The 118,535-nt window shown below is 42.2% G+C and overlaps 3 protein-coding genes and 1 long non-coding RNA gene across 29 annotated transcripts; 3 read left to right on the forward strand and 1 right to left on the reverse strand.

The window, feature by feature from the left end:
* The first annotated feature begins 9,027 nt into the window (after positions 1 to 9,027).
* LOC145424823 (uncharacterized) lies at positions 9,028 to 17,910 on the forward strand. Its single transcript, XR_013905725.1, has 2 exons — positions 9,028 to 12,637; positions 12,786 to 17,910. It is a non-coding gene; the product is annotated as an uncharacterized LOC145424823 (long non-coding RNA).
* A 13,449-nt stretch (positions 17,911 to 31,359) lies between these two features.
* On the reverse strand, positions 31,360 to 63,004 carry LOC145424321 (uncharacterized). 3 transcript variants are annotated; one of them, XM_080297504.1, is made up of 4 exons: positions 62,788 to 63,004; positions 44,130 to 44,235; positions 32,821 to 33,669; positions 31,360 to 32,495 (listed from the first exon to the last, which is right to left on the reverse strand). In XM_080297504.1, exons 2-4 carry the CDS (start codon positions 44,145 to 44,147, stop codon positions 31,803 to 31,805), a joined length of 1,560 nt encoding a protein of 519 aa, XP_080153630.1. In that variant the 5' UTR covers positions 44,148 to 44,235; positions 62,788 to 63,004; the 3' UTR covers positions 31,360 to 31,802. The 3 variants fall into 3 exon arrangements, with proteins under 3 accessions (XP_080153630.1, XP_080153634.1, XP_080153636.1); XM_080297508.1 differs by lacking the exon at positions 62,788 to 63,004 and having other exon boundaries at positions 31,360 to 32,492; positions 44,130 to 44,262; XM_080297510.1 differs by lacking the exons at positions 44,130 to 44,235; positions 62,788 to 63,004 and having other exon boundaries at positions 32,821 to 42,947.
* Positions 56,798 to 60,289, forward strand: LOC145424418 (uncharacterized). The gene is made up of 2 exons (XM_080297731.1): positions 56,798 to 59,552; positions 59,847 to 60,289. Exon 1 carries the CDS (start codon positions 58,349 to 58,351, stop codon positions 59,261 to 59,263), a length of 915 nt encoding a protein of 304 aa, XP_080153857.1. The 5' UTR covers positions 56,798 to 58,348; the 3' UTR covers positions 59,264 to 59,552; positions 59,847 to 60,289.
* A 7,048-nt stretch (positions 63,005 to 70,052) lies between the features above and the next one.
* LOC113010159 (phospholipase D1-like) lies at positions 70,053 to 104,828 on the forward strand. 24 transcript variants are annotated; one of them, XR_013905477.1, is made up of 8 exons: positions 70,053 to 70,534; positions 92,549 to 95,316; positions 97,668 to 98,264; positions 98,590 to 98,860; positions 102,448 to 102,564; positions 102,855 to 103,437; positions 103,527 to 103,620; positions 103,959 to 104,828. XR_013905477.1 is itself a non-coding variant. In XM_080297697.1 (6 exons), the coding sequence occupies exons 2-5, from the start codon at positions 92,637 to 92,639 to the stop codon at positions 103,578 to 103,580; spliced, it is 438 nt and encodes a 145-aa protein (XP_080153823.1). In that variant the 5' UTR covers positions 70,061 to 70,534; positions 92,549 to 92,636; the 3' UTR covers positions 103,581 to 103,620; positions 103,959 to 104,828. The 24 variants fall into 24 exon arrangements, 13 of the variants coding, with proteins under 13 accessions (XP_080153797.1, XP_080153794.1, XP_080153779.1 ...); XR_013905483.1 differs by having other exon boundaries at positions 103,963 to 104,828; XR_013905478.1 differs by having other exon boundaries at positions 102,855 to 103,103.
* The last annotated feature ends 13,707 nt before the right edge of the window (positions 104,829 to 118,535 follow it).

Genomic DNA, 118,535 nt, shown 5'->3' on the forward strand with positions numbered 1-118,535 from the left:
AATTCACTGAACCAGCAGTAAATGAACGTCCAAAACTAAGCTTCATGTTTAAAAAACAGATGATCAGGGGGATTTGTGTTTACATCTTTTTTGTGTGATCTGTTCACCTGCTGTTTCAGCTGTTTGGTGGTTGTTGAGATGGTTTTGTGAACTTTTAGCTGAGATTCTGACGTTTCTGTAGATACCACACATGTCTAATTACTTTGTACAGCATGAATGGCCATAACGAGGTTTTTAACAGTAAGAAAAGTTGTAAAACGTAAGAAAATATAGTTAAAAGTCCAAAACCTTCTACGTCTGGTGGCTTGTGGTAAGGAGCAGATCAAACGAGTAAAGAATTACGTTATAATTATAAATGGCTTCAACAGCACATTCAGGTCTGTGAGACTCATTCAGACACTGAGCCGTGGCTCTGTGCTACATGCACATATTTCTGCATCTCTGCCATTCAGACACACTTTATATATAGTTTATTTTATGTAGGATTCAATACTGAACTGTACATTTAGTCTTTTTAAAGGCAGCAAGTTTTATTCAGTGTTTTCATAAAAGCCTTATTTTTATCCATTTACTGCTATTAGGAAGAACACGTGAGGTTTAAGACCTGGACCAGTTTGAAACCTTTTGTCCTCCACAGTGGAAAATGGGTGGAAATAAAAATGGGTCTCACTTTAGCCAGCTCCTAATTTTATCAGTTCTACTCTCAGCGTCTCCTGTATATCTCCTGTATAAATGTTGCACTCAGCTTTGTGGTCTCCAATATCACTGAAATGCAGCCAGATGCTGCTCATTTTGCCTTTTCACTCTTTCCTGACACGCTTGCATTTCAGTACAGCTCCCATTTCTCTGTGTACTGGTCTCTACCACTACCCTTGCTGTCTATGGGACATGTCCTCTTTCACATAATGGTATGATCCCAGTCTGTCTCTGAAAGTGTTTGGCCACATGGTTTGCTCATCAGAATAAAACCTCAGCCGTGCTCACATTGATTATCAGCAAGCCTGAAAATTCATCAATATTTGACATATGAAATTATCTCATGGGCTGGATTTGGCCCACGGGCCATATGTTTGACACCCCTGGTTTACACAGTTTGGTATTCAATGTACAAGTGAGTTAGCTCTCAGCTAACTAGCAGACAAGCTAACTGCTGGGACTGCGTCTTTCTAACAAGAGCGTCAGACACTCAGACTGGTTTCCTTTGTGGATGATGATGTGTTCTCACACTGATCCTTCATGCTGATGCTGCCATCCACCCACTGCTCCTGGATTCCTCATCATCATCTCCATCAGCCCTCACAATACTCCACCTTCTTCAGCTTCATGTTCAGCAGCCTGGATGGACAGTAATTCTTTCCATGGGTTATGGTGGGACATTGAGAGCTGAAGTCAAACAGCAGTGAGAATGAAAGACTGATTCATTTCTATTTAGTCTTGTGATGTGCAGCTTTGTTCAGAGCATTAAGGCCCAGCAAAGATTACTGAGGTCATAGAGTCCTGATGAAACCTGTGTGCTTATAGAAACTGAGACCAGATGAACCAGAATAGAAGGACATTAAAATGAAGTGTCAGCTACACAAAGGCAAAGCTATTCAGTTGTTGCTGTGAGTTATTTAAATGGAGGATGGAGTCAGACTTTAAGCTGCTGGACTCAGTCACTATATCCTGTTGTCCTCATAGAACCTGGACACACAGACTCACCTGTGACACAGTGACACACAGTGTGGGCTACACACACATTAGAAAGTGGATCAGTCACACTTGTGCAATCATTTGTTGTGCTGGGAAACCATGAACACTTTGAATCACATTAATGGCTTTGTTACAGCAACATTCAATCATGAGTTCAAAAGTAGTGCATTGTGTACTTATTTTAATAGTACTGCAGTATGAGAAGTGCAACATTCAGTGTGCAGAAACAGATCAGGTGCTTTCTAACAGCAGTGTTCCCTTTAACACAGCAGCAGTTCAAATATTTCTGTCAGTCTGAGCTGAAACATGAATCTAATCAAATATCAAATCAAAGTTCTTTGCCTCTGCCAGGACGTTAACATTTGATCTAGTTTTTTACAAAGTTCCCTCAGCGTCCAGAGCCACCAACATACCTTTGATCAACAGCAAGTGAACATTTATAAATGTGTGTTTGCAGAACAGGAAGCAGCAGAACTATTGTTCTGTTATCAGGCAGCAGCACAAACGCTCATCAGCTCATTTACTGTGCAGGACTTTGAGTGTGTGAAGTGTGTGTTTGTGCTGGATTTCCTTTGGAGAATCTCAGTCAGAAACCAGACAAAGAAAAACTCTTTCAACAGTCCAGGTTGAGTTGACAACATGAACTGCATTTATCTTCCTCTGACTGACATGTTCTTCCTCCTCTGCACCGAGCCAGCTGCTAAGACTCACAAGCTCATTGACATTTTCTGATGATAAAGAAACTCTCTTCTTCTGCACAATATGAGCAGCAACAGAGAAGAAGCTTTCACAGGTACAGATGTTGCAGCTGTGGCCAAGTACATGTGCTGCATGTTGGAGCAGCACTCTAATGGACAGGCCTCTGTACTGATGGTGGGCTCTGCTCTGTATCCACCACACTGTTCTCAGCTGAGTCTTCCTCCTGTTCACACTCTGATGAAGCACCAACAGGGCCAACTTCTTCTCTGGTGGCTCGGATGTTGTTGCTTCCACAGGTTTCCCTCCAACAACCCTCTGTTCCTGCAGTAAGTTCAGTAAGATCTGGGTAAACACTTGAGCTCCTTGAATCTGGCTCCAGCAGCAGTTTTCACATATACAATGTTGGCATTTTGCTTGCGTGTCTCCAGGTCTGTTCTGAATGTAGACTTGAATTTGACCACGTAGGCGGGGTCATCATCTGAGCTGTCCATCACCTGAGAGAGATGACAAAACACAGAATCACAGAGCATGAAACCAACGTTTCTCCTCCCAGAAGTTCAGTCACAGACCTGCAACAGAAACAAGAAGATTCAAATGACGCAGAGCTTTCATTTACTTATATCCACAAACATGTCCTCTACATATTCATGCTGTATTTACACACACATACAGAGGCTGTTTGTCTCTCACACACAGACAGGACACTGAGAAATACATCATGTTTAATAGCAGCTCATGTGTTACATCTGTAACAGCTGGTTCATGTTGTAACGCCGTGGCTTTCGTAGTCTCTCCTTTTTCTACAGCTCATGTGTTCTTCTTGTGATGCTGCGTCTTGAGGCTCATACATGCCGTCATTTGTTGATCCTAAGAACGTTCCTCAGACCGACTTCTTCAACAACAGATAACTTTAGTTGTATCAACACTGCCTCCTGGAACAGTTTAAAATGTCCATGTCAAAGATCTGCACCTGTCTCCATGTTTCTGTCCCTGCCCCTTTCTTTCTGTCCTGGGTCATGTGAGCGCTGCAGTAGTATTAGGCCCACCCTCAATGCTCTCATTGGCTGAGACGCATAATGACGCCCATTTCAAGCCAGCACTGATCAACATCCCTCCTGTGACCCATGGCTTTTATATTCAGAGCCAGTGAGCACTTTCACAATAATCATGATTTTAAAAACTGTGATTAAAATAATTGCTGACGTTAATCAGTTAATGAGTTAACGAGATTATAACAGGTTAAGTTGCCCTAATAATTAGACTTTGGTGACAAACTGATGTGATCTCCATGTTTCCTTTGTTGGACTGTGGGCGAGTGTCAGAACTGAATGTACTGAGTAACATGTAGAGTTTAAACATGTGTCAGTTCCAGTTTTAGAGCTCTAAAGTGCAGCTATCATGTTAGGAATATGTTAGGAATAGACAGGAACACTGAGCACACTGAGGTCAAATCTTTATTTTACCACTCGCTGCATTCTTGATGTTCATGAATTCAGCAGCTTCATGATTGTCTGCAGCATTAATCTCATATTTCCATTAAAAGTGTTGAATTTGACTGTTTGATGTTCTTTATGATCTCTGGCACCAGTTCATCTGTAGGCTGAGCTCAGTCCATCCAGTTAGTGAAATGATGTTTAAAGGTCTCCTTGTTCTGTGAGCGTACACAGATCCTGAAGCAGAAAGCCTGGGTTACAGAGAAATGATCATCACTGTGATGATGCTCATCATCTCTGACTGGGATTTGAGGTTTTGTCAAAGCAGCAAAGAAAGCCTGGCTATGTTGGACTGGGTGTGGAAGCAGCTCCCAGTTTGAGTTCAGGAGACAGACACCCTCTCTACTTTGAAGATCAGCTTCAAACTTTCCTTTTTGATAAAGCTTATAGTTAGAGCTGGATCAGGTGACCCTGAACCATCCCTTAGTTATGCTGCTATAGGCTCAGGCTGTTGGTGGACTTCCCATGATGCTCTGCTTTCTTCTCCCCTCTTTTCACTCCTGATGCTTTTATATGTCACTACTGCATGTCCTTAACTTTTGTCTCTCTGTTTTGTTCTTGTCTCTCTGAGCTCATCTCTTCTCTTTCCCCTCACCCTGCAACCAGTCATGGTAGATGCTCCTCCTGGAGCCTGTTTTCACTGGGAGGATCTTTGTGTCAAAGGGAGTTCTTCTTCCCACCATCAGCAAGTGCTGCTCACACTGGTGGCGGTTACCTTACACTGTTAAACAGCTTCAGATGACTGTTGTTGTCTGTTGGGTATTGTCACTTATAAATAAAGTTACAATGGATGGATAGATGTTATTGTGACAAAGAGAAAACAACTGTTGACAGATAGATTGTTGTTTTGTGTGTCTGCAGTCTGTCAGGCTGTCTGATCACAGAGGAAGGCTGTACTTCTCTGGCCTCCGCTCTGACCTCCAACCCCTCCCATCTGAGAGAGCTGGACCTGAGCTACAATCATCCAGGTCCCTCAGGAATGAAGCTGCTGTCGGCTGGACTGAAGGATCCAGGCTGGAGACTGGACACTCTCAGGTATGGAGAGAAAATCTGATAGAGGAGGAAGAGCTGGAAACATTTCCCGTGTCTTTCACTCACTTCCTGTTTGTTTCCTGCAGATGACACATGAACAATCACACATGCAGGAATATTTTCAGGGACAGACACACTAGTCTAGCTGGATAGTTCATGGATATTTATGTAGGGGGTCTCCAAGGAGTCTGTTTGCAGGAACATTTAGGTCACAGGTGTACCTGATATAGATACCAGTGTACCTAATAAAGTGTCAGCTAACATTTGGAAATGGAAGCTTAAATAATGACAAACTGTACATTCACAGCTGAATTCACAATAAATTTGTTCTGAAGTGCACATTTTTCTGTTATTGTTCTCAAACAACAGAATGAGAATGAAATATTGATTCTAACAGGGCCCATAAACAGCATTAGCTTAGCAGCATTAGCTTATCAGAGTTTCTATCATGGTCACAGAAATCTTTAGCAGAGAAAAGTGGCCTACTTAGCAATAACTGCTCAAGTTGTATAAAGAAAGGGAAAACAGTATTAGCATTAGCTGCTAATGGCAGCTTACTTAGCATAAACTCTTCACATCTTTATAATGCAAGGGAAAGGAGTCACTCATGGAAGCCTATTTAGCATTAACGTCTCACATCATTATAAAACAAGAGAAAAGGGTATTAGCATAAGCTACTAATGCTTATTCACCTCAAATTAGCTTTAGCTGCTAATGGTAGCCTACTTAGCATTAACTCCTCACTAATATAATGCTAATTCATATCAAATTAGCATTAGCTGCTCATATTGTTATAAGGAAAGAGAAAACAATATTAGCATTAGCTACTAATAGTTATTCAGCCCTAATTAGAATAAGCCTCTAAAAGCAGCCTACTTAGCATTAACTCCTCACATCGTTGTTACCCAACGGGAAAGAGTATTAGTATTAGCTACTATCATTTTTAATAAGTAAGAGAAAACAGTGTTAGCATTATTGAATAATGCTAATTCACACTAAATTAGAATTACCTATTTACAAGAGCGTACTTAGAATTAGCTGCTCACATTGTTAAAAAGTAAGGGAAAACAGTATTAGTATTAGCACATAATGCTAATTCACGTCAAAGTAGCATTAGTTAATAATGGCAGCCTACTTAGCATTAACTGCTCACTAATATAATGCTAATTCACATCAAATTAGCATTAGCTGCTCACATTGTTAAAAGGGAAAACAATAATAGCATTAGCTGCTAATAATTATTCACCTAATTAGAGTTAGCCCCTAATGGCAGCCTAGTTAGCATTAACTCCTGACATCGTTATAATGCAGGGGAAAAGGGTTACCATTATCGGATAATGCTAATTTACATCAAATTAACAATAGTTAATAATGGTAGACTTCGTATCACTAGCTGCTGTCATTCTTACAAAGCAAAGGAAAACAATATGAGCATTAGCTGCTAATGCTTTTTCATCTAAAATTAGCATTAGCCACTAATGGCAGCCTACTTAGCATTAACTCCTCACTAATATAATGCTAATTCACGTCAAATTAGCATTAGCTGCTAGCATCAGCCTACCTAGCACTAGTTGTTCACATTGTTAAAAGGGAAGAGAAAACGATATTAGCATTAGCTACTAATAATTATTCACCCCTAATTAGAATTAGCCGCTAATGGCAGTATACTTAGCATTAACTCCTCACATTGTTATAATGTAAGGGAAAAGAATTAGCATTATCTAATAATGTTGACCTTGGCCCACTGGAAAAGTTCAGAACTAAAGATTTAGGAGTGTTTCTCGATAGCTCTTTCTCATTTGAGAAACAAATAAATTCTGTTATTAAAACCAGCTGTAAGGTTTATATTGTTGATTGTCATTTATGCTTAGAAATATTTACTCATATATGCTTAGAGTTGTATAATTGATTGCATAATGATAGAGGATTGAGCCTTAGTAGTGTGTAAAGACTCTGTGTGCCTTCCAGAGTGCTCTGGCATGCACACACCACTTGGGGCCATGAGAGAGGTCGTACCCTCTCTTACTGATTTATGGTGTAGGACAGGGGTCTCAAACTCAATTTAGCTGGGGGCCGCTGCAGGCAGAGTCTGGGTGAGGCTGGGCCGCATTAGGTTTTCCACAAGAAAGGCATGGTTAAAAAATTCCAATCTTCTCAAATCTCTTTATTTTTATTTTTTAACACAAAATATGAAAAATAAATAAACAAATTAAGAATTAATAAGAAAATAAATCAATCTGTAATACATAAATAAAATAATAATAAGATGTTTTTAGTCAGTGAACTTGTGTGTATCTTTCAGGCTTCTATATCTGCTGTATTTAGATTGAAATGTCTGTATTAACAGTTCTATAACCTTCTTCTGAACATGAATGGAACACTGTAGAAAATGAACTGTTCTTCTGAACATGGCTTCTCTTGCCTACTCCTTGCTGCTAGAGACTAGAGATGGCACGATACCACTTTTTTATGTCCGATACCAATATCATAAATTTGGATATCTGCCGATACCGATATGAATCCGATATAGTGTTTTTTAATCAACAAAACTGTTTTTTAAATATCTTGCTGCATTTTGCAAGTCTGCAAGTTCATACTCAAGTTTAAAACAACAACTACACTAAAGCTATTCTGTTATACCTGTATACAAAAAAAAATTTCATAGTTCAGCAATACTGATCAATCTAATAAACTTAGACCTACACCATCCTCCCTATTCTGGTATTTTAAAGAGTACTTAGCGTAAATATTAAGCAACCTAACTAATAGGGTTCCAACTCCCAGCAACAACAAAAATAAATAAATAAAAAATAGGGAACCACCCCTCACGCTCCACCTCATGATGCTTAATCGACGTAATCAACCTTAATTTGATGCAGTGTGAAAAAAAAATGCACAGAAATCAATTACTTTTCAAGAAATATTAAATAGATTCAAGATCTTTCTTCAACAAAATTGCAGACTGCACAGATGGTACCTTCCCAAAGGAAAAAGTACTATAGCTTACTAGGGTATATATATTAGACTTAATAGTCACTATATACAGTAATTGACTTCTATTCATTTTACATCAAATTAAAACTTTGGGTGTCAGATAATTATTTATTAAAAGCTAGACATTTTAAATGAGAATAAGAAAGAAAAGTATGTCTTTGTGCCCCCTTTTCCCTGTTAATGCCCTATCGGCCCCCCTGGCTAAGCTTTGCTAGATCCGCCCCTGCACAGTTACCAGCCGTCAGCTACGTAGAAAAAGATCCTGGTGTAGAAAGTAATATTAAATAAATTGTAACAACAGCTTATCAAGTTTAAACGTGCTGCTGTTGTTCAGCCGCTGGTTTCCTCTTTCTGGTGCAAAGTGGACCAAAAACAAACAAGAGACACGGACTCGCGACAGAAAAGCCGATCAGCTGATCATTAAGCAGTTTCATGATTGAAGTAGCAGCAAGAAGAGGCAGTCGCTTGGTAAGCTTAACGTGGGAATGCTTTACAAACATTCAGAGATGGACTTACACACTTGCTTTACTTCTCTCGGGATAACTTTGTCGAAGATGAAATGCCGGGTTGCTAGCGAAGCTCCACATGCTATCCAGACCACCGACAGGTCCCGCATGCCACAGCCGCTCTATCACGTGATGCATACTGCTCCGACGTGCTAACGTTCTGAGGTGAGTTACGGCGTGTTGCAAGTTTTGTGAGGTGCTTTCGTGATATTTAATGGATCGGATTACATTTTTTATTTTTCTCCGATATCCGATCCAGTAATTTAGGTCAGTATCGGACCGATACCGATACGTAATATCGGATCGGTCCATCTCTACTAGAGACCTGGCAGCGTTTCCTCTCGCATAGCCGAGCCAGATTTGGCCGGAGGGAGGAAGCAGTTGCGACCCTCAGTATGTCTTGAAGATGATCATCCGTAAGTCTGGACCTGTACTTGGACTTATTGAAGTTCAAAGTGGAGAAGAGCTTTTGGCACAAGTATGTGCTACCAAAAGGGCACATGGTCCGCTTGAACATTCGGGAAAGCCGAGGGAAACTAGGGCTCAAGTCTCTCAAAAATTGTCCAAGCTTGTCTGCTTTTCCACTCACCTCCCTGAACTTTGCTTTGAGTTCAGAGTTGCACTGCAGCTCAATGAGCTCCATTTGAAGCACAGAAGGGGCATCTTGCACATCAAAGGAGAAGGGGTCCGCAAAAATGTGAAAGGTGGCTCTGTGTGTCTTGAAGTCAGCAAATCTGTGATCAAATTCCTCCTGTAGCCTCAAAATGACATCAACATACTCGTCAGCACTGAATGGTGTGCCTGCATCCACGAGAGCCTTGCATGCTGGGAAATGGCAAAGGTTTGTCTGAGAGAGCTGAGCTTTCCAGAGCGCCAGTTTTGTGGAGAATGCTCTCACGTTGTCATAGGCAGCACTGACAAGTTGCCCCTGGCCTTGTAACGTCTTGTTCAGTACATTAAGCTCATGTGTCATATCAACAAGAAAAGCTGAGTCCATGAGCCATTTGGGATCAGTTAGCACAGGAACACTAACTCCATCCTTCTCCATGAAGGCTTCACTTCTGCTCTCAACTCAAAAAGTCTCTTTAATACATTTCCCCTGCTGAGCCAACGTACCTCAGTGAAGTCGAGCACATCCCCATATTCTGACTCCATTTCCTCTAAAAAAGCACAGAACCTTCGGTGCTTTAAGCCCCTGGATCTGATTTGGTTGATGCATTTCACAACAATAGACATCACATTGTCAAACTTCAGGCATTTGCTGCAAAGGACCTGCTGATGGATGATGCAGTGCAGAGCAATGGCCTCCTCCACGCCTTCCTCTTCCAGTTTGTTTTGTGCCACCAGTCCATGTTTCCTCCCTGTCATTGATGGCGCTCCATCTGTTGTTATTCCAACAAACCTCTTCCATGGCAAACCAACATTCTCAATGGCATCACACAGCTTGTAAATATCTGCTGAGCGGTGGTCTGGCCATGCATTGGAATTACTGTGAGCAGCTCCTCCATCACTTCAAAACTGTCATCAACACCACGGACATACATTGGGAGCTGGGCAGTGTCGGTGATGTCTGTGGTCTCATCAAGAGCGACTGAGTATACACTGAAACATTTGGCTTTCTCACACAGTTGGTCATAAATGTCACTTGACAGGTCAGAAATGCGATCTGCTGCGGTGTTGGCAGAAAGGCTGATGTTGCTAAACTGACCTTTCTTTCCCGGACAGACTATATTTGCAGCCTGCAATATGCACTTTTAGACAAATGCACCTTCTGTGAATGGCTTCCCTGCTTTAGCAATCATCTCACTAACCACGTGGCTCCGACTGCTGCATTATTCTCTTTGGTTGCTTTCTTGGAGAAATCTTGCTGCCTCAGTAGATCTGTTTTAAGACTGGCAACCCGGTTCGCTCTCTCGTCTCCCTGGTATTTTGCATCCAGCTCAGCATGTCTAGTTGTGTAATGACGTTTCAAATTGTATTCCTTGTGCAGCGCAACTTTCTCTGTGCAAATAAGACAGGTCGGGGTGCCCCTGTGCTCAACAAAGAAATATTGCATTTCCCACTTTTCCTGAAATTGTCGGTGCTCATCACCAACCTTTCTCTTCACCGCAGGCTTTGAAAAAGACATGTTTGGGGCTATGTGACATTTATAATTCTACTTGGTGTCACTGTCGCATTGAAGTTTCAATCAAGCGTTTAGCCGACGGACGGGGAACGTCTCAACGCGTAGAGAACGTCATTTCTGCTTCTTTTTCTTGCAACCGTAGCACGGCGATCGGCAGATAAAAAGCCGGTAGCAGTCTCCTTTGTTTTTACGCTCGATGTTCATGTCTTTCATGACGACACGAACACCGTGGCGTTTGCAGATGGTAGAAAGTGCAGGGATAGCGAGCGCAAAAAAGGCGACTGCTCACGGCGCCGGGCTGTTGTTACAGGAGAAAGAAGCGGAAATGACACCGTGACATATAACAAATAACATCAGCTGTTTCTGATGTTAGTTGTTTTGACTGCTTTTACATTATATTGAAATATATGTAATGTTCATGTTTGCTGCAATGCAAACGCAGTGATGCAAATAAAAACATGGAGCCACAAATTACGGTGCGACCCTATAATTAGTCCGGGTTACCGGGGACTGTTGTTGCCGATGAACAGGTGTCGCTATGTGACTGCAGACTAAATTGGGCTGCATTGAGTTCATGACTTTTCTTTTATCCCGCCGCCTACGCATCACTGTGAGAGTTAATATGAGATCTCTCTCTGTGGAAAAATAACTTTAAATCCCACTGACGTGTGTATAAATCTATATACGTATAATGTCCCGCTGGGCAGCAACTTAAAAAAACAACTTTTTTTGAAGTGTTGTGAACGCAGCGCGCTGGGGCGAATGTCGGCGTTTGCCCAATAGAAAGGAGGAAGCCAGCCAGGCACAGGAAAGAAAGAAACACTCCAGGGCAACGCTGCTGGAACTTTGACTCATTGAGAAATGTTTCCCTGCTTGCATCAAGCCCGGCTGGTGTCCCCTGAGATCCATATCCCACCCTGATTGGTGGGTTAATTCAGCTCCGCCCACAACACTGTAAAGTGTCATACATTATCAAACTAACATTACATTTTCATATTAAGGTGGGGCCAAAAACTATCGTCCTGCGGGCCGCAATTGGCCCGCGGGCCGCGAGTTTGAGACCCCTGGTGTAGGAGGACACCTACTCTGTGTCTGGTTAAGTATAAGAGCCCTTTGTTAGGGGGACCACTGGACTCTTAGCACCAGCTTTGGGGTCACAGGGTCACATCTGGAACACACACAGACACACACACAGACACACACACAGACACACACACACACACACACAGACACACACACACACACAGACACACACACACACACACAGACACAGACACACACACACACACACACACACACACACACACACACACACACTATGCACAGACTGGTACTCTTTGTTCATACCTGTGTAAGACGTCATAATGAACTTGTGCATATTCATGTAAGCTCAATAAAGAGCAGTGTTACGAGGGAGCAGACGAGAGCGACTGAGGTCAAGTGAAGGAACGGCGCTGTCACAGTTCTCTCCCTCATCAATTGTCTGGTTCCAGCGGTGGGTCTGTGCTAGACGACCCATCACCAGCTTTTTCCACTGGTTACCAGTACGTGGTAGAATCCACTTCCAGATCTGGTTGTCTTTAAATCTGTGAATGGATTGGCTCCATCTTATCTCTCTTTAACAAAAGAATCCAAGTGGAGCCCTCAGGTCTGCAGATAAGCAGCTTCTGACCAGAACTAGACGTAAAAACAGAGGTGAGCTTTATCGATGGCTGCAGCCAAACTCTGGAACAGTCGCCCTTCACATCAGGTCGTCACCAACACTGGACATTTTTAAAAGCCGGTTGGAAACACATTTGTACTCTGTAGCTTTCAATCCTGACCAGTCTTTATAGTCATTACTGTGTATGTTTCCTATTTTCTCTCTACTCTGTGCAGCACTTTGGCTCAAGCTGTTTTTAAATGTGCTGATAAATAAATGTAGATTTCTTTGAATAAAACAGTGGAGCCGAGCTTTGAGCTCAGTGTGTAACAGTGTGTGTGTGAGAGCCATGTAATGTCCATGTGTGCATGCTGACTGTGCTGCTCTGACCCCCCTCCTCCTTTCAGGGTGGAGCCTGCTGGAGTCCGATGGTTGAGACCAGGTCTGAGGAAGTGTAAGTGTGTTTTTAATGGGATTCATGAAAACAAAGCAGCACACATTCAACCATCTTCATCATGTCAGGAGTCATCATCAAAGTGTCAATCAATGAACAGATGATGGATCAATAACTGCAGCTGGATTGTGTTTGTTCTCTCCATCAGATTCCTGTCAACTCACAATCGACACAAACACAGTGAACACAAAGCTCCAACTGTCTGACAACAACAGGAAGGTGACACATGTGAAGGAGGTTCAGTCATATCCTGATCATCCAGACAGATTTGATGTTCATCAGCTGCTGTGTAGAAATGGTCTGACTGGTCGCTGTTACTGGGAGGTCGAGTGGAGAGGAAACGTTTATATATCAGTGAGTTACAGAAGCATCAGAAGGAAAGGAGGCAGTAATGACTGTGTGTTTGGATACAATGATCAGTCCTGGAGGCTGAGCTGCTCTGATGATGGTCCTCGTTATGTCTGGCACAATAACAGACAAACATCCATCTCCTCCTCCTCCTCCTCCTCCTCCTCTGTCTCTAACAGAGCAGCAGTGTATGTGGACTGTCCTGCTGGCACTCTGTCCTTCTACAGAGTCTCCTCTGACACTCTGATCCACCTCCACACCTTCAACACCACATTCACTCAAACTCTTTATCCTGGGTTTACAGTCTGGTATCCTGGTGCCTCAGTGTCCCTGTGCTGAGTGGAGTGTAAAGAGTGTCTCCTGTTACAGAAACACTCTGACTGTTGAACAGATAGTTCAGTCTGTACATGTCTGTCTCTTTCACTCACAAACACGTTTTCAGATTCATGGATTCAATCAGTTGATGTTTGAAACTCTTCTAAATGATTCCTTGTAAACTTCTTCAGTCACAAACAAACAGGAAGTGATGTCACATGTGTTCCTGTCCACACAGCAGAATGAGTCTATTGCTGACTGTTGTCGTGTCCAAATTCATGGGCTGCATTCTCCTGAGGCCGCATTTGTAGACCGATTACGTCACAGCGACGCGCCGAAGGCTGTCCAAATTCGTAGACCCCTCCGAATGCAGCCGACAAATGCGTGCTCCTTTTTCCGAATTTGAAGGATGGGTCGGGTGTGTCCTTCGTGGCCCACCATATCCCAGAATTCATAGCGCGGCCCAGCCAAGCTCCAGTTTCCGGCTAATGGCGGCCGCTACTAAGTTTTAAAATTACTCTTATTAATCTTTCTGGGTCACAAAATAAACTTTTAACATATTTTCAGGCGAGAAAGTAGCTGTGTAAACATCAAATATCTGCTCGGTTTATCAAGATATCGCATCTTTGCTAAAGTGCTGCGACGTTTTCGGAGACGTCTGCTACCCACCAGCTCGATAGCTAGCCGGGAGCTCGAGGGTTACTGATGCGGCCGAGAATGGCACAACTCCCGGCACATCATTTTCAGATCACCGCGGACTTTCGCTGCTCGGGTTAAACGTTGTCAGCCGGTGATCAGCTGTGATCAGCTGATCACGGGGCCGGGGTTAAAAGAGACATCATTCTCTTCGTGTCAGGAGCTCCGAAACTCTGCCGACGTCAGTCTCCGCCTGATTCAGCAACCGTGAGTGATTATCCCTTCAATCCTTTTTCTCTTCCCGGCTCCGCTCGCTCTCTGTCGGTAACGACCGTTCCGAAGCCACGCTTCGTGCACTGATCATTACTAGAATAACTGTGTGCCTGCTCCAAACCCACCGCTAACCTTCGCCGCGCTTGGGTCTAGCCAACACGCCACACGGGCACGCCGAATTACTGTGTGTAACCCGCCCGGCCGTGACAAACGTAATATATAAGTCACTTAGACAACCTAAAAATGTTATTGTTGGGCTTTTTTTCAGTGTTTTGTTTGTTCGTGAGTAAATCGGTTTGGCTGAGATTAAAGTTATTAGATTAGATAAAATAAAACTTTATTAATCCCCCGGGTGGGTTCCTCCTTGGTTTTTACACAGCTGACTAAACGTCAAACAGAAAACTGATTAAACAGAAGTGTGAGATGGCCGAGAGTTTACTCCAGTGTCCTGTTATATTTTAGACAGCACGGAGCAGACGGCTGAGTTTATTAAACTCCACCGAGACAGCGGTGACGCTAATCAGAAGGCTAGACCGTCCAATTTCACGGCCGTTTACTTCCGGCCTACCCGATCTTCTGAGGACCCGGCCCACGTAGACCGCGAAGGCCGGGTCCTCGGGAGAATGTAGCCCATGAATTTGGACACGACCAGTGATGTACAAACAGAGTGAGCATTTCTGAGGCCCAAAATAAACTGAGTAGTTCACTGAATGAACAATGGACTGTGAGCTCAGTTCCTTCATCATTAGTATGGATTATATATGTATATGTATTATATTAGTATCATATATATCAGGTGCTGCTGCTTTCAGTCATTGTGCAAATGTGCTGTTTGTAAGCTTGTAAAGCTGCAGTCAGCTGAGACTGAAGAAGTCACCTGATCAGTGAGCAAACGTTTCTGAAAACGTCCAGATGAACAGAATCAACCTTTTGGGATCAGCCAGCAATGCAGCATCATTGTTGTTCAGCTTCAGAGGTTTGCAGGAATGAACTGATGACCAGAAACAGCTGCAAAGTCCAAGAAAATACCAGCTGGAGTTCAGCTGCATTTGAAGAAGTCAAAGAAAAGTAAGGATGGCAAAGGGCGACGTTTTCTTCCAAAGAGCTGCAAACATGGTCGACGCCTCATTAGAAGAATCATCTGGACATTTGTGAGGAACTCTAACCAAGAAAGCAACGTCACACAGATCCAACAGACAGTTTCCATGACTGCAAGTGTTGAGTGGAAAAATGCTACATTGCATTATTGCATCCTCTCACCACAGGAGGCGCTGTTGGCACCACTGATTGCTGATCAGCTGTTCTCTGATGATCTGATTGATACTGTGAATAACGGGACTCACTGAACTCTGTGACACAGTGAAGATTACAGAGTTTAACTTCACCCTTTAAGACTGACCACAGAACCAAGTCCGCCAGAGCTTTTGTTATATTTTTACATGCTGTGGAGCCATTTGTGGGAGCATTTCAAGTTGCTATACATCAATACAACTGTTATAGCCCTAATTTTAATAATATGTATGCATTAAGTCCATAGTAACTACATAAACTGCAAAAAGAAGCCTCTGCTCATCCATCTCTGTGTGTATCAGGATACATTTGGTTCATAATACACAGAAAAATCAGAGTTATTACCTGTAATAAATGTGAAAGATTCCTGCAGTGATAACCAGGCAGGACTGAAACACATCCAAGCTGTCACCACGGTAACAGCACCGCCTATCCACAGGTGAGGGGAGGAGCAAAAAGAGGGACTTTGACCATTTTATACTAAAAACACTCAACTAATGTTTCTAATATGAAACAAATAAGCCCACATTAATGTGAGCGTTTATTAAATAATAATAATGATGATTTCCTCCTGATCTCATTTCCACAGCAGAGAAAACTGTGGTGTATATTGAGGTGGAGGGTGTGGTCTGTGGCTCAGGTGTAGAGTGAGGGTGGGGTGCACCACAGCAGCATGCTGGGACTGCTGAGGGTGGAGGAGGGAGTGATGATGACATCAGAGCTGCAGCACAGAGACCAGTGAACACACAGTCTGTTCATCTTTGCATAGATACAATATACAGCACAATATTGAATGACAGACACGCTGTGGGAGCTTCCACAGATACACTGACGTCAGCATCCAGAGTCCTCCTGCTGCTCCCCCCTCAGAGCCCCGTGATCAGCACCAACACATTCAGTTAGATGACAGAGTCCAGCTGCAGCTAGAATCAGCTCCCCTCTGTGAACAACAGCACAGCGTCAGTGTTTCACACTCAGTGAAAGGAGGAAACAGCAGAAGAACACCATGTGTGCTACGTTTCCCAGGACACACTACAAACTGCACAAATACAGAGCAGCACGTGGAAGGACCTGGAGCTGCATTTACAGAGCTGCAGACAGCGTGATGTCCTGTATGGACAGGTGGAAGGAAGCAAGTCCTCAGCTGGAACACTCGTGTTTGTCCACAGACAGGAAACACAGCAGGAAACTTCCTCACAGAAGTGCAGCTCATGGATAACACACTTCCTGTCAGTCAGAATGAGGCTGCAGCCAAACACAGAAAGGTGTTTTTGTCCAGATGAGCCCAGAGAAGAAACACGAGTGTTCACAGACATCAGAAGCTCAGAGAGGTGAAACATGAGGTTGGAGTCCTCGTCAGCATCCAGAAGAGCTGCTGTGAAACCCTGAGTACTCATGACAGACTCTGATGGCACAAACACATCATGATTCAAACAGAAAGACAAACATGGAGCTCCTGATCCTCCTGCATGAGAACAAGCTGACATGAGCGCTGTGTCTGAGAGTGTCTCCCTGTCACAGTGACAATAACACAGCTGCTGCTCACAGTCATTAAACTGACCTGAGGTCAGCTGTGCTCCTTACATATGAACCATGTGACCTCACATCAGTGCTGTGGATGACTGTAGTCATAGAAGAGTAGAGCTGTAGCAGGTGGTGTGAGGAGGAGGTGGTGTATTCTAGTTAACGCAGTACTGAAACACTCCAGCAGAGGGCGCTGTTAAGTCCTTATTGTAACACAGTTACTGTGTGCAGTTAGACTTCATACATAATCTGCACTTATTTCCATCAGACATGCTGTCAGGAAATGATTGGTTTCTATTGATTCTACTTCCTGTTGACTCGTTTGATGACAGTGAAACAATCACAGCTGATTGTGTGATGATGTAAACTGTCACTGTTACATTCAGTGTGTGTGACATAATGTTAGTGCAGGCTGATAACAGCCTGGTTCTGTTAGAAACACATGAACGTGTCCATAGATCAGTGTGTGTTTAACATGAGAGCTTCAGCCCTGCTGATGTGTTAAATAAAGACATGCAGGAAAACTGATGAGACTCTGAAATAACTCTTTATATTTATAATGTAACTCTGCATCAAAAGAACAACAAAGGATCCCAGACAGGTTTCTGTGAACAAAGACCATTCTGATGTTTCTGTGTTTCTAACACTTTGACATTATTAGTAAACAGACTGCAGTGAGCAGCATTTATAAAGAGCTTCTATATAAAGATATGACAGCTGTTTGACAAGTTTATCACTCTGTGTTTGGACCTGATCAGTCCAGCTGTTTACTTGAAACATGTTCATTTACCTGTTCTGTTATATTCATGTTCTTGTCTCTGTTGAAAACACATTTTAATGTCCCTCAGATTTTTCTCCCAGATGAATAAATATAAAAATGACACAAACTGACTGCAGCTACTTTTTGTCCTTTCTGTCAAAAACCTTCATGTGACTCATGAGAGACACGTTTCAGCTGTTTGTGACAGATCAGAGGCCAACAAGTCATTTATAACACTTTCCATCATTGTTTAAAGTTCTCAGTGTTTCTGTGTTGCTGCGTATAGGATCTCCCAGCATCATCACTGTGCTGTCCAATCATTGTGTGCGAGGTTACCCTTATAGTGCGATGTGTGTTTGCACAAAGAGAAGCATGTGTGTCAAATATAAATAAGCACAGAACAGAAACAGCTGCTCGTTTCTTCTGTTTAGAGTCAAGTTAGTGTTTTGTGTCTTTGTTTGAGGCCTGATGTCGAGCAGAGGTGTGTGTAACTGCACTGCTCTGTTATATGTGTGAAGTGTGTGCTTCTCTTCAGCATCATCTTTGTCACTGCTGATTCCTTTGTGTCATCATGTGTTGAGAAGAGAGAACAGTTATAACGGAGGAGCAAAAGGAAGCCCTGAAATCTGCATCAACAAGGAAGTGTTGGCTCACCAGTGATCCCAGCAGAGCCACTGGTTTGGCTCCAGTTGTTCTAGATTCAATGATGTTGTTGCTACAGATACATGTCAGCATCTTTATTGAATTTAATATGAAGCAGAAATGGTGTCATTAGGAGAAGAAGAGGAGAACAAGTCCGGCGAGGAGGCAGCAGCTCTTAAAGATGAAACAGCAGCTCAGCCCTGAGCTCAGAGAGCTGCACATGAAAAAGCTCCTCAAGCAGATCCTGTCAGAGGTTTGTCATCAACAGGAGGAACTGTTCACATCATAGGATGAAGATGCTGTCAGCTGGATGAAGAAGGTTATTTAATGCAAACGTTCACACTGAAGTCAAACTGTTGTCGTGTTGAACAGATTCATGTACTGATCATCTCCAGAATGTTAGAAGAGCTTCAATGAATCATTAGAAACAACTTACAGCTGCACAGCTGTGTCAAACACATCTGTGTGTCATTGTGGGATTGTTGTGTTTCTACATGTGACACACGTCTAAAACATGCACACAATCTGAACACAAACAGGGACTCATGTGTTCCCACAGCCAGATGCTGAGAGCCATTTCCTTGTAGTCCTGTGTCTACATACATGAACCATTAGATGTTATTGGAATGATTGTCAGCTCTGATAGTTTCATGTGTGTTTAGCTGGACGCTGTTTGATCCTCGACATGTTTAAAGGTGTCCAGTCCTGAGACACTGGGGCTGGAAACAGCTGTGATGTCATTGGACTGTCACACAGACAGAAGTGCATGAAGTGAGCAGCCGAGGAGCCGCTGATGTTTTGGATTCAACAGCATTTGAAAGGTCGACACAGACACATTTGCACACAGAAAGCTGAATCTGTCATATGCCACAGTGAACTCACTGTTCAGTGTTTTTCAGGAAGCTTCTTAACTGCCTCTGCTGCCAAACAAGCAGCTGATGTCCTTGAGAAGAAGCTGAAGAAGTCTTCAACAACAAATACAGGAAGTGGACTTTCAAATACTAGATTCACTTTAGACTCACAGAGAAATGACTCAACCAGCTGTGTTTGACCCTATGAAAGGTCAGTGTGTGTCTGCACACAGACTGTTGTGTTGGACTGTTATTCAGTTGTCTGCTGAATGTTTTCAAATGTCTGCATCTCAGCTGTGATGAGGCTGGGGGTCATGGGAGGCCACCGTAGCAGCCTCTTCAACATCATGACATCATCATAAATGCTGCTGGACTGTCTGATGGGCTGACGGTGAAAAAGCCGTCGGGAAGGAAACAGAAGACATTTCAGAGGCTGCAGCAGATTTCTTTGATTCGGGGCCTTTTTCAGCTTTATTGGACAGAGCAGTGAAGATAAGTGACAGCAAAGCAGAGAGAAAGGGGGCGTGGCCCGGGTCAAAGCCAGGCCAGCTGCTCTCCACCTCGTGGTCACCTGCTCATCCTAGTGAGCTCCACCAGCAGCCCTTTCACACACTTTACACTGTCAAACACTGTGTGTGGACCTCAGCTAACAACAGGCTACATTTAAGTCTGGACTACATGCTTTTATATTGTTGTTATTCCATCAGCAGCTCAACATCATGAGCAGCTTTGACATAAAGACATCAAACTCAAGCTGACTTTAAGCTACCTTTAATACAGGGGCTCAAAAACAACAACATCTTTATTATATATCAGGACAGAAAGTCATTTCATCTCAAAGGGAAACAGCTTTATTTGGAATAACCAGCACTATCAACTGGTTTGGGATCTCCACCAGTTTCATGTCTTTGCAGCTTCTCCAACAAAGTTCCTGTAAAATCAGCATGTTTGTCTTTATTGGTTTGATAGTGATTGATTATTCAGTCCCAATCTGCTGTCATCTAAAGAACAAAATGATGTTTCTATGAGTCACAAAGCTCCAGATGTTGTCGGCTTCACAAAGAAAACAAAGAACTTAAACACAAAGTGTTTGGAGCCAAAATGTTCCCAAGCTGCTCTTTTTGAAATGGCAGAGGTACAGTGGTGTCTAACAGCACACTGTGGAAGGCAAACATGTTATTGTTGGATGAAACTTCATGAATCCTTTGTAGATTTGAGCTGTTGGAGCCTTTCTTTTCTCTTCAGGTGTACAGATGCTGAGGAGGCAGGTGAAGCAGGTGGAGCTGTTGTGATGCTGCAGAGGGTGTGTCTTAGTAACTCTGTGAGGCAGAACTGGATCCAACATTGTGGATGTGTTGATGTTGGAGCCATTAAGAGTCTCTGGCCACACTGTAGGATTTCCCTTTGATCCACTGTGGGGGCATTTTGGAGTCTGTCAGTGAAACTCTTCATGTTTGTGTTTGACTCCAGTTTATAGAAACACAGAAATGTGTCATGCTTTTGTTCGGCCTCCACAAATACACACATTTGTTCATTGGTTGGACTTTTTGGAAGGAGACACATTGAAAACCATGTTAATAAGATCTTGTTGTTTCCTGTGGATCCGACACAGAGAGTGGACTTCAGACAGAAAGCGTGGAAGAGATTTTAGAGGCCGTGTGTGGCAACAGGAAGTTTCTGTGTGTTTGCTGATCTTACATGTGGAAAACAACACGTGATGTTTGTGAAGTTCTACAATGATCATTGTTCTCACAGCATTTTGAGTGGGAACAGTTCAAACTGGGAGTAGTGGGAGTTATTTACTGATTGAAACAAGCTGAATGTTTCTGTGACGATGAAGATCAGCAGCTCAGCTGATCAATGAACTGACATCTATCAGTCGTTTCATGAGATGAAGTCATCAGCAGACATTTGTTCTGACTGTGTGATGAATGTCAGAACGTCAGGGCTCTGCTTTAGTCACTGCTTGATGATCATTGGCTCATTGTTGAATCCAGGGGCCCAGTCTGACCTCTGACCTTTGCTGCAGGTCTTCTGTGTTATCTCCACTTTCATGTCTGATCTTCTGCTGTATCGTCCAAAATAAACATCTGGATCATTTCCAACACTTCAGCAGATCTTTAGTTTGGGCAGTGCAGCACAGAATAACACATATTGTACTATACTGCCCACTTCCTGATCTTATTGGATCTGTGTGTGAGGTTGGTGAAGGAAACACATGTTTACTGAGTGAGTCGCTGCCATTAGGAACTAGTTTTTATATCACAGCCTGGAAATCACACAGGACCATTTCTGCAAGTGAAAAGTCGTCATTGGAGGAAAATGATTGTGTAGTTTGTGCGACTGAAGAATTGTCCCAACTACATGTGCTGCTGACCTTTGACCTTTCCTTTAGGTGCACAGAGGAGTCTGTGGAAACATCCAGAACTGAGGCAGTGCTACAGATGCTTCAAATAAAGTGGTGTATTATCCATGTTTTCTATGGATCACATCCAGTATCCTGATCTAACGAGCCCCCTTTGTGTGGATTTTAGAGCCTCTGACTTTTGCTGCGTCTCATTTCAAGCACAAGAGCAAGAAGTGGATGAAGAAATGGGGCGAGTGAGGTCAGTGTGGTGCACGTCAGCTGTGCTCACACATGCTTTCACAAAGAACATGTGTGTTCATCGGCAGCATTAAGGTGCACTTTAGTCTTCATAATAATAAAGTATTCTGACTTTATTCTTCTGAATCCTCACAGTCATGTTGCAGCTCTGCTTTGCTTTAAGAAAATGTTCTACCAGGATGTTACTTTCCTAAACGTGTTCTCCAAATGTTCCAAAGACTTTGTTCTAAGTAGTTCTACATGATGAAACATCCACACTAAGTTTAAGAAGGACACACAAACACCATCTGTCCTTTCATCATGTGTACAAACGTGTTCAGATGTCAAATGTACCGTGAATGGATGCAAATGTGGATCGTTCCAATAAAATGAGACAGTTTTGTAAGTGGATCACAGTCTGAAGTTCATTAAAACCTATAAGAACATGTTATTCAAACCAATTTTATCCAACAGGAAGAAGCATCAGGGGAACAGGAAACATTCAAACATGTTTACTGTAAGAACTGCACAAAGGAAGGAAACACAATCCTACACACGAGCACTTTAAAATGGACATTTAGCTTTTCAAACATCAGGGAGCTGCAATAACAACACTGTGCCCATTCTGATCAGACTGAAAGATTTATAGAGATTTATCCATGTGCTGGAAAAGGATTTGATATCAACATAGATGCAGATTAGCAGGAGCATTTTCTTCATATTGATTTAGAGTTCAGTACCAGGAATATGTAGAATTAACATCTGTGTGCATGACGAGTGATGAAAATTCAAAGTCAGGCTTTCAAAGGATGTCAGAATTGGTGTCTCTATCTGTGACTGTCCCAGAGGAACCTACCTGAGGGATTATTACAGATCTGTCTATATAGAAAGACTTGCATTGATTCACAGTGTACAATTCTTTCTAATCTATTAACATCTTCCTCCAAATCCTGTTTCTGCTGTTTAATGACATATGTCTGAATACACACAGTGGAAAAATGTCAGTTTTAGTTTTACTGGATCTCAGTGCAGCATTTGATACAGTTGACCACAACATATTACTCAAACGACTGGAGAACTGGACAGGTCTTTCAGGAACTGTACTAAACTGGTTCAAAACATACTTAGAAAACAGGAAATACTTTGTATCAATAGGTAACTTCACATCTGAGCAGACAAGTATCACATGTGGAGTTCCCCAAGGTTCCATCTTGGGACCCTTTCTGTTTAACATTTACATGCTCCCACTGGCACAGATTATAAACAACAACAAAATAAACTATCACAGCTATGCAGATGACACACAAATATATATCACAATGTCACCAGGAGACCAAGGCCCTGTACAATTTTCTCCAGCTAAACAAAAACAAAACTGAGGTAATAGTCTTTGGCGCCAAAGAAAAACGATTACAGGTCACCAGAGAACTTCAATCTATACATCTAAAAACCACAAACCAGGCGAGAAATGTGGGTGTAGTGATGGATGCAGACCTAAACTTAGAAAAACACATTAAGACAATAACAAAGTCAGCTTACTATCACCTCAAGAATATATCAAGGATAAAAGATCTGATGTCTCAACAGGACCTGGAAAAACTAGTCCATGCATTCATCTTTAGTAGGCTTGACTACTGTAACAGCATCTTTACAGGTCTACCTAAAACATCAGTCAGACAACTACAGCTCATTCAGAACTCTGCTGCTCGAGTCCTCACTAAGACCAAAAAAGTGGACCACATCCGTCCAGCTCTGAGGTCTTTACACTGGCTGCCTGTCCGTCAGAGGATAGACTTTAAAGTTCTGATGCTGGTCTATAAAGCTCTGAATGGTTTAGGACCAAAATACATCAGTGACCTCCTGACCCAGTATGAACCTTCCAGATCCCTCAGGTCATCTGGATCAGGTCTTTTATCAGTTCCCAGAGTCAGAACCAGACACGGAGAAGCTGCATTCAGCTTTTATGCTCCTTATATCTGGAACAAACTCCCAGAAAGCCTCAGATCAGCTGAAACACTCAGTTTATTTAAATCCAGGTTGAAGACTCACCTGTTCTCAGCTGCATTTGAATAAAGCACCAAATCCACACTTTTAAGCTTAAATTTCAAAACTTACATTTAACTACTGATTTTATCTACTGTTCTGATCTGTTTTGATTTTATATACTGTTTTGTTTGTTTGTTTGTTAATTAGTTAGTTTGTTTGCTTGTTTTAATCAATTTTAAATCATGCTTTTTATTTGTTTTTGTTTCTAATGTCTCTGTAAAGCACTTTGAATCACCTTGTTGTTGAATTGTGCTATACAAATAAACTTGCCTTGCCTTGCCATCAGAAGGGCTCAAACCTCCTGCTGTTTCTACTGGACCATAAATTCTACTTTATGATCATCTTCAAAAATAAAAACGTGAGTTTATTTGTGAACTCTGTGAAATGTGTCTGATGTTTAGTTTGAACCAATCCTGTGTCAGCCGCAGCCACATCATTGCCACACATACAAATGGGTGCGTTCCTGTTTAGACCTGCTGGCTGTCAATGGGCTTCATTCCATTTCAGACTGCCGGTGGTCGGCTGTGATCTAAACTCAACATGGCTCCTGTGTTAGAAGAGCCTCTGATTTTAAACTTTGCACATTTAATAGTTTCTTTCCAACACTGTGGAGCTACCAGCCCAGTATATGTAGCCACAGTAGATGGAGTTATCAAGCTGACTGACAAATATCAGGACTCATGTGATCCCTACATGTGGACCTTTCACAGATGGATCCAAGTGCAGATTCAACTCTGCATCACATTTGACTTCAGCTGTTACACACTTTCTAGCTGTGTCACTTCCTGCTTTTTGGATCAGATAGTTTATCCATGACCACAAATGTTTGGCTGCATGTTTTTATCATCTATATTTCCAGTCTTCATACAGCCGATATTTCATGTGAACTCCAACCTGCCAGCTGCCATCATGTTTTCAGGGTTCATTCAGTGTTGAAATGTAGGACAAACAGCAGCACATGTTCTCTAAATGTTTGCAGTCATTTTAAATGAAGCTGATACTACATGAGACATTTTCCATATTTACTGTCTTTGAACAGAGAATAATAAAGCCATCAAACATATACAGGCTGTGCAAATACAAACTTCTGTGGTGCATTTGATGACCTGCAGAGGAGAACAAGTCGGGCTTTTCAGCCCTAACACAACCTCTTTGTTCTCAATACTACAAAACCTTCAAAGGCTGATATGCAAGTTTGCATGAATCACCAACACAGTTGTATTTGTTTCTAGTATAATTATAAATAAGCTGATCAAATATCTGCTGACTGATTAGATCCAGTATCTATTACAGATGAACTGGATATCACAGCATGTTGTTAATCCGTCATATCAAACTAAACCGTGTTGCTGGTGTAAATATCCTCCAATAAAGTCAGATGAGGGCTGCTGTTGCCAGGTAACGATGATGTCACACTGGATCTTCTGATCTTTAGCATCGTAGCGCTCGGAGTCTGATGTTGGCTCATGTGTTGTTAAACACCAACATGACGCTCTACTAGTCAAGGCCTCACCTTCACCCACTGATGCTGATCACACAGACCCACTAATAGAACTGTTTTATCAGGTTTAAGCAGCGTCAGCATTAATGTCACATTTAATCAGACCACATTTACATTACAAGCCCACTACAACCATATGGAACTCCAAAGTGTTCAAAATTAAATAAATAGATAAGTCATGATGAAATAAATAACTATGTGAATAAATAAGACACAGATATGTAATGTGAGAATGATATTGTGAAATAATTGAACACATTTTGAAAAGAAGCTCATTATTGTGAAATATATTGCATTCTGCTATATAAATTTACTTATTATTGTGAAATATTATTTCATGATCATTATTTTTCACAATAACAGAGATTATTCCTGAGGCATTTTATTTATTCCCAGCCGTTTTTAATCCAAATGTCCTTTTTTTCAAAGTCAGTCTTTATTTCAAAATCAAGTTTTTCCCAATGGCCTATTTATTTCATTATTATTACACATTATTTGACCACGAGCAATCTTTTCTGGTTTGACGCCGTCTTTGTAGCCAGAAACCAGCTCTCTCCTCGGCTTCCTCCACTACACGCTTCCCCCACGCCAGTCTCCTCCGTCACTATAAAGGGGAGAGTCATGAGCTCCATCACCCTCACCTGTGCCGTCCAACGTCCCGCCACCAGCCTCCACTGCAGCAGGCCAGAGACCACACCCCTGCCACAATAAGTAAAAGTATATCCTTGCTGTACCCTTAATGCTAAATATGCTAAATTAACCGCTGCCTTTGCCCCTTTGGGATTATTCTTATGTCACTGGGATGTTGACCTTTGACCTTCACATTAGAGAGATGGGCAGACATAATTAGTGTATGAATTTTAAAGTAACAGGTAATAAAGAGAGTGCAGCAAATGTAGTCAGGTTTATTACTCTGTATCACACATGAGTGCCCGAGGGAGGCGGGGCTGACTGGGGAGACACAGGAAACAGAGAGACAGGGCTGACTCGACATGAAACGATGAAACGTGGGACACGGGAACAGAAACTAAACACAGGCTGAAATGAACACTGAGGGAGGGAGAACTAAGATTACTGAGAGCCTGATAAATAAGAAGAACAAAAACCAAGAAAAACAAGAGTCAAAGAAAACCAAAAACACAAAGCATTGGGCCAGGACCCACTGCTGTGACATTTATATGTGATAAAAACATTAAAAACTGCTCAGATGTTGAAATCTTTCTACGTATACTTTAGGTTCAGCTCTCCAGCCTGGCATTTGGTTAAGCATGATTCAAACATTTGATTTTGTTTAACTGGTTTTAATTATAGTTACTTTTTGTGAACATTTGTTGCAGCATTTAAAAATACATCATTTATTTTCAAACTTTTATTTGATTTAGAGCATCATATTTGACCAACGTAAATGTTTTAATTTCATATAAAATAACTGAAGCAGTGAACTAAATATCTGAAATCTTTCCTTCCTTAAAAGTTATAATCCTACTTAAGTTATAGTGCAAACGCTTAAGCAACAAATATACTTGATGCTAATTAATTAATATTTCCCTTTGATGTTGCAACTATGCGGTCACTTCTGTCTTTAAACAAAATAATATTTTCCAGTTACAGAAATCATAAAGTCCAAACTAAAGTGCTACTGTTGCTATATGCATTTTATATAAATCATGGATGATGGTCCTGACATGAAGGAAGAGAAAGTTACAGGTTGCATCCTTTGACTTTGTCTCCGTGCCTTTGGGCGATTTTCAGAAGGACAGATGTTTCTGTTCAATTCTTAAATCAATTTTTTCAAACACAAACACTATTTTAAAGCTTCTAGAGAGTAAAATATTAATGATAATTATAATAACAATAATAAAAACAAAAGCTCTCAGATCCATCAAACCAAGCAGCAGAAAGAACAATAACTGAAGAGAAAACTTTAACCTTGTAGACTTCATTATGTTCCAGCTGCTCTACAGACGCTGTGACCTCGAACTTAAGCAGGTCGTAAAGTATGTGCAGCTCAATAACTTCATAATCAGACCCTGTGGTATTTAGGCAGCAGAACAACTAAGAATAACAACTACAAATAATGTTTTTAGGTTTCTGTTGTACTGCAAGGTTCTGTACAGGAGAACCAAACCAAGAGCAAATATTACGTCTCATTTACACCTGAGCACGAAGAGCCATCAACATTTAGCAAATTGAATCATCTTTGTTTAGATGCAAGAAGAATCATATAGAAATGAAAAAGTAGAAATAGAAATCCAGAGCAAAGATATCCTCTAATTCAGCGTAGCACATGTGCAGCTGCTGCGATTCACGTAAGCTAGAGGTCTGCGCGGGAATGTTTTTTTAGTCCCGCTCCCGCCCGCTCCCGCAAGGTTTTGTACCGCACCCGACCGCTCCCGCTGTATATTCAGTCTTTGTTCACCCGCTGCCCGCTTAGAATAATTTTCTACCCGACCCGACCGTTCCCGCTAAATTTAGATCTGGTTTCCAAAATCTCACATTTAAATGGGGTACCACCAAAAAATAGAGATAACAGATAAAACTGCAGGTTGTGCAATGATTGTATTTATTTTTCTTAAACAAGATGCATTTATCTGTCAACATGCAACATTTATCTTTTAACATGGAAAACGTGTTGCAAAAATAAAATAAATAAAAACGAATACAGCATTGTGGCCTACTTGTTATTTTTATGTAAAATACAAACGTAACATTTTTCTGTCAACACAGTAGGGAAAGTGTCACGAAAAAAAAAAAAAAAGTCACTTAAAATTGTAAACAAAAGAACAAAATAGTTGGCCACTGCGAAATTAAATGGTTGTTTAAACTATCAGTTTAACGAAAAAATGTCCCAATGTCGAATTCAAGGTCTCTCCTACAAAAGAAAATATGCATATATAAATACAACAATAAACGACATCTCAAAATTATAAACTATTAATCAAATGAACGAAACTTACTTAAAAAATCCAAATTATTTTAAATTTCCATGCAGGAAAAGAATGTCACTGACTGATGAGGGTTTCAGTACTGAACGTCTCTCCTCCAAAATCCGACCACAAAGGCTGAACGCTCTCTCGGAAGGTGCACTCGTTGCCGGGATGCAGAGGACAAATCTTGCAAGGTTGCTCAGGGCAGGGAACTGGGAACTGTTGGAATTCCACCACTGCAAAATGTTTTGTTGACTTGATAATTCAAGTTTCATGGTCCTGTACTCCTGAATCTGAACATCTAGTGATTTTGATCCACATGATTCTTCCTCTTCCTCCCAATCTGAAAATTTATGAAGAACAGTAGGCCTTTTGGCAGGTGTTGGTTCAACATCCTCATCATGTGCATGATCAAACTTTAAATCATCGATCATCTCCTTGACTCCCTGTATCACATTCTGTCGCCCTCTTTCATCTAACATTCTCAGACCTCGCAGATTTGGTGTCAGAAAGGTTGCTATTTTATAAAGCATGTGAACAGAATGGGATGAAGTGCTGTCTGCTGACAGTAATTCTTTCAGCCGTGTTACACAGACGGTTGCAATTTCAGAGAGCAGAGGGTCTTTTGTGGCTGATGTACAGTGCTCAATTAATCGCACAGACCACAGAAGAACAAGTGAGGCACTGGGAGCTGTGTTATCAGTTTCCAAGTCGTCAGTTGCCTCTTTGAAGGGTTTTAGGAATGATACTAGTAACTTAAGAGTACTGATGCTAATGCGTCCGATCTTGTCATAATTATTGCTCTCAGTCAGCACAGATGCAATGTCTTCGTACTGTTCCAAGACAGAATTTAACATGTCAAAGTTAGAGTTCCATCGTGTCTCTATGGATTGTTTCAGTGACTTTTTAAGCTTGCCCTGCTGTCCTGAGTGTTTGAAATATGTAACCAACTTTTTAACATCAGTCAGAAGGCTAGCGATCTCTGGAGACTTTTCGATTATGGCAGTACCAAACGCACTGGAGAGAGTCACGTTTAGTATGTGCGCTGTGCAGTTTAGCCTCGTGTATTCTCGTAAGGCACTGATCATGTTGGCTCCACGATCTGTGACAAAAATAATCTTTTTGCCCATGTCTGTCGCATCAATGCCAAACACTCTGAGATTCTGCAGCAGGTGCCTTCGAATGTTTTCACCTGTCTTTGAGGTGCTTGGGTCAAAAGGGGCAGCAAAAAGCACTCTTGAATGTAGCTCAGATTGCTCATTAACGTAATGGATGGTTGCAGACAAAAAGGACGTTTTTCGATATGTTTCTGTCCATATGTCTGCTGTAACAGCGCATCCAAACTTCGATATTGTTGCAGTGATTTCCTCCACAACATGTTTACGTAGACTCTGAGCCCTCATTTCAACATTTCTTGACACCGTTGTGGGGTGTGGTAGTATCTCACAGACATCGAATTTTCCTATTCTTGCTGCTGTGTCGACCAAATGTTGGGCCAGCTGTGTGAAGCCTTTTCCAGAGATGGTATCATACCGTCGAATGTCTTGGCAAACAAACTGAACACATTTGTCTCTGGTTTCTTTTTTAAACTTCTCTGGCACCAGCAAAGATTTAGTAAATGCCAGTTTTGTTTGCCCCTTTGTGATGGGACATGAGTGCCACCTTAAACCTGAGGTTCCAGTCTTGTGACTGCAAAAGGGTAAAACTTTGAGGCATTTATCGCATTGTACAAAGGGTAATTTTTTTCCATTTGCGTCTATGACGCATGAAAAAGACTCCCATACATCAGACTTGCCTGATGTGGGTTTCCTTAAAGTAAACTGACCGTTGTCTAATCCCAGCTGAACGTCCTTCAAGGAAATTGCATCTTCAGTTTGCTCTGCCATGTTGGTAAAGCGCGCTCTGATGCAGGTGATGCGCGCACAGAGTCACAGACTGTGCAAGTAAAATGCACGTGCAAAAAGCACTGATCCATGCGCTCAGTGCGTGTAACAGGCGTGAGCACTGGCTGTACCAGTGCTCAATTAGAATGAGGAAATCACAGATATGCTGTTCCGAAAAAATGTCGGGCACGCTATATTTTCAGACCGCCCGCTCCCGTTCAAATTACACCAGAGTTACCGACCGCTACCGCATTTTATTTGGAAATTTATTCCCGCGCCGCAAGAAATCTGGTCGGGTCCCGTGGCTCCCGCGGGACAGCCGCGGGAATGCAGACCTCTAACGTAAGCATTCGGCTCGTCGCTGTTGCAGATTTTTCTCTCGCTGTTCTGGCTCACAGCGCTGCAAACACAAAAATAAATATCCCCAAAGGTGTGAAAGGGAGCTAATTAGTAAGAGTATTGTTACTCTCCGCAGGAGTAGTCCAGCAGTAGAAATCAGTCCAATAACAAGGTGTGTAACATCTAGCAGGGTGACAGAAAAACCCAGGGTAACTTCTAAGGACCTCAACGTCTCTCTCACATTGTGTTTTTTAAACATGCTTCCATTTGTCACTTCAGTCTTTACTCTGAAATACAGGAAGAGAAATCATGGCTGAAACAATTTCTCATGAAACCAGGGGTGTGGTCCAACAGTCAGTTTGGTGAGGAAGGTTCCTAACTGAGAGAAGTGACCCAGAAGTATCTGTGTAGCAGCCACAATGAATCCAGATCATGAGCTTTATTAACTGATCAAAGTCTCTTCTTTCATCTTCTGTATCATTTAGTTTGCATTGGTAATGCCCATTATTGTAATGCTTTTTTAAGACCAGCAAAACTTTATTTCACTTTGGGTTAGCTGGGATAAGTGATGGATGGAGGGAATTTTACTTCAGCCACAGAAATCCTAAACAGGAAGGAGGAGCAGAGTTACAGTGGATCACTATCCAGCAGGGAAACAAGGTTTATTTCAATTTCTTGGCCATGAGTGAGATTTACTGAGTGGGCAAATTAGGGAGACGACACCATCAGATCCCGAGCCCTCCATGTGTTAATCAAGAGACGGCTGCTGTGCTACATCCATAAATAATGAATAAATTAGGAGCTAAAGCTGAAAGGACAGTTTATTTGTACCATCTTCACGTGAACACATTCAAGAACATCACAGATGAAGAAACATTAAAAACTTCCACACTACATAAAGCAAGAAAAATAGTTTTTCTTTCAGGTGGTTTCAGAAAAACAGAAACATCAAACATCTCCAAGACTCTCTTTGAAAGAACTAAAAACCTTTGTTCTCATGGTCCAATCATGAGTGAACTCCCCGATGAAGCCTTGTGTGCTAAAACATGTCAGAGTTTTAAAGGTTAAACATGAGTTTCCAAAAACGTTTTGCTGGAGAACAATGAACTATTTGACTGAGTTTCAATCATTTACAGACGAGCAAAACCAGGACAGAGAAAAAAGGACAAAACTGACTCAGTAAAACAACAGAAAAGAAGATCCCATGTAGATCTGTATTATGTAGAAGTTCAGCCCAGCAACCAGTTCAGTTCAACACAAGTTTAAATGATTCTATCTGAACTCTGTGGAGCCTGATCTCAAGCTTTTTGAGTCTGACACAGAAACCAGAGGATCTTTCTGTGTCTTCAGATTCACTGTGATCCAGTGATGGGAGTGATTTCAGCCCTGAGTGATCGCGCTGATGTTTGCACAGAGCAGACAATGAGGTGAATGTTTGGGCACATTGGTAACAGTGAAACAGTTTATTAGTAACGTGGGATCGTTTGTGTGCAGAGTATGATCTGAGATTCCTGAAGCTCTTGTCACACTGGTCACAGCTGTAGTTTCCTTCCATGTGTCCACGTTCATGAATGTTACGATTACTTGACCGTGAGAACCTTCTCTCACAGTGTCTGCACTTGTGTGGTTTCTCTCCTGTGTGGACTCGTTTGTGTGTTTTAAGCTTCCATGCAGTGGTGAAGGATGACCCACACTGATCACAGAGGTGCTTTTTAACCCCACTGTGAATCAGTTCATGTTGTTTTAAATCACTTGGTGTGGTGAAGCTTCTCCCACATTCTTTGCAGTATTTCAGTTTGTCTCCAGTGTGTCTACGTTGATGTCTTTTTAGGGTCTTTTGCCGACTGAAAGTTTTTCCACAGAGGTCACAAAGAAAGTCTTTCCCACCACCACAGTGATGACAGGGTTGAGAACTGGATCCATCTGTGTCGCTCTGCTTCTAAACAAAGACACAAAGACAGTGTAAGTCAGTCCTTCAACATTTGTATCCTGAACGTCGCCTGAAATAAAGAGCATCTCTGCAGACGTCCAACTACATTTGACTGTTTCAGTTAACACACTCAGTTTACTGGGCTGCAATAACTACAATACTACCACCATAATACTACAGTAATACTAAAATCATAACTGAAAGGAAAATCTGAATAATCACTCAGAGCTGCTTTTCCATGCAGTAGAATTGCTAACATGCTAACACAGTTTAATGAGCAGAGTTGTTCCAAACAGTCAGGCTAAAATGACAAGATAACAATATAAATACATACCTCACAGTAGCTGCACTTGTAGAGTCTCTTTCTGGTGTGGATCTGTTGGTGTTGTCTCAGGTAATGTGGAGATTTAAAAGTCTTCTCACACAGGTCACATTGATAAGGTCTCTCCTCAGTGTGGGTAAACATGTGTTGTTGTAAGTGTGCGTCTGTTGTAAACTGTTTGCCACACTGTTCACAGCAGTACACATCATGTCTGGTGTGAATGCGTAGGTGTGTATTTCGGCTCCCTCTCCGGCTGAAAGTTTTTCCACAGATGTCACAGCTGTATGCCTTAATTCCAGAGTGGGTAACTAGATGACTCTGTAAGCTGCTACTTTGAGTAAAAGCTCTGCCACACTGATCACAGCTGTACGCTTTAACTCCACTGTGGATGAGTTGGTGTTGTTTTAGGGAACGCTTCAAGGAAAAAGAATTTCCACACTCGTCACAGCTGAACGGTCTCTCTCCAGTGTGGATGACCTGATGCTGTTTTAGTGAAGCCTTCAGAGTAAACTCCATCCCACACTCGTCACAGCTGTATGCCTTAATTCCAGAGTGGGTAACTAGATGCCTCTGTAAGCTGCTACTGCAAGTAAAAGCTCTTCCACACTGATCACAGCTGTACGCTTTAACTCCACTGTGGATGAGTTGGTGTTTTTTTAGGGAATCCTTCAAGGAAAAAGACTTTCCACACAAGTCACAGCTGAACGGTCTCTCTCCAGTGTGGATGACCTGATGCCGTTTTAGTTTAGCCCTCAGAGTAAAACCCTTCCCACACTCGTCACAGGTGTGTTTTTTCTCTCCCTTTCTTCTTTGAGGTTTGTCGGCCTCCTGAGAGCGCTGACTTCTGGCTCCATGTTGGTCCTGCAGTGACAGAGATACAAACAGAGGCAGTGAGTGAAATGCAGTCGTGGAACAAACTCAACCTTCAAACTCCATTAACACTAGTTTTAAACCTGAAGGTGGAGCGTGGCACCAAACACCTTAAAGGTCTCTTATCCCCACCTGCTGGTAGTTCTAACACATTACATCCAACCTGCTGTTAAAGATAATTCATGACTGTTCAAACACTAAAATCATGCACACACACACACACACACACACACACACACACACACACATTATTTTATAATTTAGATTATTTTGTTGTTTCCTATTACATATTTCTATAATTTGTATAGATTTATACAGAATTATTCAGTGATAATAAATCCTATGTTTGTTTATTCTAAAGGAACCCCGTTAGCTTCCACAACAGATGTTGCTCGTCTTCCGTCAAATACTCACATAAAATATTACACAATAAAGTGGATTCAAGATATCCACATAATTTCACTCTTACATCCACAGTGAGGTTTCACAATTGTTCAAATATAAGCAATCAATAATAATAATAATAATAATAATAATATCAATAACATTGAGGCACATTACACAAATTTCAAAAACAAATCATGTCTTACAATATTTACAACAACTAAAAGCTCTGTAAATCGGCTTTTAAGTCTTCATTGAAGTTTTGAATAATTCTCTAATTTTTTAAGGCAACTTATTCCACTTAAAAGTTGCTCTAAATGTAACAGTTTTACAAAACGTTACTTTTAACTCGAGCATTTACTAAGTTGCAGCTTGTTGAAAACTGTGTAATATGATGATGTATTTCATCTGGATACTGCAGCTGAGCAGAATAAATGTGGTGTGTTTAACAGAATTGCTTTCTTTAGAACTACAAGTAAGCCATAGAATATTTTAGCCTGTACAGGAAGCCAAGAAAGGTTATTATGCATTTTATCAATATTAGTATAGTATGAACATCTTCACACTAATCTGGACGCCTTATTCTGGACTAACTGAAGTCTGTTAAGATCTGTCTTATTAGCTGCTGACCAAATGATTGAACAATACTCCAGATGAGACATTACTAGTGCATTAATGACATCTTTCATAATGAAGAAGTGATACACAAAGAGCATTTCATAGCCATAGCTATGCCTTGTCGGCAGAGTTATGTGACATTAGTGATGTTTGTACTTTCAGCGTTAACTTGGTTTTAAAGCCTTTAAAATATACGCCGTTCAATAGTCGACCTTCATCTGACAGAGAATGTGATGATTTTGTGGATAATTAAAGTCAGTCATATATCCACAAACACAACAAGCTGAAAGTCAGTGATGCTGCTCGGTTTGCAGTCCTGAACATCACGGCACAAGCAGGATCCACTGCCCTGTTAATGTGAGCTGTGTTATATTGCTGCCTCTGTTCGGTGGTGTCGAGCCAAACGCACTTTAACGTGTGTTTGAACGAGCTGACGGTTCACTCGTTAAGCTGAAAGAAAGATGCTTTAATCACAGCAGTCACACATGTGTCCACTGCACCATCTGGAACTCTTCTTGTTTACACTCGTAATAACACAAACACTAAATCCTGCTTCTCTGGTGCTGTTGTGTAGCAGTGTGTACACCTGAGACTGTCACCTGTCTGTCTGTCCTGCACTCTCTCTCTGTTTCTTTCTCTCTGATTGTGGAATAAAAGTATTCATTCATTTCATTTCATTCATTTATTTGTTCATTTTCAGGCACAACAAATACCTATATTGAACATAAAATACACAAAACAAAAAACAAAAATTGCCTGAAAAAGGAGTGGGACGAAGAAAACTTATTAAATCCCACCCCTATACTCACTCATCAACAAAAAAAACAATAAACTTCCCGCAGCTACGCCCATCATTGCATACAGACCCATCAACAGCCCCGGGCACATACAAGCATCTAAGCGGCAGCTCGCAACCAACAATTAGAGCCTTCATAACTGAATACAGAATATATAAATTATAAATTGCATTACCACAGGTAACAGGCAGTAATAACTACAAGTAACAAACACACATACATATACATACATATATATCTACACACACAAGTACATATATGTACATACATACGCACACTTTTTTATTTTTTTTTATTTTGGAATCCATACCAGCAATGGTAAGAGAACAGACATTACAGAGCACACTAAAACCATCATTGAGTATACTGTGACCAGACCAACTGTTTGTAGAGAAATTTAAATCTATGAATATTTTTGCATTGTTTCAATTGTAAACTCAGACTGTTCCAGATTTTCACACCACATACAGACACACAAAAGCCTTTACGGGTTGTTCGAGTTCTGGGTAATTTGAATTCTCCAAAGCCTCTCACATTATAAACCTTTTCTCGAATTTCAAATCTAGTTTGTAAATTTGCCGGTAAAAGTTTAGTAAAAGCTTTATACAAAATTATGGATGTATTGTAATTAACCAGATCCTGGAATTTAAGTAACTTTGCCTGAAGAAAGAATTTGTGAGTATGATCTAGATAACCAGCCTTGTGAATAATACGCAGTGCTCGTTTCTGTACTGTGACTAATGGATTAGTTGTATTTTTATATGTATTTCCCCACACTTCCACACAATATGTAAGATATGGAAGAACCAGAGTACAGTACAGAGTACGAAGTGCATTTTTATCAAGGAATTGTTTCACTTTGTTCAAAACTGCGAGGCTTCTAGAAATTTTGGTTTTTATGTGTCTGACGTGGGGTTTCCATGAAATTTTATTATCAATTACGACTCCCAAAAATTTGTTTTCACTCACATTATCAATTGGTACACCTTCAATGATAATTGGTAATTCTATATTATATTTTAAATTACCAAAAAACATTGCTTTAGTTTTATTTATATTTAATGATAATTTATTTATGTCCATCCATTTTTTTATTAATTGTAGCTCCCTGTTTACGGTCATTACAAGATCAGTATAATCATCGCTACTGAAAAATATGTTGGTGTCATCTGCGAACAGTATGAGTTTAAGTACTTGAGAAACATCAAAAATATCATTTATGTATACATTGAAAAGTTTTGGTCCCAACACTGACCCTTGGGGAACACCACATGTAATACCAAGTTTCTCTGAATGGTAATGCCCTATGCTAACATATTGTTCCCGACCTGTTAGGTAACTTTTTAACCAGTTACCAGCTTTCCCTCGAATACCATATCTTTCCAATTTATCCAGTAAAATTGAGTGATTGATTGTGTCGAAGGCCTTTTTGAGATCAACAAAAATACCAACTGCATATTTATTTTTATCCAGTGTATCAGTAATTTCTTCTACTGCCTCAATTATCGCCATTGAAGTGGTTCTTTGCGTTCTGAAACCATACTGACCAACATTTATTATTTGATGTTTTTCAAGGAATTTTTCTAATCTTGAATTAAAAAGTTTTTCTAGAATTTTTGAGAATTGAGGCAGTAGAGAAATAGGCCTATAATTGGTAAAACTGTGTTTGTCATTACTTTTATATAGTGGTATTACTTTCGCAATTTTCATTTTTTTTGGAAAACAACCGGACTGAAATGATAAATTACAGATATATGTTAAGGGACTAGCAATATTCAGAATAACCTGTTTAACTACAGACATATTTATGTCATGATAATCCATTGAAGACTTACTTTTACATTTTAATGTGATATTTATTACTTCTTGCTCATTTGTAGCTGAGAGGAACAGTGAAAAGGGATTTGATTTTATATTACTGATATTTTCATTTTTATGACACGGGATGTCCGCTGCTAGTTCCGGGCCAACATTTATGAAGAATTTATTGAACCCATCGACAATATTACTCATGTTGTGATTTTCACCATTTGCATCAGTAAAATATTCAGGATATGATGTTCCAGAAGATCCTTGTTTAATTAAGTTGTTTAACACATCCCAAGTTCCTTTTATATTGTTTTTATTTTTATATAATCTTCTTCTATAATAAAGTTGTTTGCTCGTTCTTATAATATCAGTCAATTTATTTCTATATGCTTTATATCTTTGTTCCACTTCTTTTGTTTTTACTTTGATAAACTGTTTATACAGATTGTTTTTCTTTTTGCAAGCATTAATAATTCCTTTTGTGAGCCAAGGACTTTTTATCTTTTTTTTCTTTGTCATGTGTTCGTTTACAGGACAATGTTTATTGTACCACATAGTAAAAATATCTAGAAAATTATCATAAGCCTTGTCCACATCTGACTCTTCATACACCGAACTCCAATCTTGTTGTGCTAAATCAAAATTGAAGGCATGAATTGCTTCTTCATTTATTGTTCGCTTTGCTATCATGATCTTGGTATCTATTTTTTTTAAATCACAGTCACACAAAGTAAAAACTGGTAAGTGGTCAGTTATATCACAGACAAGCAGGCCACTATTAGTTTGGAAATCCATGACATTAGTAAAAATGTTGTCAATAATAGTGGCGCTATGTGATGTTATTCTGCTTGGCTTTGTTATTGTTGGATATAGTGATAAGCTGTACATCGTGTCAGTAAAGTCATCAATGGCTTTTAACCTTGTTGGATTTAGCAAATCAATGTTAAAATCACCACAGATAAATAGTAATTTTTGGTTCACCGAAGCAAACGTTTTTTCTATCCATTCATTAAAAGTGTCAATACTTGAACTGGGTGTCCGATATATACAACTTATTATAACATTTCTCTTTTTTTCATTCATAATCTCAATAGTCAAACATTCCAAAATTCCATCAATAGCCATAGACATAGTTGTTACAACATTATATTTTATAGAGTTATGAACATATATAGCAACCCCGCCGCCCGCCTTATTTAATCTATTCATGTATTTTAAATCATATCCATTCAAACAAAAATCTATTCCTTTATCGACATTGAACCAAGTTTCAGTGATGGCTATAACACTAAAGGGGCGAGAAAATTGTTGCAAATAGTCCTTAATGAAATCAAAATTAGAGTACATACTTCTGCTGTTAAAGTGAATTAATGAGAGCTTCCCGTCTAGGTTAATTTCTTTTTCATATTGTTCCTGAGTGAAATAATTACAATTTTTAACAAAAGAAGAGAGAAAGTTACTTTCAGAATCTATTTCTGGATCTATTATATTATGCTCCTTATATTCACAATCTAGATCAATTACTTTCTGTTGAAGAATTAATTTCAACGTGTCCATGTCATTTCCTGGTGTAATTGATACATTGGTGTCAGTTATACTTGTCCAGATCCTCCATGTTCCTCACTATCAGTACTTTTGCCTCTTCTGGTGTCCCGTTTAGCTTAATGAAAATCTTACAGTTTGTTACCCATGTATGTTGTATTTTACCGTTCTTCTTCAGTTGCCTTGCCTTCCTCGCGATGTCTGCGTTTTTTCGTGTCAGATGCTCATTAATGAAAACGTCCGTGCCTTTCAGTTTGCGTCCTTGTTTCAGCAGTGCGACCTTGTTCTTCCGATTGACAAATCTCATAATGATGGCCGGCAGTCTGTCACTCCTCCTGGGCAGTGAGTGACATGCTTCTATGTGCTCCAGGTCCATCTCTATCCCCTTGCTTTGGAGGAAGGACGCCACCTGTTGCTCCACCGAGTGGGTCTCCTCGTCGCTGGGCTCCCCGACGTTCCCGGCCACCGCGCGCGCGTACGAGCGCGGCTTGATTTTAATACCGCTGATGACCACGTCGTTCGTACGGGTGTACTGCTCCAGCTCATCCACCCGCCGCTCGAGATCCATGATCCGTCTGTCCTTCTCGGCATTTTGGAGGCGTAGCTGTTTTACCTCCTCCAGAAGCCCCAGAGGCAGCTCCTGCTGTGCCCTGACTGCGGCCACGTCTCCGCACAGCGCTCCGAGGGAGGTTTTAATGTCCTCAACCTCCTCTGGTGTTGGGCCTTTCTTGGGTGGCATACTGAAGCGAGAGCACGAGGTGGCCACCACGAGGGACTCGGAAGCGGAATTTCTGATGATGGCGCCTGGCTAGGCCTGCTGGCTGATGGTGGAGCCTGGCTGTGGCCTGCTGGCTGGGCCTGCTGGCTGATGGTGGAGCCTGGCTGTGGCCTGCTGGCTGATGGTGGAGTCTGGCTGTGGCCTACTGGCTGATGGTGGAGCCTGGCTGTGGCCTGCTGGCTGATGGTGGAGTCTGGCTGTGGCCTACTGGCTGATGGTGGAGCCTGGCTGTGGCCTGCAGGCTGATGGTGGAGCCTGGCTGGGCCTGCTGGCTGATGGAGGAGCGTGGCTGTGGCCTGCTGGCTGATGGTGGAGCCTGGCTGTGGCCTGCTGGCTGGGCCTGCTGGCTGATGGTGGAGCCTGGCTGGGCCTGCTGGCTGGGCCTGCTGGCTGATGGTGGAGCCTGGCTGGGCCTGCTGGCTGATGGTGGAGCCTGGCTGTGGCCTGCTGGCGTATGGCCTTGATTCTTTTTAAGTTCAGGGCCTGGCTGCAGGGCTGGGGTCCACACTCTGCTTCATCATCACTCTGGGTTCTCTGCTAGGATGTGTTTATAAGTTACACTTGTGTTTGAATCCTGCAGCTTATCACACATTTGATTTCCATGTGTGACGACTGCAAGTGTCCAGAGTGAGGACAGACTGAGGGAGCCACTGCTGCACATCATCTGTGAGGCTTTGCAGCCCTGATGATCCACCAGGACAAACTCAGCAGTGTGTGAGGAAGAGGAGGAGGAAGAGCCAGCAGCAGCTGACAGATGGAGAGAATAGACAGACTGTTCCCTGTTTGTGAAGGACTGCTAGGAAAGTTTAACATAACTGTCTGTGCTGAATCAGTCTTATTAGGTAATGTTCAAATAATGTGATCATCCCAGTGTTTTCAGTGTGGGAGAAAGTACTCAGGGCCTTCAAGTTACACACTATGAAAGGCAGCAACAAGTTTAATGTTCAGAAACCTAAAGTCTGTATCAGCAGCAGGATGGAGCTAAAAATAAATGTTGGTTTCAGTTCTATGAAGCTTTGAGTATTTTGGATCAGTAGCTGCTGTCTTTGTTGCATCATATTGCTGTAACTGTTTATATGCTTTATATATTCTGAGCTAAGCTGATCTATAGTGTTACATCATATTCTATAAGGATGTTATGTGTTTGTAGACTTTCTGCCCAGTTTGACCCATTTAGCAGAAGTCAGCCTGTTTAAGGCTCTGATATCTATTCTGTGTGACTTACAGCAGTTATGACATGGTCTGATTTTCTCACCCAATAAAGGAATATTTCCTATATCAGTCTACTCTTCATTCTATCAGACACAGTTATCACAGCTCGTACATTTGCTTTTTACACATATATGTAAGCATTGAGCCACATTTAGGCACATTACACAAATTTCAAAAACAAATCATGTCTTACAATATTTACAACAACTAAAAGCTCTGTAAATCGGCTTTTTAGTGTTCATTGAAGTTTTGAATAATTCTCTAATTTTTTAAGGCAACTTATTCCACTTAAAAGTTGCTCTAAATGTAACAGTTTTACAAAACGTTACTTTTAACTCGAGCATTTACTAAATTGCAGCTTGTTGAAAACTGTGTAATATGATGATGTATTTCATCTGGATACTGCAGCTGAGCAGAATAAATGTGGTGTGTTTAACAGAATTGCTTTCTTTAGAACTACAAGTAAGCCATAGAATATTTTAGCCTGTACAGGAAGCCAAGAAAGGTTATTATGCATTTGATCAATATTAGTATAGTATGAACATCTTCACACTAATCTGGACGCCTTATTCTGGACTAACTGAAGTCTGTTAAGATCTGTCTTATTAGCTGCTGACCAAATGATTGAACAATACTCCAGATGAGACATTACTAGTGCATTAATGACATCTTTCATAATGAAGAAGTGATACACAAAGAGCATTTCATAGCCATAGCTATGCCTTGTCGGCAGAGTTATGTGACATTAGTGATGTTTGTACTTTCAGCGTTAACTTGGTTTTAAAGCCTTTAAAATATACGCCGTTCAATAGTCGACCTTCATCTGACAGAGAATGTGATGATTTTATGGATAATTAAAGTCAGTCATATATCCACAAACACAACAAGCTGAAAGTCAGTGATGCTGCTCGGTTTGCAGCCCTGAACATCACGGCACAAGCAGGATTCACTGCACTGTTAATGTTAGCTGTGTTATATTGCTGCCTCTGTTCGGTGGTGTCGAGCCAAACGCACTTTAACGTGTGTTTGAACGAGCTGACGGTTCACTCGTTAAGCTGAAAGAAAGATGCTTTAATCACAGCAGTCACACATGTGTCCACTGCACCATCTGGAACTCTTCTTGTTTACACTCGTAATAACACAAACACTAAATCCTGCTTCTCTGGTGCTGTTGTGTAGCAGTGTGTACACCTGAGACTGTCACCTGTCTGTCTGTCCTGCACTCTCTCTCTGTTTCTTTCTCTCTGATTGTGGAATAAAAGTATGAACATGTGTTTATAAGTTACACTTGTGTTTGAATCCTGCAGCTTATCACACATTTGATTTCCATGTGTGACGACTGCAAGTGTCCAGAGTGAGGACAGACTGAGGGAGCCACTGCTGCACATCATCTGTGAGGCTTTGCAGCCCTGATGATCCACCAGGACAAACTCAGCAGTGTGTGAGGAAGAGGAGGAGGAAGAGCCAGCAGCAGCTGACAGATGGAGAGAATAGACAGACTGTTCCCTGTTTGTGAAGGACTGCTAGGAAAGTTTAACATAACTGTCTGTGCTGAATCAGTCTTATTAGGTAATGTTCAAATAATGTGATCATCCCAGTGTTTTCAGTGTGGGAGAAAGTACTCAGGGCCTTCAAGTTACACACTATGAAAGGCAGCAACAAGTTTAATGTTCAGAAACCTAAAGTCTGTATCAGCAGCAGAATGGAGCTAAAATAAATGTTGGTTTCAGTTCTATGAAGCTTTGAGTATTTTGGATCAGTAGCTGCTGTCTTTGTTGCATCATATTGCTGTAACTGTTTATATGCTTTATATATTCTGAGCTAAGCTGATCTATAGTGTTACATCATATTCTATAAGGATGTTATGTGTTTGTAGACTTTCTGCCCAGTTTGACCCATTTAGCAGAAGTCAGCCTGTTTAAGGCTCTGATATCTATTCTGTGTGACTTAAAGCAGTTATGACATGGTCTGATTTTCTCACCCAATAAAGGAATATTTCCTATATCAGTCTACTCTTCATTCTATCAGACACAGTTATCACAGCTCCTACATTTGCTTTTTACACATATATGTAAGCATTGAGCCACATTTAGTACCAACATATTAAAAGAACAATATTTGTCTCTTATATATGATACATCTATATACACACTGTCACAGATACTTGTCTGTGAGTGAAGTGATTAATATAATAACTATAATCCATCCATCCATCCATCCATCTTCATCCGCTTTATCCGAGGCCGGGTCGCGGGGGCAGCAGCCTAAGCAAAGGGAGGTCTGGGTCTAATAACTATAATATTGGCCATATTATATTTACATTGCCACAGTGAGATGACTTTAGTCTCATGAACAACATCAGCTAATTGTTATTTACAGCTAATCTTAAACGACTGTTCAGCACAGAAATGAAGCCCAACAATCATGTTTCACAGTCCTGTGGTCTCAGCCTCAGATACTCATCAAATCACACAGAGCTCATGTAGAAACAAATTAACTAAATATGTTCTCCTTCATTTCTGTCAAACAAAGCTGTATGAAACGTTTCCAGCTGTTAGTATCATGGTTGCTAGGCAACCTGGGCAGTGCGACGGAGGCTAGACGTCCCATTTCACGAGCCTACGAGCCTCGCACTTCGGCCTTAGCGGTCTTTGAGTACGCGGCCCTTGAGGACTTTAAAGCTGCAGAACCTGAATCGGGATACAGCCATGATGATCTCCAGCCTCGTGCTCGCCAACATTCTCACCTGAGTTAAGAAGACGATCACTGAAATGGTCTCAGCAGGTCCTTTGATGACAGCAATGAAATGCAGTGGTAAGGCTTTTTGGGGATTAAGTTCGTTTTCATGGCAAAGAAGGACGATGCAGTTCATCTGATCACTCCTCATAACATTCTGGAGTGCAGGCAAAATGCTATTATAAAAACTCAAGCAGCAACTTCTCCAGGTTCCAATATTTATGCAATTCTCAAACCTTTTGGCCACGACTGTATAACCTCTTCTGAAGTTTAGTGGATATTATACATGGTTATGCTCAGGATGTGTCGGCCAGTTTCCACTGGAAACGCCTTTTGGTTAAACTGTCAGCGAGGAATTTGCATTTGCACTGTTACATTTTTATATAACTTTAATGCACATAAACAACAGCTGCTTGTTTCAGTGAAAATACATTGATGGGTTTTTAATAAAGTTGTGCAGCTGTAAAGTATTTTGTCTGGTGTCAATTCTATCGTCAGCTACATCGTTATGGGAAATGTTCAAATGTATATGGTGATAAATATCTTTGGTCATATGGTCCTGCTCTGTCTGTCACCTTCTGTGTTGAGCTCATTGTTTCCTCTGTAGTGGCTGAGCTGAGTCCAAGTAGCTGAAAATGTTCCTCTGCTGCTCCGTCAGACTCTCCTCCTCCTGCTGATCAGCTGGGACACAAAACAGATCTTTGTTAGGCTCCACACTGCACTGAAGAGTCAAAGTGTCTCATATGTTCATCTGACAAGTAAAAGAACACATTTTTGTTTCCCGAGGTGGGCAACTTGTTGGAAACAAACACAAAAGGTTTGAGCACTGATACCTGCCATTGCTGGCATTGAAAGATGCAACGCCAGCAATGTACAACCAAGATGGCGCCGCGTATGGATGCCCTGGTGCTTCAGTGCGTTACTTTTGTTTTGTTTTTGTGCATTTCTTCTGTGTCTGGGCACTCCTCTGGATACTCTTACACCAGAGAAGAGCTCCTTAACTACAGGACTACAACGCCTGTGGATTTATTTCCAATATTTGTCGCATCTGCGGCAGATTTACTGCAGACTCTGACCAGGAAAGCGAGACGCCGAAAGACAGGGAAGCGAGCCGGCGCACTCGTGCGTTTGAGGAGACGCGGACTGCGAACTGCTCTTCCTGGGATCTTCCTTTCCAATGTACGATCACTCAGGAATAAGACAGACGAACTGGCCCTGATGAGAAGCATGAACAGAGACTTTGCCTCCTCCTGTGTCTTATGTTTTACGGAGTCGTGGCTCAGTGAGAACATCCCAGACTGCGCGCTTAAGCTGGAGGGCTTCCATCTGCTGCGCGCGGACCGGCAGGCCGCTCTCTCCGGTAAGTCCAAAGGTGGAGGTGTCTGCTTCTACATTAATAGTGGCTGGTGCACAGATGTGACAGTGATTGCTCAGCACTGCTCTTCCTCTCTGGAATATCTTCTTATTCACTGCAAACCGTTTTATTCTCCGCGGGAGTTTGCTTCATTCATCCTGGCCGCTGTTTACATCCCGCCAGACGCGGATGCGCAGGCAGCTCAGTGCGCACTCGCGGAGCAGATTCTCCACACGGAGCGGACATACCCGGACTCTCTCATCATTGCTCTTGGGGACTTTAACAAAGCCAATCTGAGCCATGAGCTTCCGAAATATAAGCAGTATATTAAATGCCCGACCAGAGAGGAGAGGACATTAGACCACTGCTACAGCACGATCAGCGGGGCCTATCGCGCGGTGCCCCGCGCTTCACTCGGACTTTCTGACCACGTCATGATCCACCTAATCCCCGCGTACAGACAGAGGCTGAAGCTCTCCAAACCTGTCGTGAGGACTAAAAAACTGTGGAGCAACGAGGCTGTGGAGGAGCTTCGCACGTGTTTGGAGTCTACAGACTGGGACACAATGAAGGCTGCTTCTAACAGCTTGGACGAGTTTACGGACACTGTCACCTCCTATATCCACTTCTGTGAGGACAGCATTGTGCCATCACGCACCAGGGTGAGTTATAACAATGACAAACCCTGGTTTACTCCTAAACTCAAAAAGCTGTGGCTGGAAAAGAGAAAGGCGTTCAGAAGCGGAGACAGGGACTGCTACAGAGAGGCCAAGTACAGGTTCACTAAAGAAGTGGACATTGCTAAACATCAGCACTCTGAGAAGATGCAGCAGCAGATCTCAGAGAATGACTCGGCCTCTGTGTGGAAAGGTTTTAGGAATATCACCAACTACAAGCCTAAAACCCCCCACTCCACTGATGACTTGCTCTTAGCCAACACCCTTAACGACTTCTACTGCCGTTTTGACGAGCCATCAGGCAGCCTTCACACCTCCAACGGCCCCAACAATAGAGGCACTTTGGACACTCATTCCCCCACCTCTCCCCCCTCCATAGAGCCATCACCACCTTCAAACTGTTCACCTACAACACCCCCCTCCTCACCCCACACAAAAGAGGATTTCACACCACCTCCTCCCACCACAACTCTTCATATTCATGAAGCAGATGTGAGGAAGCAGTTTAGGAGTCTGAATGCTCGGAAAGCTCCCGGCCCAGACGGCGTGTCTCCTGCCACCCTCAGACACTGTGCAAACGAGCTGGCCCCAGTGTTTTCTGGCATTTTCAACTCCTCACTGCAGGCATGTCATGTGCCTGCCTGCTTCAAGTCCTCTACCATAATCCCTGTCCCCAAGAAACCTAGGATCACTGGACTAAATGACTACAGACCCGTGGCTCTGACATCTGTGGTCATGAAGTCATTTGAGCGCCTAGTTCTGTCCCATCTCAAGACCCTCACGGCCCCCCTCCTGGACCCCCTGCAGTTTGCATATAGAGCCAACAGGTCTGTAGACGACGCCATCAACATGGCCCTACACTTCATCCTGCAGCATCTGGACTCCCCAGGAACCTACGCCAGGATCCTGTTTGTGGACTTCAGCTCTGCCTTCAACACCATCCTTCCAGACCATCTCCGAGGCAAGCTTTCCCAGATGAATGTGCCTGATCCCATCTGCCGGTGGATCACTGACTTCCTGACGGACAGGAAGCAGCATGTGAGGCTGGGAAAGAATGTCTCGGACTCCCGGACCATCAGCACCGGCTCCCCTCAGGGCTGTGTTCTTTCTCCTCTGCTCTTCTCCCTGTACACCAACTGCTGCACCTCCACCCACCAGTCTGTCAAGCTAATCAAGTTTGCAGATGACACCACCGTTATTGGGCTCATCTCGGACGGGGATGAGTCTGCCTACAGGAGGGAGGTTGAACGTCTGGTGTCCTGGTGCAGCCACAACAACCTGGTGCTGAATGCCCAGAAGACAGTGGAGATTATTGTGGACTTCAGGAAGCACACAGCCCCACTCCCCCCCCATCATCCTGACTGACACCCCCATCACCTCTGTGGACTCATTCCGCTTCCTGGGTACCACCATCACCCAGGACCTGAAGTGGGAGCCCACCATCACCTCCGTCATCAAGAAAGCCCAGCAGAGGATGTACTTCCTGAGGCAGCTGAAGAAATTCAACCTGCCAACACGGACGATGATGCAGTTCTACACTGCAATCATCGAGTCCATCCTCACCTCCTCCATCACCGTGTGGTACGCTGGAGCCACTATCAGGGACAAACAGAGACTGCAGCGTGTTGTGCGCTCTGCTGAGAAGGTGATTGGCTGCAGACTCCCATCTCTGCAGGACCTGTACACCTCCAGGACATTGCGGCGTGCAGCTCGGATCTCAGCTGACCCTTCTCACCCTGGACACAGTCTGTTTGACCTGCTCCCCTCAGGCAGGAGGCTCCGGTCCATTCGCACCAGAACCTCTCGCCATAAGAACAGTTTCTTCCCCTCTGCTGTTGGACACATGAACAATAACCATATGACTGTCCCCGCCACTAACACATGACCCTACGCTGTGTCACTGCATCATTCCATGTTTGGCACTGATCACCACCTGCACTCATGTATATATCTTTCTACGTAGCACTCTTAATTCTTATTCTCATGTATATATCTCATGTATATCTCATGCCCATATCTTTCTACGTAGCACTTTTAATTCTTATTCTTACTTTTATTTTTTCATGTCTATTTAAGTGCTATTTATGACACTATGTTTGCACTGAAGCACCGCAGCAATTTCCTAATGTTGTAAACCTGCTCAACATTTGGCAATAAACCCCTTTCTGATTCTGATTCTGATTCTGATGTGGATTGTCAAGACTCAAACCAATCATCAAGCAAAGACAACAGGGATCAAATGTACCGCATTTTGATCCGGGACGTACTCTGCATGAAAACAAGCGCTCACTCTTCCTGCTCAACAAATGACAAGGGCGGAGCCTTATACCACGTGATACAGAAGCTGTGCCGTGTGATGCTAAAATTAGCAGGGAAAAAACAACGGAGAGCACGTCAGGGATGACGAGAAAGTGACAGGAGAAAATCCGTCCCGGTCAACCACCCAAACATCAATAACGGGAACCTTATACAGCGCTTCCCTATACACGTCGAACTCCCGCAGGCACAAAGACATTACGGAGGCTATCACTTATCACCTGACCAAAGATATGGCTCCATCAACACTGTGCAAAACGAGGGATTTAGGAAAACGATCAACACCCTAGACAAACGCTACACAGTGCCGTCCCGCAACTATTTTCCTATTGTCGCACTACCTGCTCTGTACACGCAGCGTCGAGCAACGGTGGAGACGGAATTTCAAGCAGGACAACATTTTGCTGCAACAACAAAACGTGAGACATTTGTTGTTTTATGTTTATTTATTGTTATGAGAGAATCATGATCTCAATTCTAAGCCAAAAAATCGTGATTCTCATTTTATACAAAATCGTGCAGCCCTAACATTAACACAAAACTATTGTTTCACCAGAGAAACACACATGAAGAGAGAGAGAGAGACAATAACAGCTACCAAACAGTCGTCATAATTCGTCACACAACGAGAAAAGGACAAATCAACAAGTAACAATGACTAATTAATATTAAAATCTGTAACATAATGTATTGTTTGGAGTTTAGTCTGATTGGTTCAGGATGAGCTGCCATTATCCAATCACACGTCTGCTTACCTGCATCTTTTCTCTTTTTTCTAACCTGAGCACCTGATGGCTTTGAACTTTTGTTGTCCATCTTCAATTGGTTTGAATTTTGCGCTCCAGTACAAACACAAATCCCCCAACCCGAGGATCAGCACAATTAACCTAACAGCAGGCACGTGCAGAGGGGGGGGCTAGAGGGGCTTGAGCACCCGCCCCTTTCCTGATGGGTGCCCAAGGTGCCCTTTTGTTGAGGCAACTTTTTAAAAAAAATTATTTTTGTTTTTAATGTGTGTGTGCGTGCGGAGTCCTGTCTGTGCCCCTCAACAATAATATTTAACTAGTAATCACAGTTTTGCTAAATAAAAGGATCTGGCTTGCATCAGTCACATGATCACATTTAACCAATGATCGCCCTTGACGGCAGAACGCGCTGGTTACGAGCCGGGAACGAGCTCACAAAGAGCACGCGCATTTTTAGCGGTCCGGAGCTGTAGGAGAAACACAAGTTAACTCAGAGACACAGACTGATGCGACAAACCCAGTAAGTAGGTGTACAGCGCACACTGTAGTGTGTAGCACCCAGGAGTATTAGCTTATTACGTACACGTTGGTAAGCTGTCTTGTTGCAACTGACGAAATGAAACAAACGAGCGTGCTGTGTGTGCAACAGCGCGACAAACATTACCTGTCCTTTTATTAACTGCACAAGTAGTGCTGGTCACAGCTGCTGGCTACCTGTGTAAGGCTGTCATGGGTCTGTAGCTCTGTCACCGTTTTAGGGAACATATTTAGTTTTAAAGTATTTAGAAACATATTTAGTTTTAAAGTAAGTTTCCGGGCTTTTCCTGCCTTTCTGGAGGGATTATATTTCACTAAAAAACGATCTAATATGCATGACCACATAATAATTATTATCATTATAATATATTAAAAACACACGCTGTATTTTAAAGAACATACATTAAGAAGCAGATTATATTAGATTTATATTTTAAATAAGACAAAATTTGGATTTTACAGCAGTAAAATGATTGTATCTCTACAGTTTAAACATGTAATGTAATGAGTTTCTCCTCCCCTTTTGTGAGTGTGGACGCTTCATCTCTTTGCTCTTTAAATGCTTTGCTTCTTTTATTGATTTTTATTGATTTTTATGCTGATTTTTTCCCTTTTTTCCTTATGAGCTTACCTGCGATAGCTTCTGGACACTTATAGATCATTAGGACTAAAGTGTTCTTAACAGAAACAGCAACATTTTTATAGTTACCTTATCCTCAGCGCTCCGTGTGTCTGTGGCCTAGACACAGCTGAAGCCTGATTACAGCGTCTGGGCACCGAACAGCCTCAATAGCCTGGAAAGGGGCTAACCGCTAGGCTAACTAGCAACAAGATGCCTTCCCTCTCCACAGATGACTACCACAGCCTCCTGCAGAAGATTGCAGTACTGGAGACAAAAATTCATCGCTTAGAAGTAAACGTGGAGGTAAATGGACTGTGTGGAAATGAAACAACCTTGCCTTTGATTCAAAACAATGGCGATGAGCAAGCTAGTACACAGCTAAGGAGCACAGATAACATGACCAAGAAAGTAGACTCTGTGCATTATTATAAATCCTCAAGTGATAATCCCCCCTTGGACTGTCTTGGTGCAAAACCAAGACATAAATCATGTCTCCTGGAAGGCGGAGGACGTATCACGGGCAGAGCACAGCAAGCTGAAATCTCTGAAACCGACTGGCCTTCACTTCCTACGAGACAGAGAAGCTCTTCTACCCCTGTATACGGGAGGAAACAGGACTGGACAACCGCGAATAGGAAGGATAACAACAAACCTCCAAAACAACTGAATGTGAAACTGCAGAACAGATTTGCTCCACTATCAAAGGACCCTGGATCTATATCGGACAACCATCCATCTAAAAGCAGCGAAGTAAGGTCTGAAAATCTGTTGAAAAGTAAAAGACCACAGGGAAAGCTAAAGGCTAGGCCTGAAACTCTGATTGTGGGTGACTCTGCCGTAAAGGATGTACAAAGGATGTGCGGTAAGAACACTAAAGTCCTCTGCTTTCCTAAGGATATGGTCAACAACCTGAAGGAGAGAATCCTTCAAATTGCAGATGAATATCCAACTGTGACAAACATTGTTCTGCATACAGGGTCAAACGATGTGTCCAAACAACAGTCGGAGGTTCTGAAACGGGACTTTACTGGATTATTAAACACTGTAAACTCTCTGAATGCAGCTGTATTCATCAGTGGACCTGTACCGCCGGTCAGAGGAGGAGACGAGAGATTCAGCAGGTTGTTTACACTGAATAAATGGCTTATATCAGCATGTACTGACCACTCGGTGCATTTTATCAACAACTTTAATATTTTTTAGGAACGCAGGCATCTGTTTAAAGCAAATGGATTTAATTTTAACAAGTCAGGGGTGAAACTGTTCACCTCCAACTTGTTTTATTCCATACGTCATCCATCTGTGCTTGGTGCCAAGGCTGAGATAAACGAGGAGTTATCTCATAAAGAGGAACAAACAGTACTCCAAGAACAGACAAAGCCCAGCAGAAACCTTGAGGAGGAGCTCCATCTGCCCCCACCCGGGAAGAGCCTCAGAAAGGAGAGACATCTGAGGCAAGAAGAGGGGTCCCTATTTGCCTCCAACTCTCTCAACAACACCAACGACCAGGACAAGGGACCACGACCTTCCCCAGTCCCCCAAACAGGCCATCACCCTCCTCCCCCTCCCTTTCTCCCTCCTCCCCACACCTGAAATTCACTGAGGAGATGATGGAGCGGGTCAATGCTGGGCTCAGATCTACCCCCCGTCCCAATCCCTTTTTGTCCCCCATAAACCCCCCACCAGAGCGGCCAAAGGTTCGCCATCGAGCCCCATCCTCAACAGAGCAATCGAAGTCACATTGCCCAGCCTCGCCCCCCTTAGTTCCTCTTCATGCTTTGTCTCCGCAGTCTGATGTGTGATGTGTGAAGGGTCCGGGCTGTGAGGATTATGGCAGTGGTGACTTTTCCCAGGAGAAGCTGGGACCCTGTTTACTAGAAGGTTTTAAAATTTCTGTACTTTTAGGTGACAGGAGACATGTGGCCTGGTCAAAACACAGAGAGATGCACTCTAAAAGATCTTTAAACATAGTAAACATACCTTGTGTGCCACAGACTGCTCCCAAACACGAGGGGACAAGTAATACCTCTAAAACACTTAAGTTGGCTTTATTAAACGTTAGATCTTTAGCTGGGAAAACATTTTTAATTAATGATTTAATCACTGAGCACAGCCTTGATTTTATGTTTTTAACTGAAACTTGGTTGGACCAAAGTAACAGTGGAGCTGTTCTCATCGAGACGACCCCTCCTAACTACAGTTTTATCAGTGAGGCCAGGGTGAGCAGGAGAGGAGGGGTTGCTGTCTTATTTAATGAATCATTTCAATGTAAGCAGCTATCTCCTGGAAGTTTTCAGTCTTTTGAATATGTGGCTTTACAGCTGAAGGCCCCATCCAAAGTTGTGTTTCTTAATGTTTACAGGCCTCCCAAATACTGCACAGACTTTTTTAATGACCTCAGTGAACTGCTGTCTGTGATCTGTGTTGATTTTGACTGTGTAATTATTGTTGGGGATTTTAACATTCATGTGGACAACCCTCAGGACAAAGGGACTAAAGACCTGAGTAACACTCTGGGTAACTTTGGGCTGACTCAGCATGTAACAGAGGCCACACATAATAGAGGACACACTCTTGACCTACTGATCTCCAAAGGCCTGAGCATTTCAAAGGTTACTGTGTCTGATGTGGGCGTGTCTGATCATTACTGTGTTTTCTTTGAAAGTAAAATCTCAGCCCACACAAATATATCAACAACAGTGATCACAAAACGGTGTATAACTGAACACAGTAGTGCAATTTTTAACCAGGTCTTCCCATTAACACCTGACCTGTCCAGAGGGTCAGTCAATGAGCTCGTAAAAAGCTTCAATGCTAACATGTTAAATGTAATGGACACTATTGCTCCCATTAAGGTGAAGGTTATCTCTGGAAGGAAAAAGTCTCCATGGAGAAACTCCACACTGGTGAAAAATGAAAAAAGAGAGTGTAGGAAAGCTGAGCGCAGATGGAGAAAAACAAACCTCCAGGTTCATTATGACATTTATAAAGAGAAACTTCACAATTATAATTTACAACTGAGGAATGCAAGGAGGTCCTACTTCTCTGACATCATCACTAAAAACAGCCATAATGCTCGGGTCTTATTTTCTACAGTTGACAGGCTAACAAACCCTCCTGTGTCAGTGGCAGCTGAACTTCATTCGACCATGGCCTGCAATGACTTTGCCAAATTCTTCACAGAAAAAATCCAAAAAATTAGACAAGCAATTGGTACATCAACAGCAGATCCAGGATATATACTGTGTCCACCAAAAAACTGTTTAAACACCATGAAACAGTTTCAACCTATTAACAGCAAAGACCTGGAGGACATCCTAGGTCAACTGAACTCCTCCTCCTGCTGTTTAGATGTCCTGCCAACAAGTTTTTTCAAAAAGGTCTCAAAGACTTTAGAGTCAGACCTGTTACAGATCGTCAACTTTTCTTTATTATCTGGTGTGTTTCCAGAACCACTAAAAACTGCTGTAATCAAACCTATACTGAAAAAGGACAATCTTGACAAGACACAAATGAACAACTACAGGCCGATCTCAAATCTCCCATTTTTAAGTAAGATCACTGAAAAAGCAGTTTCTCAACAGCTCAATTACTTCTTAAAACAGAATAATTGCTACGATGCCTTCCAGTCAGGTTTTAGACAGAACCACAGCACTGAAACCGCTCTGACCAAAGTGTTTAATGACATATGTCTGAATACAGACAGTGGAAAAATGTCAGTCTTAGTTTTACTGGATCTCAGTGCAGCATTTGATACAGTTGACCACAACATATTACTCAAACGACTGGAGAACTGGACAGGTCTTTCAGGAGCTGTACTAAACTGGTTCAAAACATACTTAGAAAACAGGAAATACTTTGTATCAATAGGTAACTTCACATCTGAGCAGACAAGTATCACATGTGGAGTTCCCCAAGGTTCCATTTTGGGACCCCTTCTGTTTAACATCTACATGCTCCCACTGGCACAGATTATAAACAACAACAAAATAAACTATCACAGCTATGCAGATGACACACAAATATATATCACAATGTCACCAGGAGACCAAGGCCCTGTGCAGGCTCTTGGTAAATGCATTGAGGAAATCAATGACTGGTTGTGCCACAATTTTCTCCAGCTAAACAAAAAAAAAACTGAGGTAATAGTCTTTGGCGCCAAAGAAAAACGATTACAGGTCACCAGAGAACTTCAATCTATACATCTAAAAACCACAAACCAAGCGAGAAATTTGGGTGTAGTGATGGATGCAGACCTAAACTTAGAAAAACACATTAAGACAATAACAAAGTCAGCTTACTATCACCTCAAGAATATTTCAAGGATAAAAGATCTGATGTCTCAACAGGACCTGGAAAAACTAGTCCATGCATTCATCTTTAGTAGGCTTGATTACTGTAACAGCATCTTTACAGGTCTACCTAAAAAATCAGTCAGACAACTACAGCTCATTCAGAACTCTGCTGCTCGAGTCCTCACTAAGACCAAAAAAGTGGACCACATCAGTCCAGCTCTGAGGTCTTTACACTGGCTGCCTGTCCGTCAGAGGATAGACTTTAAAGTTCTGATGCTGGTCTATAAAGCTCTGAATGGTTTAGGACCAAAATACATCAATGACCTCCTGACCCAGTATGAACCTTCCAGATCCCTCAGGTCATCTGGATCCGGTCTTTTATCAGTTCCCAGAGTCAGAACCAGACACGGAGAAGCTGCATTCAGCTTTTATGCTCCTTATATCTGGAACAAACTCCCAGAAAGCCTCAGATCAGCTGAAACACTCAGTTTATTTAAATCCAGGTTGAAGACTCACCTGTTCTCAGCTGCATTTGAATAAAGCACCAAATCCACACTTTTAAGCTTAAATTTCAAAACTTACATTTAACTACTGATTTTATCTACTGTTCTGATTTTATCTGTTTTGATTTTATATACTGTTTTGTTTGTTTGTTTGTTTGTTAATTAGTTAGTTAGTTTATTTGCTTGTTTTAATCAATTTTAAATCATGCTTTTTATTTGTTTTTGTTTCTAATGTCTCTGTAAAGCACTTTGAATCACCTTGCTGTTGAATTGTGCTATACAAATAAACTTGCCTTGCCTTGCCTTGCCTAATAAGCTTTGCCCTGCACAGAGTGGATAGTGAAACACATGGAATCATCATAAATACATTATTTCATATTTATTACTTCCCCCTCCTCTTTGCTTTATTATTGTAGCTCTAGTAATGAATAATAATGTAAGGATTCTGGATCAGCACCATGATGCCCATAGTATATACAGTATTCTGAAGAAGGTCTGAAATGTCACTGTGTGTGTGTGCATGTGTGTGTTTTATTTAGATGGATTTTTAAAAAAAAAATATTACTCATGATATAACATTGTCCAGACATGGCTGGTAAGGACATGAGGAGGAAACAGTAGGAGCTGTGTGAGGCTACTAAAGGCAGTGCTATAACATTTTTCTGTCATCATTTTATTATAGATTAAGTGCAAGAGTTGTTAGGTGTGGATAATTAGATTATAGTTTATTGCAATAGCAAGTTGTGCCTTGTTCTCACATAGACAGCAAGTGCAGAGTGATATATGAAATGATGGGATGGAAGGAAGAAGAGAAGCAAAGAGTGATTCACAGGCAGAGCCTAAATTATTTCTCACAGTTTTTTGTTGCCTTATGGTTCCAAGCGCTGTCACCAATCTTTGCATTTTGTTATTATCTCATGACACTTGTTTAATCAGCTACCATCTCTCCTGTGGACTTTTTAATGTCTACAGTCTCAGACCAACACAGCCCTGCCCTCATAGCTGGACTGGCCATCAGGCATACACTTGCCCGGTGGGCCGCTGGCGATTTTTTTTTTTTTTTTATGGGCCGACCGATTGGGAAGGGTATAAACAATGAAAGGCGTTGGATTGGCCAATTGGTCATGATCGACTCTGGGCTGGACCAATTACAGCCGAGGAGGTCGGATGCACCCTCCCCCTTGTTTAGCAATCTTATAGACGAACTAAAGAAAATGGAGAACAAAAAAAGGAAAGGTGGTGCCGAAAAAATTAGGGCCAAAAAGAAACAAGCCCTTCAGGCAGACGCTGCCAAATGTGTGAAAATTACTGAATTGTTTGGTGGTAGCTATGGCACAGCTTCCATAGATTTAGCAAGATCAGCAAGTGGTGGAGGCCAGCAGGTGGATGAAGGAAAGGGGAGGCAGGAGGAGGAGAGACGCGAGGTGGCCGCCGGTCATAGTGGCAGAGGAACTGAACTTCAGGCAAGAAGTTATGACCTGCTGTCTGTGTCAGATAGAAACTAATTTTAGTTGTAGTTTGTTTTCGTTGTGGTGACTTTATACAGTCGCTTAGAATAACTCGTACAGCGTAACTAGCATGACGGAGTTTATATACTGCTGGGCGGGTGCTATGAAGTTACTGATAGTAAATTTTATTTTATGCTTAAGGTTAGTTTCTCAAACTTCTCAAAATCTTAACAAATTGTGCCAATCCATGTTGCACCAGCTGATTTATCATCAAAAGTGGAGAAGTCTGTGACAGAGGAGACAGGAGAGCAAGAGAGAGAGATGGAAGAGCAAGAGAGAGAGATGGAAGAGCAAGAGAGAGAGATGGAAGAGCAAGAGAGAGAGATGGAAGAGCAGGAGAGAGAGATGGAAGAGCAAGAGAGAGAGAGATGGAAGGGCAAGAGAGAGAGATGGAAGAGCAGGAGAGAGAGATGGAAGAGCAAGAGAGAGAGATGGAAGAGCAAGAGAGAGAGAGATGGAAGGGCAAGAGAGAGAGATGGAAGAGCAAGAGAGAGAGATGGAAGAGCAAGAGAGAGAGAGATGGAAGAGCAAGAGAGAGAGATGGAAGAGCAAGAGAGAGAGAGATGGAAGGGCAAGAGAGAGAGATGGAAGAGCAAGAGAGAGAGATGGAAGGGCAAGAGAGAGAGATGGAAGAGCAAGAGAGAGAGATGGAAGAGCAAGAGAGAGAGAGATGGAAGAGCAAGAGAGAGAGATGGAAGAGCAAGAGAGAGAGAAGAGCAGGAGAGAGAGAAGAGCAAGAGAGAGAGATGGAAGAGCAGGAGAGTGAGAGCCAGGGCATCGATTACTTTGCTCGCCCTGAACCTGCCATATTACAGGCCTTCTTAGATTACCACCCACAGCAGAACAGTAGCAGTGCAGTTGTGATGAGGGTGTTCAGCTGTAAAGATGGCACCAACAGGAAGTGGCTTACTTATTGCAAAGAACGCCATTTATTGTTCTGCTTTGTGTGTCTGGCATTTGCAAGGCTGACTGACACCAGCACATTTATAACAGGCATGAGTGACTGGCGACATATACATCTGCGCACAGAGGAGCATGAAAAGAGCAATACACACCAGACCTGTGCTGAAGCTTTTTTCTTAAGGTGCTCAAAAGGCAACATCAGGAGCTTGTTTGCTGGCAGTCAGTTGTCAGCTCACAGAGCACAAGTGAAAAAGAGACGGCAAGTTTTAGAGCGTATAGTGGATGTGATCAAAGTACTTGGGAAGAGGGGACTCAGCTATAGGCATGTGGAGAATGAGGCTGCATACACTTTAGGTGATAACACCATCGATCATGGTAACTTTCTGGAACTGATTGTGTTATTAGGCAAGTATGATATGTGCCTTGGAGAACATTTGAATGACTACATTGAAAAAAGCAAGAAGTTGCATCAGACCAGTGGATCAAGAGGTAGAGGATCTCTCATCACCCTACTCTCCAAAACAACTGTCAACTCAGTGATTGATGCACTTGGCCATCTCCTTCAAGAGAGCATCGCCAGTGATGTCCAGAAAGCTGGGATGTTTTCTGTTCAGCTAGACACAACCCAAGACATCACAGGTTATGATCAGTGTTCAGTAATCATCAGGTATGTTACTGAGTCTGTGCAGGAGAGGCTTGTCTCCATAGTGAGGTGCGAAGCATCCACGGGGCAGTACTTTGTAAACTTGCTTTCCGGAGTTTTAGAGCATCTGAATCTAGACAAGGCCATGTGCACTGGGAATGCAACAGATGGTGCTTCAAATATGCAGGGCCAGTACAAAGGCTTTTCAGCACTTATGACTGCCCAGTCTCCAACTCATGTGCATGTGTGGTGCTATGCACACATACTTAATCTTGTGATTGCTGACACAACACAAAGTGTCATTGAAAGTGGATCACTCTTTAATTTACTTAATGACATAGCTGTGTTCATCAAGGAGTCCTATCACAGGGTTAATCTGTGGGAGAAACAAACCGAAAACACAAGACACAGACGCCTCAGTCCAATAGGTGAGACACGGTGGTGGGCCAAGCATGATGCCCTCCAGAAAATCTTTGGACATTTTGGAAAACCAGATGATGGCCTCTTCGTTGATGTAGTGCTGACGATGGAAGCCATTGAAAAGAGGGAAAAAGAAAAGCCAGCTGTTTGTGCCAAAGCACGAGGCTTTAAAGAGTGTCTCTTGAAGCATGAAACTGTGTTAACAGCACAGATATTTCTTAGAGTGTTTGAGCAACAACTCCTCTGTCAAAGTACCTCCAGTCAAAGGGGATGGACATTCTCTCTGCCCATCATATGGTGACTGCCACACAAGATGGCCTCAAAAGTATTGCCAGGGACTTTCCAACTGTGAAGACAGCTGCAGACACATTTGTGAAACAGACAAATCAAAAACTAGAGGAGAGGGAGAACAACACAGACATGGAAGTGGAGGCTGAACTACCTAAAAAGAGAGCCAAAAGGAGAAAAGGCATGGCCGGAGAGATGCCTGAAGATGAGTTGCAAATCAATGCTGAGAAATCATATGAGGTGAAAGTGCACAACATCATCCTGGACACAGTTATTGAAGCAATCCACAGACGATTTGTCATACATGGCCCTCTTCTTGCCGATTTGGCATGGTTGGACCCCAGGAAGTTTAGCCAGGTCAGAACAGTTTCTCTTCCAAGTAATGCATTTCAGAACCTCAGCGCCTGTCTACTTAAATTTGACAGCAGGGCTACAGTTAATAACCTTCAGTCAGAACTGAAACGTTTTGCTGAACAGTGGGAAAGGCTTAAGACATCACATGTAGATGAGTACACGACCAGAACAGCAAAGGACAGATCTGAAGAATGGGACGAAGAAAGTGAAATTGTGACCGAAAGCTGTGGTTCTTGCAAAAATTGCCCACTGTGCTGCTATCAAATACTCAGGCGGTTCAACATGCTGTCTGATGCCTATCGTCTCCTTGGGCTGGCATACAAGTACCTGCTGACCCTCTCCCTCACTCAGGTTGCCTGTGAAAGAACGTTCTCTACACTCAAGTTCATTAAAAGCAGACTCCGAAGCAGCCTGTCTGCAAACAAGCTGGAGATGTTTATGCTGATGGCCACTGAAAAGGACATTCTCATGTCATTGGACTCTGACATGGTCATTGACAGGGTAGCTGAGAAGAGTGACCTGCTGAGAAAGCTCCTTTTGTAACCTGGTGAGGTGAAATAAAAATGAGCAAAACATTCCTAATTATCTATTGTTAATATTAAATTCAGCTTTATTGTTATTGCCTAAATGAATACGTTTAGTATCTACCTTCACTTCAAACAAGTCAAGTGATTGGTAAATGCTTAGAATTTGTCCATCTTAATAGATAGAATAAATATGAGATTGGCGTATTAGGCATTTATAAACATATATTCTTACAGTCTTAATCTGTCATTGTTTCATTTCAGATGCTGTCAGTCATTTTAGGAGGACTGAAGTGTGTTCATTTTAAGTAAGTACTATATGGAATATGATTCAACCATTTTTCTAGAGTAAGCATACCAGTACTGTCATCGTCTGAAAAAATCTATTAAGTACAATTCTTTCTCAACCTTCACTGTCTGTCCTTTCACTTCATAAAGGTATCCATGTCTTAAGATATGTTCAGTGTTGCTGCTGTGGAAGTGTTGTAGGTGACCTTTTATTGATGAGTGAATAGTCTTTGGTGATACAATTCAATCATAATCTGTCCTTTATAGATTTTAATATTCATCTAATCTTTATTCCTTTCTGTCCTGTTTGTCAGGGTCTGATCATACATTGTTTGTTTAAGAGGTTCGAGACCATTCAACTTTTTAAGTTCATCAACGTAAGTACTAGTGTATATGATTTCTCTAATTCCTTTCTGGAATAAAGATGCCAGTACTGTGATCATCTGAGCAAGTCCATCAATTGCCATTCACAGTTCTTTGTCCTTTCACTTGTGTCCTGTTTTTCAGGGTCCCATATAATTTCTTCAGAAGTAAGTACTGTATATGATGCCAGTATTTTCCCATATTTTCTAGATACTGTATTAGTACTGTGTGTAAAATGCCATCAAAAACTCAATTAAGTGTTATTCTTATTCTTCTTTCTCACCTTTCTTTCTCTGTCTCCTTTCATATTTAAAGGTTGCTGTGTTAACAAAATATATTGTGCTACCATGCTGTTTTCTATTGTTTTGGTAAATAAATACTTTATGAAAATATCCCTAAATCTGTCATTTATTAATTTTAATATTAATTAATGATCATGTCTCACCTCTAGTGTTCTTGGTCTTAATTTCAGGTTTCTACCATGTGCTGTAGATAGTTCAGGAGGTTAACTCTACCAAGCAGTCTTTTTGTTTCCGCTATGTACTGTTTAAAATCCCGAATAGGGAGAATGGTGTAGGTTTAACTTTATTAGATTGATACATATATACCAACAAGGCAGTGTACATCAAAGCAGTTGTTTTCATGCAAAGGCTTTATGGTTTTTCCTATAGCGATTGACAGACCACGTGACTTTGCGCATTGCATGCCGGGAACTCCTGGCAAAACAATCCAAGTACCGCATCAAATACAAGCATTTGCAATTGCAGCACCGCAAAACGTTCATTCTCCGGTTCCAATACCTTCTTGTTTTATCTTTGCCGCACAAAAAAGGAATGTACAAAACGACGGAGAACAATGCCGGTCCGTACAAAGACAGACTCGATGAAAAGACAAAGAAAAGATACGAGGAAAAATCAAAGGAGTGAAAGGGTCAGACCCTTACGAGCACACAGAGGGACAAAAGACGTTAGCGTGCTGCCCAACTTTCACCACGCTCAGATTTATAATTATACGGTTCTTGGAGTGAGTGCATACACTCATGAAGTTTAGTAACTTCAGCTCACTGCAACAAGCCCAGGTACAGTTTACCGACGGATGGGTGCAGGACCTTGAAATGCACCGAAAGACCATCGTACGAACAAAGGTACGTTTACCTTTGTTCGTCTCACAAATCATCGTCATAAATACACATTCGTTAACCGTGTATTAATATAACCTTTGAGCTCAACGGTAATTAATTAGTAGTTGAAAAATAATTGTAATATTTGAGCCATTTCTGCTGTCCAACTACTTCTTACAAAATACATTTTTAATGTTAATTAGATTTTTTTTTTTACGGCATAAATAAAGGTTATATAAAAGTCACTGCCAAAGACTGATTGCGGCTTCTACCTTGTTACACTAATGTTGTTTGTAGCTCAGTATGATTTAATGTTATCCATGAGGGATGCATTTGACATATGTTTCATATATTATAGCCCAGCAAGTTACTTATAGCAATTTAAATACGAGCAATCAGTTTCTTTGCAAATACCGGAAATCAGTTTTTGGCAGAAAATCACTTTTTGGCACAACACCGGCTATTGCAGTTAATAATACAGCAGCTTCTTGCCATTTTTTGTGTTTCTTTTTATCGCTGTGTAACTGAGTTCAATTGACAGCCTGCATGCGCTAGTACCGCTTGCCAAAAGTTCCCAGAATCCTTTGCGGTTTTATCCATGAATGACGTCACATTTTTGGTGGGCCGGTCTCCAGTCAAAATGCCCGGGCCGATTTTTTGTCCCAGTCCAGCCCTGCCTGCCCTCCAGCACTATCCACAGCAACCCCTCAACAGCAACATTGTACCCATCAGGTAAAGCATCGGCTACGTTTGCTTTGCCTTGTTGCCCATATTAGATTCTTGATGAAACTGTGTTGTTGTTATTCAACCTGGTTCAATGTGCCCCTTTTTAACTTTGAGCACCCGCCCCTTTAAACCTCTCTGCACGGCCCTGCCTAACAGACCTACACCTTAGTTCACAGATTCACTTTGTCTAAGGTTGATTTCTGGGATTTCACACAACCCAGGATTCAGATCGTGAATCCATGATGGGCTTGGATTTACATCATTATAAATGAAATGTGCTCTACGTGGAAGCAGCCGGCCCCGCCCCTTTTGACGGGTTGTGTGAGACTTTAAATCATCAAACTGTAAATTATAAATTTAAATTGTTATTGATCCTTTACCCCGAGTCCTAAAGTGTAGATTTATTTTCTTACTCTTCTTATATTTATTGTTTGTTTACTTGCACCGCTGTAACTGCAGCCTCGTCGTCTCGTCTCTCTATATGCTGGACTGTCTGTAGCGGAGATGACAATAAAGTTTACTTTGACTTCAGCAGCGCGCAGGCGCACCGAGGGCTCTCGCGCTCACTTTATAGAATTTAGAAAAAACATGGGTGCAGATTATAAGTCTGTATCATAATATCTGTTTGTTGTTTTTATTTTGTTTTGCGAGTTGGTTATTAGATGCCGCTCCAGCCAGCCAGAGACTCCCCGCCGCCCCGCCCTCTCCTCCCTGTGCCGCCAGCAGCAGGCGCACCTCGCAAACGGAGGGCGCCCTTACTCCCAGCAAATGGCTGATAGAAAACCGATCGGTGCCTACGAATTTCCCAATATGCGCTGGCATGACGTCGGGGAAGCATGGGTACGACCGATTATTTTATTTTTTTCTTGCCCGTGATGCCCCCCCCACCACGATGCATTCTATTGGTTTGCACACTTACACACACCCAGCTGTGGTTTCCTGTTTTGCTGGACTCTGGAGAGCCCCGCCTTTAACGCTCTTCTCTCACAGAGAGCAACAGAAAACTTGGAAAAACTCCAGATTGACTGAACTCAGTTCAAAGTTACCTTGACACCTTTAGATGTGAGACGTAGTGATGGTCCGCTTGAAGCTGACGCTCCGGTGCGTGTGTCAGAAAGATCAACGCGCTGCTTCAGAAGCACCGTGTCGAGGCTTGATTCGTTTGGCCAGAGTCACGTGATCAGTGACGTCTGAAGCTTCGTTTAGAACGTACCTTTTTTAAATCGAACTTTATTGAAACACAATGAGTATACAACATACAAACAGATGAAGTTTACAAAAGAACAGAACATGAACATACAGAACCAGGAGTAAAAAAATTATGATATGAGTAGGCGAAAAAAATCAACATATAAATATTGTTCTGAGAGGCTTTTTGTTGGTTGAGTCTGAAATTGATTGTATGTACAATTCATATCCTTATAAAAAGGCAGAAATATGGTGTTTTATTAATAAACTTACATTCATGGATATAAAATAGCTAAAAGTATTAACAAATTTTTTATAAAAAACATTTATCATTCTTCCTGGGGAACTTAAAGAAACAGAATAAAACATTTTCCATCGTAAAGAAAACTCCCTTAAAATATGGACAATAACAAAACTGCTAAATTCTTCCAGAATCTCTGTGTAGAGGAACCAAAAGAGATGTGCCACAGTTTCTGGATGATCCCCACAGAAAGTTCAATTAGTATTTATGTCTCTTTTAAATGTTACCATATAGTGACTGGCTGGGTCACATTTATGAAGAATTTTATATGAGATTTCCTTCACCTTGTTCACAATTAGATATTTATGGGATCATCCAGACTGTCTTCCAGGTGATATCTGGAACATGTCGGTTCCAGTAAGATATTCTATATATGGGAGAGACATGATATCTTCTTGGAATAAACTACGTATTCTCTTATTGCTGTTACCAAGTTCCTGTGAAAAGCAGATTTTTCCCACTGCTGACTCAGCTGGATCAGGGAGAGTGACTGAGGCAGATATTGAGCTGTCAGTGTTTTTATATAACATTAAAGTCCCTGAGGGTATGGCACCAAGCACCACTGAGAATTCCCCAACACTGACAGGAAAATTATATAGTGTAAGGAATTCATTGTAAGTAAGTAGTACTCCCTCGTTAAATTTTAAAACTTAGTAGCGGCCGCCATTGTTGGCAGCTGAAATTTGGCTGGGCCGCGCTATGAATTCTGGGATATGGTGGGCCACGAAGGACACACCCGACCCATCCTTCAAACTCGGGGGAATGAAGGACGCATTTGAAGGAGTCGAGGAATCGGGACAGCCTTCGTCGCCTGGCTGTGACGTCATCGGCCTTCAAATGCGGCCTCCGGAGGATGCAGCCGACGTTTTGGGACACAGCTTGTGTGTCTTTGTTGGTCATGTGACCTCCCAGGGACTACACATGGAAACGAGCAGTTTAGCTCAAATCTGGCAGGTTTCCATCATCTGTTTTTGTCCTGATGTCCATGAACATGAACACTGTCCCTGTCAAACACGTCCAGATAATCTGATCCAGTGTTGTTCTTCTTCTGTGGTGTTTGTGATGGAGCAGCAGCTGCTGATCCTGATGTCCTCCACCAAGGGGGCAGCAAATTCAGCTGACTGTCATCATTTATTAAAAAGATGTAACAATGTGACATAATGCAATATAATAGTGTCAGTTACACATTGTGGGTTGCACTGTGGCCAGAATGGACATTACCTCCTGCCTAATGGAAGCTGTCAGCCATCCTGCAACCATGAATTAGATAAGCAGAAGTGAAGGGATTGTTAACAACAATTTAATAATAAAATGTAATGTGATAGTTGCACTTTATTAGCTCCCCACAATCGTATGAATAATAACCATGAATGCACTGCATGCTCATAGCAAGTTCTTTAGGTTTAAAGTGAGATCCTGCTTTAAAGGGCGCTTCATCTGCTGGGAATGACATGTTTCTTCTAGTATGTAAGGCTCAGCCCATCTTACTGGGACTTACTTTTGTAGATCCACATGCTCTAAACCTGGTGCTCCATGATTGGTGCAGAAGCTTTAAGCTACTATTAACAAATAATGACCATGGACTTAGTTGTTACTACAATAACTTATCATTGAGCAACTTTTAATTTTACTTGTAAAACTATGCAAGTAGAATTGAATGGGGCACAGTGAGCTGAGCACAGGCCCACTCTGTGACACTCAGAGGTTTGTGGATATCATACTGAGAGTATTGGACACAGTGCAGCCAGCTTGCAGCCACTTTCCCACCACTTTAGCACAATGTTTACATGAGACTCAGCCACACTAATGTTCCTGGGCAGACATGTGGTGCAGCATGGCTGATGGCACTGTACCTGCAGCTGTCATGGACAAGAACCACTCAATACCTCACCCAAGCCAAGCCTGTGCTGATGTTGTGATCTGAGACCGAGACACTAACCCAGGATCATGATATGATGTTGTGAGAGTTTCACTAAGAATTAGCTCTGATTACAAGATTTCAATCTATCGTAACTCTAATTTGTATTTACTTCAGTTTGTTCATCTTGGAGCTGTGTGCAGCTGAGGACAGTCTTATTATTACCAGGTGAGGATATGTAACAGCCACAGTCTGTAGAGATGATGTCACCATGGAGTGGTGATGTCACTGGAGCTGCCAATATGTGCTCCAGCCAAAGCTACACCAGAGGGTTGTGCTGTGTAACAGGTTGGTGCAGGTGGTGTTATCTACATTTGAACATTAGGCAACAGTCTCATGAAGACACTTTCTATTGTTCACTAAAGACCAACAATAACAGAGACAAAGGGAGAGCAGCAGAACTAGTGCTAACAATTAGCACTGCTAGCCTGCCCACCAACACCAGCTAATGTTCTAAAAACGATGATCAATGATTTTGCTGTAACGGCTCCAGCTGTCTGTGTCAGGGACACGTTGGAGATGAAGTGAGTGATCCAGTGACAAAGGTTTGGAAAGCTGCAGTCAGCTGAGACTAAAGGAGTCACCTGACCGAGAGACCAAATGTTTCACTGAGAACGTCCAGATGAACAGAATCAACCTTTGGGATAATCTGTTCCACACATCCATGTTTCACTTACTGCATTATATTTCCTCATTGCTGTGCACACAGGCCTGTGGCTTATAACCAACTCCAAGTTCAGACTCAGAGGCTGCTGAAGCTGTTTTCTGGAACAGAGACGTGTTGGATATAAAAGCAACTCTTCTTTATGTGTCAGCACTGAGGAAAGGAGCAGCTTCGTTTCTAAGTGTATGAAGGACTGTAGCAGTGTGTGTGTGAGCTTTATTTCACAGACAGAACCATGTCAAAAACACAACTTCAGGTAAAAACAATACAAAATCAAAGAGTCTGATCAGAAGGATTAAACAGAGGAGTGTGGGACTGTTTTTAACAGACAGCAGGTTAAGCCAGGCTGGAGGAGTAAACTGAGCCTCGGTGTGAGCAGCAGTGTGTTTGACAGGAAGCTGAGATAAACAGTCTGGAGCCCATTTAGTGCTTCATATGAAAGTGTGAGGATTTGAAAGCAAATCTAAAATCAAGCAGGAGTCAGTGTGAGAATGATTTGTGCTTTTCCTCAGTCAGATGCTGGGAGTTTCAGTTCATCCATGTTCAGCGTGCTGTGCTTTGTGTAACAGGAGAATATGACAGTATAAATCAAGTCTTCATGTCACTGAAAGCCTCCACAGTCTGCTATGGAGGTGCATCAGTTTGGATTTACAAGAAGAACATTTCTTAAACCTGCCACAAGATGGCGCTCCAACAGAAGGGATGTCCACAGTGTAACACAGACACACACATACTGTGTGAATGTGTGAGTGAATGGGCTTTCAACACAAGGCTTCTGCTGCTACCTTTAATGACATAATTAGCTAACAAGAACAAACTGTTAATTACCACCAAAGAACGGCTCCAGATTTTAGCTGCTGACCATTTTGTGAAACGTTGATTTCATCAGCTTATTGTTGATTTTTCAACCTTAATATCAGCTGCTTTAAAGGAGCCTGGTTCTCTGGCAGTAACACTTTTCTTCACTAGATGCAGTGCAGGCACAGTCTGTGTTTCTAAACTACACACTAATGTTCATTGTTGTGCAGCTAAATCCTCCCTCTGGATGGGAAGAATCCCTGTCAGGCTTCAAACACCTGGCTTGGTGTTCTGGAGCTAATGTGTCACCTGTGAGGACTCTGAGATGAACACACAGCAGACACTTCAGTTCTCCGTCTGTGTGTCCTCAGTTTCCCAGCATGCCTTGGCTGTGGTGGTGGAGGTGAATGAGGGGGAACATGCTGCTCTGTCAGCACTCAGGTTTCATACCTGGTGATCTCAGAGGACAAAGCGGCGTTACAGCAGCGCACGTTGATGAGACCTGATGCTCTGAACAGTTCAGACTTCAGCCTCACTCTGAGAAAACAAACGACTGACTGTCAGCAGCAACTACACCTGCTCCATCAGTGACGGAGAGAAGAACTGAGACTGAGAGACATACAGCTGTAGGTCAAAGGTCAGAAACGCCCGCTCTTTGTACGGGTCAGGAGTTAGTACTGCAGAGGTCAGAGGTCAGCTTGCTGACAAACCATTTGAAACAGTTTGGAGCTAAAAGCACAACAGCAGAGGAAAGAAGAGACACTGCAGAGATGATGCAAAATATTGTGTTTTGTTCTCAGCTGTCAAAAAGTGTAACACACGTGTTCCAGCACAGCCTTTGTGTACTTTCACTTCTCCATACTGTCCATTGGAAATCCTGTTTGTTACTTTTTGATTTCAGTCCATGTGTCCAAAGCAAACTTCTGTCCCACACTTTCTCTGCTGACTCTTCACCGATGCTCAGATGATCTCAGATGATTTCACCAGAACTCATCAAAATTCGGGCTCCACAGAAACCCAGACGTCACTAAACAAGCGTAACAAGCAAAGTGAAAACTGGTCGTTCAGCTTTATTGACCAAAGATAAGCTCACATGTCACCTCATGACACAGACACTTATTTCCACAGCATGCACGAGGACTGACAATAAGTGTCTATAAAGCCACTTCTATCTGCCACACCTGTGCTTCTGTCATGGTTGCTCTCCTCTCACTCTGTCATTTATCCACAGTCTGCCTCCCTCTGCTCCGTCAGCTGACGTCCTCTCTACACCACCTGCTGTGTTTTATCCTGCAAAAACACATTTAAGAAGCGTTGCACCGAGTAACGGGAGGAACTGCTATAAAATCCATTTAAAGGAGGTGGTGCTGAGTGCTGTGACTGGGGTCCCACCACTGACATCACGGGTGGAGGACATGTTGGAAAACTGCTACAAAGTGCTGTGCAGCCAGCAGAGCTTACAGTCTGTCCTGTGTGTCATACAGGCTCTCACACTTAGTGTTTCTGTGACACATTGAAGAGAAGTTTGTGTTGTTCACAGTTGTGCTTGTACTGAGTGACAGCTGACATGACCTAACAGGAATAATGTGTCTGTGCTGAATGAGAAGTAACACACAATGAAGTCTTGATGCATCTCAATCATCCAGGAAAGTGAGTCTGTTGCTTCTGTTCATCTGGACGCAGCGTTTTGTGGGAGAAACGTGTCGTCATCATCAGGTGACGTCTTCAGTCTCAGCTGCAGGTTTCAGTCTTACAAACAGGACATTTGCATAAAGACTGAAAGCAGCTGCAGGAACGATGGGCTGGGAGCTCCGTTCCTTCATCTTAATTATGCAGATTCTCAGGACCATTGATCAACAACCACTGATCCATGTCCATGAGTCCCATTCACAGAGATGTGGGAATGGCTGCAGTCACAGCATGTAAGATGGAAATAAATGAGAAGTATTTAGCTGAAGTGGATTTGATTTATGTTAGTTCTTTTTTAACTTGTAGTTCTACATTGGAAGATTATTGTGATATTGGAATATAAAAATACATTTATATTCTATTATTTTCTCAAAATAAGCGTCACACTCGTGGAAGCCGGTGTAGCCGCCGAAACGCCTGCATTTATGGAGACTTTCAGCCCCAGGTAGGCCAGTTATGGATCTTGGATCCACATTATGTCAGCAGCTGTTCTCCACCGTGAACTGTGTTCAAACAAACACGCTCACGCCTCACAGACGACAGCTTACAGTCTGTAGAGATAAAGTGACTTCGTACAGCCCCGACCTGCAGACGCTGTGCGCAGAGGTTCGGGAGCAGAAGTCCCGTTGTAAACATATCACGGCAGACCCGACGATGTTTGCATGAACGCGCTTTTCAGCATCTCTTTATTGACCACTTTACACACACGGTTGCTGTGCGCACACAGCCAGCTGTAGCTTTGCAGCTCACAGCCCGACACACACCAACAACAGCAGAGAGAGCACAGACGTTAAGGCGTGATTGCGGGTGCCGCTCAGGTGCGTCCGCCTCCCCTGCAGCGGCGCTGCAGACCACGCCCACCACACGCAGTAACCAGGTAAAATACATACTTAGGCAGAATTTTGCAAATATCTATTTTTCATTTTGTAGCAGCATAGAGCTTTTTTCCAATTATTTTTTAAAAGTCAGGTCAAGGCTCCAAAAGCCCAAAGGCGATATAACAGTTTGTGTTTGCTACATGGATCATTGTAGTTCAGCTGTTTGAGTGAGTTAGTGTTTGTGTGTCTCTCTGTGTGTGTGACTTCCAACTGTTTCTAACAGCATCCTTAGTCATAAAATGGTAATCTACCCCACACCCAATATATGGTTCACTTCCTGTATTGGTTCAGCGTGCACAACACAGTGAAGCCACTAAAGGGCAGGAAGCTGACCACACAAGAAACAGAATCTTCACAGAGATGTGTCGACAATAATCCTCCCCCAGCACAGAGTGGCTGGAGAGGTGGTCAGGATCACAGGAATGTCTTGATCCTACAGATTGAACTAAGACCTGTAAAATTTAAGAAACACATTGATAACATTCAACAATTAGACTCAACAGGGGCCATTAGGAAAGCCACAATGTTCATAGAGGGGCCATGCAGCTCACACTTGACTGTGACTCCTGACCAGGGCTGGACTGGGACAAAAAATGGTCGCGGGCATTTTGACTGGAGACCGGCCCACCAGGTATTATATGTAATACTCTGATAAATATCAGTGGCATTTATTTTGTGTTTTTCATGAGAATAAGTCGAAGAGAAAATAACATTTTGAGGTTAAGAGTGGTATAAATATGTGATATAAATGTTTGTATTAAATTGCATAAATAGTGTGTGGAAAAATCAGTTACGTAAAAAAAAAACATAATTTCATGGAATGTGAATGTCTGTTAAAAGAGAAGAGGTGTAATTTGTTTTGTATGCTACGTCACGAGAGGTCATGACTTGCAGATGACTTCCGGGGGAAAAGAAGTCGAGAGGAAGGACGGAGAAAGAGAGGGAAAAAAGGAGGATTACTAAAATGGCATAGACGAAGCACGGGCTTCGGGACTGCTTATGTCACCAAAGTTGTTCGGCAACAACGCATTACCCGCCTGCGGACTTCCCGGTAATCATTCGGAGTGTTTGAGCTGGGCTTCCCGTACCTTTTGTGCTGGAGAAAGCACGGGGCACGTTTGGCTACGTTGGCTAGCTGGAGCTAGGCTAACGCCACGGTCCTGGCTAACGGAGATTCCGCCGGAGCGGAGAGACGGAGTTTTGAGAGTTGTCTCGGGAGAGAGTCGCTAACCGTGGATGATTCGCTGCTATCTAAGGAACCGGAGATTCGTTGCTCGCTGCCGCGAGTGGAGACGGTTGCTACCACAAAGAGCGAGTTATTCATCGGAGGAGGTCGAGACGTCACGGATACACGGAGGTATTGTTGTTATTATTAAGAGCTCCAACTAAAGCGCGCCAACAACAAAAATAGACTAAGAGTGCACTCTGGGGAAAGAATAACATTGGACAGGTTAAGGGCAAAAATACTAAAATCTATCCCCGCGGTTTATTGTATGTTTTGTATATGTGTTTTTTTCATGAAGGAAAAAGGGTTGGATGTGAATTTCCTGCAATTTATTAACCCTTTAAGACCTACCATAGAACCAAGTCCGCCAGAGCTTATATTATATGTTTACATGCTGTGGAGCCATTTTTGGGAGCATTTCAAGTTGCTATACATCAATACAACCATAATATACCAAACTTTAATAATATGTCTGCATTAGGTGCATAGTAATTACATAAATTGCAAAAAAAGTGCAATAAACTACAAAAAAATTGAAAATCGTTTTTGTTTTTTTAACATATATTTGTAGTTAGAGAAATTTAAGAGGCTTATCCCTCAAAACTGTAAATACAAAAAAGTTGCACAAAATATTTTCCCACCACAGGAAATTTATTTTAAGTGTCTTCATAGTTTTATTTTTGAAATACACCAATTTTTATATACTGCAGGAAAAACGAAAATAAATATTATAGTGCAAATTTGCAAAATAACAGCATATGCATCAAAATAAACTATTTCCAGCAGTGCAATATGAGTCCTAAGCATCCCAGAAACGACACAGAAAGTCATAAAGTCAAACATAACTTTTAAAAACACAAGTATAAGCTCATGAGGTCACGATGGTAAAAAAAACTAATTTCCGCAAAATGACGCCACTTCCGGTTTCGGGCAGGTCATGCGGTCATGTGATAGTTCGCGCTGATGGACGTAGGAAGTGTTACAAACATCGGATCGGCGAAGCGTGTTTCTGGAATATCATGTTTTTGTTGCTGCAAGTGCTTTTTATGCAGTTTTTGCAAAGCTATATGTGGAAGGAAACTGTGACCTAGGACAAGCATAAGATGTAAGTACAACTCCTCCAGTTTCATATGCAAAAAAAATGATTGCACTAGCTTATGTGGTTGCAGAGCTACCGGGATTTAAAAATAGTTACGCAAAACAGAGCGTGCCCGCTCCGATCGGCTGTAAAGGGTTAATACATTTTCTAACCCTGAGATCCTGTGTTGGGTTTATTGCATGGTGTCTTATCATTTGAGTATTCAGATGTATTAGCCTTAATCGGTTAAGTGTATTTCCTTAGCCTCCGCTTGTCTGTGTAGACACGAGAATCATATGAACTAGGGCTGGGCGATATATCGAGTTTTTTAAAAATATCGATATATTTTCATACGAGATATAAGATGTGACAATATCGTTTATATCGATATAGTCTATGTTACGTTATAATTATACTTGTGGAGCCGCAGGTTTGCCTCTCTTTCGTCCACTTTTGTCTCTACGCTGCGTTACTCGGCCTCGCCTCTCCTTCACTGAACACAACTCCGCCTCCCCCATAGCTTCACCTGCAGGCAATGACAAGATGAAAGCGGAAAATCTCCGTTAGCGAGTTACCGTGCGTGGGGCTGGACGGTGTCAACGTGTTAGCGAGCTAACCGCGCTAACGAGCTAACCGCGCTAACGATATGCAGCCCGGAGGTGCTGCACGGCCTAAAATCCTTTCATTTTCTCAGAAATCGACAGTGCACCTTATGTATGAATTCTGGTTGTGCTTACTGACCGCGAACCGATTTTATGTGGTACACAGCGCTCAGCAATCTGTCAAAAAATGTTTTAATATGACTTTGCTAAGCTACGGAGTTGCACCGCTTGATGGATTGTCAGAGGACTACGGCTACCGAGGAGGAGCCTCGCGGAGTGATACGTGTTCAGAGACCTGTTCAGAGACGTGGTGCAGCTGTGAAATCTGTCTCTTTGTTATTACGCTCAGCATCTATTAGTTTACATTTTGACTGCACAATTGTGAGCTTTTTGTTATGCACAAAAACAACATTGTTTTCTTTTATTTATGGACCATGATTATTTAATAAATGCTGATAATTTATTTTTGAGTAATTTCTTCATGTACATCTACGCTGTATGTAAATAAAAGTGCCCGTGTGACAGCTGGGACACAGTGTGACTAAGAACTCTCTTTTTGTTCTTAACTTATGGCTTAAAAAAATAATAATATCGAGATATATATCTTATATCGCCATCCAGGTAAAAAATATCGAGATATGAATTTTGGGTCATATCGCCCAACCCTAATATGAACCCTAGACTGATATTTATTTTTCGAGATGTATCTTTTATCACAGAATGTTTAAGTAGAGTCAAGACTGCACCCGAAGGCATAAGGGGGGAGTCTTGTCACACGAGCCGGTGGTAAAAGTTTTACATATAGGAAAAACCATGAAGCCTTTGAATGAAAACAAACGCTGTTGTCACAGTGATGGACGCTGTCTTGTTGGTATACATGCATCAGTCTAATAAACTTAAACCTGCACCATCCTCCCTGTCCTGCTATTCTAAACAGGAAGTAGACTGTTGGTCGAGTTAACCTCCTGAACATCTACAACACACGGTGGAAACCTGAAATTAAGACAGAGACTAGAGGTGAGACATGATCATTGCTGATTACTGATGACAGATTTAGATATATTTTCATAAACCTTTCATTTGCCACATCAATAAACAGCACGGCAGGGCAAAATATGTTTTCTAACATGGCAACCTTTAAAAAGTGAAAGGAGACAGAAAGACAGCTGAGAAAGAATCAAACTGACTTTTTGATGCATTTTACACACAGTACTGGTGCAGAATCGAGAAAATGTGGGAAACACTGGCATCATATGCAGTACTTACTTCTGAAGAAATTATGATGGGACCCTAAAAAAATGACTATGTACAATAATGGATTTCTATACATTTTACATCAGATGAAAACGTTTGTTGTAAGATTCAGATAATTATTTATTAAAAGTGAGACATTTTAAATGAGAACAAGAAAGAAAAGTATTTCTTTGTGCCCCCCTCTCCCTGTTAATGCCCTACCTGCCCCCCTGGCAACACTTTGCTAGACCCGCCCCTGCACAGTTACCAGCTGTCAGCTACACAAAAAGGATCCTGGTGTTATTTGTCTCTCAGAAACAGTTCATAACTTCAACTCATTTTTGTTTTGTCATGTTTTGTTCTTTACATTGTCTTTCTTCTATATAATTGTTAAACATTTAATAAATATGTCTACAAAAAGATTTTAAAAATCAGACATTTCACACAGACACCCAAATGATTTCTGACTGATGAAGGGGGCTGAAGGTGCCCTGCTCTTGCCCAGCTTCTGCTGCTCTCTCCCTGCTCACTGCCAGCAGCTGGCAGCCTCGGTCCTGCCTGAGACTCTTCATCTATCAGTGCCAAAGAATATGGGAAATAGCAACGCACAACATGCACATTACAAAACAAGCACATGAATCAGCATTACATTCATTAGTGAAGTGCTGACGTTCGTTCCTAAACTTTGGGCCTTAATTAACATCACTGTGAACTAATGTTTGCTTTGCTTCTTAACCAGTGAAGCAGCGAGGGGCTTTCTGAGGTTCCTGCTCGTAAATGCCCAAAATGAGTCGAGTATTTCTCTGCAACTACAAACTCTGTTTTCATCAGAGGTGTAAATATTACAGCACTGTGTCAGAGTCACTGAGGCTGGAACACAGAAAAAGGAAGTAGATGTATTTATTTTTAGACTTTATTGCCTGGAACCACTTTAAAAATACGCTTTGGGTCACAATTAACTGCAGAAACCAGGAATCCACATATGAACATTATCTGTGCAAAGATTTATGCTCACGTCACACGAGCTGATAAGGAGAAGCCAAACCTGGAAGCCACGACTTTGTTGAGGGTGTTTTTTGCAAACTTCTCTCCACAAATTCACATTTTCAAACTGCTTCAACATCTCACTCTGTGTCTTCGTGTGTCTCTGAGCTTCGGTGCAGGATCATCATTAAAATGGTGGAAAAATGAGCATGATTGCAACGACCACGGCACAATGGATCAAGTTACAAAAATTAAGCGATACTGATCAACGCACCACAACGATTATGTCACACGACACAGGATGTGATGTCACAACTGGTGCGAGACTTGCTGGCATGCTCCTATGAGGGTTGTTTTCCGGGGATGGCTTGTTCCTCTTAGTTGCGCGGTCGGGGTTCCCCCAGGTGTCGGGTGGTTCTTGGGGTCCAGGGTCCTGTCTTTGGCTTTCTCTGAAGTGGCCGGCCTCTGCAGTGGTTGGCTGGCCGCTGCTTCTGGACCGCTAGTACTCCTTCCCCTGGCTGTGGTAGCTCCATCTGTGGCAGCAAGACCAAGGGCGGATCTAGAGAAATTTTCTTGGTCGACATGGTGCATTTTTTCCACCGATAGGAAACGTGGATTTTTTCCTTTCTTTACTGTTTTCGCGCTGTCCTTAGAAAACGCTTAAAACACACACAAACGTGATGACAGTGTTTAGAACAAAGCGTGGCTGATATATATATGATCATAACTCTGGATTTACTGGCCTGTAATTAAAATTTAAAAACTTTGAAGTCCGAACTTTCAATGTGGCTGAAACAGAGACTCAGCGTTGCTGCAGCTTGTTGCTATGGCAGCTTACATCAGTCATGTGATTTGGAGGTGCAGCGTGTCCGTGGACCACAGAGGGTTAATAACACTCACTTTCCTCCATTTCCACAGTGTAACATCCACCCACCTGTGTAAAATCCGAAATTCCCATGGTGTTGTTCAGAATGTGCTCTGGCACGATCATAAGCATCGCTTGCTGCTGAAAACAAGAAAAAAGCCGGTCCTGCTATGGGCTGAACCATTTGTTACTGATGCAGGGGGGGACACTATGGAATATACTCAGTTTTAGCATTTATATTCACTGTTGACTGTAACTACGCTCAAACTGTTAATGCGATCTTATTTTAATAAACAACACTGTCATATGCAAAACTGGGGTGGCACTTGGGGTGGCAAGAGATCATTTTAGGGTGGCACTTGCCACCCCACACTCAGAAAAATAAAGGTGCCAACTGGAACCAAAAGTGGTTCTTTAGACTGATGCCATAGAAGAACCTTTTTTGGTGCCACAAAGAACCTTTCAAACAATGGTTCTTTGAAGAACCATTTCTTTCAGTGGTTCATTGAAGAACCTTTAAAGGCAGGCACGTGCAGAGGGGGGGGGGGGCTAGAGGGGCTTGAGCACCCGCCCCTTTCCTGATGGGTGCCCAAGGTGCCCTTTTGTTGAGGCAACTTTAAAAAAAAAATATATATATATTATTATTTTTTTTTAATGTGTGTGCGCGTGCGGAGTCCTGTCTGTGCCCCTCAACAATAATATTTAACTATTAATCACAGTTTTGCTAAATAAAAGGATCTGGCTTGCATCAGTCACATGATCACATTTAACCAATGATTGCCCTTGACGGCAGAACGCTGTTGTGCCAAAGTAGTTACCCCCGTCAAAAATTGTTTCCCCATTCACGGGAGCGCGCAAAGTAGGAGGAGCCGCTTGCCCAGCTCCGTTCTGTACGCTACTTGTCACTGATCTGCAGTCGACGCGATAAAGAGTAAAAGCTGGAAAACAGCAGACTCGATGAATTTAATATTAGTTTCGTGACATTGTAATGTGCCGTGTGGAAGACAGTTTACCGTATACTGTACACTTAAATAACCTGCTGGGAATACTTTGTCTAGAAAAAGACTTTGATACTATAATACTGTAAAACCAGATGGAAACACGCTCTCCAGTGAATTTACACTCGGTTTACACTTTGTAGCGAAGCTATCACGAATGAGTTCATTTGCAAAATCAATCTCAATCTAACCAATAAGTACTGTAACTTCAGAGAAGATGTCTTATTCACAGCAAAAGTTATGGAGGGATACAGATTTTATCAGGCTGTGTGGCATCGGCTGCCAAAATGTGTGCCCCCCCCCCCCCCCCCCAATCTGTAATCCATATTGGCTTGGCTTTGTTATCACAAAGGGTATATTTGCCAAATAAGTCACAGTATAACCAATAAGTACAGTAACTTTGGACACCATGTCTTATTCACAGCAAAAGTTATGGAGGGATACAAAATTTATCAGGCAAATTCATACAGCAAAAAACTATTTGCTTTATAAACAGTTTTATAAAGCAATGATGTCACCACTCCATGGTGACATCATCTCTACAGACTGTGGCTGTTACATATCCTCACCTGGTAATAATAAGACTGTCCTCAGCTGCACACAGCTCCAAGATGAACAAACTGAAGTAAATACAAATTAGAGTTACGATAGATTGAAATCTTGTAATCAGAGCTAATTCTTAGTGAAACTCTCACAACATCATATCATGATCCTGGGTTAGTGTCTCGGTCTCAGATCACAACATCAGCACAGGCTTGGCTTGGGTGAGGTATTGAGTGGTTCTTGTCCATGACAGCTGCAGGTACAGTGCCATCAGCCATGCTGCACCACATGTCTGCCCAGGAACATTAGTGTGGCTGAGTCTCAAGTAAACATTGTGCTAAAGTGGTGGGAAAGTGGCTGCAAGCTGGCTGCACTGTGTCCAATACTCTCAGTATGATATCCACAAACCTCTGAGTGTCACAGAGTGGGCCTGTGCTCAGCTCACTGTGCCCCATTCAATTCTACTTGCATAGTTTTACAAGTAAAATTAAAAGTTGTTCAATGATAAGTTATTGTAGTAACAACTAAGTCCACGGTCATTATTTGTTAATAGTAGCTTAAAGCTTCTGCACCAATCATGGAGCACCAGGTTTAGAGCATGTGGATCTACAAAAGTAAGTCCCAGTAAGATGGGCTGAGCCTTACATACTAGAAGAAACATGTCATTCCCAGCAGATGAAGCGCCCTTTAAAGCAGGATGTTAAGGTTCAAAATTATTGGGGATGGAGACAAGAGAAAAACCACAATAACAACACTGGTCCGGTCGGGTTGAGTCAAACGATGATTTTAATGATCACACACGTGGGAGATGGACACTGATGCAGACAGCCTCAAATCTCAAAATGGTGGAGCATTGCTCAAACTCTTATAGCCTCTGGTGCCTCCACCTTATTACAAAAAGCCTAAACATTCACATGCTTTCTCTCACACAGCGCCTAAGCTACGACCTTGGCTCCCCGTTTATCTGCTCCTGCTGAGATGGGGCAGAAAACTCCAGTATGTTCTGTTCTCTTCTAATCAGACAAATAAGGCGATGACTTTCTGCAAACAGTATTTCTTATAACTCAGCAGTATAATGCATCATAAAACAATATCATTCATCCACAATAAATCAGCAGTCTACTTTAATGCAAATCAGTTTAACTAAAGCAACCGTTATCAGCTTCTTCTAACTCAGGAGAATGATGCAAACTAAAACTACATAATAATTCACAATCTTTAATTAGGGGTATAACATGGCATAAAATAATATTATAATCTAACAATTCCCCCTGATGAGGTCATTAGAATAATGACCTCACCAACACCCTTCAATTCAGTGTGGCCGGGTTCATCTCTTCTCACTCCTGAGGTCCTTTGTCCCCCTGAGGGGCGAACCATATGTGGGATGACCTCTGTGTTTGCGCAGTTCAGATGCAAGAAAAACTATTATTCCAACAATAGCAGGTACAGATGACACTTCCCAGGTCTCCCACAGCTTTATTTTGGTGCTACCTTATACCCTTCAGACGTACTCAGACTAGAACCTCTGTCCAAAGAGCTTTTAGCCTTTATTTTATTGCTGCAGCTACCAGTGTCGTCCAGTTGGGTGATCCTCTGCTCTTCATTCTTCAACCTTAGGGGTTAGACAACCCTTCAGTCGTGGCACAGATCAGGGGATTATTCTGCCCCGATTTCAAACAACGATCTGTGTATCCTCCAGAAAAAGGAACAGGAAGGTGTCCCCCTTTTTGCCCAAAAGCCTCTCGAACTTCGTTGGTCTGGTGTTCCCGGATTTCCGCCAACCCCTTCATGGTTATTGCTGTGTTTATGGGATCCATCCTTTTGTGGTGACTAGCTGGAGCCCAAACGCCATGACCCTTGGACCCAGTTGATGTCTCGGCAGTCACTGTGTCTGTCTCTGCTACGGAGGATCCTCGCATCTCTGTGACCTCGTCTGGTGTCTGTTCCTTTCTCTGTAAGAGACAGAAAACCAAAACACCTCTCTTCCTACCCCTAATAATCTAATGTTGTTATCTACTAACCTTCTAGTGTTTCAGAATTGGTCTAAAACATTCAGAATGTCCCAGGGACTTATTCTAATCATATGTGTGTGTAAGCGTGTTTGCATTTAGCCCTCTGCACTCAAAGTCAATACCTGCAATATATCAGTCTGGACCATCACGCCGAATGAAGCTTATGACCTTCAAAAGACCAAGTGCCAACTTTTGCAAGGTGTGTCTGAGAATTATTGAAACCCCTCTTTTTAACACAAGACAAAGAAATTAACAAATCTTCTAAACGCTATTCAGTTCATTTCAATGATTAATGCTTAAACATGGACGTGATGATTTATGCTTCTCACTGATTCTCTACAAAGGACCAGAAACTTCTCGGGCCGCTATTAGCTTAAGCTTTACCATACCTAAGGTATTAAAGACACAAATGAAGTTATAAAATGTTCAAATAATCCTTGCTTGATGTTAAAGCTCAACTTTCCCCCCCTTTTTTTGACACATTCCAATGTGTCAAATCAACAGAGCTAGAACATTCAAAAAAAAGTTAGGCAGCTACAAAGTTTCCCAGACTCTTAAGGTGATCTGCGTGTAATGTCCTGACTCAGGTATTTAATATTTTAATAAATGTCGTTTAATTAACTGCCACTATTTAAACTAAACAAAGGACATAATTTAAGAAAAGATCACAAAGAATAACATGATATCAGTGTTTTGTAAGCGCGTGCGGCCTTCCATGCTCGAAGCCTTTCCCCTCAATAGATCAGTCAGACATTCGCGCTGACTGTAGCTTTTAACCCTTATTAACTTGAGCACAACTCTACAATGAGCAACAAGTTGCAATATGTATAAAAATGATCATGGTTACACCTGCAATGAAAAATTATATCATTATCCTAACACCTGTAAATAGAAGATTCATCAGAGGTTATAACAATCACAGGAACACAGATGTTAGTATAAGGTCAAAAGCTTCAATAAATGATCATCGATGCAATGCTTATTGCATGATTCTCATACAATAATAATGCTGATTTTAAAATAACAGTAAAACACCCTTTAATCCCGTTTCACTCGACACATAAACGTTTATAAATGCCTCTTTTATTTTTAATTTTATTTCCCCCTGTTCTCCCCTTACTGACCACAGCAGGGGGATCTTAGTTTTGAATCAGCCATGAATCCAGCTCACCTGATTAATCAGTGAGCTCCACCATCACTGGCGTCTGACAGGGTGGCGCTGCATACTCTTCCTTTAATGTCACTATTTTCAACCTGTTAATTAGAGTGTTTAAACCTGAAGTCGACTACGTCCACAACAAGTCAATACAGCTGTAAATGTGGCCAATTATCAATCTATTACCAATCAATAACAACAGATAACTTCTATTTTATGCATGCTTTTAATCAACCACTCACTCAGAGGATCTCCAATCCCAGGAAATTCCTTCTCCTCCTTTAATGAGTCTGTCCTCCTTCCATGCCCTGGTAACTGGTCCATCCAGAGCCATATGATCTCAAATATACATACAACAAGCCAAACCACCCCTTGGTCACACCAACCCTTTTCCGCCCCGAAGATGTCCAATGCCATCCTAGTATGGACTGAAAGTGGCTTTAACGCTGACTGTTCTGACAATCCATTTTATAACGTTCCTGGTCAGATTTGCCAATCTCTGCACCAGGGTTTTAAACGCTTCGCCATTTTCATTAGTTTTTATTTTTATTTAGTTTCGACTCCAGATTTTCAATTTTTTCCAGTTGTAATTAGTTTTTACTAATTCTTTGCTAGTTTAGTCTAGTTTTTATTTTCTGAAAATCCTTAGTTTCAGTTTAGTTTTAGTTGTGTTTTGCAAAAATTAAGTGTAACCAAATCTCAGTTCCATCATATCAATCATGCTCTTCTGGTTATCCTTGGGTGTTGAGACTAATCACTATTAACTCTTGCCGCACCGAGTGTTCCTAATTTTGGTTGAAGTGAATTGATAACCTTTTTGAAGGCGATTGTTTCACACATTTATTTAGATGTCCCAGTCCTGTTATCTCGGGATACATCACGCTGCCTTATCTGGGGTTAGCTGTTTTCGGGGGATGCGGGTTGAGTGGGGGAGCTCTTCAAGGAGGGGGAGTGTGCTCCCCCTGATGAGCTCTTCAAGGTAAGCTAGGTTAACCTTCTTGTGTGAGCTTTTCAAGTGCACTTCGAGGTTTGTGGGATTTTTAGTTTTATAGATGTCCCTCATAACCCCCTGATGACCCAGTATTTCATTTTTGCACACTGTAGTACACATTTAGTTTTTGCTTGTAGCTCTCATACTCTACTTGCCACTCCTCTAAGTCCTGATGTTTCTTAGAGAGGACAACAGTACCTTTAAATTTATATCACATGTGTGGGGGTGTGGCCTTGCCAATTGTTTTTCTTTTTTTTAACTCAGGTTTTGATTAATTTTCAAAAATAAACATCTAGTAAATAATTCGAGGGGTCTTTAAGGATTAAGCTTATTTAGTTTCACGGAGAACATGACTAATTTATTAATGTGTGCTCTACACATTGGGACTTTGTACATTCAGTCAATGCAAATCAGTTTAACTAATGCAACCATTATCAGCTTCTTCTAACTCAGGAGAATAATGCAAACTAAAACTACATAATAATTCACAATCTTTAATTAGGGGTATAACATGGCATAAAATAATATTATAATCTAACAGTAGCTTAAAGCTTCTGCACCAATCATGGAGCACCAGGTTTAGAGCATGTGGATCTACAAAAGTAAGTCCCAGTAAGATGGGCTGAGCCTTACATACTAGAAGAAACATGTCATTCCCAGCAGATGAAGCGCCCTTTAAAGCAGGATCTCACTTTAAACCTAAAGAACTTGCTATGAGCATGCAGTGCATTCATGGTTATTATTCATACGATTGTGGGTAGCCAATAAAGTGCAACTATCACATTACATTTTATTATTAAATTGTTGTTAACAATCCCTTCACTTCTGCTTATTTAATTCATGGTTGCAGGATGGCTGACAGCTTCCATTAGGCAGGAGGTAATGTCCATTCTGGCCACAGTGCAACCCACAATGTGTAACTGACACTATTATATTGCATTATGTCACATTGTTACATCTTTTTAATAAATGATGACAGTCAGCTGAATTTTCTGCCCCCTTGGTGGAGGACATCAGGATCAGCAGCTGCTGCTCCATCACAAACACCACAGAAGAAGAACAACACTGGATCAGATTATCTGGACGTGTTTGACAGGGACAGTGTTCATGTTCATGGACATCAGGACAAAAACAGACGATGGAAACCTGCCAGATTTGAGCTAAACTGCTCGTTTCCATGTGTAGTCCCTGGGAGGTCACATGACCAACAAAGACACACAAGCTGTGTCCCAAAACGTCGGCTGCATCCTCCGGAGGCCGCATCTGAAGGCCGATGACGTCACAGCCAGGCGACGAAGGCTGTCCCGATTCCTCGACTCCTTCAAATGCGTCCTTCATTCCCCCGAGTTTGAAGGATGGGTCGGGTGTGTCCTTCGTGGCCCACCATATCCCAGAATTCATAGTGCGGCCCAGCCAAATTTCAGCTGCCAACAATGGCGGCCACTACTAAGTTTTAAAATTAGTCTTATTAATCTTTCTGGGCCACAAAATAAATTTTTAACATATATTAAGGGGAGAAAGTAGCTGTGTAAACTTCAAATATCTGCTGGGTTCATCAAGACATCGCATATTTGCAAAAGCGCGCCGACGTTTTCGGAGACGTCTGTTACCCACCCGCTCGATAGCAAGCCGGGGGGTTCAATGGTCACTCCAGCCGGCGAGAGCAGTGGACTCCCGGCTTCATCGTTTTCAGACCCCGCTCTTTGGCTACTCAGGTTAAACATGATATATAAGACAGAGGGCCCGGTGGCGCCAGTGTCCGGCAGCCTCTGTCAGTGCGCCCCAGGGCGGCTGTGGCTACACTGTAGCTGCCATCACCAGTGTGTGGATGTGTGTGTGTGGATGACTGGATGTGTGAAGCGCTTTGGGGTCCTTAGGACCAAGTAAAGCGCTGTACAGGCCATTTACCATAAGTCACTCGGATAACTTAAAAATGTAATTGTTTGCCTTTTTTCTGTGTTTCATTTGTTCCGGAGTAAATCGGTTTGGCTGAGATCAAAGTTATTAGATTATTAGATTAAATACAACTTTATTAATCCATCGGTGGGTTCCTGCGGGATTTTCACACAGCTGAATAAACGTCAAACAGAAAACTGATGAAACAGAAGTGTGAGACGGTCGAGAGTTTACTCCAGTGTCCTGTAATATTTTAGATAGCAAGGAGCAGACGGCGAGTTTATTCAACTCCACCCACACAGCGGTGACACAGATCTGAAGGCTGGACCGTCCCATTTCACAGCCTCGCACTTCTGGCCTTCTCGGTCTTTGCAGGACCCGGCTGTTGGGTCTAAACTCAGACCCCGCTGTATCCAGGACTTATTCCCATGAAAGAAAAACAAGGCAACAGTGTTCGATCGATTTCTTGCGCAAGGGAGGCCCTTCCATCTGTGACCAGCACGTCGAAATGACCACAATGGTGGCCTCCTCTCGCTGCCTTTTATTGACAAACTTCAAACAATAGTTTACAAAACACCTCCCCTTGCAACCCCCCTTTGGTTACAAAGACAAGGCACTGTATGTAAATGACATACACTGAGTGTGTGTGTGTGTGTGTGTGTGTGTGTGTGTGTGTGTGTGTGTGTGTGTGTCTGCTGATCAAAGGGTCATAAACCCAGGAAGCTTACATCAGAAGAAACAGATCTTTCAGATAGGATGTATCTACAATAAAACCTCCCCCAGCACAGAGTGGCTGGAGAGGTGGTCAGGATCAAAGGAATGGCTTTGATCCTACTGCTTAAACTAAGACTATACAAATTTAAGAAACACAATGGCAACATTCAACAATTAGACTTAACATTTCCCTCCTTTTTGTCATTGTATACTTAAATTTCAACTTATGCACCCTTTGTTCAGACAGTGTCAGTGTAGATTTCATTCATGCACAGTAAACTACATCCTATACATAAGCAAATCAGTATCAACAGTTCAAAAACAGGAATTAATATCTTCAAAAGAAGATGCCACCAAGGACCAGACGGTAACCAAGCTATCCAGCCTTGTGGCGGATCTACTCCTGTCGTGCAAAAGTACACAACTGAATGTCAAAGGTCAAACAAGAAGAATCATCATTCTCAAAAATCATATATCACTACAATCCAACTGTATACAGACATAGGTATTTAAACGCATCAGTCGACTTTATTGTTTGTCCATGTGGCTCTCAGCTAACTTCAAAGCTGCAGCCTGGTCAACACCTGTCTTTATGACTCCTATCAACCCCCCAAATCTTCTCACTGTAGGCATCCTGTGGGGGTTAGAGTCAACTGGTGAATTATCTGCATTTACAACTCTTCTCCTGTCCTGTTGTCACCACAGAAAAAGCTTTGTAAAGGAAATTGGATCAAGCTGTTTTGATCTTCTTGGCTCAAAACCTCAAGTGTTCATGATGTAAATGTAGACAAAAGGCTTCTCTGTTTACATCCTTCTTGCAGAAGACAAAAGAATAGGTGATGTTGCCATGTTCCATGGTTAATCTCCAACTTGGGCTAATCCATTGTCCTTCATACACATAGGCAATTGGCCTGTTTCCAGTTCGTTTAACTGTATAATGTCCTGCAACAAGTCATATTCTATGAGTCAGACGAGCAGGTCTGTCCTACCAGAGCAGTTCACCTTCCCAGCTACTGGTGAATCAACCTTCCATTCAGGTTCAGAGCAGTTGAAAAGTTGGCAGTGTTCCTGGATGTGTTGCCAAAGCAACCAAACAAACTGTCTCGCTCTCAGTGATGCTATATGGCCACAGTCCAGAAGAATGTGTGCGTGAATGGGTGGATGACTGGATATGTAAAGCGCTTTGGGGTCCTTAGGGACTAGTAAAGCGCTATATAAATACAGGCCATTTACCATTTACCATAACACTGCATCCAGCAGATTTTGCAAGAGTTTGGTGTATTCTGTAGAAGTTATCTCACCTCGTCTCACTCACTGCACTACAAAGAAATGTACAGTAGCAAATGTATACTGCCTATCAGTGTATTATTGTCTCTCTACAGCTTTACACGCTTCCGTTAAAGCTAGCATCTCTGCTGCTCAAGCAAATATGAAACATGCTAGTTGTCCTACATAGATAACTCTCTCTCACTGTCTGCTACAGTAAAACCTGTTCTACCAGTAGTTGTTGAAAACCCATGCGGGTACTGGGTGTGGTTTGCTCTGTTCCAGTGCGCTCCCTGTCATCCCACTCAGGGTCCACAGGCACAAGAAGATGCACAGCACATTCCCAGCCATTCTGATGAGTACCTGTGGCTCAGTTAGTTTCTTCACCGGATTGAGACGAGGGGCCCTGGAGGCTTTCCCCCCCCCCCTTTGTTCCCGGTCTTCCTGCCACTTACTCCGAGCTGGCCTGGATGTGTGTCACCTTCTTGCAGTGCGCTTGATATATCCAAGTGTTCCTTCCAGCAATCTTCACTGCTGTAGTCGTCGTCAGCAGCATCCGATATGGACCTTCCCATCGTGGACTGGACCAGCACTTCCTCTCCATGGCCTTATCATCATCCAATCTCCAGACTTCAGGCTCTGCTCCTGCGAAGAAACAGAATCATCTGGCAGATCATTTGTTCTCATAACTACTTTACTTTTAAACATTTTCAAGCATCTAATCTGCTGATATGCTCTCTCTTCTGCTTTTCTATCATCACTACAGAAGACTGGAACTCTAAATGCTCTAACATATATAATCTCAAAGAGTCAGATCATTCTCTGTTGGAGTAATCCTCATGTACTTATTCTATACAGTCTAACCATGTCCTGCCTGTCTTCCTAAATCTTAACTTTACTGCCTGCAAAAAGTTTTTTCTTTTTAAAAAGTATTTAATAATCCTAGAGTATAAACTAATTCTAGAGTGAGTATAACGACTGCTCATCTCCCTCCTGTTGAGACATGGTATAGCCAATGGCTCAAAATAGCAGCAGTCTTATACAAATTATTAGGCAGTACTGGTTTATCACACAGATAAAAAATCATCCTGCAAGCTTGCTCCCTCTGTAAGTCACAACTGTTTTCCTGCTGTAGGTGAGTGGGCCTGCATGTCTGCTGATGTTGTACTGATAAAAGGTTAACACCATGTTTAACTACAGCTGCTTCTCTTGTGATCTTATCTGCAAGAACTTTCCCTAATGCAACTGAATCTTTCCCTCACATGTGTGCTGCACATTTACAAACTGCAATTCCACTGGGGCGGTCGTGGCTCAAGAGTTGGGAGGTCGCCTTGTAATCGGAAGGTTGCCGGTTCGAGCCCCGGCTTGGACAGTCTCGGTCGTTGTGTCCTTGGGCAAGACACTTCACCCGTTGCCTACTGGTGGTGGTCAGAGGGCCCGGTGGCGCCAGTGTCCGGCAGCCTCGCCTCTGTCAGTGCGCCCCAGGGTGGCTGTGGCTGCAATGTAGCTGCCATCACCAGTGTATGAATGTGTGCGTGAATGGGTGGATGACTGGATATGTAAAGCGCTTTGGGGTCCTTAGGGACTAGTAAAGCGCTATATAAATACAGGCCATTTACCATTTACCATAACACTGCATCCAGCAGATTTTGCAAGAGTTTGGTGTATTCTGTAGAAGTTATCTCACCTCGTCTCACTCACTGCACTACAAAGAAATGTACAGTAGCAAATGTATACTGCCTATCAGTGTATTATTGTCTCTCTACAGCTTTACACGCTTCCGTTAAAGCTAGCATCTCTGCTGCTCAAGCAAATATGAAACATGCTAGTTGTCCTACATAGATAACTCTCTCTCACTGTCTGCTACAGTAAAACCTGTTCTAGTCTGTCCCTCTGCTGTTGTAAAACTCAAATCATCAACAAACCAAACCTTTCCCTCAACAAGTGGCACATCTATTAAGTCATCCCTCAGCTTACACTTCTTCTCCTCGCGCTCTCTACTCTCAAGAGAAGTGCCCTCCTCCATTGGCAAAAAGGGTTGGACAGATTCAGAATTGTGCACCACTTTATGGTAATATGTGTGGTTGTGAGAGTAACAGTAACATTAAAGACAAGTGTCTTGTAGGTGACAGAAATGTAAGTTTAGTCTGCGATAGTAAACATCTACCTCTTCTGGAACTAACAATTGCAAAAGGTGAAATAAACTATTTCCTGAAACATTGTACAGCTTAAGCTGCTGCACATACTGATCTCACGCATGGAGGTAAAGCACGAGCAACTAGAGCTAATCTTTTAGGATAGTAAGTTACTGGCTTCACTTGTGGAAAAAGTGCTGTTAGTTATTTTACAGTCACCTGGCATTTGTGCTGTTCACAGAACCACAAGTCCATCGCTGGACCTCCTCTGCGCTATCACTTTTTGGAGCTTGGCACGCTCCCTCAGCTTCCATCTTATGGGCGATCCTCTCAGTCACTCCTTCTCGTCATGGCACCTCACGACATCTACAAATTGAAAAAATGACACTCCTCTCGCCACACGGCTTTCGCCATGTGTCAACTCCCCAATGAGACATGTACAAGAATGTTGCACAGTCTCCCTAAAACAATCTCCAGGGTTTGTCCCTTGGAGCAGCTTCACTCCAAGCTGTAACCCTGTGTAAAAACATTAGTCAGCACTTAAATGTTCAGCTTGTTTAACTCCCAGCTCCTGTATCACAGAAGACAAAGTCTTAAAATTAAAACAACTTCACATTTGCAACCAACTGTAGATCATAAGAGTAATAAAGTATTTAGCATCACAGAGACAAGTATCATTGCAGGTTTATTCTAAACTCATTAAACTCCTACTTTTTCCCATAATTTGTTCCAAATTATTTAACATCTCAATGTTATTCCACATTGTAATCAGTGACTTCCCTTAAGTTTGTCACTCACCATGAGCCCAACAGTGTGGTCAGATAATGAGCTCCATGTAACTATTCTGTAACCACTGCACATCTGTTCAATCGTCACTTGTCTGTCTGTGCTGAATCCTTTACAAATCACATGATCAACCATCTGCTGCAAAAAGAAATGTAAATGTTAGCGCTGCGCAGGTGTATACACTTTCTCACAGTAATGTCTGTGAGCAACACAAGTTAGTGAATAACACACACACATGGTAAATTCACAGACAGAGAATTTAAACTAAAAAGGTTAAATTTTCAGAGTTCACATAGTCATGTGACCCAAGTTTCCTCCTCTGGTCTCCTTCTCCTGCAACAGAGACACACACAGAGATACATCCACACCTTTGTCAGGTGGGGGTTGACTTCACACAATGGTGTTAAGTTAGTCAGTCAGTTCCCCATTTATTTTAAAATTCTTACTCATTCACTCAGTGATTCCTTCTTTTGCTAATTGTGGAAATTATCGTCGCATTCGTTTCCACGCTCAGCAAAACAACGTCATTTCAAAAAGAAAAATAATTTAGACTGGATTTCCTCGTTGAATCCTTTTGGACAGGAACTTGTTTCCTAATTGTCCCAAATAAGAGCCCATTTTAATTTTGGAGAAGCTCACTTTGCAACAGTTTTCTCGCCGACGCTTCGGTTCTAATCGTGCAGATCTGCTCAAACAGAGATCATCAAACAAAACTTTCAGTGCACCATGAAAGTAACAAAATAAAAGAAAGATAGGCCTTGTTTAAGTCATGACACGTGTTCTTCATGCCAGGGGGATAAATCGTAACAACCCAATTGGCAGGTTCAACTTAGTAACAAAAGACAAATCAACAGCCAGTTTAATCTCAAACATTCATCCAATCAGCCATACACACAACATACAGCATAACCCTGTTGTCTTAGCACATAATAAGTTTTAGTTCTCATGTAACTAAATGTGTGCCATGGTAAAACTTCTTCACACACCAGAAACTCACAATCAGCTCACTCAGCTCACTCATTTAAGACCTCTCATCAGCATTCTGTTTTCTCCTCTATGATGCAACCATCTGTCCTCCTATAATATTCAGTCCACTAGTCTATGTATCACTTTCATCTTACTAGTGACTTGGACAAGATGACAAACAGAATCTCATGCTTAAGATGCTGTCTGGTCTCATTAGTATCATTGTATGTGTATATGCATGTGGGGTTAGTATAGTTAATGCATTTTCTGTATGTTTTTGTGTTCCTCTCTCATCACATTTCCATTATTCTCATCACTGCTTAAAACAACACACATCTCTCTCTGTTTTTTTCTTTAACTGTACTTTTCTCCAAAACAGAAAATAGCATTACAGCTGTTTCAGACTGAGAAACACCAAACACTCTTCATGCTATCATTCATCCACACAACTATTTTATTTCTTTTTGTCCACTGGGCAGGTGACCTGCAGAATCACGTCTGCCCCAGCTGGATACCTTTCACACACACCATGACGTCAGACACTCTAACACTCGCCGAATTGATCAGGAGAAAAACTTTCTTCATCTTCACACTCTGTTACAGAAACACCATATTTTTTTTTTTTTTTTTTTTTTTGTGTTGTGTTGTGTCAGGGATGGATATGTAGTTGTAACGTTTGTGTTCACTTTCTTTCCTTTCTGTCTCCTCTCTTGCCTAGTCTGTAATGGACTCAATGCTGCTCCTAATATGCCTTTAATCTCTCCTCCACCTCTGCCTCTGCTCTCTCACGCTCTTCTCTGGCTCTTCTTTCTGCTAACATTCTTGCTCTTCCTAATGCTTTTCTACGGTGTTGTTCTAGAGTAGTTGCAGTGGATTGAGCTGTAGTTTCATCCTCAGGTTTCACAAGAACTTCTTGCAATATTGCTCTTTTAACATTCTGTGCTTCTCTCCTCTTCTGAGTCTGCTCCAGCCACAACTTAGCAACTGCTAACTGCAATTCCTTCCTCTGCTTCGCTTTACCTGTTTTACCTGCTACACTTACAGCTATTCTTTCTACCAGCATTTTACACTTAACTTCCACTAATGTCCCTTCAAATCCATATTTCTCACACCAACAACCTACATACTGCGTGCTGCCTGGTAAAAATTTCTCCATAAATTTTACATCCCCTTCTAAGGCAGACTTACACATTTTATTCTCCATTACAAGACAACAATCAGCCACACTCACGCAGACCACGTCTGGCCCGCACACACACACAACATAGGCCTATCGCTTGCGTGTGCACGCACAGCTAGCGCTCTCTGTTGAAAACTCTCAAACACCCCATATGGCGGAGAATTCAACCTTCGGACACTCTCCAACGCCCCAAATGGCGGAGATTCCGGACTCCGAACCTAGGTTCTCTCCACGCCCCAAATGGCGGAGAACTCTCTACGCCCCAAACGGCGGAGAAGCCTGCGTCTCTGTCACGCGGCTAGCGCGCTCCCAGACTCACGTTTAACGCACAGCCCGTAGCCGAATCAAGCCTCGACACGGTGCTTCTGAAGCAGCGCGTTGATCTTTCTGACACACGCACCGGAGCGTCAGCTTCAAGCGGACCATCGCTACGTCTCACATCTAAAGGTGTCAAGGTAACTTTGAACTGAGTTCAGTCAATCTGGAGTTTTTCCAAGTTTTCTGTTGCTCTCTGTGAGAGAAGAGCGTTAAAGGCGGGGCTCTCCAGAGTCCAGCAAAACAGGAAACCACAGCTGGGTGTGTGTAAGTGTGCAAACCAATAGAATGCATCGTGGTGGGGGGGGGCATCACTGGCATTGGCAAGAAAAAAATAAAATAATCGGTCGTACCCATGCTTCCCCGACGTCATGCCAGCGCATATTGGGAAATTCGTAGGCACTGATCGGTTTTCTATCAGCCATTTGCTGGGAGTAAGGGCGCCCTCCGTTTGCGAGGTGCGCCTGCTGCTGGCGGCACAGGGAGGAGAGGGCGGGGCGGCGGGGAGTCTCTGGCTGGCTGGAGCGGCATCTAATAACCAACTCGCAAAACAAAATAAAAACAACACAACAAACAGATATTATGATACAGACTTATAATCTGCACCGATGTTTTTTCTACATTATATAAAGTGAGCGCGAGAGCCCTCGGTGCGCCTGCGCGCTGCTGAAGTCAAAGTAAACTTTATTGTCATCTCCGCTACAGACAGTCCAGCATATAGAGAGACGAGACGACGAGGCTGCAGTTACAGCGGTGCAAGTAAACAAACAATAAATATAAGAAGAGTAAGAAAATAAATCTACACTTTAGGACTCGGGGTAAAGGATCAATAACAATTTAAATTTATAATTTACAGTTTGATGATTTAAAGTCTCACACAACCCGTCAAAAGGGGCGGGGCCGGCTGCTTCCAAGTAGAGCACATTTCATTTATAATGATGTAAATCCAAGCCCATCATGGATTCACGATCTGAATCCTGGGTTGTGTGAAATCCCAGAAATCAACCTTAGACAAAGTGAATCTGTGAACTAAGGTGTAGGTCTGTTAGGTTAATTGTGCTGATCCTCGGGTTGGGGGATTTGTGTTTGTACTGGAGCGCAAAATTCAAACCAATGGAAGATGGACAACAAAAGTTCAAAGCCATCAGGTGCTCAGGTTAGAAAAAAGAGAAAAGATGCAGGTAAGCAGACGTGTGATTGGATAATGGCAGCTCATCCTGAACCAATCAGACTAAACTCCAAACAATACATTATGTTACAGATTTTATTATTAATTAGTCATTGTTACTTGTTGATTTGTCCTTTTCTCATTGTGTGACGAATTATGACGACTGTTTGGTAGCTGTTATTGTCTCTCTCTCTCTCTTCATGTGTGTTTCTCTGGTGAAACAATAGTTTTGTGTTAATTTTAGGGCTGCACGATTTTGCATAAAATGAGAATCACGATTTTTTGGCTTAGAATTGAGATCATGATTCTCTCATAACAATAAATAAACATAAAACAACAAATGTCTCACGTTTTGTTGTTGCAGCAAAATGTTGTCCTGCTTGAAATTCTGTCTCCACCGTTGCGCGACGCTGCGTGTACAGAGCAGGTAGTGCAACAATAGAAAAATAGTTGCGGGACGGCACTGTGTAGCGTTTGTCTAGGGTTTTGATCGTTTTCCTAAATCCCTCGTTTTGCACAGTGTTGATGGAGCCATATCTTTGGTCAGGTGATAAGTGATAGCCTCCGTAATGTCTTTGTGCCTGCGGGAGTTCGACGTGTATAGGGAAGCGCTGTATAAGGTTCCCGTTATTGATGTTTGGGTGGTTGACCGGGACGGATTTTCTCCTGTCACTTTCTCGTCATCCCTGACGTGCTCTCCGTTGTTGTTTCCCTGCTAATTTTAGCATCACACGGCACAGCTTCTGTATCACGTGGTATAAGGCTCCGCCCGTGTCATTTGTTGAGCAGGAAGAGTGAGCGCTTGTTTTCATGCAGAGTACGTCCCGGATCAAAATGTGAAGTTTTACAAATCACCACTTCTTTAGTTAATATCATTTCAGTCTCAGACAATCTCGTTTCTCTTACAGAGGTTGAATGCACCTTCTGCGGATGGCGGTACCACACAGTGTGCGTGGACTTCCCCTGCACAGAAGGCAACTACAAATGCTGTGAATGCTAAATAAACAGAAACAAATGATCCCTGTTGTCTTTGCTTGATGATTGGTTTGAGTCTTGACAATCCACATTGCTGGCGTTGCATCTTTCAATGCCAGCAATGGCAGGTATCAGTGCTCAAACCTTTTGTGTTTGTTTCCAACAAGTTGCCCACCTCGGGAAACAAAAATGTGTTCTTTTACTTGTCAGATGAACATATGAGACACTTTGACTCTTCAGTGCAGTGTGGAGCCTAACAAAGATCTGTTTTGTGTCCCAGCTGATCAGCAGGAGGAGGAGAGTCTGACGGAGCAGCAGAGGAACATTTTCAGCTACTTGGACTCAGCTCAGCCACTACAGAGGAAACAATGAGCTCAACACAGAAGGTGACCGACAGAGCAGGACCATATGACCAAAGATATTTATCACCATATACATTTGAACATTTGCCATAACGATGTAGCTGACGATAGAATTGACACCAGACAAAATACTTTACAGCTGCACAACTTTATTAAAAACCCATCAATGTATTTTCACTGAAACAAGCAGCTGTTGTTTATGTGCATTAAAGTTATATAAAAATGTAACAGTGCAAATGCAAATTCCTCGCTGACAGTTTAACCAAAAGGCGTTTCCAGTGGAAACTGGCCGACACATCCTGAGCATAACCATGTATAATATCCACTAAACTTCAGAAGAGGTTATACAGTCGTGGCCAAAAGCTTTGAGAATTGCATAAATATTGGAACCTGGAGAAGTTGCTGCTTAAGTTTTTATAATAGCATTTTGCCTGCACTCCAGAATGTTATGAGGAGTGATCAGATGAACTGCATCGTCCTTCTTTGCCATGAAAACGAACTTAATCCCCAAAAAGCCTTACCACTGCATTTCATTGCTGTCATCAAAGGACCTGCTGAGACCATTTCAGTGATCGTCTTCTTAACTCAGGTGAGAATGTTGGCGAGCACGAGGCTGGAGATCATCATGGCTGTATCCCAATTCAGGTTCTGCAGCTTTAAAGTCCTCAAGGGCCGCGTACTCAAAGACCGCTAAGGCCGAAGTGCGAGGCTCGTAGGCTCGTGAAATGGGACGTCTAGCCTCCGTCGCGCTGCCCAGGTTGCCTAGCAACCATGATACTAACACCTGGAAATGTTTCATACAGCTTTGTTTGACAGAAATGAAGGAGAACATATTTAGTTCATTTGTTTCTACATGAGCTCTGTGTGATTTGATGAGTATCTGAGGCTGAGACCACAGGACTGTGAAACATGATTGTTGGGCTTCATTTCTGTGCTGAACAGTCATTTAAGATTAGCTGTAAATGACAATTAGCTGATGTTGTTCATGAGACTAAAGTCATCTCACTGTGGTAATGTAAATATAATATGGCCAATATTATAGGTATCATATTAATCACTTCACTCACAGACAAGTATCTGTGACAGTGTGTATACAGATGTATCATATATAAGAGACAAATATTGTTCCTTCAGTATGTTGGTACTAAATTTGGCTCAATGCTTACATATACCGTATTTTCACAACCATAAGGCGCACTTAAAAGTCTTAGATTTTCTTCAAAAAGTGCGGCGCGCCCTATAGCGCGGTGCGCCCTATGTGTTGTAAGGAGGACGTAGTAGAGAACACCATAAGAACGTTAAAGGGTGAAGTGTGGGCGTTGATCGTATATACCGGGACAATCGCACATACCTGTATAAAAGAACAGGTATGTGCATTATGTGGAACATCGTTGTTTTAACAACCCTGAAAATGGCAAAGAGACACGCTTACGAAACACAGTTTAAACTGAAGGCCATCAGCTACGCGGAGGAACATGGAAATCGAGCAGCGGCGAGAGAATTTAAGATTAACGAATCGATGGTTCGCAAATGGAGGAAGCTGGAAAACAAGCTCCGGCAGGTCAAGAAAACGCAGCTGAGTTTCCGCGGACATAAGGCGAGGTGGCCCGAGTTGGAGGAAAGACTCGAGCGGTGGATCATCGAGCAAAGAGCGAGCGGGAGAAGCAGTTTCGACGGTCACCATTCAGCTAAAAGCAGTTTCACTAGCTGAAGAGATGAACATTGAACATTTCCAAGGAGGTCCGTCTTGGTGCTTTCGTTTTATGAAACGGTGCCATTTTTCCATCCGGACCAGGACTACGGTAGCGCAGCAACTTCCAGCGGATTATAAGGAAAAGCTGGCCATCTTCCGCTCCTACTGCAGCAAACACATCGGCGACAAACACATCCAGCCCAGCCACATCACAAACATGGACGAGGTCCCGCTCACTTTTGACATCCCGGTGAGTCACACTGTGGAGAAGAAGGGGACCAGCACGGTAGCGATACGCACAACGGGGTATGAAAAGTCTTCTTTTACTGTTGTGCTTGGCTGCCATGCTAATGGACAGAAACTGCCGCCTATGGTGATTTTTAAGCGAAAGACTTTGCCTAAAGAGAAGTTTCCAGCAGAAATCATCATTAAGGCAAATGAAAAGGGCTGGATGGATGAGGAAATGATGAAAGACTGGCTGAGGGAGGTGTATGTAAGGAGACCAGGTGGTTTTTTTCCACGCATCACCATCGCTCTTAATCTGTGACTCTATGCGTGCCCATCTCACAGCCGATGTGAAAAAACTTGTGAATCAAATGAATTGTGAGCTTGCTGTCATTCCGGGAGGCCTGACAAAGGAACTCCAACCGCTGGACATCGGTGTGAACCGCCCGTTCAAAGTAAGGCTGCGAGCGGCCTGGGAGCGATGGATGACCGGTGGAGACCACAGTTTCACTAAGAGTGGAAGGCAGTGCCGGGCGAGTTACGCCACAATTTGCCAATGGATTGTAGATGCTTGGGCTAACATGTCTGCTGGCACTGTTGTTCGAGCTTTCGCAAAAGCCGGCATCGTTTCCGAGGAGCCGCACGGCACGGAAAGTGACTCTGACAGTGAAGAAAGTGAACCTGGCATGTTTGATGGAGATTTAGCGCAGACGTTCAATTCAGACACAGAGGATGAGGACTTCGATGGGTTTGATTGATGATAAAAATGTGAGTACCAAACTTTGTTTTGCTCCTGCTTTATTTTTAAATACGCACACTTGTATGCTTGTGTGTTGTTGATGATGACGATTATTGGTAATAAAAATGTGAGTAAGGTACCGAACTCAGGTTTGCTCCCGCTTTATTTTTAAATACGCATACGGTACTTGTATGCACCCTATGGTCCAGTGCGCCTTATGTGTGTGTTAAATACAGTAAGGGCACACATAACTGAGACTGCACCTTTTAGCACAGTGCGCCTTATGGTCGTGAAAATACGGTATGTGTAAAAAGCAAATGTAGGAGCTGTGATAACTGTGTCTGATAGAATGAAGAGTAGACTGATATATGAAATATTCCTTTATTGGGTGAGAAAATCAGACCATGTCATAACTGCTTTAAGTCACACAGAATAGATATCAGAGCCTTAAACAGGCTGACTTCTGCTAAATGGGTCAAACTGGGCAGAAAGTCTACAAACACATAACATCCTTATAGAATATGATGTAACACTATAGATCAACTTAGCTCAGAATATATAAAGCATATAAACAGTTACAGCAATATGATGCAACAAACAGCAGCTACTGATCCAAAATACTCAAAGCTTCATAGAACTGAAACCAACATTTATTTTTAGCTCCATCCTGCTGCTGATACAGACTTTAGGTTTCTGAACATTAAACTTGTTGCTGCCTTTCATAGTGTGTAACTTGAAGGCCCTGAGTACTTTCTCCCACACTGAAAACACTGGGATGATCACATTATTTGAACATTACCTAATAAGACTGATTCAGCACAGACAGTTATGTTAAACTTTCCTAGCAGTCCTTCACAAACAGGGAACAGTCTGTCTATTCTCTCCATCTGTCAGCTGCTGCTGGCTCTTCCTCCTCCTCTTCCTCACACACTGCTGAGTTTGTCCTGGTGGATCATCAGGGCTGCAAAGCCTCACAGATGATGTGCAGCAGTGGCTCCCTCAGTCTGTCCTCACTCTGGACACTTGCAGTCGTCACACATGGAAATCAAATGTGTGATAAGCTGCAGGATTCAAACACAAGTGTAACTTATAAACACATGTTCATACTTTTATTCCACAATCAGAGAGAAAGAAACAGAGAGAGAGTGCAGGACAGACAGACAGGTGACAGTCTCAGGTGTACACACTGCTACACAACAGCACCAGAGAAGCAGGATTTAGTGTTTGTGTTATTACGAGTGTAAACAAGAAGAGTTCCAGATGGTGCAGTGGACACATGTGTGACTGCTGTGATTAAAGCATCTTTCTTTCAGCTTAACGAGTGAACCGTCAGCTCGTTCAAACACACGTTAAAGTGCGTTTGGCTCGACACCACCGAACAGAGGCAGCAATATAACACAGCTAACATTAACAGTGCAGTGAATCCTGCTTGTGCCGTGATGTTCAGGACTGCAAACCGAGCAGCATCACTGACTTTCAGCTTGTTGTGTTTGTGGATATATGACTGACTTTAATTATCCACAAAATCATCACATTCTCTGTCAGATGAAGGTCGACTATTGAACGGCGTATATTTTAAAGGCTTTAAAACCAAGTTAACGCTGAAAGTACAAACATCACTAATGTCACATAACTCTGCCGACAAGGCATAGCTATGGCTATGAAATGGTAAATGGTAAATGGCCTGTATTTGTATAGCGCTTTTCTAGTCCCTAAGGACCCCAAAGCGCTTCACACTACATTCAGTCATTCACACATTCACACACTGGCGATGGCAAGCTACATTGTAGCCACAGCTGCCCTGGGCCGTACTGACAGAGGCGAGGCTGCCGGACACAGGCGCCACCGGGCCCTCTGACCACCACCAGTAGGCAAACATGGGGTTATTATCTTGCCCAAGGATATTTGGCATGCAGCCAGGAGGCAGCCTGGGATCGAACTACCGACCTTCTGATTAGTGGCTGACCTGCTCTGCCACCTGAGCTACAGCCGCCCCTTTGTGTATCACTTCTTCATTATGAAAGATGTCATTAATGCACTAGTAATGTCTCATCTGGAGTATTGTTCAATCATTTGGTCAGCAGCTAATAAGACAGATCTTAATAGACTTCAGTTAGTCCAGAATAAGGCGTCCAGATTAGTGTGAAGATGTTCATACTATACTAATATTGATAAAATGCATAATAACCTTTCTTGGCTTAACACCAGGTTGGATGTAATGTGTTAGAACTACCAGCAGGTGGGGATAAGAGACCTTTAAGGTGTTTGGTGCCACGCTCCACCTTCAGGTTTAAAACTAGTGTTAATGGAGTTTGAAGGTTGAGTTTGTTCCACGACTGCATTTCACTCACTGCCTCTGTTTGTATCTCTGTCACTGCAGGACCAACATGGAGCCAGAAGTCAGCGCTCTCAGGAGGCCGACAAACCTCACAGAAGAAAGGGAGAGAAAAAACACACCTGTGACGAGTGTGGGATGGAGTTTACTCTGAAGGCTTCACTAAAACAGCATCAGGTCATCCACACTGGAGAGAGACCGTTCAGCTGTGACTTGTGTGGAAAGTCTTTTTCCTTGAAGCGTTCCCTAAAACAACACCAACTCATCCACAGTGGAGTTAAAGCGTACAGCTGTGATCAGTGTGGCAGAGCTTTTACTCAAAGTAGCCACTTACAGAGGCATCTAGTTACCCACTCTGGAATTAAGCCATACAGCTGTGACATCTGTGGAAAAACTTTCAGCCAGAGAGGGAGCCGAAATACACACCTACGCATTCACACCAGACATGATGTGTACTGCTGTGAACAGTGTGGCAAACAGTTTACAACTCACACACACTTGCAACGACACATGTTTACCCACACTGAGGAGAGACCTTATCAATGTGACCTGTGTGAGAAGACTTTTAAATCTCCACGTCACCTGAGACAACACCAACAGATCCACACCAGAAAGAGACTCTACAAGTGCAGCTACTGTGAGGTATGTATTTATATTGTTATCCTGTCATTTTAGCCTGACTGTTTGGAACAAGTCTGCTCATTAAACTGTGTTAGCATGTTAGCAATTCTACTGCATGGAAAAGCAGCTCTGAGTGATTATTCAGATTTTCCTTTCAGTTATGATTTTAGTATTACTGTAGTATTATGGTGGTAGTATTGTAGTTATTGCAGCCCAGTAAACTGAGTGTGTTAACTGAAACAGTCAAATGTAGTTGGACGTCTGCAGAGATGCTCTTTATTTCAGGCGACGTTCAGGATACAAATGTTGAAGGACTGACTTACACTGTCTTTGTGTCTTTGTTTAGAAGCAGAGCGACACAGATGGATCCAGTTCTCAACCCTGTCATCACTGTGGTGGTGGGAAAGACTTTCATTGTGACCTCTGTGGAAAAACTTTCAGTCGGCAAAAGACCCTAAAAGTACATCAACGTAGACACACTGGAGACAAACTGAAATACTGCAAAGAATGTGGGAGAAGCTTCACCACACCAAGTGATTTAAAACGACATGAACTGATTCACAGTGGGGTTAAAAAGCACCTCTGTGATCAGTGTGGGTCATCCTTCACCACTGCAGGTCAGCTTAAAACACACAAAGGAGTCCACACAGGAGAGAAACCACACAAGTGCAGACACTGTGAGAGAAGCTTCTCACAGTCAGGTAATCGTAACATTCATGAACGTGCACACATGGAAGGAAACTACAGCTGTGACCAGTGTGACAAGAGCTTCAGGAATCTCAGTTCATACTCTGCACACAAACGATCCCACGTTACTAATAAACTGTTTCACTGTTACCAATGTGCCCAAACATTCACCTCATTGTCTGCTCTGTGCAAACATCAGCGCGATCACTCAGGGCTGAAATCACCCCCATCACTGGATCACAGTGAATTTGAAGACACAGAAAGATCCTCTGGTTTCCTCTGGTCAGACTCAAAAAGCTTGAGATCAGGCTCCACAGAGTTCAGATAGAATCATTTAAACTTGTGTTGAACTGAACTGGTTGCTGGGCTGAACTTCTACATAATACAGATCTACATGGGATCTTCTTTTCTTTGTTTTACTGAGTCAGTTTTGTCCTTTTTTCTCTGTCCTGGTTTTGCTCGTCTGTAAATGATTGAAACTCAGTCAAATAGTTCATTGTTCTCCAGCAAAACGTTTTGGAAACTCATGTTTAACCTTTAACACTCTGACATGTTTTAGCACACAAGGCTTCATCGGGGAGTTCACTCATGATTGGACCATGAGAACAAAGGTTTTTAGTTCTTTCAAAGAGAGTCTTGGAGATGTTTGATGTTTCTGTTTTTCTGAAACCACCTGAAAGAAAAACTATTTTTCTTGCTTTATGTAGTGTGGAAGTTTTTAATGTTTCTTCATCTGTGATGTTCTTGAATGTGTTCACGTGAAGATGGTACAAATAAACTGTCCTTTCAGCTTTAGCTCCTAATTTATTCATTATTTATGGATGTAGCACAGCAGCCGTCTCTTGATTAACACATGGAGGGCTCGGGATCTGATGGTGTCGTCTCCCTAATTTGCCCACTCAGTAAATCTCACTCATGGCCAAGAAATTGAAATAAACCTTGTTTCCCTGCTGGATAGTGATCCACTGTAACTCTGCTCCTCCTTCCTGTTTAGGATTTCTGTGGCTGAAGTAAAATTCCCTCCATCCATCACTTATCCCAGCTAACCCAAAGTGAAATAAAGTTTTGCTGGTCTTAAAAAAGCATTACAATAATGGGCATTACCAATGCAAACTGAATGATACAGAAGATGAAAGAAGAGACTTTGATCAGTTAATAAAGCTCATGATCTGGATTCATTGTGGCTGCTACACAGATACTTCTGGGTCACTTCTCTCAGTTAGGAACCTTCCTCACCAAACTGACTGTTGGACCACACCCCTGGTTTCATGAGAAATTGTTTCAGCCATGATTTCTCTTCCTGTATTTCAGAGTAAAGACTGAAGTGACAAATGGAAGCATGTTTAAAAAACACAATGTGAGAGAGACGTTGAGGTCCTTAGAAGTTACCCTGGGTTTTTCTGTCACCCTGCTAGATGTTACACACCTTGTTATTGGACTGATTTCTACTGCTGGACTACTCCTGCGGAGAGTAACAATACTCTTACTAATTAGCTCCCTTTCACACCTTTGGGGATATTTATTTTTGTGTTTGCAGCGCTGTGAGCCAGAACAGCGAGAGAAAAATCTGCAACAGCGACGAGCCGAATGCTTACGTGAATCGCAGCAGCTGCACATGTGCTACGCTGAATTAGAGGATATCTTTGCTCTGGATTTCTATTTCTACTTTTTCATTTCTATATGATTCTTCTTGCATCTAAACAAAGATGATTCAATTTGCTAAATGTTGATGGCTCTTCGTGCTCAGGTGTAAATGAGACGTAATATTTGCTCTTGGTTTGGTTCTCCTGTACAGAACCTTGCAGTACAACAGAAACCTAAAAACATTATTTGTAGTTGTTATTCTTAGTTGTTCTGCTGCCTAAATACCACAGGGTCTGATTATGAAGTTATTGAGCTGCACATACGTTACGACCTGCTTAAGTTCGAGGTCACAGCGTCTGTAGAGCAGCTGGAACATAATGAAGTCTACAAGGTTAAAGTTTTCTCTTCAGTTATTGTTCTTTCTGCTGCTTGGTTTGATGGAGCTGAGAGCTTTTGTTTTTATTATTGTTATTATAATTATCATTAATATTTTACTCTCTAGAAGCTTTAAAATAGTGTTTGTGTTTGAAAAAATTGATTTAAGAATTGAACAGAAACATCTGTCCTTCTGAAAATCGCCCAAAGGCACGGAGACAAAGTCAAAGGATGCAACCTGTAACTTTCTCTTCCTTCATGTCAGGACCATCATCCATGATTTATATAAAATGCATATAGCAACAGTAGCACTTTAGTTTGGACTTTATGATTTCTGTAACTGGAAAATATTATTTTGTTTAAAGACAGAAGTGACCGCATAGTTGCAACATCAAAGGGAAATATTAATTAATTAGCATCAAGTATATTTGTTGCTTAAGCGTTTGCACTATAACTTAAGTAGGATTATAACTTTTAAGGAAGGAAAGATTTCAGATATTTAGTTCACTGTTTCAGTTATTTTATATGAAATTAAAACATTTACGTTGGTCAAATATGATGCTCTAAATCAAATAAAAGTTTGAAAATAAATGATGTATTTTTAAATGCTGCAACAAATGTTCACAAAAAGTAACTATAATTAAAACCAGTTAAACAAAATCAAATGTTTGAATCATGTTTAACCAAATGCCAGGCTGGAGAGCTGAACCTAAAGTATACGTAGAAAGATTTCAACATCTGAGCAGGTTTTAATGTTTTTATCACATATAAATGTCACAGCAGTGGGTCCTGGCCCAATGCTTTGTGTTTTTGGTTTTCTTTGACTCTTGTTTTTCTTGCTTTTTGTTCTTCTTATTTATCAGGCTCTCAGTAATCTTAGTTCTCCCTCCCTCAGTGTTCATTTCAGCCTGTGTTTAGTTTCTGTTCCCGTGTCCCACGTTTCATCGTTTCATGTCGAGTCAGCCCTGTCTCTCTGTTTCCTGTGTCTCCCCAGTCAGCCCCGCCTCCCTCGGGCACTCATGTGTGATACAGAGTAATAAACCTGACTACATTTGCTACACTCTCTTTATTACCTGTTACTTTAAAACTCATACACTAATTATGTCTGCCCATCTCTCTAATGTGAAGGTCAAAGGTCAACATCCCAGTGACATAAGAATAATCCCAAAGGGGCAAAGGCAGCGGTTAATTTAGCACATTTAGCATTAAGGGTACAGCAAGGATATACTTTTACTTATTGTGGCAGGGGTGTGGTCTCTGGCCTGCTGCAGTGGAGGCTGGTGGCGGGACGTTGGACGGCACAGGTGAGGGTGATGGAGCTCATGACTCTCCCCTTTATAGTGACGGAGGAGACTGGCGTGGGGGAAGCGTGTAGTGGAGGAAGCCGAGGAGAGAGCTGGTTTCTGGCTACAAAGACGGCGTCAAACCAGAAAAGATTGCTCGTGGTCAAATAATGTGTCAATCACCTGTGAATCAAACTGTGTGTGGCTCAGTTCATGTCACAGTGTTGTTTAGTATATCTTCACTTGTCTCACTCTCCTTCTGTTCTGTCCATCAGGACGATCCTCAGCGCTTACACAGATCCTCCATCGATGTTTTGGATCCAATCAGTGATCAGTTCTACGAGGAGGCCTGGATGTTCACCAGCGCTCGCTACACCTCCATCTACCAGAAGGTGAGTGTACTCCTTTGTACTCAGATTAACATTTTACTTCTTAAAATACATTTTCATATATGAGCTTTCTATTATTTCATGGGCCATTTAATCAATATTAAAATTACAAGCATATCAACAAAGGTGAAGCTGGTTTTTTCCACTTGCTGTCACACAGTCATGGAGGAATACAATAAATACATAATCAGTCATAGATCCTGAACAATGACATTAAAACAAAGTCTGTGGCTCTAAAAACTAAACAGTATAAAGACATGCTCCAAGCTGCTGTTTCTCTCCTCCTCCTCTAGGTTTTCCACTGTCGGCCATCCAGCTATGCTGGAGGGCTACCTGGCCAATGCTGGCCTACACAAAGAGGTCCCGGCTCGGAGGAGCTGAAGAAGATCCTTGCCTTCCTCGTCAGTTTCCTCTTCAGTTCCTATCCCAACAAAACCTTCTTGCACCTATTAGCTCCAAAGAGGCTATGGTGCCCGTGGAGGTCTGGACCTGAGGCCTGTGCTCATCACGTGGATAGAAAACACTCTGACACCATTCTGGAGGTCTGATGGGACTCTGACCAAAACACAGATGAAATAAAACTTGTGGCTGGAGCTTTTAAAATGACTTTTTCACCTCATAGATTAATGCTCATGATTGCATGTTAGCAAGACAGCACCTCCCCAAGGTGAAACTCTCAGGAGACATTTACTCTTAAACTGTAATCTGGTTGAGACTACTTGAGGAGATCTTAGTAGCGAGTATGTGGATTTAGTCTCTTCACCAACAGCAGACAGACCCATGCCAAGAAAGCAGACATGTTCTCAAAGAAAGCCGAGAGCAGAGATTGGAAAAAGCTAAAAAGAAAAAGCTGCAGCTTCAGACGACTATCTGCCTGTAAGGCTGAAAAAGTCCAGTTACGCTCTATTTTGGAAAAGCTCCCAGTTTTGGTAACCTGGACTTTTATTTCCCCTCTTCTGCTACAGATGTTGACTGTGACCTCAGAGGCCAACTGGACCACACAGCTGCAGCAGGAATGAGGGAGAGGAGTCTTCATCCAGCTTCAAAGAAAACATCCAGGTAAAGTGACGTGGATCAGTGGATAAAGCCGTCTCCACTTTCAAAAGAGATCCTCTGAGAGAGAGACTCTCTGAGCCATTTTAGCCTCAAATTATAGGACTTTATAGTACAGCAACACTTTTAAAGGACAAAAATAACATAAACTGTGACTGTAATACAAACAAAGTATTGCATGTGTTTTTAAAAGTGTTCCTCCGATGGGCAGGATATCACTATTAGACTGTCCCACCAGCCAACTTCAACAAGAGACCACAGCAGCATTCAGTGATCAGCACAGATGTTCCTCTAACACTCAGCATCTGATCCCTGTTGGTCTGTGTGCTTCTGCTTTTGCTCAGTTAGAAACCCTGCAGCAACCCGACCCAAAACTGTGTCTTCTTGTTGGCCTCAACGTTGAAGTGTCAAACGTCCAACATCTGGAAAGGAAACCACGCCAGTGTACTGTGATGTTTCACCAACATGTGGCAGACGCTGGTCCTGCCTTTCATGCTGACATCAGCAGAGAGCCCCGCCTACCTCAAAGCCTCCCCTGTCATGTATTGATCAGGATGATTATGAAGATGAGCGAGTGCAAATAAGACTGTAAAAGTCCACGAGCAGAATGTTTGGATGCTTTCTAATGATTCATGAATATCATGAGAGTGTTTGTGTGTTTTGTCTTTTCTTTGCTGACGTTTGTTACTAACAAAGACAATTTACGCTCTGTGTGTGTTTTCATCCTTACCAGCCGCACTCTAACTGCAATGAAGGAAACAAACTGTAGAAATGGTCGACTCAGTGACTTCATAAAATATTGAAGTGGTTCAGGTAGAGCCAGTTTTTAAATGACCATGAACACTGAGCGTATTGTATCTGTACAGCATGTTTTTCTATTAGACAGATTTGTAACAGAGGCCTTGCTCTCAGTAAGTTTGAAATCCTTTTCTGATTTCTTTTGTAATCTCTGATCTTTGTGTATCCTGCTCAGTTTGCGTGCTGCCTGTAGGAGTTTCTGTCTTTGTATTTGAAGATAATTCATTGAATATACTCAGCTGCTTCCCTTTGGTGCCTCACACATCACTGAAGTTTTTCAGTGTCCAGTTATTTGTTTTTAATAGCTGTTTGAATTCTCTGTATGTTTGACCCTGTAGACTGTTTAATGGACTGCTCGTCTTCCTGTTTGTAACCACTGCCTGTTTAGGACTAAAGATTTGGATTTTTGACTTTAACACAGCCTCTGCGTGTCGTCCCTTTGTGTCCTCGTCCTCTGTGAATGTGTCACAGATGTTTCCATGATAATAACACAGCTTTCCCACAGTGGCTTGCAGCAGCATTTATTCACAGCACATTTGAGAAAGGTTCAGATTAACTCGATGAGTTTATATTCAGAATGATTCTGACAGTGGGCCACTGTGAATTGTGATCTTTCATCAGCTCAATGTTTAAGTTCAGTATTTCAAAGCAGGAGCTATGAACAGTCATCATGTTGGCATTAGAATTATTATTATTAATCATTATTAATAATGTCGTTACTCATGTATAACTTTGATTAGTATACATGAATTTTATCAATAGTAAAAATAATGAATAATTCATGTATAACTTTTATTGTGTTTTGTATATTAATTATATTTAAATAGAGATGTTGACCCTGTCTCTACAGTAGCATCAGTGTAACATACATTATTGGTCCAAGCTGTCATAAATGGGGAGCCTGATCCTTTATTATGAAAACATGACGAGTATTTTTCTTGTCAGTTGGGAAGAAGTTGGTCTTTTTTTCCTTCTTTTTGCTCAGTTTGTCTTTTCTTTGATAATTGAAACTCTGATCAAACCTACTCATGTTCACAGCATGTAAAAGCAGCTGACAGTCCGTGGCATTGTTGTTTGTAGAGGTGCAGTGTAGTGGGAGCATAAATCAAAAGAAAACAGTAACATTTATGTAATAAAACATCTGAATGAAAATGAACAGGCCCTTTATGAACTTCAAAGGGATCTGAAAACAACACTTTTTAAAAGAGTATCTTGGGGTGTAGGTGGTCAAAATAGAAAACTGAGCTGAGACTCTAAGTTCAATCCATCCATTGGTTTTTACTTAGGAGGAAGAAATGTCAGGCTGGTGCAGGCTGGTTAGGTGCATGTGGTTATCTTTACCTAAATGAGTTCACTTTGTGGCTGCCAGGTTGGGCAGAAGTACCTGTCCCCTGTTAGGCTTAGCAAGGTTCTCCAGGAGTTTCTCCATGGGTAGAGCTTCTAGCTCCTCCAGCACATCTGTGGCCGTGCAGGCTGCCACTTTCTTGGTTGCTCTTTTTACCCCACTGGTGGATGAGCTGCAATGGTCTCCATTTGTCCCATATGTCTTTACTTCTTCTTCTTCTTTTGCATATTAAACACATTATTCTGTTTCTATGTATTTGCTATGATTTGCTATTTGTTAAGTAACATTGCTTCACTCACTATGCCGGGTTTGTGTGTGGAAGCATTCAGTTGCTGGCAAATCAAACATTCTGCAAATGAAGCTGAATACTCAGTTACATGTTTCTTTACATTTTATTATGTTACAGATTAAGTCATTTGTTCTTACTTTGTTTGTCTTTTCAGTCTTCATGAGGGTCAGGTGTGGGGAAACGCCCGCCCGGCATTTCCTCATTTTAAAGTCCTGCTGATGTCACACATGACATCAGCAGGTCAAACCAAGTGGAGGGGTTTGTTTGTCCATAGAGATGCTTCCTTTTGTTTGTTTTAAGGTTTAAATGGATTTGTTGAATGTGTTTCTTTTCATCAATACTGCCATTTAGTTGTGTAAATGTGCATGTTAGAAGTGTGAAGAGGTTTTGTGTTTAGAAATTGTTAGCAGAGCTGCCCTGTGCAGCATTTATGGCATAATACTTTTAAGGGAGAATAAAAAGTCGACACATACATCTCATTCCTGACGGAGGACTCTACCACAACCCCTCTCCAGTCCATTCACAGAGTCATTGCATGATAAGACATGGATAGGATATGGGCGGGGCCTTTTACCGTCATTTTATTAAGGCACAAAGTACAAACACCTGTGGACACATAATCCAACACCCCCACTTGTACACAGGTTGGGGGGAAAAACAATCCTCCAAAAAAAACATCTTATATTCCAAACACGAATCCAGAGAATTTGTCTAACTTAGACTTTGAGACTGGTTTCGTCATCATATCTGCTACCATTGACTCAGTTGGACAGTAATCAATGAGCACTTTTCTTTCATGTACAGCTGACCTTATAAAATGATATTTCACATCAATGTGTTTACGTCTTTGTCTGTTCACTGGATTCTTTGACAAAGCGATTGTTCCCTGATTGTCCTCCAATATCATAGGTATTTCATACTCAAACTCATCAAGATCTTGAATCAAATAAGTCAAATACATACATTCCTGAATTGTTGCTGCTAATGCCATGTATTCGGCTTCACAAGTTGATAATGCTGTAGTTGTCTGCTTTTTGGTTTTCCATGATGGTAAATGGCCTGCATTTGTATAGCGCTTTTCTAGTCCATAGGACCCCAAAGCGCTTTACACTACATTCAGTCATTCACACACACATTCACACACTGGCGATAGCAAGCTACATTGTAGCCACAGCTGCCCTGGGGCGCACTGACAGAGGCGAGGCTGCCGGACTCAGGCGCCACCGGGCCCTCTGACCACCACCAGTAGGCAAACACGGGGTTAGTATCTTGCCCAAGGATATTTGGCATGCAGCCAGGAGGCAGCCTGGGATCGAACTACCGACCTTCTGATTAGTGGCTGACCTGCTCTGCCACCTGAGCTACAGCCACCCCTGATATCAAAGGACCATTTTCATTTAGGCTTACACAATAACCTGTCATACTGCGTCTATCAGAAACATCGGATGCCCAATCTGCATCACTGTATGCTTGTAGACCCAGTTTTCCACTTGAACATTTCCTAAAACACAGTTCTCTCCCTCGACTACCTTTTAAATACCTCAAAACATGTTTCACTGCTGTCCAATCATCAACAGTTGGCGCATTGAAATGTTGTGACAGTTTGCTGACAACATAGCTTAAATCAGGTCGCGTACAATGGCTCAGATAGATAAGACATCCTACCGCTTCACGATATCTCCTCACATCTGGTAATGTCTCGAATTTATCAGAATGAGTCCATTTCTGTTCACAGGGTGTTAACCGTGGCTTACAGTTTTGCATGTTAAATCTCTTTAAAATGTTCTCAATATATACTTTCTGTGACATTGTGACACATTCTTTTTCTTGAAGAAAATCTATTCCTAGAAAATGGTTAAGTTTCCCCAGATCTTTCATTTGGAATTTAGAAGAGAGCATTTCTTTCACGCCTGAAAGCACATTTTCATTGTTAGCTGCAATGAGTAAATCATCCACCCACACTATGATGATTACCTTTTCACTTTCAGTCTCTTTTGAATACACACAATGATCAGCAATATTTTGTCTAAATCCACAATTGCTTAAATAGTCATGTAAGGTTTGATTCCAGTTACGACCCGATTGCTTCAGCCCATAAAGTGATTTCTTTAGTCTGTACACCAGTTTATTAGTCTCACTTGATTCTATCTCAAAACCTTCTGGTTGTTGTATATATATTTCTTCATTTATTGGTGCATGTAAATAGGCGGTTTTTACATCCATCTGGTGAACCAACATATCATCCTGAACCACTTTCTGCATCAAAACTCTCACACTCGATAAATTAGCAGTCGGTGAAAAAGTCTCCTCATAATCAACTCCTTTCGTTTGACTAAAACCTTTAGCCACAAATCGAGCTTTATATCTGTCTGATCCGTCTGAGTTCTTTTTAACGGCATAAACCCATTTACCCCCCACTGCTTTCTTACCCTCTGGTAAGGTGGTTAAAGTAAATGTGTCATTCTCCTTAAGGGATTGAATTTCGCTCTTTCCCATTCTTTTGACTTGCTTGACACAATAGCTTCGCTAAATGATGTGGGTATTTCACACAACAATCTGTAGCAATAATCAACACTGGTTTGCATCTGTTCATTTTCACACTCTTTCACATCCGTGATATAATCACTCAAATAATCAGGTCTCTTTCTGATTCTGGATGGATAACGTGTAGCTCCAGCATCTACTTTATCATCAGTTTTAACCTCGGACTCAGTTTGACTGCTTTCACTACCATCCTGAACATCCTCATCCTTCGTCTGTTTGGACCCACCATCTTTTCTGGATTCATAAACCTCATCTTCACACATCTGATCACTCTGTGTTTGTTGATCCATTGTCACGGGATTTAGTATTTTTATCAATCTGTGCTTTTCAACTTTCCCGGTTTTTGGGAAATAGATCAAATATGCTGGACTGTTTTTGTCATATCCCAAGAAAACACCTTTGTCGCATCTTGGATCCAGTTTTCCCCTATTTTGTTTATAAGCATAGCACAATGATCCGAATTTCTTCATTCTAGAAAGATCAGGTCTTTTTCCAGTTAACATCTTATACGCTGTCTGACCTGTGCGTTTATTAAAACACCGGTTCCGAATCACTCCCGCGGTTTGTACTGCATATGGCCATAAAGACTTTGGCAATTCGCTCTCAACTAACATGCATCTCGCCATGTCAAAAAGTGTACGCCAGTTCCTCTCTGCTGTTCCATTTTGATGAGGCGAATATGGCGCCGAAGTTTCCTGCCTAATGCCGTGTCTACTTAACAAATCTCTGAACTGTCTACTTGTAAATTCAGTTCCATTATCAGAACGAATGCACTTGATTTTCCCATACGATGCCACCTCTGCAATAAATCTTTCAGTTGCCTGAGTTGTATCACTTTTGTGTTTCAGATTATATACAAATGTTGCACCTGAATAATCATCAACAAACGACAAAACATACTTAAACCCTTCTTTAGAGTTTGGCGTAATCGGACCAGCTAAATCCGTATGTACCAACTCTAATGCTGTCCTGGCCTTTTCATCGGGTTCTCGGTTCCTAGTTTGGATAAACTTCCCTTGTATACAGGCTTCACATTGCATATTTTTGTTGATTTTACCCTTAATGTCCATTCCATCGACGACATTTTGCAAATTTTGAACATCCTCATAATTACAGTGCCCTAGGATTTCATGCCACGTTTGCATATCAAAACATCCATTACATTTCTCTTCAAACTCTTGCACAGTATTTATAAAGAACAGTCTCTCATGTTCACATATAGGGAATTTTGTTCCATCAACATGTTTAAGAAAACTGTCCCCGTGTTTGAAAACCACAGTGGCTCCGTTACTAGTAGCTGCTTTTACTGACAAAATGTCCTGTGGAAACGATGGAATGTAGAGTGCTTGTTTCAATGTTACCTTGTGACTTCGTCCTTTACTGTCAATCATACTTATCTCAGCATCTCCTCGCCGCTTTGCAGCTCCTCTGCTCCGCCTTCCGTCAGCCAACTCTACACAATGAGCCTCGGGTCGAAATGTATCATCAAACGTCTTAAAACTCTCGAGCTTCGTAAAGATATGTGACGTCGCTCCCGTATCCACCAGTAGCTGATTGTTCAGCATCTCCCGGCCGCCGTCCGGGACCCTCTGGGGTTCGGAGCCAGTCTTGAACGCGTAGTCCTTCTCCATAACCCCTCTCGCTTCATCCCGTCTCAGCTTCCTTCTACAGGTCGCATCTTTGTGTGTACTACTCCGGCAAAAACTGCACCATACTCTGGATTGGCACGTTCTTGCAGTGTGTCCCTTTAGTCCACATTTAAAACACACAATCTCATTATTCTTTGATCTTCGGTCGTCTGCTCGCCAAAAAGTAGAATCCTGGTCTAATTGCACTTTTGTCCTCATTACGTTGTCATCAGTTACAGCCGCACGCATTCTCTCGGTTTCTTCATAACTTCTGAGTTTTACTTTAAACTCTGAGAATGTGATTTTTGCTTCGCTCTGTGTAACGTGCACAATCAGGGGTTTAAACGTCTCTGGTAGTCCTTTCATTATCATTGCGATCAGAAGTCCATCAGTTAATTGCTCACCCGCATTTTTCAACGCTGTGATAATTGCTTCTGCTCGGATAATATAGTCCGTCACACTTTCATTCCTTTCATTTGTGAGAGAAGTAAGTTCGGTGTACAGACTTATAATCCGTGGCCTGCCCACTCCTGCATAATGACCTCTCAAAATTCTTAGAGCTTTCCGTCCGTCATCAACTGCATCTCTCATAACTAACGATAAACTTTTGTCATCTAGAAAGTGTATCAACTCTGCATATGCTTCTGCATTTTTGTCATCATCTTCACCTTCGGCTTCTCCATCACCCTCAGCCTTCAAGATGACATCTTTCAAACCTTGTAGTCTGAGATGACCAAGGAACTTTGTTTCCCATATCTCATATTTCCTTTCATCTCCATCAAACTGCAAACAGGAATATCGACTACCCGACTCTGCCGTGCGTCTGCTCATGATGCTCAAAATCGCTTACTCACTCAATCGTGCCAAACTTTTAACACCTGCCGGTATCTTGCGGATTCAGGAAACGCTGCCCTTCCTTTGGCAGTTACAGGACCTCCTCTTTGCTGCTGTCTGGGCCCATAACCTGTTAGCAGAGCTGCCCTGTGCAGCATTTATGGCATAATACTTTTAAGGGAGAATAAAAAGTCGACACATACATCTCATTCCTGACGGAGGACTCTACCACAACCCCTCTCCAGTCCATTCACAGAGTCATTGCATGATAAGACATGGATAGGATATGGGCGGGGCCTTTTACCGTCATTTTATTAAGGCACAAAGTACAAACACCTGTGGACACATAATCCAACAGAAATGTATAGAAACCAATCATTTACTGACAGCATGTCTGATGGAAATAAGTGCAGATTATGTATGAAGTCTAACTGCACACAGTAACTGTGTTACAATAAGGACTTAACAGCGCCCTCTGCTGGAGTGTTTCAGTACTGCGTTAACTAGAATACACCACCTCCTCCTCACACCACCTGCTACAGCTCTACTCTTCTATGACTACAGTCATCCACAGCACTGATGTGAGGTCACATGGTTCATATGTAAGGAGCACAGCTGACCTCAGGTCAGTTTAATGACTGTGAGCAGCAGCTGTGTTATTGTCACTGTGACAGGGAGACACTCTCAGACACAGCGCTCATGTCAGCTTGTTCTCATGCAGGAGGATCAGGAGCTCCATGTTTGTCTTTCTGTTTGAATCATGATGTGTTTGTGCCATCAGAGTCTGTCATGAGTACTCAGGGTTTCACAGCAGCTCTTCTGGATGCTGACGAGGACTCCAACCTCATGTTTCACCTCTCTGAGCTTCTGATGTCTGTGAACACTCGTGTTTCTTCTCTGGGCTCATCTGGACAAAAACACCTTTCTGTGTTTGGCTGCAGCCTCATTCTGACTGACAGGAAGTGTGTTATCCATGAGCTGCACTTCTGTGAGGAAGTTTCCTGCTGTGTTTCCTGTCTGTGGACAAACACGAGTGTTCCAGCTGAGGACTTGGTTCCTTCCACCTGTCCATACAGGACATCACGCTGTCTGCAGCTCTGTAAATGCAGCTCCAGGTCCTTCCACGTGCTGCTCTGTATTTGTGCAGTTTGTAGTGTGTCCTGGGAAACGTAGCACACATGGTGTTCTTCTGCTGTTTCCTCCTTTCACTGAGTGTGAAACACTGATGCTGTGCTGTTGTTCACAGAGGGGAGCTGATTCTAGCTGCAGCTGGACTCTGTCATCTAACTGAATGTGTTGGTGCTGATCACGGGGCTCTGAGGGGGGAGCAGCAGGAGGACTCTGGATGCTGACGTCAGTGTATCTGTGGAAGCTCCCACAGCGTGTCTGTCATTCAATATTGTGCTGTATATTGTATCTATGCAAAGATGAACAGACTGTGTGTTCACTGGTCTCTGTGCTGCAGCTCTGATGTCATCATCACTCCCTCCTCCACCCTCAGCAGTCCCAGCATGCTGCTGTGGTGCACCCCACCCTCACTCTACACCTGAGCCACAGACCACACCCTCCACCTCAATATACACCACAGTTTTCTCTGCTGTGGAAATGAGATCAGGAGGAAATCATCATTATTATTATTTAATAAACGCTCACATTAATGTGGGCTTATTTGTTTCATATTAGAAACATTAGTTGAGTGTTTTTAGTATAAAATGGTCAAAGTCCCTCTTTTTGCTCCTCCCCTCACCTGTGGATGGACGCTGCTGTTACCGTGGTGACAGCTTGGATGTGTTTCAGTCCTGCCTGGTTATCACTGCAGGAATCTTTCACATTTATTACAGGTAATAACTCTGATTTTTCTGTGTATTATGAACCAAATGTATCCTGATACACACAGAGATGGATGAGCAGAGGTTTTTTTTGCAGTTTATGTAGTTACTATGGACTTAATGCATACATATTATTAAAATTAGGGCTGTAACAGTTGTATTGATGTATAGCAACTTGAAATGCTCCCACAAATGGCTCCACAGCATGTAAAAATATAACAAAAGCTCTGGCGGACTTGGTTCTGTGGTCAGTCTTAAAGGGTGAAGTTAAACTCTGTAATCTTCACTGTGTCACAGAGTTCAGAGAGTCCCGTTATTCACAGTATCAATCAGATCATCAGAGAACAGCTGATCAGCAATCAGTGGTGCCAACAGCGCCTCCTGTGGTGAGAGGATGCAATAATGCAATGTAGCATTTTTCCACTCAACACTTGCAGTCATGGAAACTGTCTGTTGGATCTGTGTGACGTTGCTTTCTTGGTTAGAGTTCCTCACAAATGTCCAGATGATTCTTCTAATGAGGCGTCGACCATGTTTGCAGCTCTTTGGAAGAAAACGTCGCCCTTTGCCATCCTTACTTTTCTTTGACTTCTTCAAATGCAGCTGAACTCCAGCTGGTATTTTCTTGGACTTTGCAGCTGTTTCTGCTCATCAGTTCATTCCTGCAAACCTCTGAAGCTGAACAACAATGATGCTGCATTGCTGGCTGATCCCAAAAGGTTGATTCTGTTCATCTGGACGTTTTCAGAAACGTTTGCTCACTGATCAGGTGACTTCTTCAGTCTCAGCTGACTGCAGCTTTACAAGCTTACAAACAGCACATTTGCACAATGACTGAAAGCAGCAGCACCTGATATATATGATACTAATATAATACATATACATATATAATCCATACTAATGATGAAGGAACTGAGCTCACAGTCCATTGTTCATTCAGTGAACTACTCAGTTTATTTTGGGCCTCAGAAATGCTCACTCTGTTTGTACATCACTGTCAGCAATAGACTCATTCTGCTGTGTGGACAGGAACACATGTGACATCACTTCCTGTTTGTTTGTGACTGAAGAGGAAGAAGTTTACAAGGAATCATTTAGAAGAGTTTCAAACATCAACTGATTGAATCCATGAATCTGAAAACGTGTTTGTGAGTGAAAGAGACAGACATGTACAGACTGAACTATCTGTTCAACAGTCAGAGTGTTTCTGTAACAGGAGACACTCTTTACACTCCACTCAGCACAGGGACACTGAGCCACCAGGAGACCAGACTGTAAACCCAGGATAAAGAGTTTGAGTGAATGTGGTGTTGAAGGTGTGGAGGTGGATCAGAGTGTCAGAGGAGACTCTGTAGAAGGACAGAGTGCCAGCAGGACAGTCCACATACACTGCTGCTCTGTTAGAGACAGAGGAGGAGGAGGAGGAGATGGATGTTAGTCTGTTATTGTGCCAGACAGAACCAGGACCATCATCAGAGCAGATCAGACTCCAGGATTGATCATTGTTTCCAAACACACAGTCATAACTGCCTCCTTTCCTTCTGATGCTTCTGTAACTCACTGATATACAAACTCTTCCTCTCCACTCGACCTCCCAGTAACAGCGACCAGTCAGACCATTTCTACACAGCAGGTGAGGATAAAAACCATCAAATCTGTCTGGATGATCAGGATATGACTGAACCTCCTCCACACAATATGCCTCAATGTTATTGATATTATTATTATCATTAATATATAATAATAAAACCTTTATAATAAAACCACTAAAAACCTTTATTCTAGCGCAACTTGTAAGCGAACTTGACTTTCAAAATAAAAGCACAAAGCACCAAAACGTTGACTACAGAAAACAAACAGTAATGTACAGCTTAAACAATTTACAATCATGACAGATCTTGACAAGATAAAGAAATAATCCAAATTATGTACAATATCATCATGCCAACAGTTACAACATCGATGGAGGATCTGTGTAAGCGCTGAGGATCGTCCTGATGGACAGAACAGAAGGAGAGTGAGACAAGTGAAGATATACTAAACAACACTGTGACATGAACTGAGCCACACACAGTTTGATTCACAGGTGATTGACACATTATTTGACCACAAGTGTCTGTGAAGGTTCTCAGTCATCCAGGTCATCGTAGTCAAAGGAGCCTCTTTGCTGACTTTAAAATCAGCAAAGAGGCACAGAAAAGAAGATCAGACACCAGCGAGGGAGGATAAGAAGGACAGACGCAACAACATTGCCATCCCCTATGTAGCCGGTGTATCAGAAAAACTCAGGAGAGTTTTCTCCAAGCATGACATCCCGGTGCATTTCAGACCCAGCAACACACTCAGACAGAAACTGGTTCACCCGAAAGACAAAACGCCAAAACACAGACTTAACAATGTGGTGTGTGCTGTACAGTGCAGCGAGGAATGCCCAGACCTCTACATTGGAGAGACCAAACAGCCACTTCACAAGCGCATGGCACAACATAGAAGAGCCACCTCCACAGGACAAGACTCAGCAGTCCATCTGCATCTTAAGGATAAAGGACACTCTTTCGAGGATGCCAATGTTCACATTTTGGACAGAGAGGACAGATGGTTTGAAAGAGGAGTGTTACGTCTCCCCTAGGGCAAGGGGGGGGGGGGGGGGGGGGTAACACAACAACTCCGGAAACTCAGTACAGGTGTGAAAAAAAAGGTTTAATGGCAGCGCTCTCACAAAATAAACAACCCAGACTCAAACAACAAATGTGGGGGAAAAAGGGACAGTTAGGTTGTGCCAAAAAAAACACCAAAAAGACAAAACCAAAACTTAGCTGAGCTGAGCTACTATCCTAGAAAAGCAACAAACAGGAGAGAAAGACCCTAAACCTCAACTTAAAACAAGCTCAAAATTACATGGGTGGCACCAACCTACTTACCTAGTGTTTCTAACACAAAGACTCTACGTGAGTAAGTGTATGGGGTCCCCAAACTTACCTAGTCCACTTTACTCCCACCACAATCATCAAACAAAAGAAAGACAGCAGGAAAACGTCACACATGTGTCAAACAATTCAAGGAGGGAAGAGAGCCGCGCCCAGCCACAGGTGAGTCTCCTTATCAAGGGTTTCACTCCTGGTTTGTCCAATCAGGGCCTCCCTCCTCTAATTAGTTGGACGTCACACAGATTGACATCAGCCTGCAGTCTGCGACCTAAGGGAATGGCAAACAAAAGGGGAGGGAAAGAAAACATGCAGCCTGCAGACACGTAACAGGAGTGAAAGAAGCCATCTATGTCCACTGTGAGCGACCATCTTTGAACAGAGGCGGGGTTTACGACACCAACTCTCTGCCATCTATAATCCAGTTTTGAGATCCCTTCCCAGACGCCTTAACGCCCACTCACATCCTGGGCCATCTGATCTCAGGAATTCACATGATAAGGTGGGGCCAGGTTTCACAATGAACTCACCCGAAACTCTGGCTGATTGGGACCCACACCCAGTTTCACAGTTTGGCTCAGGCGATTAGAGGATCATCAGGGGGTCCTTTTGTCCCTCTGTGGGGGGTCACTCCCACTAGGTTTAAATCTGGGACTCTCCACCATTTGACCTTAGAACTGAAGAAGCTTCTCAGATGAGAGGTGAAACGTCTTCAAGTAACTTAAAGAAGTCCAGACGCTTTTCTTTGCAAGCTCCTTTGACATTTGACCACGAGCAATCTTTTCTGGTTTGACGCCGTCTTTGTAGCCAGAAACCAGCTCTCTCCTCGGCTTCCTCCACTACACGCTTCCCCCACGCCAGTCTCCTCCGTCACTATAAAGGGGAGAGTCATGAGCTCCATCACCCTCACCTGTGCCGTCCAACGTCCCGCCACCAGCCTCCACTGCAGCAGGCCAGAGACCACACCCCTGCCACAATAAGTAAAAGTATATCCTTGCTGTACCCTTAATGCTAAATGTGCTAAATTAACCGCTGCCTTTGCCCCTTTGGGATTATTCTTATGTCACTGGGATGTTGACCTTTGACCTTCACATTAGAGAGATGGGCAGACATAATTAGTGTATAAATTTTAAAGTAACAGGTAATAAAGAGAGTGTAGCAAATGTAGTCAGGTTTATTACTCTGTATCACACATGAGTGCCCGAGGGAGGCGGGGCTGACTGGGGAGACACAGGAAACAGAGAGACAGGGCTGACTCGACATGAAACGATGAAACGTGGGACACGGGAACAGAAACTAAACACAGGCTGAAATGAACACTGAGGGAGGGAGAACTAAGATTACTGAGAGCCTGATAAATAAGAAGAACAAAAACCAAGAAAAACAAGAGTCAAAGAAAACCAAAAACACAAAGCATTGGGCCAGGACCCACTGCTGTGACATTTATATGTGATAAAAACATTAAAACCTGCTCAGATGTTGAAATCTTTCTACGTATACTTTAGGTTCAGCTCTCCAGCCTGGCATTTGGTTAAGCATGATTCAAACATTTGATTTTGTTTAACTGGTTTTAATTATAGTTACTTTTTGTGAACATTTGTTGCAGCATTTAAAAATACATCATTTATTTTCAAACTTTTATTTGATTTAGAGCATCATATTTGACCAACGTAAATGTTTTAATTTCATATAAAATAACTGAAACAGTGAACTAAATATCTGAAATCTTTCCTTCCTTAAAAGTTATAATCCTACTTAAGTTATAGTGCAAACGCTTAAGCAACAAATATACTTGATGCTAATTAATTAATATTTCCCTTTGATGTTGCAACTATGCGGTCTCTTCTGTCTTTAAACAAAATAATATTTTCCAGTTACAGAAATCATAAAGTCCAAACTAAAGTGCTACTGTTGCTATATGCATTTTATATAAATCATGGATGATGGTCCTGACATGAAGGAAGAGAAAGTTACAGGTTGCATCCTTTGACTTTGTCTCCGTGCCTTTGGGCGATTTTCAGAAGGACAGATATTTCTGTTCAATTCTTAAATCAATTTTTTCAAACACAAACACTATTTTAAAGCTTCTAGAGAGTAAAATATTAATGATAATTATAATAACAATAATAAAAACAAAAGCTCTCAGATCCATCAAACCAAGCAGCAGAAAGAACAATAACTGAAGAGAAAACTTTAACCTTGTAGACTTCATTATGTTCCAGCTGCTCTACAGACGCTGTGACCTCGAACTTAAGCAGGTCGTAAAGTATGTGCAGCTCAATAACTTCATAATCAGACCCTGTGGTATTTAGGCAGCAGAACAACTAAGAATAACAACTACAAATAATGTTTTTAGGTTTCTGTTGTACTGCAAGGTTCTGTACAGGAGAACCAAACCAAGAGCAAATATTACGTCTCATTTACACCTGAGCACGAAGAGCCATCAACATTTAGCAAATTGAATCATCTTTGTTTAGATGCAAGAAGAATCATATAGAAATAGAAATCCAGAGCAAAGATATCCTCTAATTCAGCGTAGCACATGTGCAGCTGCTGCGATTCACGTAAGCATTCGGCTCGTCGCTGTTGCAGATTTTTCTCTCGCTGTTCTGGCTCACAGCGCTGCAAACACAAAAATAAATATCCCCAAAGGTGTGAAAGGGAGCTAATTAGTAAGAGTATTGTTACTCTCCGCAGGAGTAGTCCAGCAGTAGAAATCAGTCCAATAAC

The sequence above is a fragment of the Astatotilapia calliptera genome, chromosome 3, assembly GCF_964374335.1.
Source record: "Astatotilapia calliptera chromosome 3, fAstCal68.1, whole genome shotgun sequence".
Lineage (NCBI taxonomy): Eukaryota > Metazoa > Chordata > Actinopteri > Cichliformes > Cichlidae > Astatotilapia > Astatotilapia calliptera.

What these genes read in the sequence shown, in the direction of transcription:
- LOC145424418 (XM_080297731.1), top strand. Translation starts at nt 58,349, where the DNA reads ATGGACATTCTCTCTGCCCATCATATGGTGACTGCCACACAAGATGGC.
- LOC113010159 (XM_080297671.1), top strand. Translation starts at nt 95,281, where the DNA reads ATGAGGACTTCGATGGGTTTGATTGATGATAAAAAT. An exon ending in GTTTGATTGATGATAAAAAT is followed by an intron (nt 95,317 to 97,667) that starts GTGAGTACCAAA and finishes CTGTCACTGCAG; the next exon opens with GACCAACATGGAGCCAGAAG. An exon ending in ACAAGTGCAGCTACTGTGAG is followed by an intron (nt 98,265 to 98,589) that starts GTATGTATTTAT and finishes GTCTTTGTTTAG; the next exon opens with AAGCAGAGCGACACAGATGG.
- LOC145424321 (XM_080297504.1), bottom strand. An exon ending in ACAAGTGCAGCTACTGTGAG is followed by an intron (nt 32,496 to 32,820) that starts GTATGTATTTAT and finishes GTCTTTGTTTAG; the next exon opens with AAGCAGAGCGACACAGATGG.